The sequence below is a fragment of the Bufo gargarizans genome, chromosome 6, assembly GCF_014858855.1.
Source record: "Bufo gargarizans isolate SCDJY-AF-19 chromosome 6, ASM1485885v1, whole genome shotgun sequence".
In the NCBI taxonomy this organism is placed as follows: Eukaryota; Metazoa; Chordata; class Amphibia; order Anura; family Bufonidae; genus Bufo; species Bufo gargarizans.
Window position 1 is genome coordinate 154,741,491 of NC_058085.1, and position 144,179 is coordinate 154,885,669.

Here is a 144,179-nt window from a genome sequence, read left to right on the forward strand (position 1 = left end):
TAAAAAGAAGGAACCGGTGAGCTCAGCAACACCAAAAGACCCGGAAGACCACAGAAAACAATTCTGAAGAATTCTTTCTATGGTGAAGAAAACAACCTTCACAACAGTTGGCCAGATCAATAACACTCTCCAGGAGGTAGGTATATGTGTGTCAAAATCAACAATCAAGAGAAGACTTCACCAGAGTGAATACAGAGGGTTCACCACAACATGTAAACCATTGGTGAGCCTCAAAAACAGGAAGGCCAGATTAGAGTTTCTGAAGAAGCCTTCACAGTTCTGGAACAACATCATATGGACAGATGAGACCAAGATCAACTTGTACCAGAGTGATGGGAAGAGAAGAGTATGGAGAAGGAAAGGAACTGCTCATGATCCTAAACATACCATCTCATCAGTGAAGCACGGTGGTGGTAGTGTCGTGGGCGTGGGTATGTATGGCTGCCAATGGAACTGGTTCTCTTGTATTTATTGATGATGTGACTGCTGGCAAAAGCAGCAGGATTAATTCTGAAGTGTTTCGGGCAATATTATCTGCTTATATTCAGCCAAATGCTTCAGAACTTATTGGACGGCGCTTCACAGTGCAGATGGACAATGACCCAAAGCATACTGCAAAAGCAAACAAAGAGTTTTTTAAGGGAAAGAAGTGGAATGTTATGCAATGGTCAAGTCAATCACCTGACCTGAATCCGATTGAGCATGCATTTCACTTGCTGAAGACAAAACTGAAGGGAAAATGCCCCAAGAACAAGCAGGAACTGAAGACAGTTGCAGTAGAGGCCTGGCAGAGCATCACCAGGGATGAAACCCAGCGTCTGGTGATGTCTATGCGTTCCAGAATTATATACAGAATTTTGGCATAGGATGAGAGAAAGAAATCTGAGTAGATTTGAAGACTAGCATACAAACAAGAAAGATTGTAGAATATAAACATGCCTAGCATAAAGGTCTCTACAGTACACAGAGGTTTGTACTGGTCTCCATCTGCCCAGACTGGTGTCCTATAACTTTTACAATTCAGTAGAAAAAATAATCAGCTATCTTTAATCGTTGACTGCAGGGCACATTGAACATCTCTGAAATCTGTATATTTTATGAACTGGCCAAAACGTGTGCTGTGTGGCTAATTTTTATTCCTTATAGCATTAAACTGAGTAATGAAATATGCACTTAACTCTTCGTGCCACTGAGAATTTCAGAAAAATATTGAAGCCTTTCTATAAAGATGCTAATGTAAGCTGATGTGTACAAAGTGAATTACAAGTTTTCTCACTTTATTGATGAGATTATTAACTCACTCTTACCAGATGGTTTATCTGTTTTAAAATTGAGTATAACTTTATCTGCCCTCAACTTCTTTTCAGGGCCAGATTTACCTATAGGCAAAATAGGCATACGCCTGTAAACAGCATCCAGAAAAGAGGGTGCCTACTGAAAAAACTTACTTAGGCCGCATTCACATAAGCACTGTGAACTCCGGTAATCTGTTCTGGTGAAGGAATAGACTGCCGATGCTCATATGTGAACAGGGCCTTACATAAGCCCATCAAGTTCAACCAAGAGATAGGTGAGGATGTGAATTTTGGGAAAGGGGAGTAAGAACCAGACTAATTTACATAAACATTAATGTTATGATAATGTTATGTCTATGAATTTATCTAAGGCCTAGTTCACACTTCAGTTATTTGGTCAGTTTTGTGAGCCCGAACCAGTAGCGGTACTTACTCAGAGATAAGGTATAATAGAAAAATTTCCTCCTGCCCTGTGTTTTAGACCTGCCCCTGGTTTGGCTCAAAATAACTAATGAAAATAACTGACCAAATAATTGAGGTGTGTTCTAGGCTTAAGCTTTTTTTAAAACCGTCAACTTGTTCCTGTTGTGACCACGTCCTGAGGTAGACTAATCCACAGATTTATAGTTATTATGGTGAAGAAACCTTGACTCCTCCAGAGACTAAACTTTTTCTTTTCCAAATAGAGGCACTGCCCCTTGAGGGGATTTTACATGGAACGACTTTTCATAATATTGTCTGTACGGCCATTTAAAAAATGTCATTCTTTTAATCTTTCTTCATAACTAAGACCCTTCATGCCCTTTATCAGTTTAGTCACTCTCCTTTGTACTCTCTCCAGCTCCAGAGCATCCTTTCTATGGACAGATGCCCAGAACTGAATTGCATATTCCAGATGAGGCTGCACCCAAGCTTTGTAAAGTTGTAGTATTACATCCCGGTCCCGCAAGTCCATACCTCATTTAATACATGACAATTAGAAATGAGCGAATTTCTCAAAAACTCGATTCAGCCGGTTTAAAAAAAATTTGGTTAGATCCGAATATATTCTCTGCAAATCGCGTAAAAAAACGGCTATTTCCTGGCCGCAGAGAGCCTTTATAGTAGTGTAGAACACTGTGCCTTGCAGTAACACGCATAGGGAGTCTGTTGTGGTAGTAAAATTATACTGTGAGTCAGTATGACATGTAGATGACAGGCGTCGCTTTTAGAATCATGGCACCCTTCACTTATTTGGGCAGTCACGGGGCCAAAACTGACCAAATAACTCAAGTTTGAACTCAGCCTTACAGGTCAATGTTAGCGTTAAGAAGAAGCGCACTCCTTTTACACCGTCGGCCGCTGATTCCACATAGATGCCTACAGAACCTGTTCTATTAAATGCTTATACAAGTAGAGCCCCCCCCCCCCCCCCCGCCCCAACAGAATGGAGAGGGTGTCAGTAGTAAGCTTGTGTTGACGTCACTGTTTATTTTGCCCTTCCTCTGATCCATCAGAACAATAACCCCCCAAAAACGCATCCTGTCAGTGGAGCATCCGCCTTCACTCGGTTTCTATTGTAGTTCAGCTTGTCCTCCCTCTCAGCGGGTGCAAAAAAGGCCCCATTTTGGACCGATAGCGAGGGTCCAACAAGGTGGAGAGCCAGAAGTCATCCCTCTGCTGAATGGTGACAATTCGGCTGTCACTACGCAAGCAAGAGAGCATGCATCGGGCCATTTGTGCAAGTGACTTGAAAGGAATCCCTGTCTCCATCACCATTGCAATTTAAAAGAGAATTTGGCCTACAGTTGCAACAGTCCTCTGTGTCCTTACCCTGTTTATGACACGGTGGAGGATGAGGAGGCAGAGGCGGACATTGTCACAGGATCAACAGCGTGAGAACGTGAAGGCAGAAGCGGCGTCACCTGACCACGTTGCTGGTGTGGCTGTGTAGGAACCACATTCACCCAGTGGGCGGTAAAGAACATGTATTTACAGCTCCACACGCCTGCGCTGCCGTGCACTTTGGCAGACACCAACAGGCTCAAGGACTGGCCCACCTTCTGTTCTACATATGTGATCAGGGCTGGTACTGCCTTTTTGTAAATTAAATGACGGCTTGGGACTCTCCACCTCGGCTTGGCACAAGCCAAAAGTTCTCTGAAAGGTGCAGAGTCCACCACTTGGAAAGAGAGGGACTGCAGCACCAGCAACTTGGCCAGGAGCACATTCAGCTTCTGTGCCATTGGATGAGTAAACACATACCCCACACATACTGTTGTCTCTTGGCAATTGCTTTGGTGATCGATTGTTGATGGAATGACTGACGAGGAGGAGGAGCAGGAGCATCAGGACCAGCAGATGATGGGAAGGACAGACAGCTCCCTTTGGCTGAGGTGGTGGAGCCTTGACTGCCTGAAATCAGGTGCATGCCCTTCGGTGATGCAGTGGGTCTGCGGCAGGCTGGACCACCACATCAGAGCCACAATTCTCCTAGACCAATTTATGGTGACGCTGCATATGTTGACGAAGGACCGTGGTGCCAACATTGGCATTCTGGCCATGCTTCACCTTCTGCCCACAGATTCTACAATTTGTCATGTTCACCTCCCCTGGCGGCTTAACAAAATACTGCCACACCGCCAAGTAGGTGATTTTACCCCAACACTCTGCACTGACTGACTAATACCGCCACTGCTTCCGTGAACCCCTGCACCACTACTTTCCGGGCAGGTATGCTCCTGCGAAGGGGGTGGTTTACCCCAGGCATTTTTGGCTCCCGACCTCCCACTGCTGCCACCCTGCTCCCGGGCCATGCCAACTAAGGGTTGTGTCTGACAAACCCATCGACTCTTGGCTGGGGGTGTCTGATGTCACCTGGGGCGAAGTGGATGACCGAGTCAACCATTCAAGAACCGCTGGGTTACTGGTCGCGACACGACCACTAGATGACACCGGGAGCTCAGGCCTCTTGCTATGACTCCTGCTGCCACGCCCCATTACTCTGCTGCGACATGTGCCTGCGCCAGAAACATTTAGGCCTCTGCCACTCCACTGTGCAGTGCCTGGAACTTCTCTTTCAGACATACTGTTAGATCAAATAAAAAAATTAAAAGGAAAATTAAAACACCCCAAAAAAGTCTGTAATTTTCTCACTTCACCACACAACGGCTAATAAGCCCTTTTTTTCCACTAATACACGCCAAAAAGGGCTTTAGAACATATACCTGCACTGCTGAACACCAAATAGGCCCTTATTATTTTCCACTTATACACGCCACAGAAGGCTTTAGAACATATAACTGCACCGCTGAAGGGAAAATATATATATTTCTTGCCACTAATACACTCCAAAAAGGGCTTTAGAACATATAACTACACCGCTGAATGGCAAATATATACATTTTTTCGAAATAACAAGCAAAAGGAAGAAGATCCAGCACTCAAAAAAAGTTGTATTGTTTCTTTGTCTTTATTTAGGATAACAGCATAAACACAATAGGGCAAATCCAATCACCTCGTGACAGTTGACGCGTTTCGAACAAATAGTTCTTAATCATAACCATGATGAGTGTCCACACCGTGAATTTATATGTCCAAGCCCCTCCCCTCCTTCCATCCGGAAATAAGAGGGTGGGAAAAAGTCGAACACCTCATCAGCCTGTCAAATGATACACATGTGAATTATACATCTAAACCCAATAAAAAACACATAATTGTAAATACCTCAAATCCAATTATATCATCAGAGGAAAAAATAAAAACCTCCATAATTATAGCAACGTGATAGTTTAGAATAATGCACGGTATGAATCGAGATTGAATGTAAACAGTACACAGAAATCTGTTAAAAAGTGCAATCATAAAATGAATAATGGCAAAATTACAGACATATAAATTCACGGTCTGGACACTCATCATGGTTACGATTAAGAACTATTTGTTTGAAACGCATCAACTGTCACGAGGTGATTGGATTTGCCCTATTGTGTTTATGCTGTTATCCTAAATAAAGACAAAGAAACAACGCAACTTTATTTGGAGTGCTGGAACGTCTTACTTTGGTTTGTTATTATGAGGACTTACCTGTTATGTTTCATGCACGCGGAGAACCAAACTGAGGTGAGCTGGAAATAACTATATATGGAATTTTTTTTATTTAAGACATAGGGTACCAATGTACTATGCCAAGAGTTAGGGCCGCTTCACACGAGCTAGGGTGGTCGACAAGGGATGGGCTGCGCACACGTATCATTCTACTTTCTCCAACTACTCAAGAGGTGTTACTGTTTTGATATATAGACTTATTGATTTCGTTTGCGAGGCATCCTTTGTCGACCATCAGGGGAGATTTATTTTTCTATATTGTAGGTTAAGGGGGAAGATATGCATTTTGGCTTTTGTCTATATTCCACCGCCATTTTCCTTTTCGGTTCTTAATTCTTTGGTACTATTTATGGATAAATGGCCAGAGTGTCCAACACTGATTATTGGTGATTTCAACTGTGTCATTGACCCTCTACGTCATAGGGTCTCTATGAGTGTCAGGAGTGATAGTCTGGTTCAGGGGTCGCCCCTGGCACGGTTTTGTCTGGAGGCTGGTTTTGAAGATGTTTGGGAATATCTAGGACAGGGGAAAAGGGCTTTTTCATGTTTTAGTAAAGCAGGTAAATCGATGTCTAGAATAGATCTTGCACTGATAAGTAGTAAACATGTGAAACTGGTAAAGCGAATGAAATATGAAACGAGGTCAATATCGGATCATTCTCCGCTACTACTTGAACTCTGCTTATCCCAGGAAAGATACATACAAAAACCTCCTTTTAGACTAAATCCTTATTGGCTATCAGTTATAAAGACACATGAAATAATCCAAAATGAAATTGGCCGATTTTGGGATAATAACCATGGCTCAGCAAAAATTCAAGTGGTGTGGGACACTTTCAAGGCGTATATGAGGGGATTGATGGTTAGTAACATCGCGAACCTTAGAAAGGAGTATGGGAAAAAACAGAAAAATCTAGAAGAACATGTATCATTGGCGACAGAATCCTTTTACATGAATAGGACGGAGGAGAATAGGGAAAATATGCAAAGAGCAACACAAATATACTCTAATTTTCTATTGGACAAGGCCCAACAGAGCCTTTTTTTTAAAGGGCAAAAATACTTCACGGAGGCAGGTCGACCCGGTAGGTTTTTGTCCAGAGTAATCTCAAACCAACAATCCAAAAAATATATAGATAAGATTCGACTGACTGATGGTAGGACGGTCACTAGACAGGGTCCGGTAGAGAAGGCCTTTGTTGACTATTTCCTTGATTTATATAAAGCAGAATCTAAGATTACAGATGATAAGATAGATTTCTACCTTGATGGGATCGTCTTTCCAACTATTACTGAGGCGCAAAAGAAAACACTTGAATTAGAGATCTCAATTCAGGAGCTTGAGGGAGCTATTAAATTATGCTCAGCCAACTCCACTCCTGGTTCAGATGGACTCCCATATGAATTTTATAGGAAATATGGGGACTGTATTCTCCCTAGATTGTTGGAAGTCTTTTCTGAATCCATGGAGGAAGGGAAGCTGCCAGATTCAATGATGGAAGCTGTAATAACATTAATTCCAAAAAAAGGCAAGGACCCTTTAGATCTAGAATCCTATAGACCAATTTCACTGCTTAATGCAGATGTAAAGCTTTTTGCGAGGGTCCTGGCTACAAGGGTCATTTCCTCTATTGTCCATCCGGATCAGAGTGGCTTTATTCAAAACAAGGGCACACATCATAATCTACATCGACTTTTTTCTAATATTCAGGCCCCTGGGGGGACCGCTCGCTCCATCCTGTCATTGGATGCCTCCAAGGCCTTTGACAGGGTGGAGTGGCGCTTCCTCTGGAAGGTCCTCGCAAGGATGGGCTTTGGGGAAAAGTTTATAGGTACTCTCAGGCTGTTGTATAGATCTCCAAGGGCAAAATTGAGTCTTAATGGAATCCTGAGTAGTAGTATTGATTTATATAGAGGCACGCGGCAGGGCTGTCCATTATCTCCCCTGTTATTCGATATTTATATCGAACCCCTTGCGATGGCTATCAGGCAGGATGATCAGGTTAAAGGATTTGGTACGCTAGGATCACAAGACCGTATCTCCTTATATGCGGATGATGTTCTTTTTTTTATAGACCATACGGAAACTACTCTTCCTAGGATTATTCAAATAGTTAAAGCATTTGGTGAGGTTTCCGGTCTTCTTATAAATTGGGCAAAGACCAGTTTGATGCCAATAGACCCCCTGCCACAGAAAGAGGTTCCTGTGACACAGTTGGACATTGTTGACACCTTTCAATACTTGGGTTTGACTATATCACCTCGGGTTGAAAATTTTGTACAACTTAACTTGATTCCCATAATGGTAAGGAGTAGAGCTAAAATAGGGATTTGGCTGAGACTTCCCCTATCCAGAGCTGACCGAGTTTCACTGGTTAAAATGGTGATACTACCACAATTTCTTTATGTGCTCAGGAATACACCTATTTGGATACAAGATAAGTACTTTAAACTCATGGAAAGAATAATTAATGATTTGATATGGGGAAGAAAGCGAGTTCGAATAAAGTTGGAATATTTGTACAAATCAGTGGAGTGCGGGGGCCTAAATCTCCCTTACTTCAAAGGGTATTTTATTGCAGCCCAGTTATTGAGGTGTTATGAATCAGAGAACAGTGCACTGCTGGGGAAGTTGGTATCTAGTCACGCCCATAATAATATTTTTACCCTGTTGGAATCTGGGCTATTGAAGAGCTATGAGCGAGGCTATAGAGAGACCATAAAATTACTCCTGAAAGCGTGGGCCACAACTAGGACATGGGTGAAGGTTAAGGGTTCATTTACATTTACGCCTCTTTGGCATAATGTGCATCTACAAAGGCTAGATGATATTGCAGCCGACACATTTTGGCAGAAGAATAAAATTCTGTATATTTCACAGGTAGTTAAGGATAGAGATATTAAACCATTTATAGAGATGACACATAATATAGAAAACCTTTCCTGGTTTAGGTATTTTCAATTGCGCTCAGTACTATCCAGTCTGGACGATAAACTGGTGTTGGATATAGATAATTCATCTTTTTTGAATGATTGGGTAGGGGGCACACTGTCTAGAATAAAAATTTCAAATAAATATAAGTTATTACTCAAGGCACGGTTTAGTGATACACAGTCACCAGGACAAAGAACGTGGGAGGCGGATTGTCCGAATTTACAATTAGAAGGGTGGGAGAATATTTTTGGGAACTTAGCTTCACTATCCCAGAACTTTAACCATGTCTTAGTACAATTCTATATCTGCCATAGATTATATATCACTCCTTTATGGATGAATAAGTGTGGATTAAGAGACGTCTAACTGCCCTAAATGTGACACACCAGGAGCGGATTTTCTTCATATGATATGGACTTGTCCAGAACTCATAAAATATTGGAATGCCATAAATAATTGTATTATGTATAAACTAAAAATTCGAATCCCCTTTGAATTACAAGTACTTGTGCTTAATGATCTTTCCAAACTAAATAATCATAACTATCAAAAGATCCTCCTGAGTAGGATACTGATGTTAGCCAGAGTGCTGATCAGTCGGACCTGGTTTGCCCAATATACTCCAGATATAAATACATGGATAAATTTAATTAATAAGGTAAAAAACTATGAGAAAATCATGTATAGACAGAGGGAAGCTGAGGAGAAGTGGATTAAGATATGGGCTGGTTGGGGGACCTGACTAGTTGCGATATTTTTATTTTTATTTTTATTCTTTGTTTTTGGTTTTTGATGCATCACAGGTAGGAGGGGAGGGGTTAGGGAATCGGGGTTGGGGGGGAATTGTATCCTTTTTTCTATTTCTATCTGTAGTGTTTTTAATATATTAATTAATAAAGATAATCAATTTAAAAAATAAATAAAGTATATTAGAAAAATTTTATTCAGGGGATTAGGGACAACATATAAAAAATTATTATAAACGATTAGTTACTCTTTAAGGCCTCTTTCACACAAGTGTATTGAAATCTGTCAATATTCTGGCTCTGGATTATGCATGGCTTTCTGATGATATACCATGTCATCAGTACTGTTATCAGTATTGTTTCAGTACTTCATCCAGATTTACTTGCATATTACTTCCTCCCTGCATTTATGATGCACTCTCCTCTGAGACTTTGCGGATTTTAAATACTGACGGAAATTATACGCCCATGTGAATAGCTCTATTCATTTTTTTTAACAGCGGATTCTGGTACATAAAATCCAGATTGAAAAGTGCTTCTACAAAACATTTCCCATACTCTTCCATGCAACATTCGAAGCTGTCGGTTTCGGACCAAACAGGCTGCAAAAGCACTAGCCAAAAAATTGCAAAACAAAAAAAAAGAAATGTGTGTGACATAAGTCAGGATTCTTTCACACAGTTTGGTACCTGTTTTTTGGGGGGGCCAGAAACACCTCAAAAACCCTTGCAGTTTTGCCCATATAGTGTGTTTTAGCACCTGGCATTTTTAATGAAATTTTTGCCTGCCTAGCGATTTTTTTAGAGGAAAGTATAGGCTTTCTGTGATGTAGAGCTGTATAGGAAAAAATCATTGGTGAAAAAAAAAAGCCATGCAAAAATACCATTAAGCATGTAAACACACATTACACTTTTTTTGTTGTTTTTTTTTTAAGCATCCAAAAAACACAGTAGAGGTCTATGGGCGAAAAAAGTCAGGCAATCTGGGGGAAAATGCCAGATATAGAGTATGCAGTTGTTTCAAAAAAATACCACTGACCAAAAAAACATCTCAAGAATGAAAAACACCACTTCAAAAAAGCATCTGTTTATGCGGCATATAATAATCCCAGTTGACTTCCAGCTGGAGCTGACTATTTTTTTAAATAGCAAAAAAAAACTAGACACAAACACAGAAATATAGTGGCAAATCTGGGGGAGCTGCTAAACCCCTAACACTGTAGCGTGTTTTTCATTGGGGGAGCAGCCCCACCGCATGTGGACCGCAGAAAATGACTATCCCCAGCAAAAAAATGCATACGGTGGAGGATGTCGGCGCGGTCCACATGCACCACAAGGGCATCCTACACAAAACGGAGCATTGTGCGGATGAAAATATAATCATATAAATCACAGAAAAAAATGCACCAAACGGATATGCCACTGACTATACTGGCTAGTCATAAATGCAGATATTAAAAGCTTAGACTTTTGCCAATATATTCCTGTCAGGAAAATATCGGAGCCCATCATGCACCACGTCACGGTCACTCAGCATGGCAAGGGGTCCTACCACTAAGCTACCTATGGTGTGAACAAGGTCTGAAGGTGATGTAATCCAGCTCACAGCCAAGCTTCCACACAACCGCATAGCAGGACAACTAATGCCATGTGAATAAAGCCAGACTGTAAGCCACACCCATATCAGACCATGTGATGGAGGTTACCAGGTGCAAAAAAGAGTGTTTGAACGCCAGGTAAAGGCACATACACTACATATAAAACAAGACACAAACACAGAAATATAGTGGCAAATCTCAATTATTTGCTGGGGATATACCTAATATGTCTTTTTTTGTTTATTTAGGTTTTACACAATAAGAGCATTTTTTTAACAAAAAAAATCATGTTTTAGTGTCTCCATATTCTGAGAGCCATAGTTTTTTATTTTTGGGGCGATTGTCTTAGGTAGGGTCTCATATTTTGTGGGATGAAATGACAGTTTGATTGGTACAATTTTCGGAGGAATATGACTTTTTGATCGCTTGGTATTACACTTTTTGTGATGCATATTTTAGCACATTTTATATTTTAAAAAAGTATGGTTTTGACCAGACGAGGTGGATCATGTGATATTTCTATAGAGCAGGTTGTTACGCATGCGGTGATTCCTAATGTGTCAGTTTTTTTTCTATTTTTTACAATTTTATATGTCTCTTTTTAAGGGGAAAGGGGCTTTTTTTTATTGAAGCTTTCATTTTTTTATTGTTAAAAGCACTTTTTTTCACTTTTATTATTTTTTATTTTTTTTGTCACACTATGGGACTTCAACATTACAGGGCCTGATCCCTGTTTCAATACAGCACAATACATCTGTATTGTACTGCATTGACAGTGTATTACACAGTGTAATACGCTGATAGTTTGCCTATGAGACATAGCCTGGGGGCTGGGCCTCATAGGCCTTCATACATGCCGGGCCCCAAGGCTTCAGAATGGCTTGGGGCTTCCATGGCAACTATCGGGTCCCTGCCAGCACAGCGTGGGGACCCGATGGCTAAGGAAAGGGAGCGCAAACCTCCCATATATGGAATATGAGGGGTTAATCCACCTGTATTGGTGTTATCACCGATGCTGGTGGATGCAGCAGGGATCCGGCAGTCAGTAACAGCCGGATCCATGCTGCTGATTGCCGGACTGCACATGGGGGGAGGAAGGACCGCAGGACGAGAATGCTTGTCCTGTGGCGCAAAGTACCAGCCATTTAGGACAAGCATTCTCATCCTGGGTCCTTAACCGCCTCAGGACCGCCGCACGCAGGATTGCGTCCTGGCGGCGGCCCTGTTATTCCTCCTGGACGCGCCGGCACGTCATCTCGCAAGAGGCGAGTTTTCCTGTGAACGCGCGCACACAGGAGCGCGTGTTATCAGCAACCGGAGGTAAACGACTACATCTACAGCCTGCCAGCGGCGATCATTCGCTGGCAGGCTGTAGATGCGATTTTTTTTAACCCCAAAAAGGTATATTAGACGCTGTTTTGATAACAGCGCCTAATATACCTGCTACCTGGTCCTCTGGTGGTCCCTGGATCGACCACCAGAGGACACAGGCAGCTCTGTAATAAGTAGCATCAAGCACTACACTACACCCCCCCCTGTCACTTATTAACCCCTTATTAACCCCTGATCACCCCATATAGACTCCCTGATCACCCCCCTGTCATTGATCACCCCCCTGTAAGGCTCTATTCAGACGTCCGTTTGTGTTTTGCGGATACGCTAAAAGGCACTCATTGGAATTTGGGCCCCTTTGCGCACCTAGGCTGCAAAAAAGGTGTCACACACGTGGTATCGCCGTACTCAGTAGAAGTAGGGCAATGTGTTTTGGGGTGTATTTTTACATATACCCATGCTGGGTGAGAGAAATATCTCTGTCAAATAACAACTTTGTATAAAAAAAAATGGGAAAAGTTGTCTTTTAGAGAGATATTCCTCTCACCCAGCATGGATATATGTAAAAAAAAAACACCCCAAAACACATTGCCCTACTTCTTCTAAATACGGTGATACCACATATGTGACACTTTTGTGTGGCCAAGATGCGCAAAGGGGCCCAAATTCCAATGAGTACTTTCAGGATTTCACGAATTTGGATTCCAAACTTCTTCTCATGCTTTAGGTCCCCTAAAATGCAAGGGCAGTTTAAATACCCCACATGTGACCCAATTTTGGAAAGAAGACATCCCAAGGTATTCCGTGAGGGGTATGGTTAGTTCATGTAAAATGTAATTTTTTGTCACAAGTTAGTGAAATATGAGACTTTGTAAAAAAAAATATTAAAAAATTATCATTTACCGCTAACTTGTGACAAAAAATAAAAACTTCCATGAACTCACTATGCCCATCAGCGAATACCTCAGGGTGTCTACTTTCCAAAATGGGGTCATTTGGGGGGTGTTTCTGGGCATTGTAGAACCTCAGGAAACATGACAGGTGCTCAGAAAGTCAGAGCTGCTTCAAAATGCGGAAATTCACATTTTTGCACCATAGTTTGTAAACGCTATAACTTTTACCCAAACCAATAAATATACACTTATTGCATTTTTTTATCAAAGACATGTAGAACAATAAATTTAGAGAAAAATGTATATAGAAATGTAGTTTTATTTGAAAAATTTTACCACAGAAAGTAAAAAATGTCATTTTTTTGCAAAAATTTCAGTCAATTTCGATTAATATCAAAAAAAAGTAAAAATGTCAGCAGCAATGAAATACCACCAAATGAAAGCTCTATTAGTGAGAAGAAAAGTAGGTAAAATTCATTTGGGTGGTAAGTTGCATGACCGAGCAATAAACCGTGAAAGTAGTGTAGTGCAGAATAGTAAAAAGTGGTCTGGTCATTAAGGGGGTTTAGGCTAGGGGAGCTGAGGTGGTTAAGGTGTTAAAGGGGAATCTGTCACCAGTTTTATGTAGCCCTAAGTCCTAACAGGTCCAGCGCATGCCTATGAGTCCTGATACTCGTGAGCTGCCAGCTCTCCCCGCCGACCTGCCGCTGATTGTATTATTCCTCCTGCAATCAGCATCAGGGAGGCTGGAAGAACTGGGAGCTCATGAATATTGGTACAATTCAGCATGTACTGGAACTGTTAAATACACAGGAGGAGCCAATGAGTCCTGATATTTATAGCAACCTCGTTCTCCCCTTGCCTATAGTAATCAGCAGTCTGGGTGGGGAAAGCAGGTTCCTAAGAATATCAGGACTTACCAGCATGTGCTGGAACTGTTCAATACAACATTTTTGCAAAACAATTGGTTGAGTTGAAGAAAGTGACGCTAAGCATACCTGTCAGTAGTATTTGCTGTCCTTAGTTTGAACACCATCAAAGTGGTGACGGATTCCAATGTATATATAGAATGGACATGATGTTTTTGTATGTAAGTACGTAATCCATAAGAGGTCAGGATCTCTGTTGCCAAGGTTCTGAGGTCTGTGCCCATGATTTATTAAAATTCCACTTCTTCACACATATCTTTGAATTGCAAATTAACTCAAGCCGTTAGTTAATCATTGGTGGGAACCTTGGTCTAGCTTTTCCTCTAGCCGTGGCTTTTTTTTTTTTTGCTTTTATTTGAAGGAATAGTTTGTGTAATCTTGTATTATCTTCATGTCAATTATTTCATATAATGGCTATTGCTAATATTTTTGTGTCTAACTGTGCCAGATCATTTGCTATTTCATCAATTTGTACATGATTTGTATGCCTCCGAATCTTAATGAACTACCTCGGACATGAGCACTTGTCCCTGAGGAACACATGACCTTGTGGAAGAAACGTATTGAGATTTATTTTCACTTCTTCTCGTAGTTGTTTGTATATTTTGTTAGGTAAGACCAGGAATAGGGAGAGCAACAGTTTTACACAGTGGAGTTATGGTTATCAGGGCAGTTACTCCACATGACTGGTGTTGTGATTACGGACAATACCATTTAATTTTTTCTAGTTTAGTAGCTACCATACTCAACCAGTGCATCTTTACTCTGATCTGTAAGGGGGTGACCCGCACCCTTTATTAAGTAGTGCACTTGAGCTGACCGTAACTGACCTGTGCACTTGAACTGTGAGGTTCCAGTGGAACTAACTGGACATTTCTACTGTGTTGCAATGTTATGTCATGTGCTGTTAAAGGGGTTGTTCAGTGTCATGATATTAATGAACTATCCGCAGAATAGGTCACCAATATCAGATTGCGGGGATCTGACTCCAGACACCGACACCCCTGGCGATCAGCTGTTTGAAGAGGCCACGGTGCTTGTGCGAGAGCTGCGTCCTCTTCATGCCGTCTACATTGTAGCAGTGGTGCAGTAGTGTAATTCCACCTTCATCTCCCATTTAAGTGAATACCGCACTTCTACTATAGGTTCGGAGGTAAACATTGAAGAGGACGCAGTGCTCACACAAGTGCTGTGGCCTTTTCAAACAGCTAATCACCAGGGGTGCCTGACTAGCTGATATGATATTGATGACCTGTCCTGAGGGTAGGTCATCAATACCAAGACATTGCACAACCCATTTAGTATGCAATTACTTTAGCAGGGGCTGTTCCCATGTTAATGTTATGTTTTGCACTATATACAGTGGACATGGTGGATTTAGTGGTCTCTGGTCATGTCTGTGGACACAGAAGCATTGCCGTCTGATTAGATAGTGCCAGACTATATAATGAGGCACTTGGCGCCACTCATGCATGCTCTTTTGTTTCTAGTCAAGCGTGTATAGTAAAGTACAGGGAGTATGTCAGATGCAAGACAAGTACGCATGGGACTAACCATGCAGCTGACAACCAGAGGAGATCTGCGAAAATAAGTTAGGCCCTGTTGGTGAACAACGATGCGAAGGCAGAGATTCCACTCAGGGTAACATGACTCTACGAGACTGCTGCTGTATCTTCAGTCTACAGGGGAGAACCCTCAATGACCATTGAGATGAAGGACCTGTGTATCTTTTGTATCCTGAGTCTGCCAGTAATGTGGCAGATGGTAGTCATGTCACCCAGCCTGAAGGTGTGACCCGAGACCGAGATTGTGCTAACCCCACAGAAGCCTTGTATGAGCATATACTTTTTCTCTGTGAGTTTAATAGAGACTGTAGAGAATGTTAGAGAATGTAGAGCAAACATGTGTGCCCAATAGAGTCTGCAACTGTCAAGCTGTTTACCAATGCTTGCCCAATACTGACTGTAACTGTCAAGTGGCACTGCTTGTTGTTGTTTGTTTGTTTGTTTGTTTTTTTTGGAACGCCTGTCGTAGGCGTGTGCAGGACAATGCTACAGAATATAGAGTCCCCCACCTGTATAATATTAATTTAGTCGGAAAATATACCATTAGCAAAGGTTTAACTAAAGGGAACTGCCACTTTAAATGTAACTTTAAGAAAGTGTTGCTTCCATCGCTTCTTTTTATGTATTCCTAATTAATGTCATGAATATACTGACAAATGATCTGTGTTGGAGAGTAAAGTAGTATTTTAATTCGGTAGCATTTTTATGACGCTTGCAAATTATCCACATCATACCATATAATTTAACTGAGTATTAAGACAGCCTGAATCAAAACATAAAAAACAGGAATAAATGGCAGGACAAATAAATGCTAGTGTTTTCTTCTTCTCCTTGTATTCTCTAGGGAAGTTTGCTCTGTAAAGTTAACCATTAACTTGAGGCAGGCAGTCAATTTTCTTGGGCATATAGGCAATTTCCCTGTGTACTGTGAGTGAATGTGGAGGCCCACAAGAAGAGGAGAGACTGATAGATGGATGGCCTTATAACTGGAGATAGATTGATCGGTCACATTAAGTAGACGAGCGCAGGCCAAGACATATTTAAATAAAATTGAAACATGCTGAAAATTTCAGACACTATCATTCTTACTTACTAAAGTGTCCTAGGTCCAAAACTGGATTTACAACTTGCCAAACTGTTTAGAAATGGGTGTAAGGTGCTAATCCAATAACAAGAAATCCCCAAAAAGTCAGCATACCTTATGACACAGGATGATATTTTATTATGTGATCTCATACCAGATTTGTCCTTGCTATACTTAAAGAAATTGGCCACTTTCTGGCTACTTGTGACCAATGTGTAGGTTATATATGACTGTATAGCACTTACTAATATAGCCTTTGTTAATATTCAGTGCTCTGCCCCTTTGCTATGTTTCATAAGCCATGTCCCCTTGTTAGGCAAATTTTATGTGCTGTCCAAATAAAGGTCCTGTTCATAGGATGGCCGCTGATGGAGACACATCATTCAGCCTCCTCTATTCAAACACACTGCACCTCCACTAAACTCCCAAAAGTGCAAGTGCAAATGGCAGGTGCAATGTACTTGGCTGAAGGAAGCATCACATGGAGGTGTTTTGCCTGGTCACATGACCCTCCATCAGCAGCAATTTTATGGACAGGATCTTTGTGTGGACAGCACAAAAGACTTGACAAACAAAGGGGCATATCTTATGTAATACAACATTTCAAACAAAGGCTATATTAATAGGTGCCATATAGATACCTTCCAAACACATAGGTCAACAGTAACCAGAAAGTGGCAAACTCCCTTTAACTAGAGATAACTTTTTAAAGGGATTTTCCAATACTTTTTAACTGGTTACCTATCCTCTGGTATCTGATCTGTGGGGGTCCAACACCCAGAACCACACAGCACAACACTGTACATTGTATAGTAACTGTGCTTGGTATCATAGCTAAGCCCCATTCACTTGAATGGGGCTGAGCTGGGATTAAGCCAGGTGACTGATGAAAAAGCTGCTAGAAGGCCAGGGCATCCTGTTTTCTCAAACAGCTGATTGGCAGGGGTCCTGGGTGTCAGACCCCCACCATTAGGATACTTAAAAAGTTTTGGAAAACCTCTTTAACTACTTGTGTACTTTTACATTGTAGATGTAGATAGATGAAACACCTTAACTTTATCTATGAAGAACATTTGAACGCCCACCTTTAAGCAATTGTTGTTGCTATCATTGCACACACAAGTCATGATGAAAGGATTTTATAAGATATTTGGTAATTGTAGCTATAGTAGCTAGACCTTTAGGGTCTTATTATATTAGTGTTCCATTGGTGGGTCAGTTTAATCCTGGCTATATTTGCACAGCAATTTTTTTAACAAAGTAGTGTATGATGAAGGATGGCTCATTTTAGACATGGATGGGGAGGTCCTTGCTCTTGACCCACCATCAATATGGCCTGAATAATTGACATTTCAGAAAATATTCTTAATGGGCAGTTTTAACAATTCACGAAAGAGGCAAAATGTTTGCGCTATACCTCCTTACCCTGTGCAGCCTTTTCTCCTACATCTCATATGAGACAATGTGCTGAGTGAGGAGGTATAGGAAAAGGCTGAGTGTTTTCTTAAAGGAGTTTTCCTGGAAATAATGCAATTAATGAAAATAGTTAAATATAACTTTATTATAAATACATTCTCAAATACCTTTCATTAGTTATAATGGGTCTTTGACTATGGGGCAATTATGAGGGGAAATAAAATGGCTGCTGCCCTATAAGTACACACAAAACATGTCCTAATCACACAGCAGGACAAGTTACTTCAGAATACTGAGCCAAAGAGCTGCTTCATCCTCCTCTCTTTTCTACTTGTTTGGGATTATCATCCTGAATACAGCTAATAAAATCTTCAGCTGAATCTCTGTAGGAATTAAGTTTAGGAGATATAAAGTATTACAAGAGATATGAAGTCTGCATTACCACAACCCCACATCACCACAGTCTATCCTGTCTGTCCTCTCTGTACTTCATTTCTCCTCATGAACTTCATTCCTACAGAGATTCAGCTGAAGATCTTATCATTATCAGCTGTATTCAGGATCATAATCCCTGACAAGTAGAGCAGAAAGCAGTATGAGGCAGCTCTTTAGCTCAGTGTTTTGCAGTACCTTGTCCTGCTGTGTGATTAGGACAGGTTTTGTGGATACTAATAGGATGGCACCCATTTTATTTCTCCTGATGTTTGCTCCCTAGACAAAATTAGCCACTATTCCTAATGAAAGATATTTGGGAATATATTTATAATAAAGTAATATAGGTGGCTCAGTGGTTAGCACTAGTGCCTTGCAGCGCTGGGGTCCTAGGTTCGAATATGACTAAGGACAACATCTGCATGGAGTTTGTATGTTCTCCCCATGTTTGCGTGGGTTTCCTCCAGGTACTCCGGTTTCCTCCCACACTCCAAAGACATACTGATAGGGACCTTAGATTGTGAGCCCCATTGAGGACAGTTGGATGCTAATGTCTGTAAAGCGCTGCGGAATATATTAGAGCTATATAAGTGCATAAAATAATAATAATGTAAGTATTTTAAGTAATTTTATTTTTTTATTCCTCGAGAACCCCTTTAAGGACTTTTAAACCTTTCAAGAGAATGGCACAATAAAAAATCCCTAATAAATATTGTCTCTCCTCTACTCCCTCCAAAACCCCAACCAACCTAATGTCTACTTCATTGCCAAGTAGTGCAACCACCCTACCCTCCTAATCTACCGAGTCCCTAGTCTTCCCAGTACCTTTCTGTTCCTTCTGCCCCTTTCCTCCTGAACCTTGACCCTTTGTGCCCCCTTGACCTACCACCCACCTCCCATGAGCCCTAGCCCATCATGCCTTACTTACCGAAATGACTCCTTCCAAGTAATTTCAATTCCCTACAGTGACACCAGCTGCTTTCCATTCCCCTGCAACCTACCCACCACATAGAGCCCCAGGAACCAAGGTAGTATAGACTGTATTCTTTAACCTTGCATACACATGTTAAGGTAAAACAATGCCAGTTCTCACATCCATCACAAAAAAAAAGTGGTTGATAATATTTACTAAATCAGCCATAATTGTAAAAAGCGACATCCTCTTACACTAACAGAAATGGGGACCTTCATACATATTGAGGGAGATTTATCATGCCCCTGAGCTAGAATTGTGCCGTCAAAAAGTCTCAAATTTTTGTGCAACCTATTTTGAGTAAAAATTTGACACATTTTGCCCTTTTCCACCACTGTTCTAAAAAGTGAAGGCAGGAGTGGGGCAAGGCCTACATGGCCCAACAAATTTATCATCACTTATGCCAGTTTTGTGCCACAAGTAATACCTAAGATCTACCACAGCTCCTAGCTGACAAAGATTTCAAGTTCTGGTGCATAGACCTATTGAGATGTACCAAAATGATTGAGGCATGCATCTCCTGAGAATTTTTCTGTATTTTGCCACAGAACTCTTGATCAAGACTGGTGTTTGAAATGCCAGGCTTGATAAATGGCTCACCAATTAGGACAGTCAAGTAGTGTAACTGCATTAATCCACTATATGCTTTCTACAATGTTTACCTTCTCATGAAGAATGGTGAAAACTACTGTATTATGGCCTTAAATAGTTTTTTTTTATATTTAGTCTAGGAGGAAATATATCTGCAATACAATGCCATACAGAGGCACCATACAGCAACACACACTGTGCCTACAGTTCTGTAGTATAATAATGTGCCTTTATATAGGCTCTGTGCACATAGCTCTGTCCCCACTTTCAGCCCCTAATTACTGGTCTTCAGAGTCAGATGTGTTTTTTTTCATCCTTTATGCATCAATTTCAGTCAAAAAATAAATTGCTGCAAGAGTATGTACGCTATATTTTCATCATTTTTAGATGCATGTAAAAAAAGAAAGCATCATCAATGTCAAGCATTTTTCATAGAGTTTGTAGTGGGATTTTTTTGTTTGGGATACCAATGAGCAATAAAACACAAAATCGGAATGCGGCTGTACAACACAAATGAATAACTCCAAGATGGGACAAACCCAGACACTCAGCATATGCACAGATATAATACAAAAATGTATATCCAAAAATGTATCTTTATTGAAATCGATATAGCAAATAAATACATGCATAAATTGGCAAAGACAGACACAACCATACGGCGAGTGCACATAATACGTCGGGACATCAAGTTATATTATTGCAAGTAATGGAAAAGGTGGGATGGAAAAACAAGTATAAATAAATACAAAATCAAACCATGTGGCTCCTCCAACTTGATAAAAAAAAAACATGATTCACAACATATACACAATACAGACCCCGCTGGTGGCACCTCCAAGAGACCCTGACAAGTGTTTTGTGTCAGTTTCCTCAGGGGGAGTAGTTTGTAATGTTTAAAACATGTATTTTTCTAGAGATTTTGAAGTCCTAAAGAGAAGCTTATGGAAAATGGCAGAAACAAATCCCATACCCAGAATATGCTGAGCTTTGGGGGGCTACATAATAAAATATGCAGTGTATATAGACTTTACAATAATTCGATACAGACTTTCTGGTAAAATCTGGCTAAAGTGTTTTGAAGCAAAAATGTGGTTACAAATGCTGTGAAAATGCTTCAAAATGGTGTGAATCATATTGTCAATGCTGATTTTTTTTTCTATTAACTATAAGACATAGTATTATTATTAATATTCCTCCCATCAGAACATCAACTCTTTCCATAACTATGATCAAACCCCCCCCCCCCCCCATGTTTCTCTATAGTATCCTTGTAATGTGAGCCCTCCATATTGTGTACTTGTTAATTGTATAAAGTCATTAAAGTACAAAGTCACAAAAGCAAACATCATTTAGCAAAGTACTGGATATTACAAGTGTTAAAAGATTTTCACAAACCTGACTATTGTGCTCCATGAAAAGGAGAGCAGTCATATATTTGGTTTATGGTAGTCTGCAGCCTGAATTGTCTTTTCCTGTAATGTATGACAGGTAGACTAAGAGCAATTAATGTGTGTTGTCACTGTCATAAACCCCCACCACACCTCTGTCTGCTAATTAGGACATTTCCTTACCAATTCACCTTCATAATAACAAGAGGGATTGCCTTTCCCAGGTGAACAATAGTATCTCCTGCAAGTTCAGATCCTATATTTAAGTCCCTCACCCTTTCCTGTGTCTTGTGGTCATTAACCACCCTCCCCTGGTTTTGTTTGACCTGTCTCCAGGTCAGTGATGACACTTTATGAAGTTCTAACTGGTCTGCACCAGGAGGATCTTCCTCTTTGTTATCCATTCTCCCATGACCGATTAAACATCAACTGGCTGAATAAAAATTAATATCAACTTCTAATGTCATGTTGTTTATAGCTAATGAACTGATTAGGGGATAAACACATCAGCAAGACATTTTTTTTTTTTTATTTTTTTTTGCTCTCTGCCTCTCCCAGGAAGATGGTTAAATTGGATTAGCGTTTCTCAATGTCCCTTTTAACCCATAAATGTCAAGTTCCATTTACTCCCAAGGAGATGTGCACCCATTTAATACCATAAAAAGAGCTATATTCATTGTTACATGTGGTTTCAGTAAAATGTGGGCATTCAGTAATGTGTCAATTGTCATTGATGGGTGATTAGAATGTGATATTACTAAAGGCTCACAAAAAGCAGTTACAACACTGTACACGATGGATAAAAAATAAGTCTTGTGAATAATTCAGTGTTAAATTATGTTTGTATAAATAATACGTTAATAAATTATGGAATGCATTATTTATAAACAATAAAATAGTGTAATTGTGCGCTTCATCTGCATAGTTTGCCTAATAGGATCTTCAGCTGGAAAGTTTGCCTAGAAGCTTCAGGGCTGACAATAACGTTACAGCAAAAAAAAAAAAAAAAGAGACTTTTCTAAACCAATTTAGCAAACGCATAAATGCAACTTTAATGAAGAATCAATGTGCAAATAGTTCATTTTTCTTTCGAATCCATCTGTGAACCTGACAGAGACTCTCTCATCCTTAAATCAATAGCAAATCTTTAGGTTGCAGCGGTGGAGCAGACTGGGATTTAGGGCTGGAGATTTGTCTTGGGTTGATTTAAGCTTTGGGATAGTTGTTTGGTGGCCTTATGAAAATCTATGTCTTTATTGAATAATGAGGTTTCAACAGGAGACTGTGAGGTTGTGGTAGTTTTGCGGTAGAAGATCTCATGGACGTTTCCACTGAAATTCAGCAAACTTCTTATATCTTTTCCCTGTGAAACTTCTTCAATAATTATGAAACTTCCATAATTCTGGAATCAACTTGGAAAAAGAAAGAAATAATATTAATACAACCATAATCATTTTATTTGGTGTTTTTGAAGGCTTCTAATGTTCTTTTGAACTGGACCTGGGGAGGACTGTAGATAGTAGCAGAGGTTTTATATCTTCTTAAACGCTTTCTTCTTTGATCGGATCTCACTCCAGCAACGGGCAGTATTTTTCTTTGACTTTTGGAGTTATCTAAACCGTTTAGTTGTGGATGACTGCTCCATCCAGCAGGGAGACCAGGGCACCCAGCTGAGGGGAGAGTGCAGAAGGCTGGACATACCTAGTGGTGCTGTGTGAGAGACGGGCCATTAACCAGGAGGTGTATGGCTCACAGCACAGAAGAACCAGGTAAGGAGCACATGGGATACCTGACAAAGCTCCTACTCCATGAAATCTTGAAAGGAGGACCATGTCCAAGGGCAGCTTTAGGAACCTGCAACTGTGACAAGGAGGATGAAAAGGTGGATGCGACATTTACAAACTTTTTCTTAAGGTTGTAAGATACAGAACTTTCAGAGAAATGAGGGATGGCAATAATAGGTTTTATATAAAAGCTTAATAGGTATCTAGTATTCCTTCTAGAAAAAAAAAAATAATGAACTACAATAAAACGATTTGATGTAACAAAAATGCAATACATTTCATAGTTACGACAATAATTCATAAGTTGCTAAAATATGACTTTATTTTTAATACATTCTAAAAAGTTTTAAAGAAAATTGTGGAATTTTAATCACCTACCTTTTTATTGTAAATTTAAATTATATTAATATAATAAATTATATTAATAGAACGAAAATTCGCCAAAATAAATATTGACACATGTTTGCAGGTTCATTAGTACATCGCTGTAATGACATGGCAGGGCAATGTCACTGGAGGAATCATTGTACCTTTATAATACAGAATAAATTATAGTAAATATTCTCTGTATAACAGCTAAGGCTCCCAAAGGGCGCAAAGAAAACACTGGGAGAAACCCTAATTGTTGTGTCCGGGTAAAGTTTCTGAGCCTCTCTCCCTCCCCTTCTTCTTCCTTCTTTTCACTGTGTTGTTAGGATCTGGTGAAATCCCTCTTTGCATTTCAGCTTTAAATAGGGAGATCAATAGAAAACAGTTGTAATGATACAATTAATTATGGCAAAATTAAAAGCGAGTAGAAAATCAATCTCTGATGGTGTTGAAGATGAAATTAAATTGATAGTCCATCTGTTCACCCCGCAGACCGTATAAATATTCAACCCAAGGACAGAGTTAATGGGATCAGACTGGCTGGGACTCCTCAATGCTCCCCCTCTTCACTGCTTCTCCCCTCTATGGGTAGCATCTGCAACACTACCTAAAATTCTGTTTTACACCCAATTTAACTCTTTACAAGAAGGCTGGCTGAATTTGAACCTTACCGACAATATTTCATTATTTTCTTATATTCTGTAGCATATTCTGACGTGGTATTTCTTTATGCTTCAATCACACATCACACTGTTTCAGTATATTAATATACTGCTATTTTACTTGAAATACTGATATTAAATCATGAGATACTATGTTACACTCATCATACTACACTATGCTACTGCAATACACTTATATTATGCTGCACTATTATATACACTGATATTATACTGTAATACACTGTTATTATATTATTCCATGCTGTACTAATCTCAGATTATTCTACACTGTTATACTTTATTGCTATTATTACCCTACACTATATTATGCAAACTTATGATAATTACACTATATTGTATTACACTATAATTATTCCATACTATGCTATATTATGATTCAGTAATATATCACATTACCCTACACCATGCAATAGTGATATAATATTACATTATATTACACTAGCAATATTTAGCCACATCTAGATATTTTATAGTATAATACACTCTGCTGATGTGTGATACACCCTTATATTATATTATGCTCCACTGATAGTTTATATTACACTATGTTACACTTTCCTATACTGATATATTTTATACACTGGTGTATTATATTATGGTACTTTGATAGTTTATACTATACTATGTTACACTTTCCTATACTGATATATCATACAACGTTACATTATATTATGCTAGACTGATATAGTGTATAATACTACACTATGCTGATTTATTATACACCCTTATATTATATTATCTTACACTGATAGTTTATATTACACTGTTAAACTTTTTTTATTTTTCATGATAAAGCTTACAAATAAAAAAATTGTAAAAAAAAAAATCATCAATATCCACCATGATTATTACCCCCCCCCCCCACACACACACACACAGTTACATTTTAATAATGTTATATATTATTCTACATTGATATATTTTACTATGCTGATATAGTCAACACCAATATATTATTCTACATACTGACATTATATTGTAATTCTACTACACAATGCTATACAATATATAGTTCTTATGAACTATACTACACTGATATAGCATATTATATTGTTGTATTCTATTATCACAATACACAGATACCATTTATATTTTCTTCAGGACTTTGGTACACTTTCTCTATTAACCCCTTTGCTCCCAGCACTGAACTCTGGGGGGTTTATATTGCTGTGCATAGCCATCCTTGCCTGGGAGCTGGGTGAGCAGCCTTCTCTTTCTCTTGGCTCTAGTGACATGCAGTGGAAGAGCCTTAAAGATACAGTCAAGTAAAACTTTTCACCGTCACTCTGCAACTTACAAGACAAGATTAACCCGTTCAGTGCTGGCCACGCTGACCTGGGTTTTCTGGCAGTGTCACCTACGCGATGTTGTGTGATTTGTCTCATTTTCTGATGATGCTTTATGATGTACAGCACAATATTCCTTATATCCAAAGGGATGATCTTTATTTTATTTTTTTATGCTTTTAACTGCAACCAATTCATTCATTGATTTGTTCTGATTTCCTTCTGTACAGATTATCTGACCTGCAGTCTATGTGTATGTCCTTTTATCTGATTAGTAATGTAACCCTTTCTTAACACCATCTAATATGATTCCCGTTGAAATCCGACATTCAATCTGCCTTTTATTCTTTAAGTGCCTTGTTGTCAGGATTTTAAGGATAAAGAATTAGCAAATGATCTGACTGACCCTTCTCCTCCCACCCACAGACAGGGAGCCTGGGGGCACAAACCTCAACACCAATTGCCTATATTAAGCGATGGATTAGAATAGAAGTTCCTACTGTCTCCCCTCGGACTATTATAATAGATGGAGTTACAGGAGCCCGATAGGGGCCTATTCTCCTACACCACACGCCAAGACCAAATACAATGACATCAAATGACCATGAAAACGAAAATTAAAACAGATGCAATATTTATTACAAATTAAAACGAAAATCCATAGAAATTAGGGAAAATCGTCATATTTATTAAGCATTTAGAATACATATTTAACTGTATTATTATTATTATTATTATTGCTGTCGTTCATTAATATGAATTACTAGAGTATAATTTGGTTACTTTTGGAATGTTATTGGTTAATTCGTTTAGAACAATTTCCGTTTGTAAAATGTAAAGCAGCATCAACGCATTCAGGGGATGATAGATATATAGATAGATAGATAGATAGATAGATAGATAGATAGATAAATTCTAGATAGATAGATAGATAGATAGCTAGATTATAGATAGATAGATAGATAGATAGATAGATATACATTTAATTGAATTAAGCAAGCTACAAGCCATGTTATTGTTCATTTTAGAGAGAAGAAAGCATGGTATAGGTATTATTTTTTTAAGTAGTAGAGAGGAAGAACTTACAGAAGTAGAGGAGCAGATACAAGACAGTGGTCATCAGCAGCAGGAGAGGCTTTTATTGAGTTGTGGTGACATGGACAGACCTGTTAGGGACATAAAGCAGCATGGAGTGACCATCAATGGTGATATATATGAAAGGGACAGCATAGAGGAAAAAGACAGTTCAGGCAAACCTTAGCAGAGCAATGTCCAGATGTGTGTGCCCCTGTCCTGGAGTGAATGTGGAGGTTGTGTCCACCTGCTTGTTCTGCCTCCTCTTCCAGAGACCTCCTGATCATCCTTCCCTAGGCTCAGCTTGCTGGGAGGATATGATGGCTGATCACTGTACACACACTCCCTCCCCTCCTCTCACTCACATCCTGGCACCTCCATGCCTCTCTGCCTGATAAAGAATATGGCTTTCCTCCTATCTACCTGCACTCACTCCAGATCTTCTGCCCCAGTGCTCCTCATCACCCTTCTCCTCCTCATCATCATCCCTCTCTCTCTCTCTCTCTCTCTCTCTCTCTCCCTCCATCCCTCTCTTTTCTCTTTCACTAAACCCAGAGGCCATTAACAGCTCATGCTGGAGATGAATGACTCCCTGCCATTCTAACAAACCCCTTTTAATTACACGTCAAACTTAGTCTTTTTCACTTTCAAAGGGGGTTAATCATTATAAAAAAAAAAAAAAACTCTTAAAGAGCTTTTGCAGCCAGGAGAGGAAAGTATAAAAGCTTGGAAAAGTAACTTTTTTGAACAAAATAAAAGTAAATGTGTAAAATATACTTAAAAGTTTTAATTGGTCCTATGCAAATATATATATATATATATATATATATATATATATATTTTTTTTTTTTTTTTTTTCTACCGAGAAAGATGTTCTAAAAAAAAAACATGATTTATAATTTGTAATGTGTCATAAATATTGATGTAATGTACATTGTATTTTATATATTTCTGTGTGTTGCTAGATAGATAGATGTACTTTGTGGTTTCCTGCACTTTTTCCCACATTTCCCTCGGAGGTTATATAAATGTTATTTTTGGTGAGTGTGTGTGAACAGTTGTGGCAGGGCCCGGGGCGATGTAACCTTGCAAGGGCAGAATGGGAGACAGGAGGAGGATCCTTCATTACTGCTGATTAAAAGGGGCTTTTAATAAGGCGGATAATTCACTCATTTGCACTTTTATGGGGAAAGCACATCTAACCACACTGGTTCCTTCCAGCTCTCCAAAGTCAGAGAACACAAATTGCCCTTGTTCAGTATATCACTGGTGCCATAGTACATGCATGTTCTCCTCATTCCTACACTGCTATGTGCCATATCTCATCTCTTCTCCATGGGTCAATGTCCCTTTTCCTCCACTACTCAGTGAAGTTATGTTTGTACAATGATTTGCCAGCAGTGAGGATCTGGGTAGTATAAAAGGTCTCCCCTTGTATTGTGTATTTGTATAGAGAAGAGGTTAAAGTGTCGTGCTGTACATAAGGAGAACACGAGTGGCCTATTCAGGGAGGGCACAGAAGGGCACCACAAGAATGCCAGGCTCTCTCTATGTCTACCTGGCCCCACTTCCCTCCCTATGATTATTTTCCGGCAGTACCTGTGCCTAAGTCCCCAGTGCTGGATACACTGGGATCACATATGCAGTGGTATTAAGAGCAAAGGAAATAGGGGGTCTTGGATGAGAGAAGGAAGGGATAGCTTTAGGGTAATTGTGCTGTGGAGTGTGAAATTGCAGCCTGTGGTGTTCCGTATTGTACCAGAAGCTCAACAACAAAAAAAAATCTGCCTTCCACAGGGTCTTACACCAGCCTCTTGCATTTTGGTTGCAGGAAATAATTTAATGGGGTAAAAAGAAAAAAATGCAAATAAATATAAATGATATCATAGTCTTTAATTTTTCGTTACTTTTCTTGATTTGCAATATATAATTGAACGCAATCTTTCAATTATTCTCAAGAAATAAAAATGTAATCTAAAAATATAAAGTATTAAATAGAAAGTGTAGATAGATAGATAGATAGATAGATAATAGATATATTGATAAGAAAGAAAGAAAGAAAGAAAGAAAGAAAGAAAGAAAGAAAGAAAGAAAGAAAGAAAGAAAGAAAGAAAGGAAGGAAGAAAGAAAGGCTTAACTGAAGCACCTTACACCCCTTGTAGAATAAGCATGTGATGTGATGTGATACAAAATTGAAGATCGGAAAGCGGCCTCCTCAGCTCCTGCAGCTTGGGATGACTATCTGTGTATCAGTCCACAGTAATACAGAAGACAGGCAGGTGGAAACCTCCATATGGATCTTCATGTAAAATCCCCCTGAAGCTTGTTTATTTAAATGAGAAGTGAGCTTTGTTTAGTAATATTGCCCTGGATGATAATATATTAAAGATGAATGAAACACAGAATATAGGAGGGTTATCATGATAATAAGTGTCTGATGGAAATCTGGATGGTTGACAGTAGGAAATAGGAAAAGTCGCCCTCTGATTTGACAGATAAGATCGTGAATGTATGGATAGCGTTCACATGAAATAGTAACTTCCCAACCAGACACTAAGAATTTGATTAAACTTAAAAGAATGGAGCCAAAGGAAACAATCTCCAGGACATAGTGATGATGATGATGATGATTGGTATTAAAATTGAGATCCTTCGGCATAATGTGCATTGGTGGTAGTGATGCTGGAAGGGTAAAGCTATTGAAGCAAGTCCTCAGATCACTATCTCTAGTTTCTCTCTGGGAAAGAGAAAAGTTTATTTTTCCTCTGAATTTCAGCACTGAGGCGGGGACCTTTTTGAAGTGTAAATGTGGGGTTTGAAAAGTTCTCTGTACAGAGAGAGGGAAAAAGGTTAATTTAAAGTCTGGTGCTAGGAGCTGAGCAAACCAATCAACCCTACCCAGAAAAAAACTCCAGCACAAATCATTTATGGGACTACTTCTAGGCCTAATAGTCACCGATATCGACTGTTTTGTGTAGGAGAGGTAGATAGATAGATTATAATTAGACTCTTATTCAGGCTAAATATATATATATATATATATATATATATATATATATATATATATAGCTATATATAGATGATAGAAAGATAGATATAAGATTGGACCATATACATATAGAAAGATAGATAAATAATAGATAAATGATAGATAGATAGATAGATAGATAGATAGATAGATAGATAGATAATAGATACTAGTTAGACTGTCTTGTGTAAGAGATATAGATAGACATATAAAGATAGATTGATAGATAGATAGACAGATAGATGATAGATTTTAGTTAGACTGTCTTGTGCAGGATATATATGTGTGTGTATATATATATATATATATATATATATATATATTTATATAATGGATATATAGATTATAGATTTATAGACCGATAGATAAATAATAGATAAATGATAGATAGATAGATAGATAGATAGATAGATAATAGATAGATAGATAATAGATACTAGTTAGACTGTCTTGTATAGCAGATATAGATAGACATATAGACATAGATAGATAGGTAGGTAAATAGATAATAGATAGATACTAGTTAGACTGTCTTGTGTAGGATATATATATAATAGATAGATCGATAGATATATAGATAGATAGATCATAGACAGTTTTCTGTCTAGGTATAAACTTACTATACACCTAGCAAATAACCATTGGGTTAATTTGCTTGCACTTTGTTATCTGCAGTAAAATGGGGGAGATCCCAGTGAGTTCTAAGGGCTTTTAATGATCTTTCACTTCATTGTTTGGAAGTGTGAAAAATGTCACATTTAAACCCCACAAGACCTTGTGTATGTGTAATGTGTTTTCTTTTCTCATCTCTTCAGTGGTTATACCACTGTACACATGGCAGGTTCTCCTACATTACACATATGGACACATTCACCAGTGTGGGCTATTGTATAACTCCAATAGGTTGGTTGTAGTGTGTGTGTGTAATTTGAGATAGAAGTGACAAGCCACATAGAACTGAAAACAATTCTGTGTATGATGATGATGATGATGATTATTATTATTATTAAAATCTTAATATCATTACAATGAAACAGGTGAAAGGGCCACTAAAATACCAGTACCCAGAGGAAAATTCTTTAGGACATCTACTTTATTGATTCATAAGGGGCTTTAACATAGCACAGAAGAAAATTAGCTATTAGCCATGAAATAAAGCAAGAAACCAGAGTTGGATGCCAAGGTATGATATGTAATGAATTGATGTCAATTCCTAGCTCATTGCAAGTAAAGTGTAGACTGGGTTAAAAAGTGTACCGAAAACTTTTTCCCTTCCTTATAGAAATATCATGTAGATTTAAAACCAGACCAGAGAGCGCCATCTACAGGTGACAAGGATAATACACCAGATAAAACAGAGCTTGGTCACAGTCTTTTTAACTCAAGCTGGCATTTACAGCACTTGCCGACCACTTCCATCTATTTACTGCAGAATGAACAAGAATGATATCCAGTTTATATCAGGAGGAGGAAAACATGAGAAGCATATCAGATGGGGCTTGTATCAGCAGTGTGGGCTCTGCCTGCAGGTTCAGGGTGACTGCTCATAGGAGAGCGTAGTGTGGACAAGCAGCATGCATCAGTGGCTCTGTATGAGCCTTTAAATGACTAATAAGTGCTGTGTCTAAAGGGACTGGACATGTAATAATGTTTCATTAGAAAACCACTATGGGGGTGAAAAATAGAGACTTCTCCTTCAGGTGACTGGCTATTCGGGGCAAACATGGACAATATATTATGCAGGGTTGTATACTTGTTTTGTGTGCCTGCATATATAGCATCACACCTGGTATCACTACCATTATGAAACTGTTACATTGTGAATTAGTGGTATATTACTGTATAAATACAAATAGCAGAATACATAAGGTGAATGGGAACCTTTACATTATAAATGGCTGTACCATTAACAAACTCATGTGTATATATATATATATATATATATATATATATATATATTTACATATATAGTAGGGAATATATTTCTGTGTGTGTGTGTGTCTATGGATATATGGGAAAGTGTATATGTGGGCCTGGGAGGCTTTGTGTATGCTTGTGTATGAATGCATGTATGTGCATAGTCTGTGTGTGGGTGTATATGTATGTGCACAGTCTGTGTGTCTGTTTGTGTGGCACAAAGTATATTATTATATTATTGTAATATATGTCATACAAACTATAAAGAATATAGATAGACAGATAGATAGATAGATAGATAGATAGATAGATAAATAGGAAGGTAGATAATAGGCAGGAAGATAGATAGATAGATAGATAGATAGATAGATAGATAATAGGTAGAGAGATAGATAGATAAATAGGAAGGTAGATAATAGGCAGGAAGATAGATAGATAGATAGATAGATAGATAATAAATAGATAGATAGTTAAATAGGAAGGTAGATAATAGGCAGGAAAATAGATAGATGATAGATAGATGGATAGATAGATAGATAGATAGATAGATAGATAGATAATAAATAGATAGATAGTTAAATAGGAAGGTAGATAATAGGCAGGAAAATAGATAGATGATAGATAGATAGATAGATAGATAGATAGATAGATAGATAGATAGATGAAAGAAAGATTATATATATATATATATATATATATATATATATATATATGATAGTTAGATAATAGATAAATAGATATGAGATAGATAGATAGATAGATAGATAGATAGATATGAGATAGATAGATATGAGATACATAGATTGCTATATAATCTTGCACCCCTTTTCTTGTAGATCAGCCTGTATGTAGATATACTTTAGATAGCTCCTCTGTGTGTTCATTATGTTTCATTTGCACTTTTCACTTGTTCTTGATACACTTCTTATGGCTCCCTTCTCACTAATGATAAATCCATGGACTTTCCACCACAGGGAATAAATAATTTGCGTTTTTAATGAGCTGAGAAAAATATGAACTTTTTTTTAGTTACTCCCTATATCATCTTCATCATCCTCCATGAGCTCATGTACAGAGTCATTGTCATGGTAATGTAACTGAAAGTGTTAATAAGCAATAGAAACTGGTGGTGACTGTTGGCTTATCTCATCTGCCTGTGTACTTCCAGTGCCATCCTCCTGTGCCCGCTGCCCCCCCCCCCCCCTTCCTGGTTCCTCTCTGCTCTGCTTGAAGTAGCAGGGTAATGCCAGGGACCTCCTTACTAGGGCTCCAGCTTTTTGCATTGGCGAATCACCGAGTGGTGGAATCTATTCCCTTTGTCTGACAAGTCATCCATCTCCCAGCTCCAGGGGGAGGGCAGTGAGTGTGTGAGTGGATGTGTAGGGAGGGGGGCAGCTTTTAGAGAGACACACACAGGGAGAGGAGGCTCCATTCTCCAGCCAAACCTCCTAGCACACACATCCCACCTTAAAGTGACAACTTCAGCTTCATCCTAGTAAAGAGCCTGCTCTGCCCCCCCTGATATTCTGCACACCCCTGGATTGTTTTCTCCTCTGTAACTTTGCTTTGAAGTCAGACACTTTCAACCAAAGACCTAGAGGACAGCAGAAGTCTTCCTGAGGCCACCTTCGATCATCCACTGCTCACAAGTATCCTGAGATCCTCTGCAACACTGGTCCAAAGCTCACACGGGCTTCAGCAGCAGCCATGACAAGAAGCCTTTTCTGGCCACAGATTGGTTCTTCTTCCCAGGAAATCTGAAGGACTTAATCCATCTCCAGAGAACCTGCAGCCCGGCTTGTCCCAAGAGCTTGCACTCGGTCCTGGTTACTGCTCCCATCTCTCAACACCGGGGGGAGAGGGGAGGCAGTCTGAGCTTTTTAAAGAAGTGCAGATTATTTTTTTCAAGTCTTGAAGTTCCGTCCAGAGGCGAAACGGCGACTACAGCCGAATACCTGCCTTTCATTTGCTTCCCCATGGATATGCATTGCAAGGCAGACCCCTTCTCGGCCATGCACCGTGAGTACTGGAGCCCGGCTCCTATTTATGTCATTGCATCCTGCATACACTGACCAGTCATTACACACCCGGCAGGTTGGTGACCATGACCAGCTATGCCCACTCTTCCATGTATAGACACTGCAAGTTCCATCTACATGCACTGCCAACTGGTAACCACTCATGCCCAAAGCTCCATCTACATGCACTGCCAACTGGTGACCACTCATGCCCAAAGCTCCATCTACATGCACTGCAAACTGGGGACCACTCATACCCAAAGCTTCATCTACATGCACTGCAAACTAGGGACCACTCATGCCCACAGCTCCATCTGTGCACACTGCAAGCCAGTGACCATTAACTTGTGACCACCTATGCCAACTGTTCCACCAACATTGGTCTAAAGCCACACATAATGCTTTTATCTGCATAAAAAACACTTTAAACTGCCACCAATAGTACAATTTTGCAGCTCAATAAAATAGTCTGTAATGTATATTATTATAATATTTTTAATATGCTGAATTCATATTAAAAACGTCACATAATTTATTTTATAAAATTAATTAATGTCAGCAATAGGATTATTTGGTTGCCTGTCAGAAATAAGCAGTCGGGTAAAAAGAAGGTTACACTGCCACATAGTATTTGATAAAAGAGAAATAATAATACATAAATATTGAATGTCCTGCTGTATTATTATTATTATTGTTATTATTTTTATTTTATTAGTAGTAGTAGTAGTAACTGTTAATATTATTATTACTGTCCATTAAATGAAATGAAATATCAAGTATATATAAAATTGAATTAATGCAGAATAAATATTTTAAAAGCGGATAAATGGCAACAATGAGGACTAAAGAGATATTCCACGGTTATTATTTGTGGAAAGCTGATAAATGGCGATAACTAAAGAAACAGACTAAGGATATTAATTGCTAAATATATGTCTAAAGATATATATCTGCATTTCATCTATTGTATAGACTGTAAAGTAAACCTATAGGAATATTTTATTTAACATTATTGCAAAATTATCTCAAGCTTTAAAATTAATTGTAATAAAAGTATCATTTCAGAAAGTAAAAAGCAATTCACCTGTGCGGTTCCTGCTGCTGGACACATGTCTCTGGAAAGCTAAAGGCAAAAACGCTAAATAGAAATATAATTGAAATCTCTAAATAAAAAGGAATAAATGTATATATGTATATATATATATATATATATATATATATATATATATACACACACACACACATATTTTAGATTTCCCGACATCCCCCATGCACAACACAAGCAGGTATTGTACCCAATAATTAAATAATTCATGTGTAATCTTTTTGCATCTGTTGCCTTTTAATAATATGTAATAGGAGTTATCAGAGGTGCGGTGAATTATTTATCACAGAGGTGCTGAGAAAATGACTGCTGGTAACCGTATAGCTCATAAGGATAGGAGGATACATGGAGATGATGAGGAGGATGTGAGGAGCACAGGACAATCTCACACATACACTGGAATGGCAGGAGGGGAACATCTTTGGGGAGAACTGGATTTGTGCATTGGATCGATGGAAGGGCAATGAGAGTTTCCTCAAGTTCACAGTCAATAAGTCACTGTCAGCTTCTCAGGAGAGAAACTATGTGAGGGGTAGATAATAGATAGATAGATAGCAAATGTATAGATAGATATAGATAAATAGATAATGTATAGATAGATAAATAGATATGAGACAGATATAGATATAGATTGGATAGATAGATACTAACTTATTACTTATCAAGCACATATATTAAATGTGTCTGTGTGTATGTGTGTATGATATATATATATATATATATATATATATATATATATTCTAGTTATAATATGCTACTAACCCAGTATATGGATAGATATAATATATTGTATAGCACAATGTGGCTATAAGGCAATGCTGTGATTAAATGTAAAGAGCAGGGCGCATGCCTGGCGCTAGAGATAGAGATGGGTCACGTGCTGCAGCTCTCCCTATATATGTGGGTGACACTGGTGGTGGGCACAGTGTAGGGTGCACCCTGTGTGAGTGGCCTGGGATGGGTTACCCTGGTCCATGGCAGCACGTGTTTGCTCTGAATCTGGTTACACTGTAGTCATGCAGCTCATGTGTGAAATGTAGCATAATGTCCTGTGCATGCCCTGCTTTGTACATGCTGCATACCCTTACTGCCATGCTGATGTCAATGTAACATATTCAAATAAAGAGAAATACAAATCGATTAGGTGCATAGAGAGCGTCTCAATATTAGTGTCTATCTAATGATTTTCCCATTTCTTCTCTCTTTGTGTCTCCTCTTTCTTTTCTTTTTTTTGTCTTCCATCTTCCCCAGCAGGGCATGGGGGTGTCAACCAGCTCGGGGGGGTATTTGTAAATGGCAGACCATTACCTGATGTGGTGAGGCAGAGGATAGTGGAGCTGGCCCACCAAGGGGTGAGACCTTGTGACATCTCTAGGCAGCTGAGGGTCAGCCATGGCTGTGTCAGCAAGATCCTGGGCAGGTAAGACTACTTCTAGATTCCTCTAATGGCAGGGAAAAAATGGATTCAAATGATTACTTCTACATGATTGCTAACTATCGTTATAGCTAGTCAATGTCACCGAAACTATATATATATATATATATATATATACATATATATATATATGCAGACTAATACGCTTTCTAATATGCAGACATATTGCACCTAATAATACAATAATAGTAATCTGTAGAGGTCGGGTGGATGTGGCCAGAGTCTAATATATGCAGTGTTCATTAACAGTCTGATACCCCAGCCATTGCTGATTTTATATAATTTTCCATCATTGTTCGTTTATTTGCTACACTGCTTATTTCAATGACATTACAAGGCTTTAATAGCAGGCATGCATTGATTTTTTAATGAGCTCAGATCCTCTAAAGACAAACGCTTTTTCCCATTAGTATCATAGAATCATCATCACTGCTGTATTGATATCAAAACGATCAGATTTTGCATAAAAGTCGTCAAGCTATATATATATATATATATATATATATATATATATGTGTGTGTGTGTTTATTTATATGTAGATATATTTATTTACATATCATTTGTTTATTTATGTTTGTGTATATTTGTGCGGCTCTTACTAGACCTGTGTGCTCTGTGCAGATACTATGAGACCGGCAGCATCAAACCAGGAGTAATTGGTGGATCAAAGCCTAAAGTAGCAACGCCGAAAGTAGTAGATAAAATCGCAGAATACAAGAGGCAGAACCCAACCATGTTTGCCTGGGAGATCCGGGACAGGCTGCTAGCAGAAGGCATCTGTGACAATGACACTGTGCCCAGCGTCTCCTCCATTAACAGGTACTACATGACCATCATCACCCTGCCATGCTGTCCATTATTCCATGAGCCCTGGCCTGACCTTGTGCAGCCTTCTAGAGCTCAGCTCCGCCTGCCTCCCCCATGCCAGAGCTTTATATGAGCTGGAATACTTGATATAGATTTGTGCACTGGAGGTATCTATATAGAAATAGCTCTCTTCTGTTGGGTCCATGATTGAATTGTTTCCCTTGCATCTGGTGTAAAATGTCACTTTTGCTGCCTTCCTTTTTTGTTTATGACTAGTATACTCCATCTAATGTTTAGTGTTCTCAGTAATTAAGAATTTAACAGCTCCCAAATTTACAGACAATCACCAGAGTCTCAGCTACTGAACCATTAAAATACCAATAGTTTATTTATCTTAACCAAGCAGACTTTAAGAGTAGCAAATGCAAACATGTAAAATGGGACCAGGATTACAGGGGATTCTGCTTGTACACAGAACTTCTCCTAAAACTGAGTGCTGGCCATAATGACTGCTATTATAGGATTACACCTGCCCATAGCCCAATGTTGTCAGCATCACTATATCATCTACTGTATATGACTGTTTACAATGGCTGGAAATGATACATTGTATCTAAATACAGCTTTATTTGTTTATAAACATGTGGCTCTAATCCTAGACATAAAACCTGCTGCTTGGAAAGACTATATATATATATCCTCCAATAACACATCCCACTCCCCCCTCTCTCTTTATATATATGGCAACTGCAGCTGAGCCAGTAACTCATACCTCTCTCTTTCTCTCTCTCTCTCTCTCTCTCTCTATATAAGCTATCCTTTCATAAGATCTACTATGGCATTCCTATTATATATTCAAAAGCATAACTAAGCAAAAGGTACAGCTATAATTGCAAATGCCATGCAGAAACACAGCAGAAAATACAATTTAGATATTATCTGTTCCAATTGCTCTGGCAACCTGCGTAAATGTTTTTAATATTTCACAAATGACATGGAATTATCCCAAGTCATCTCGCAAGCAGCAGGTAAAATTAACTGCTGGAATGTACCTTGGCTCAAAAAGAATCCCTGAGACATACATGCGCTGTAATATACTGCTGGGCTACTTGACGAAATTATTCCTGTGTGTGCCATCTGTATTAAAATGGTTATTAAGATATGAAGAGGGTAACATAATACTGATAGACTAATTATACTCCTTACTATAAACTTCCCCCATTCATTTTTTTTCTAGCTTATTCCAGTTTGGTTTGGTAAAAAAAAAAAGTAATAGAGTTTGTTGGTATGATAGGAAAAGGGCGATGCCCATGATTGTGATGGATAGACTGTAGATATCAGATGGTTTTAAAGCACAGTATATTGTCATTGCTTGGTTAAACAGCCATACTGAAGACGTTTTAACATATTTGCGTTAAAGATCCAGTTAGCCAATGTTAAACTGGTGTAATATTTTAGTATTGTAGATATGGGTGTAATGATTAACATACAACTTTCTGTAGTTTCAGTCATCATCCAATGAAGCGTTTTAATCTTTTGTTGATCCACCTTTGGTTTAGGCCTACTCCATTTAAACAAGGTCTCATTATAGAGTCTCCTTAATATATAGCATTACAAGACAGCACAAGGAATGTGTGATGCAAGCCTATTTCTTGGCATTAGTAGATTGTGTTTTATGTCTTTTATAGCATGCACATTGCCCCTGAACAGGTTGTCTATGGTATGGATTGGAATGGCCGCCTTTTCCTTTCCAACCATTAAACATGTAGTTGGGAAACTTCATGATTAGTTTAGGAGAATACATGCTAATATTTTCTTCAAGCAATGCGGCCTACAATGATTGAAAAGTTGCAAGTTTTCATACAGGATCATAACGTTTTCCCCCAACTCTTTATAAAATGCCTATTTCCAGATGTAGCAGAGCTGAAATTGTCATTTGACTCCTAGGTAATGCATCACTAACGCACTCATAACTCTGTGAGTTGATATGATGAAGCACATGCGGTATTATGTAAAACCAAAGACTACACTTTGGGATATGTACAGAATGACTTATTCAGTTCTGTTACATCTGTATTTCCAGGAATTAAAGAACAGGTTGGATCGGAATTATGTGCCATCATAAGATACACTTTGATCCAGATTTGATGACTTTTTATTGGTAGAAAATGTGTCCTAGTGGATGCAACGCAAATTAGATTAATTTAAGCATAGAGGAATAAAGAATGGTAGTGCTATAGCTGCCTGAGGGTACTGTGATATATATGTCTGGATGTATATAACTATGTTGTGATAATGCGGATTATTACATCCCATTACCCTATGATAAAATCTTGAATCTTTCATAAAATTTTTACTTTGAAATAATTTAATTTTGAATTTTGACGCTCTGACTTCGTGCACCAGGATGACTTATTCTTAAAGTGCAAGTATTGGTTAAAATGTTTGAAATGCTAAAACTTTACGGCATGTACAAGTGTTTTGGCGGTTGTTTTTATGTATTCATTTGATGATTTAAAAAAAGGAGTTCTTATAGAAGATACATTAGTCAGCTGTGGCTGAGAAAAGTATTTAATTGTAGATGTATTGCAGTCACAAAGATTAATTACCGTGTTCCGTTTGTTGGAAAAAAATAGATTTCTTCAAATTGTCAGTGCATTTGCATTTGTAATATTTGATAGCATGATAGTTGTACAATCCGGGGTGTTATAAACCCTCTAAGTTTTCAGTTGAATACATTTTACTTTATACTTTCTTTTTTTTATTTATTATATATACCGGTAACTTATTTTCTCTATTTTCTCTTATTACGTCTTATTTTAACAGTGAATCTGGTCCATGTAATTCAGTGGTAAATTGAGTTTTTTTTTAACATTTTGATGACATTAATTGATAATTTGTATTACGTTACATTTCGAATATACCTAAATTAAAGTTTTTAAGTTATTTGAAGTGGCTGAAAAAAAAAGCGCTTGGGCAGTTTAGTTAATAGTTCAAATTTGGCCTCTGTTTTCCTTTAAGCCACTATGCTATGTTACATAAGATCATTTATTAGCAAAATATTGAAAATAATATCTGGGTTATCAAAGCAATTTTATAGAATGTTATATTCTGCCAGTCACATTTATTGATAGACAATTTTGGGAAATTTTAGCCATGATTTGTCCAGGTCATTCCTTATTTTGCCATCAAGTACGGCTGATCGAAAGCCAATATAAAAGAGAAAGCGCAAATGTTCAGTTTAGTGTGGACAGAACGTGACACTATTCAGAACTTAGTTGATATAAATCATATTTGATTTTTATTCTTTGTCTACAACGCTTATTTGCTTTCAATTTTGCTTATGCCTCTCTTCGACTTGTTAGCTCAATACTATTGCAAGTGAACAACTTCATAGAGCCAGTCCCAATTACATGTTTTTTGGTTATTATGTTATATTTACATCATATAAGGATTTTTTTTATGCAATAAGATGTGGGCTGTATCCTCTAGAGGTAATTGCGGTTTTCCTCATAAAGCCATCTGCAGTGATCTATCCCTACATGTGCTGTGTGTAGTAGCAAGAACACCAAGTAGATAATCCATCCGTGCATGTTGGCCAAATAAGGGTCTGGGATGCCTTCATTTTAGGAAAGAGACTGATGTGAATTTACTTTTATTGTTTTTTACATTTTTTATACTTTTTATTTTTTGTTCATAATAGAAAGTATCACAATACATAAAATATCAACATTTTCATTAATTTATGTGGGGTTACTTCAGTTGTAAATAATTGAGTAAATATGCTCTTTCCCACCAATGTGGTATCTTCCTACTCCAATCATCTAGTCCTGCAGTGAGTTTAATATCACGTATAATGCGACTCCAGTCCTATGGTTTAGATTAGCTGTAAATGCGGGTGTTAATATGTAAAAACGTAGGCCTTTTCTGGTCTTTTTTGGCTATACAGTCTCTTGTTATGTACCCAAAGATGCATGTATAGGTCAAAGAACTACAAATCTACATGTGATATTAAGGATGCACCCAGACATTCAGATTAGCAGTACTTGGATATCACAAAAGGCTATAGACTAAAAACTTAACAGGATAATCACTTCGGATATGAAGGTCTATAAATCTATAAATGTACCAGATAACCTCTCAATTCCCTTCCCACCACACAACCAAAGTCCATTTATTAATGTCCATTCAATGCAGCACAGTTCATCAAGGGTGGTCTAGAATGCAACTCTATCCCATATTTGCAACAATTGGCCCATAGAGAGGTAGATTTAGATCAGAGACCAGCACAAAACCTTCTGTCTGTGTAAAAACCAATCAATAACACAGTAACCAGATCCACTGTCACTGGGAAACACACAGCAAAATAGTTCAATACAAAAATACTTTAATGGGAAGTAGAAATTCCAATGGATGCATAACCAGCATGCATAGGGTATGACATTTTGGCTAAATGTAAAATATAATAGAAAGCTTTATAACACTATAATACAAAAAGGAGTTCTCTTTATCATCAGGTCAATTTTAATAGACTGTAGCTAAAAGTACAAATAGCACTTAATAGAAATATTAATAGAACGATTCCCAAGAGAACGATTCTCCATCAATAACTCATTCACCACTTAATCTAGTCAGTGCCACAAATCTATCCAAAATATGCAATGTTGATGTGAAATTAAATAATGTCATTGACATTTTAAGACATTTGTTTGCTATTAGCCGTGTTCTGCCTGTCTGGGGATAGCCATTTAGTTGCCTCTCTAATATCATTAGCATAGACCATTCCTGAATCCTTAACATTGAATATCAGACCAACCTATCTAACCAACATTGATCCACCAGAAAACAGAAATGTTCACTAATGACTAATATCTCTAGGTCTATACTGACTTATAGAAGGTAGGCCCTGGAGTGGTTGTTCAATGATTTCTAGTGGATAGGTAGTAAATGCTGTACTGAAAATAGTGATATAATGATAGCATAGTCAAAACTCTGTCTGGACTTTCAGCTCCACTGTACATTATATACATATTGACCATTTTCTTTGAGAGGACAACTCCTCTAAAAGGCCACTATTCAGGGCAATTTAGGTGGTCCTCTCAAAGTTGCATGCTGGCGCAATAATAAAGGGATACTGAATGTTTGAAAGCCTTTTTGCGTCTAAGGGTCCACGTCCGCAATACACCCGGCCGGCACCCCCATAGAAATGCCTATTCTTGTCCGCAATTGCGGACAAGAATAGGACATGTTCTATTCTTTTCCGGACCCGCAGACCGGAAGATGGGCGGCGCGCTCTGGAAATGCGGATACGGAGGGCACATAGTGTGCTCTCCGCATCCATTCCGTCCCCATAGAGAATGAATGGGTTCGTACCCGTTCCGTAATTTGCAGAACTGATGCGGACCCATTATTACGGTTGTGTGAATAGAGCCTAATGCAGATTTCCGTACATATAAATTGTCTTGGGTTCTAGAGGACACACAAAAGTCCTAAATAATACATATATGTACAATCATGACTATTTTCTTCTTTCTACTAGCACTGTTGGCATAGAAGGTGGAGAGTAAGGAGTCAGGTGCAAATCCCACCCATCTGTGCAGAGCATTAATGAACTTTGCACTGTAACTAGGGGTCATTCTTCCGTTACACTGGCATCAGCATAACATTTTAATGAGATGTTTAGAGAGCGGGCTGCCTCACAAGAGACAAGCACACACGCACGCACACTCACACACACACAAAAAAAGTGAAGAAAAATTCATTTCATGCACTGTGGCTGCTTAAGAAATGGCAATTTGAGCTGGATCCAGCATATGTATGTGATAAATGTTAACTGTGCATTAATCGTATTAAAGAGGGACCTATAAACTTTTCATTTCTAATTAAATTCAGCCTGGCAATTTTTTTTATTTTTTTTTGCTTCTAGAAACCCAGCACACTATAGGCCCATTGTTTATGTGGAAAATTAAAATGCAAATACAATGGGATTTATTTCCATTACTGGTATGATATGCTAGGATTCTCCGTTTAACAGCCTGCAATTATTTAAAACCAGGGTGATTTTTATTTTTTTTCCTCCTGGCTTTCCTAGGGCATTGTTCTTTCCTACAAGGTCATATCCCCATTGCATGTCCAAATCCTTGCAAAAAATATATAAATAAAGCATCCAAATTGTGCGGCTGCATTACAAAGCAATATCCTCCAAGTATGGCCATGCTGATTGTTGTTAAGTGAATAAGGTTAGGTTTCCACAGACCATAGAACAAAACCTCGATGAAACAGACATTACGGCAAATTACAAACCTTATTTTCCTGCTAACACTGTGTATCAGTAATAATAATAACAATATGAAATTGGATAATTATAATAATGACGACACTTACATTTTTTATGGGGCTAGGCTTAAACTGAAAACTAGCACTGCTGAATGAACATATCCTCTATTTGTCTTAAACAGATTCGAGAGGCTGCCGCTGTCCGCATAATGACCTCAAAAAGGATTTTCTTGCCAATATGATATTAAATTGACATAGTGCAATGAACCATAAAAAGGCACAGAGGTGTATGTATATTATAAAATAGACTTTGAACCTATATGCAGAGCAGAGAGAGAGAGAGAGAGAGAGATTCAGGCAGACTCTCAGCTTTTTATCTTTCTAAAGCACCCACCCATGCGTTACGCTACTAAAATATGGAAATAGGTGCCAGGTTAATTTCACTGTGGCAAAATGCTGTTTGCATATAATACAACTGGGTAGTGCCTTTTCAGCAGAAAGCGCTTGCACAGTAAGGAAACATAGGGTCAGCAATGTGTTTATGGATTTCTGACCAATAATACCGTCTGTCTATGCGACAAAAAAAAAAAGGTACCAGCTTCAATTATGAAGAGAATGGGCTAAATGACTGCAAACCCATCCAGATACACCCATGCCACTAGATTATGAATAAACAAATGAATATAATAATGCCGGTAATAATAATAATACAGCATTGGCAGCGCCCGTCGATCTGGCCACAGTGGCAAATTAGTCAAAACAAATCCATTCTCCAAAACCTTCTTTTTTTATGCATTTGAACATTCAGCGCTCTCCCAGGAGTATTGATAAAGGCCATTACAGAAGCAAATGTGTTAGGTACAAAAAAAAAAAAGAAGCAGGATGTAACGGGCAGTGTGGCGGTCTTTATTTTATGTGCGCAGTCCCACTGCACGGTGAATGTTATGGCTGCTATAAAATGAAAGCACTTGTTCATATAACACATTGTTTTTACTATTGCTTTATAATTTAAGATTTGCTTAAATACATGGCAAGCGTAGATCAAGCCTGGCAGCAAAAATAAAGACCCGAGTGTCTCGCCATGGTGCTCATGCCATGACCGGCCATTTTTTTGTCTATTGTTACAAAGGACAAAATGTTTTAGGTAGACGACATAATTAACAATGAAAGGCTTCTTTCTGGAACTAAAGAACTTCAGTATTTAGAACGGGCGCTCTTAACCCACGGGCAGTGTGTTATCTGTAGTAAACGCCCATAACCATCTTTACTAACTTATAGTATTACTAAGTGAAAGACTGATAATGTCTAACTAGCAATAACCTTAAGCAACTATCCCAATATCTCTATTAATCCCTACAGATTAATAAATATAGTTAACTCACAAGATTTAGGCTATATTAGCATCTTATGTTTGGTATATCGATACTTATATATATGCCGTACAGTTACATACCTGGCTCACTTGTATTATGGCGATGCCTTTATATTAAAAAGCGTGGCCGACTACACTTAGCAATGCAGTTAACAAACGGGTACACCAACAGACATCTGCTAAAGCTTTTTTGGCACAAAGTGAGACCATTTGCCAATTTGCCAACAAACACTTCCATGAGTTGGGAACATAGCCTATGGATGGCCATGGCATTTAGCTATCTGCTGACCTCACCATATCTACACTTGCCCAGCTCAGCAGAGGCTGCATGTGTCCTGAACGGGGAGCAACGGCTGCCAGACACGAAAGACAGTGCCTTTTTTTTTTTACTACAAAATTATGGGGCATGTTGTCATCCAACATGCCCGATACTTATTGACAACTACAGTCAGGTAAGAGTTCCGAGGCTCCCATATACATTAGGATCAGCAACCTTTAGCACTCCAGCTGCTGTAAAAATAAAAGTCCTGACGTGCAGACCTAGGGCTCATGCACACGAACATATTTTCTTTCCGTGTCCGTTCAATTTTTTTGCGGACCGTATGTGGAACCATTCACTTCAATGGGTCTGCCAAAAAAATTGAAGTACTCTGTGTGCATTCCATTTCCGTATGTCCGTATTTCCGTTCCTCAAAAAAATAGAACATGTTCTATTATTGTCCACATTACGGACAAAGATAGTACTGTTCTATGAAGGGCCAGCTGGTCCGTTCCGCAAAATACTGAATGCACACGGACGTCATCCGCATTTTTGGCGGACCACAAAATACATTCAGTCGTGTGCATGAGCCCTTACTCTGCTGTTCTTGTAAATCCCATAGAAGCGAAAGGAGGATTCTGGGGGTTGTAGTTTCAAAACAGTTGCAGTCCCGGAGGCTGATGATCCCTGCATTAGGTGGTTGTCAGGTCAAGTAGACATTCAGAGCCTTTTGACAAAATGTTGTATTTGCTAAACTTTTTATTTATTTATTTATTTTTAGCCTTTTTTATAATTACACAATCATGAAAAAAGCAAAAAAAAAAAATGTAATTTAATTAAAAACACAACAGAATTTTTTTTCATTACAAACCAAGGAATAATGTTCATCAAACCTAATCTGTTTGGTTAAATCAAACACAGCTAGTTATTATTGGGTGTATCCTACAAAACCTAAACACATGTCAATAACCATCTAGTCTAATAAACATTACATCCACCTACGGTCTAAAAGCAAACTGTGCAAGTGCAATACTCCATACTAATATAGAGAAGTACAATCTGTACAGGATTGTTGGAACTGATACGTCATACAGACATTATTCTTATACATAAAGCCTCATTAACACGTCAGTGTTTGGTCAGTGATTTCCATCAGTGATTTTGACCCAAAACCAGGTGCGGCTCTAAACACAGAACAGATGAAGATCTTTCCCTTATACCTTATGTTTGTGGAGGCTCCAATCCTGGTTTTGGCTCAAAATTACAGATGGCAATCATTGACCGAATACTGTGTGAATAGGGCATAAGTGAAGCAGACCTTCTGAGAATGGAGATTTGGCTTACTTTATTTGAGCACACAAGCTGCATTGCCACACCTAAAGACATAAAAAAATTTGAATGTCACAGAGGCATAATGAAAAATGGAACATTCATTGCACAAATTAATTAAATAGTAACCTAGCCTATGAAATGTTAACAGTAATGATCAAGAACACAGCATCAAACAGTCCAAAGCTACTGAGATAAACATGGTGTGTATGCAGCATAGTAAACAGCTAAATCAGTGTTAACTTAAATTTACAATGTTTTGCCTATAAAAGTCTAAATTAGTCCTTTTTCTGCCTTAGTCATATATGAAAAAACGTGATTTATACAATAGGTCTTAAAGTGTTATTACTGAGCTTTCCAAAAACTTGATATATCATAGTGACAAATCAAAGATTTTGATCGGTGGGGTCTCAGTGCTGGGGGTCTCACTGATCGCTAGAATGAGGAGAGGAAAGCGCTTGCATAGCATGTGCTCACTCCTCGCTGCAGGAGACAGGCTTAATAGAGGTCTATGGGCTTGTCTCCACTCAGTCTACTGCACTGAGGAAAGAGAGCGCTATCTGTCAACTTCTCTCTCTCCTTGTTCTAGTGATCATAGTAACATACTTTACAAGGCTAGAAAAAGACATCCATCCATCCAGTTCACCCAGTTTTCCTGCAAAGTTGACCCAGAGGAAGGCAAAAAAAAAACTCATGAGGTAGAAGCCAATTGTCCTCATTTTAGGGGAAAAATTCCTTCCTTTTCAGAATAACTCCCTGGATCCACGACCCTTCTTCAGAAATCTAATAATTCTATAATTCTGGAGAAGGGTCGTTGATTTAAGGAGCCATTCTGATTGCCTGTTTGGTGTCAGGAAATAATTTTTCCCCTAAAATTAGGTTAATTGGCTGCTACCTCATGAGGGTCTCAGCACTCAGTCTCCAACGATCAAAACCTTTGCTATGTCACTATGGCATATCAAAAGTTTTTGGAAGGTTCAATGGCCCTTTTAGGTGCCCATATACACAAGTCTAAAATGTTTGTTCATCAGGTAAAATTTAATAATGAACAATCGTTTTAGCCAATGGCAGAACATCATCGTCTGGAAGGAAGTCAATAGCACTTCACTGTATTCGGTGCAGTCGGCTGTAACTTGAACGAAAGTGAAAGGTCATTCCTGCAGCACCTGGTGTCATTGAACATGGCCAGTATGAATGCCTGTAATGCATAATCTAGAGTAGAATCTGTGTGGTGGCAGCACCGGTGTAACAATCGGTCACCAGTTTTTCAAACCTACACTTACATCTATCTAATGTGTATTACAACTTTTAGATACTCTGCATATTATTCAACTTCATTTCCAAATAAAAGAATTTACTTACTGGAGATTATTATCAAACCCAATTTAGTAGTTACATTTTTTACATGTAGAAGCTTATACAACGTGATATACAGTAATATATTCATGTCTAATGATATTATCAGCAAGGTAAAAAAGAACGGGTGCAAAAGTAGGCTACAAACATGATGAAAGCATAAAACATATGAGAGACTTAAAGGGGTTGTCCAGGTATATACTATTGATGACCTATCCTCAGCATAGGTCATCAATATCAGATCATCAGGGGTCAGACACCCAGTACCCCGCCGATCAGCTGTATGAGGAGACAGCGCGCCCTCTCTCTTCATGCTCACAGCTGCTTTGACATATACAGCAACAGTAGAGCAGGAAGAGAGACAGTAGACGGCACGCGCACACTGCACGCGCGGTCTCCTCATACAGCTGTTCGGTGGGGGTACCAGGTGTCGGAACCCCGCCGATCTGATATTGATGTTGCTATCACCCTGAGGATAGGTCATCAATAGTAAAAGCCCGGAGAACCACTTTAAAGAACTTAATCTGTATAGCCTTGAGGACAGAAGGAAAAGGAGGGATATGATTGAAAAAAAGGGCATAAATAATTATAAATATGGCTAAGGAGGGAAGTGTTTTTAATTTAAAAAAAAACCTCAACCCAAGAACAAGGGGACACAATCTAAAATTAGTTGGGGGAAGAACAGAACCAATGCCAGGAAATATTTTTACGTTGAAAGAATAGATCCAGCTTGGAACAAACTCCCATCTGTTGTGGTTGGGAACAGTGAGTGAATTTAAACATGACTAGTATGTCTACCCTAAGTATTAATATAAGGGCAGACTAGGTGGATCATGTGGTCTTTTTCTGCGGTCAATCTTCTCTGTTTCTATGTAATTTCCATATAAGGTGCCAATGAGGTTTGCCAGTAGTCTTTGCTCTTTCCTTTTTCCTGGGTTGTACAATCATGGGGTGTTAAGAAGCTCATTTTGGAGGGGCAGATGTTTGTTTCCACAGTGAACACTAATGCACCAAATATTAAGGGTGCCTTTTCTTATCAAGGCTCAATAGCCCAGACTATCCTAATGCAAAATGACACCCTGTCCATTAATCACCAGCACATCTAATGTTGACACCAGTACTGGACATGCCATGTTTGTAGAACCTATGTCCTCTGTTACCTGAATTGACAGATCCTGCACACTGTTAGTACATTATCATTGTAATGCCCCCGTATTTATTAATATGTCTAGGACACTTCATAACTTTACGCATAACTTATTCTTCTTCCATTATCTGTTGACAAAAAGATTAAAATGGCGTTCTATGTCAGTAACTATAGATCCAGAACTGTCTGCGATAATTGTAGATGCATTTTATATGAGAGCAATTATCTCTTCTCCAAGTTTTTGAAACATATAGAAGTATGGTGATAGCTCTGTTATGCATTTGAGTCTTACCCCCATTCAGCTTAGGCTCAGGTTTACACAGGGCGGACAAATTTGATCATGAGGCACCTAGTATCGCTTCTCTGATTGCATTTGTTGAATAAACGGTATTATTGCCAGTCGTTATCATTTATAAAGTGCTGACGTCTCCAGATGTACGGTTCAACTGGAGTATGATTGACTGAGCAACATAGCCTGACCTGGACCATACAAGCTATTGACTTCAGCATGCCATTACCTTATTTTGTGACAACTGACATCAGCACTTAGTGATTCTCACTGAACAATTCATATTGACAAAACTAGTGATTTTAGTAAGCTCTGCCTTCACTTTCCATTATTATTTAGAGGTAGTCATTATGTGACAGACATTGAACTGCTAGTAATAGGGCAGGGACTCTATAAACATCTGTTGATGTGTTTGATCTAAACAGTTCTATACGCTTGGTTTCAGAATAATCAAGGAAAAGAGGGGGAGACTTGTAGAAAAAGAAATACAATCACTTTTTTCATAGAAGATCACTTGCTATTAAAATTGACGGGCAGCGAAGCACAGCTATGTGAGTGCGAAGGAATCCCCCATTCTTTGGCATAGGATTCTGCGCATATCCATTATAGACACAATCCAAGGCCACTCACACTGGGTGTTCAGTGAGTATTGATTTGGTCTGCCAGCAATTTTAATATTTCTTCAGGGACTTTCTAGCAACGGCAGTTAATTCACCCTCCCAAATTGCTTATTCAATAGAATGTACATGACTCCTGAATAAAGTCTCTGAATTTATGTGAATGGCACAAGGCAGGCGGTCAATCAATTCCTATGGAGCTAAGTTAAAAATATAAATAAAGTATTGAATCTTGTTTTCTTATCTATACTTATAGGGGGTGATAGCAATATCTATCTATCTATCTATCTATCTATCTATCTATCTATCTATCTATCATCTATCTATCTATCTATCTATCTATCTACAGGTATCTATCTATCTATGAATCTATCTATCTGTCTATCTATCTACAGGTATCTATCTATCTATCTATCTATCTATCTATCTATCTATCTATCTATCATCTATCTATCTATCTATCTATCTATCTACAGGTATCTATCTATCTATGAATCTATCTATCTGTCTATCTATCTACAGGTATCTATCTATCTATGTATGATCTATCTATCTATCTATCTATCTATCTATCTATCTATCTATCAGCTTTCACACTGTCCTTTGCACTATAAAGATAGCTGTTTCTGCTTCCAAATGAGTATATAATAGTTTCCGTCCCTATTGATGTATGTTATACTGGTTCTCCAGAACTAACCCAGAATCCAGAGTAAGTGAGTCATAAGTGAGTCATATAAACAGTGTAGGTATACTGAAGGCATTGTTAGATTCCATTGATAAGATCTCTTTGACTCTACGGATCTGGACAACACAATGTGGGGTGGCATAATATATAAAGCAGGAAAATCCTATAGGCCTTTTTCAAAAGTCATATGGCCTATTAGACTGCATGATTCTCAGGAAGTGCGAGCACCGATAGATCATAACACTACTATCGGCGCTGGTTTGTACCAGTCCGATTACATAAAGCGATACAAACTGAATGTGGGAGAAAGAGTCCAGTTGTTCCTCCCTCATTGTTTTCTATTGATTATTGGCAGCATATCACTGATTACACAGGGAGATGTGCTGCCGATAATCGGACAACTTTCAACCTGATGAAAGAAGACCATAAGTCAACAAGCATTTGCTCGTTTATCAGCTGATCGGCTGCTCAATTATATTGGCCAATTATTGTGATCGAGCGTTCCTATGAACTCTTGTTTCCGATAACTGGTCTGGAATTCATATAGTATATTAGTATGTGTTTATAGTAAAATAGTAATAATAGAGTGTTGTGTTGCAGTCAAGAAGAGCAACTACAAATTTAATAATGCTTATCCAGTAGCTTACTGACCTTTCAAGGAGTATGAACAACTCCAATATCAAAGGATGTTTACCCTAAACAGGTGTTATATTAAACTGACATTGTTTTTGATGACATCACATGGAAAAACCTGCCAGTTATTACCCATTCCTAATCACTTACTAAGAATGCACGATGAGGTATGAGGAAATCTTTGTATATTTTAGTTTACTGGTCAATCAACCATAGCACACAAATCCATAAGAAAACAGACTTCATTAGTTCAGGTGCTTGACTCAGTGAATTTCTTGTTTACATGGAATGTATAATAGGGTATTTCCACTGACAAATGAATAAACCAAAAAGTGTCAACAGTGAAATTAAATAAACAGGAAAAAAAACTTTCAGTACTTTAAAGATGTCAACCTATACTTTATACAATTTATTTTTTTACTATAATTATTTACAATATATTATTGATTATTTTCTTCTAGTGATTATATATATATATATATATATATATATATGTATAAATAAAAGTTAGGCATTTCCAATTTGAAATTTTTAATGATTTTGCATTTGTAGGCTTCTTTATCTTCTTCAAAGCCACATGTCAACCAAGGTGGTTTCAGATGTATGGCCTGAACACCCTAGTCAATAACAAGATAAATATTAGCAGCCTAAAGCTTTGATATATTTGGCCAGTATCACTTATGTTGCTGCTGGGATCCATTTAGCCCCATAGGTATTTGGTTTCATCAGACATTTAACCTTTTCTATAGCGTTACCAGGTTAAGAAGCATCTAATAGTGACACAGGACTTCTGCTCAGCACACTGACACTATTGCTTTACTGTCAGAAATAATTTATAGTTTTCTATTTAAATCTCTTTGCCTGCACCCCATTCCCATCCTCTGGCCTCAGAGCTCTGGTAAAATCAATGAAGTCAGACTATGTATGGCATTTGGGAGTTTTAAGTGTTAAAGACCAAAGCCAAGGAGCAATGACTGAACAGACATATGAATAAACCTAGGATAAAGGATCTGAGGAATGTGTCCATCTCAGCCTGTACAATATATAATAATGATACATATTAAGTCATTTTCTGCTTATAATAGCCCAATTGAAAGTGCAAAGCCAAATACATGAAGATACCATCGAAAGGACAGTGAATACACCTGCAGGCTCCCTCCCAACATCACTTATTAAACTTTCTGAATTAATCACTGGCTAAGTAAAGTGCAGCCTAACCTCACTGATAAGGAGTATATTGTCTGGCAACTGCTTAGGGCTAATGTTTTCATGCACAATGCCAGCATAAATTTGCTATATACCAGTATTAAAATAACACAGAATGAAATGTCCTTACATTTTTCTTTGGCAATTTTTGCCAAATAGGTAAATCAATATAGTGTTTCCTGATTACAAAAATGACCTTTTTATATTAATAAAACTATACCATTATTTCATCATGGAAGCCCTAGGGAGAAAGTTTGTAAGATATAAAACTAAGCCCAAGTCTAAAGCAAAAGGTAAAAACTATTACTGGAAACTCTAGGTTGCATTGCCTTTATTGGAGTTGGTATGGGAGCTGGGCCATAAACTTTTATTTTTAGATAATATACATTGTAACCCTTAACAAAATTCCCAGGAAAAATGATCTTTGTGGTCGTTATGGATTGTATATATACTATCTATCTATATTATATATATTTTATTAATTTTATTATCTTATTTATCGTGACACTTAAGACGTGTGCATTGTATGCAGATTGTTAACTAAACAATAGTGTTACAACAAGCAATATTCACAGGGAAGAGAATAAAATCAGTTCTATGTATATGCACACAGGACTAGAAGGCGATTTTACCGATACACACAAATATTAAGTACAGCTAAGCCTATATGTGTTTTAGTGATATAACCTCATATTCCTAAATCTTCCCTGGCTTGGCTCAGTGAGCACACACCTGGCGGCAGCAGCAGTTCCTGTATTTTATACACTCATCTTGGGAGATTTGTCAGTTTGATATCTTTGATATAACTTGTAAAAACATGCATTGTAAATGGATAAGAAGACATCACCAGCTTTGTCTTTGTTTAGAAAGCAGAACACATTATACTGTCTAAGATAGGAGACAACCATGCATATGAAACTCCCATGATGCATAACCATTAACCACATCTTCTTTTTATACCTTTAAACCTTTATACTATATATACTGTTAGCATACACACAACTTGGCTTCTTTCTCGCAGCCTGTCTTACAGCTTCATTGTCGATGAAAGCTTGTTATGGCTTAAAAAGAATTGCAAGCATTAATCTGCCTGCGCTGTAATCATGTCCCAAGTCATTAGTAATGTTTTAAAGAGCAACTCTTTTCTTTTGTATTTATTTTTAAAAGGAAAAATTGTGTTCATAAAAAAAAAAAATCTGTAATCTACTCTAAATCATTTGCTTGGATTTGAATATAGTTTGGAGCTCTCGGTCATCTATGTTGTTTTTTTCTTACATAAAGAGACAAAAATAACCAGGTAATAAAATCTTATTTGTTTTTTCTCCTCAGAATTATCAGGACAAAAGTACAACAACCATTTCACCCAACACCAGATGGATCTGGAACGCCAGTAAGCGCACCAGGGCATACTATCGGTAATTCATTCACATTATGTGATGTACTTTAAGCATATGTACTATAATGTTGAATTAGCCATTGTAAGGACATTAAATGTAGGAGAGTTGACAAAATCTTATAGAATTAGAGTCACTTGGTAATGTTTTAGAGAATACATGGAAATCGATGGTTTATACCCTGTACTGGAATAAGATTTGTGTTAATACAGATATAGCAAAATGCCAGAACTTACTGTAAAGGGGTTGTCCCATGAAAAATACACTACAGTTTTCAAATAAGCACCTCGATCTGAATATTTTTGTAATTGCATATAACTAAAAATGTATTATAGCTACTGACTTATTCAATGAAATCCACCTGTATAGCGCCTCCTGCTGTCTGCCCTTTCTCTAATTTCTCTGTCCTGCTCACTGATACGAAAGCTCAGTTCCATCCTTCAACTACCCCTAGCCGCAGCAGACAGGACAGGCCCTCTGAGAAAAGACATAGCCCCTAAGCTGCCAGCTTGAAATAAATCTATCAGAATAATTGGAGCAATGAATGGGTGGATCTCTGGATCCATGTAAGGTACAGGGCTGGTTCTAGCTTTGTTAGAAAGAGATTGTCGTGTACTAGATTATGTATGATTTTCATTTTTTACATTAAACATGGGATATCCCCTTTAATGCCAGCTACATCACTTGGAACAAGGTCACTATAGCACTTCTCTTGGGCTACTACTTGTGATTACATTTTTGACATAGCTAGCGTGTTTTGTGTTTGCACCTAGGTAGTAATTTGTATTCACTTCCTATAGAAAGACATGATGAGGTCAATAGGCCTAAATTAGTGAGTAGTCCAATGAAATCCACCCTTGTGACTCATGTGATTACTGACTCATGATTTAGAAAGGGCAAGGGGTTATGGTTAAAGTAACAATAAGTAACCACTGGTTTCAGCTTTTAACCACTATGTTTCAGAATGGAAGAATGTGTCATCATGTTGGAAAGTCAAGGGAACAAAATGTTATGAACTGGACATGAAAACACTATTGTAGTTTTTGAAAGTCGTGTAAAAACTTTTTGGGTGATTCAGAAACCGAAGAAACGTATGGGTTATAAATTCCTGGCGTCCTTGTAGATTGATTGTATTCCATAGAACGATTCTTGTAAAGTGTAGCTAAATCATTAAGATATTTCTCCGCTGCTCCATGATATGGTTCAGAAACTTCAGAACATACAGTAACCAGTTAATAAAATGCTTTGTTGACCCCCTCCTCCTGCAGGACTAAACAAGTGGCGGCCATTACATCTTCCTGTTGTTTCTTCCTTTTCCCCACGCAGTAGTTAGGGTAGAGGGATTTACCTAGTCTAGGTGGAAACCTGCCCATGTTAGATGGCATTACCCTCCAGAATCTGGGGCTATTTATCTCCTATATTCATGCATTTATAGATAGAGGCTGATTCATGTACTTCATATACATTATGGGTAGAAATGTTCCTTAAACTAGTTCACCAACCTATAAGTAGCTAGTGCCATTTCTGAATTTTACTAAAATGTTTTTTATTTTTTATTGCCTTACCCTTTTTATCAAAATAAATGTAGTGCAGTCTGTTAAAAAGTTGACATACTAGGCTAGCATACATCACTTCCATCATTCTCATATACAACACTCAGTGTAGTAAAAAATAGGTGACATTAATAGTTGGGGCAAGTAATGGAGAGCAGTGAACGATACAAATATGGGAAAACAGCTAATGACTGCTCTATGAACCAGTAAATGCAATGTTTACTGGTCCCTGGATATAAAGTACCATTTTCATAATATTAGGCCTACCCACAAAATGGCTGCTTCCGTTGTTTGGAAGTGGATGACCATTACTTTCCTACAGGGATTCCCTTATGTGTGTACTCTTGTTAGGCATATACCAGAGAAGCTTCCTTAAATTTAGTGACCTATTGAAGGATCCACAGTAGCTGTCTCCTCACAGGCTTATATGTCCTTTCTCATTTTGTTTAGTTCCCAGTACAGCATCTCCTCCTGTCTCCAGCGCCTCCAATGATCCCGTAGGCTCTTATTCCATAAATGGGATCCTGGGTATACCTCGTTCAAATGGCGAAAAAAGGAAACGCGATGAAGGTAGGGAAAAAGAGAGAGCTTTATTCTGTATCTCTTGTAAATAGGGTCTAATTTCAAAGCCATGCGTACCAGCTGCTCCTATACCAGATCAGTTGTAGCCTCCATGCACCGACCTTCTGCTCTTAAGGTCTCTTATGTCATGGAAGTAGACTGGTGACATGTCCACCATATAGTTAACTTACCAGCATTATAAATCTAACTTAGCATTCTTTACAAATAACAGTTTATTATCCAGTAACACATTAACACATAGTTGAAGGACAATATGATTTTTTTTTGCCTTAGAGAAGAAAAAATGTTTTGCTAGTGTGAGGTTTATATTTCCCCTTTTGATTCACATTATGTGCTGTTTTGGGCATTTTCTGTCATAGCACTTTTATACCTATTCCATCATTTAGAGGTATGCACTTGGACCTCTGTATATGTTTTTAGTTTGTGAGATATTCTTACATTAGAGCTCGTCTGGTATACTTTAATCTATTATATGTTATAAGATGACAGATAATGGTTTGCTACCTGAGGTAGGAAGAACCTTGGATGATGTAGTGTGGACCAATAAAATACATGTTGCCACTTTGGATTTAGTTATGATTATCCCTGCCATCTTGTATACTTGAGATTGACATAATCATGGGACTATTAAATCCAGAATGAATTATATTCTCAGACATGTAGTTCTAATGACTTGACAATAGGTACTAGATCTGTAAATAACTGAGTTTTTATGTGGACTGTCCTAAAATATAACTGCCAGTTTTTTCTGGACTTGAAGAGTTAGATTAGGGCCACAGGGTGGCATAGGGCAATGTGACATAAAATTGCAATGTCACACTGCTACATCACAACTGATGTGAGTGAATGTGGTTACGTTGAAAGCTGAAAGTCACCAATGTTTAGGAGAAGTCCCAACCTGCTGGATTTCAGAACAACCACTTTCACTCATATTAGTTGTGATTTTTAGCAGTGCCACATTGTAATTTTAATGTCACATAGCCAGAGTAGCCAAGTAGCCCTAACAATAGTGCACAGGACCGGCAGTTCTTAGATGCATGAGAGAAAGCAACCATTTCTGGTCCAGCTTTATGGTGCCTTAATATATGGATTGGAAGACCCAGTATTTCCAATCTCTTTGGCCAGTCACTGACCTTCTATTCCTAAATAACATGGTTTGTGCACAGGAGGACTCTTATGTAGGCCGACACTAGCCATGAGGAATGGGGTTGACCTCCATTCTTCATAGACCCCATAGATACTACCTCTTTGATACCTATATCCTTGCCTAGGAGGTTGAGAAAACTTTTACTACACTTATTCAATCCAGACATTCTCTTCTACAGGCAGCAATATGCCACATAGCTGTCCCATTGGCCAGGTCTTACCTGATTTGGCCTGGTGATACGATTTCCTCTAGAATGTAACAGATTTGGCACAATTACTTCATTCTTACTTTGCAACAGGACTACTTATAAGAAAGTATAAATCTATGGGAATATAGATACATTGCAGATACACTTGCTGCTTGGCCATCCTATATATAAGGTGAAAAGTCCTCCTCTACTCTGTCATCTTTGTTGCTGCTTTCATTACACAGTAACAGCGGCACGGATGATTAAGAAGAGTAGAGATAATTATGTGTCAGGATGATGTAGCCAAACTCTCTGGTTGGGTGAAGGCAGCAGAGTGATTCACAGCACCAGTTCTGTGTTAGAGAGAGAGAGAGAGAGAGAGAGAAGGAAAGCTGAACACTTCTATTCTCCCTTGTTTATTGAAAGAGTTAAGGGAAATCAGCCAAGTAATTCTCCTTTGTACATTTTCCCGGATTCCACCGTTAAACAGAAACAAGCAGGAGAAGATATCTTAAACAAACGGCATTTAATCACATCCTAGCAGAAAATGATTATTCGACAGCGACCGGGTTAAAATGAGAATTTGGTGGCATACTCTGGCTAGGTCGTGTAACAAATTTATTATTATTTTCATGATGTTTCAGGTTTTATGCCTTATTCTAGGATTTATAACCTGCTTGGTATATTGTTGTGAGTATTAGAACTGACTGAAGCAGCATCATTTTCAGGCTATTTTTTCTCCTCTTTATAGATTTGTTAGATTTTTGCTGTGTTGACAGGTTAGACATTGCTGGGCTAAGAGGTTTTGCTTTTATTTTTACATTGCGACTTTCGGTTTTTATCGTATGCCTTATATTATAAGCTGAGCATGAGAGACATAATCAGTGCTTTGTAATCCCAAATTACCTGAAATTGCACAGCATGCTCTTTAAACAGCATAATGGTGGAACTGCTTGTGTCAAAAGTAACTGAGACTGATGCAATAGGCCTTGCAGCAGGTCTAACTGAAGAGCACATCCCCTAAAAAAAAAATCACCTGTTCATGTAAGTCCTTGAGTTGTCCTGTTGTATGAGCTCTTATTATATTCTGTTCTGCTGTTTCTTGGTTAAATCTGCTTGCTGGGAAGCAGGATGACAACCAATAGTGTTTCTACCAATCTTTCCCAGTTGTATCCGTATCGGAGCCTAGCTACAGATGTAGCCAGCATTATCTTGACTCTAGGCATGCCAGAACGGTCAATTGAATGCAATCTTTAGTTTTTTAGTTGTTCTTTATTTTTTGCTGTGTTAACACGTTACATCAGTCAAGATAACATTGGCTACATCTGTAGATGTGTTCAAAACTTTAAGAAAGGTGACAACTTCTGTTGCATAAAATAGTTTTTCAACTAGCAAAACGTGCCCAACAGATTATAAAACAGACCTTGGGAAGGTGATTTTTAGGGCTAAAAATGTAGTTTATACACTGACCATAAGTTTCGCTGTGTATGTAGGTTTATTTACTAGTGCAAATATGTGTGCAAACATACAAAGTTATGAAAAACATATATAAATGTACCAATAAATGCACAAGAAGGATGCAATTAAACTGAACTTGGACGCATCTGGACTTCCATTGAATAGTAAATAGTAAATGCAGCAGGTTTACCTCCTGACTTATGAAAAATGAGATATAAGATACTGATTTCCATTTGACAAATACCGCTATGCTATATCTGGCCATCTCAACACCAGTACATCTTTATGTTAGCATATTTTCTGATGAGTGAAATACAGCATCACAACATTTTGTCATTGGCACTGCACTTCAAAAATATGGCTGTACTTGAAAGTGTCTGGCTCTGTCAGCCTCTTCTTCTGGCAGTGTCGTTGTATGTCTCTTTGGCAAGTCCTCTAGTTATCTGGCATAAACATTCTTTTTACCACTGAAGCTTAAAAGTCTGCACTTTTGTCACTTCTGGTCCTCCAAAGTATTTGTGGTTCTGGCATCATCGCTTTTCACTTCTGGCACCTCTTTCGTCTGTCTGTTTCATTTTCCCTCATTATACCTTTGGAAACTTAGAAACTTGGATATGTTTTCAAGATCAGCTTCACCAGGGATGTGTTCTGTACTTGGGAACATTATTTCACTAATGTTGACTTGGAAAAATGTATAAAAGTAAAAAAAAATCATTAGTACATACCTCCATGTTCAATATAGCTTTATGCAACCCATGCATTCATATATTTCATTACATATCACTGAATATACATATGATTTGAGGGAAAAGAGAACAAAATAGCTTCATGTATTCAAATTAGGCAGATAAAAATGGTCACCTGTACAAACCAATCAGATTACAGCTTCCACTTTTCTAGCACTGGTAGAAAAGTGGCCTGTCTGGTTGCCACGGGCAACTCCTCAACTTTTCTGAACTAGCTGGAAAAAACTAGGCCCAAACTGTAACTCAATGGTATATATGTTCGATTTAAACTGAGCAAGAGGCTTGTTCTTGGTATAGTGATATCTCATAACTTTATATCTGTAGTTAACGAGAGCCAGTAAGGCTGAAAATTCAATTAATATATATAATCACAGGCACGCAGCCATAATGTTGAAGTATTCTCATTCATAGACTTGATGAATGGGCCTATGCAGGCCAGGATGACCTTGTAAGAAACAATTTTTAAAAAAAGATTAAAATCTAAAGAATATAAGCCTCTACACTCAGGCATACATTTTGCACCCCCCTCATTATAGCACGTATCTGGTTAATTATAACAGGCTGGTTGATTCATTAAACATATTTTAAAGGCAAATATGCGCTGTCAGCCATTTTGCTTACTACAATGATGGTGTTTGCTTGGATGGATGATATATTTTTATTCCAGTGAAAACCAAACTTACAGAGAGGGAAAACCTGTGGAAGGTGGCGTCATAAATACAAGTGGTAAATCCTTAGTGCTCCAAAAAGAACAATTATTTACAGATAATTTAGCACATTTACTCTCATACGTCTAAATGTTTATTCCTCACTATTTATGTCTGTGACACTGGCAGCAGCTGTCTGTCCCTCTGGCATTCTCACTGTCCGTCTCCCTGGCACTGGCGCAATCCTTTACTCCTAATGCCACCCTTTTGAACTGTGTCTCCTCATCTAACATTCACCATCTGAGGAACACAAGATGGCAGTTTAGAATTCTCCATGGTAATCCTCAGTAAAGTCCTGTAAACTTGTAAGCTGGTGCAGTATTACCCAAATTAATGAATGATAGCCGTTATATAAAATAAATACAAACATTTTAAAATACAAAATGGAGTATTGATCGGTAAACCGATTGGCAACTATTTGCCAAGAAAGCAAAAGTTAAAAAAGTCAGCATTTATATTTTAATGCAAGTGTGAGTAGCAAGGAGTCAAATTGAGCATCTTGGAGACTAGGGAAGGGGGGAGTCAGCGTAAGCTTGGTATCTTGTCACTGCTTCTTCAGCAGGCTAGCCACAGAGTCGTTGTGTTAGGTGACATTTGAATTTACAATTCCGCTGAGAAAAGCTATTAATTCACAAATTAACATTTTTCCTCTCTCTCTGTCTCACCCTCTCTCACTCACTCATTCTCCCCCTGTATCTCTCATGGATGTGCAAGCAATTGAAAAGACAAAGGAAATCGCCTTAAGGAACTGGCTTTACTGCTAGTCTGTCTGTGCAGAGATTGCTACCACTGCTTCTAGATATATAAACCAATTACCTGAACAGCTCTGTGCATGGCAGTCTGCTATTACCTCCCTGTGTAGGCTGAGGAACCACTGGCAGATAATAATACCCTGTATCTAGTTAATATGAACCAACATCACCTTATCTCCCTGTCTACAATCACAGTTCATTATCATATATTCTTATGGCTATGCACAATTAACCTGTTGGCTCTGTATCCTGAGATCTACCTATAATACCAATATGATGATTGGTACGGTGTGACTTTCTTTACATGGACTGGTCACTTCAGTATATATTGTATGTAACATGCATACTGTTTTCTTAATCAACGACCAGTGAATTCAGTGAGGCAGATTTACTAATTCAGTCTAAAACTTAGACAGTGTAGACTGACACAGGTAGCCTAAAGATGTGCCAAATGTATTACTGTTGGTTGACTTACTTTGGGCCACAATTTTTTTTAGCAAAGTTGTCATGTTGTAAGCCATGCCCTTTCCTTCTAAATCACATGCCTTTTTTCACTAAGCCACACAACAACAAGCTAGACGGGTGCATTTTAAGACAAATTCTAAGCCTAATTACATTAGTAATTGTGGGCCAATGTTTCCAACATGTGGAACATTTAATTATATTATTATAGATTTCCTTTTTACATTGGATAATCAAGAAATAGTTGGGTATCCATAAAGATGTCTCACCATGTAAGACCAACATATGGAAGGTCCATCTAATATCTTTACTTATATATATAGTAAAAGTCTGGTATACAAAGGGATGCATACTATAGAGGCACACCATGTGGTTGCTATGGGTTTCTGATTGATCTTATTTCCTTGCTACTGGGTAGTAAGAACCTGTGTAGGACTCCACTTTGGATTGTTAGAAGGTATGGGGTGTTGAAATGGCTTAAGTGTCATAGAAAGGGCCTGGACAGTAAAACAAATACTGCCACTGCTTGTATACTTAATGATTCTTCATTGAAAATAGTCTACACCATATCTAAAAAAGAAACTATGAATGAAAAACAGCTTTTATGGTTTTTCATTATGCTAAGAACAGACAGCACTATCTCCTGCATCTACTCCTGCAATAACATTGCTCTTCCATTCATGAGTATTTATTTCTACAGAAACGCCATAGAATATGGATGTGATCATACCCCAACTGATTTTTTTCTTCTTATAATGATCAATTCAATACCAAAAGTGATAAGTTTAGAGTCAGTTAACCCAGGTTTTTGCAGTAGCTGGGGACATGCAAATAATGCAGTAGATACCAGATTGTCCCCTTTGAGACCTTCTTAGTTTCTGGATCAAAATTACGTTATTATACCTGCCCAAAAGATGTGTATTAGATACTTGATTAACATTTGATAAAACGCTAATGGTCTAGATGCAACTTTTCAGAAGCTTTGTAAACAGAACCCATGGGATCAGAGAGTTTTCTTTGGCCTTGTCAAGGCCTAGTCATTAGACAGGAGTCTCACTTACCAAAAGGAAATCTCTCCCGTTCCCAGGATCACCGGCATCACAGACGTATCACTCATCAAAGCCTAAAATTATTAGCCCTCCCCTGCAAGTCTTACTTATTTGGGCTCATTGTGCATCTAAGAACTTTTGCAGTTCAAGTTAACAGGATAGAAAGTATATCTAGGACTATAACATTAAGGAGATACTACAGATAATTGCTGTTTATGAAGCCTGTGATGTTTGCTGTTGCTCACAGGAAGGGACACTTTGTGTCAAAAAGGTATTGTCTTATTACAACTGGTAATAAAAACTCACCTGCTATTTAGATGAAGGCAGAAGGGGGCAATGAGACCCTCCCACATTCCTAAATATGCTGTAGAAGTTTAGAGATCCCCTGACTTAGGTGAGTTATCTTCCCATCCCACACACTGTAAGAGATGGATAAAAATCACCAAAGGAATCAGCAGGCGGTGCCAGTAACTCAAACCGCTCTGACCGTTCGGTGAACCTAATCCTGGTGACCTTGACAGCACTGGAAGGCGGCCTCAGAAATCCCAACCTTTTCAGAGATGTAGACTGGCTGTGGCTCGTGTTCCCTCTTCAAGAGTGCACCACACGAGACACAGAACCTGTCTGTAGTTTTCCATTCTTGTATACAAACTGCACCACTATCAAAGCTTTTGGATTTATTTCCTCATAGATAATCAGATGGAGAACCAACAAAAAAAAAAGAAACTGCAGTAGTGGAACAATGCAGGTGAAATAAGCAAATGGAAAGGGAGAATGACTCATATACATGTAGTATAATTATGGCACTATGTTGCAATGGCACCTATAACGATGGTCATGCTAATATTTTCAGGGCCATTGTGTACAAATTGCCAATTTTCATGATCATTTCATGCTAAATAGTAACAAGGAAGTAGACCTGTTGCTCTTCTTTTAGGGTTAACTATACAGTATGTTACTACAAAAGCTAAAAAGATTAGCATTGGATTTTAATAGGATTGCAACAGCGGTACTCTTGTCCATGGGCTGTCAGCCACATACTAACCCTTTAAAGAATATCCCCTTTCTCATTCCTAGTCATTACGCAAAATATATAAAAATGCAGAATGTATCACGGCAGATATGCCCTTCAGGACCCTAGGAAACTTGGGTTGTTGTAATAATGACCATGCTTATCCAGAAATAATGAATTAAGTTGAATATTGAGCATACCCTTCAAAGCGATGTTGGTATATCACATCCATTATGTTTTCTACAATCCATAGTATATTACGGCATAACTGTTCTAACATAAGTGCAGAAATCCAATTGCAACTTTTGGTGGCATCTGCAGAATGATGGGAGATAAGCAGTCAGATTAGCCGTGCAAAGTGAATAGAAATTTGTGTGGTAGAGCCCAGCATGCTACACACATTCCATTCTGACATTCAGTACAGGAAAAAGATTTACTGTTCACTGATTATGAAGTTTGAGTTTTCAAGATAAGGGTTTCATCTCTGTGTGTGTTCAGCAACGAAAAGGCCGACTCAAGGAAGAGTGTAGTCATTGAAGAACTTTCCTACTAAAATTGAGGTCAGTTGGGTTGACCTTATGGGAATATATAAAGCTCCTTATTAAAATGAGATATATTTATATATGTATCTAAATTACTTCTATATTAATCATATCACATTATACACGCTTATTATACCCGCAGCCCTAGCTGTCCTACATGCATGAGGACTGGGTTAGGTTTAAAATACCAGTAGTTCCTTTATAAATCAATAAGCTATACTTTAATTGAAGCTATCCTGTAAGATAAACGCAGGTGGAGTTTGCAATTGTGGGCATAATTTGTAGGCTTTGTATGTTATATAAGTTATGTTTTTGGCTTTCGTATTACTAATGCTAATATTATGTTCATTTATTCTCTAATGTATTGCATCTACAACAGGCATTGTATGTCAGGCTGTGGTCCAATTGTAATCATATCTGGACTTACACACATTTTACTACCTACAGTAATACTACCTACACACTTTACTGACCAACAGGTAGCTGAGGGGTGTTACTTGTCAGTCAGTGAATGCAAAGAGGTTAATTTGCCCATCCACAAATTATTTCTATAACTTTTTTGACAATTGATCATGATTGAGGGGTTTTCCAGGAACAGGGTTGCCTGAAATTCCTGGACAGTGCTTAAAAATCAAGGACTTTTTTCAAGTGTCTGGTGGTAATTTAGCAAGTCCATTTGATTGTAATTCTCAGCATTTTAGAACTCACAGTAAAGGCTGGTGTTCACTATTAGTATCTGACCTACAGACCTGTATTGCTTATAATTTTTTATATTTTTCCAATTTGTCCATAAAAATGTTGGTTGTCCATAATTATTTGATTAATTGTCCAGAAAAAAAAGTTGTTGACCCTGATCGGGAGTTTAGTATTGATGGCCTATCCTGAGGATAAGTCATCAATATATGATTGTGGTGGTCCGACCCCCGGCGCACCTGCTAATAAGCTGTTTGAAGAGACCACAGTTCTCCGATGAGCACTGTGGCCTCTTCCTAGGCCAATGTCATCTCATTTATTGGTCACATGGCCTAGGAGCAGCTCAGTCCTATTCGAGTGAATGGACCTGGGCTGCATTGTAAGACAGCCACTATGCAGTGACCATCGCTGTGCTTGGTATGATGTTAAGAGGCTGCTATGCTCACCACAGTGCTGTAACCTCTTCAAACACCTGATCTGTGGTGGTGGTGGGTGTCAGAACCCCACAAGTTAAATAGTGATAAGCTATCCTATAGATAGGTCATCAGTATTTACGTCCCAGAAAATAATCCTCTGATTACAAAGAAAAGAGATAGTATGGTATTTTATTTTTACATTTTACATAATTCTCTATAACAATTCAATAATCTGGAACTTTGATAATCTGCCACCTATTAGACCCAATATATGTTGGATAAAAACATCTTCCTTCTGCCATCATATTATATATAAATGCTTTTAATAATGGTTTTCAGAAGGCTTTTCATATTAAATACATCTGATAACCTAAATTGTATAAGTGAAACATCTCAATTTCTATATTACATATCAGTGTCATAAATATAAAAATGCATAATAACAATTTTCACCTTGCAGTATACTATAACTGCCTCAAACCATGCGCAATTCAAAGTTTTAGCAGATTGCAGATCCTGGCAGTGAGCCGGTAGGAAGGGGTTAAATAGAGAAGTGGGCTTGAATTAGATGGATATCACAGAGTGAAGTCCTGTTGTGTTCGCTGGGCCTCACAATTTGCTGCTGTATGTCAGACAAGCAGAATGAAGTGATGAAAAAAAAATGAAAGTGTGGCAGTGTCAGCTCTCGCCGTTGTTCGACAGTGTAAAATTAAATTAATAAAGCCCCCAACACAGGAAAACATAACAGGAAATTAATGGCCCCTACTGTCGCTCCTGATGCAGTCATTTGCAACCCTGCTTTCCGCACCAAAGACTTCATAAATGCAAGCAGTTTCTCTAAACAAGCATAGTTAGAGCTGCATGCTATGTAATTTTTCGCCTTCCTTCTGTCCTTCCAGCTAACAAAGCTGGCATTTGAGATTGGCTTGTAAGGTTCTCTCAGGCTTACTCATGTTCCACGCTGTACCGGCCTAAAGGTGCATAGTCATTCAACCTCATGGGTCACAAACCTCTGTGTTAGCTTTTTGTTTGTGCTTCTACAAGCAGTTTATTAAGTGACAGAATTCAGCATGGTTATTTACCAGACTGTGGCAGATCCCAGAATTCCCTGCTACGGCAATGGCTGCGTACTTCACGTTACTTGGCTACAGCTAGACAGATTATTAAGAAATTTTTGTAAAAATTAGATAACCAATGGCTGCTTTTCTTTTCTATTTATGATGGACAATCTAGTAAACCCATCCCTGTCATTTATAAAAGGCCTTTATACCTACTCAAGTTTGCAACCTAAAACATTATAGACTAAAAGGGGAAGATTTACTATCACTTATATGCTAGCGGAATATGCACAACTTCTAGACATAGGGCTTTAGGAATATTATGATGCAGATTTACTATTCCTTTTTTAAACATAACGTGTAACTGTCACTTTGGTTTAAAGTCTTCTGAGAAAAGCTCTGACAGCATTGCTAAGGAGAGTCTGTCTTCAGTCTTCAGTTCTACTGAACGCTGAAGATGCCTGTGTGTAACAAATTAGATAGGCGTTGCGATAGGCAGTCATAGTTAGGGCACATATACATAATAAGGAACTGGGGTAGTGACTTGAGTTGGCTGGAAGCCTCAGTATGTTACACACAGCCGTCTTCTGTAGACTGAAGACAGACTTTCCTAATGCTGTTAGAGCTTTGCTAAGAACATTTTACACCCAGTTTTTCACTACAAAGAAACATCTTTCCCTAGCAAAGTATATTACAAAGACATTTAACACCACTGCCCCTACACTATATTAAAAAATAAACTGAAATATAATAGCAGTCGGCTAAACGATCATTCAGCCGGCAGTTATCTCTCCCAACTCCCCCATATACATACACATCTGTTTCGGCTAAACGTGTGTGTATACAATGGAAATAGAGGAGAAAGCCACTGCCAGATACTTCTAGTTGCAGCTTATATCCTTGGAGAACAAAAGGATTGGGTAAAAATATTCACTTTGCCTGATCCTTCTCTACTCGCTCATGTGTTGGGGGAGAGTCTAGAGTTCCCCGTACACATTAGACTGTAAGCTCAACCTGCCGTTCTTGGTGGGTTCGGCCAACAATACACTAATGTGTATGTGGGCCTTTAGACTAGACAGTTTAACCCACATTTTTTAAGTGACTCCTGCTGGTTGATAACTGTGTTGTGTCCTTAGACAGTTTTGCCTAACTTTACTCTGCCTATTATCTGGCTTACTTTGCTCCACAATTTTGGCAAACATTAACGCATCTTAAGCCAAAGCCATTTCTCACTAAGCCATGCCCCTTTCTGAATAGCCACACCTCCTTGTTAAACGCGGAGCAATAATTGTCTAAAACCAAAAATAAATGTGGTGCAAAGATTGTACACCATGGAGGACAATGTCCATAGCGACCCATCACAGAACAGCTTTCACTATACTAGACCAGTTTCAGAAAAATATGAGTTCTGATTGGTTGCTATTGGCAACAAAGCCAGTTTTCCTCTTAGACAGTTTTGATAAATAAGGCTGTATAGGGTAATTTGCGAAAACTGTCTTAAAGAAAAAGTATTGTTTTTGCCCATAGTGGCCAATACCATTGCAGCTTTTATTTTCTAAAATGAAAGCTGTACTGTGATTGTTTTTTATGAGCAACAAAGAAAGTTTTTCTATCAGTTTCATAAATGTCCCCTTATGTTTTTTGGCGCAAATGAAGCCAAAATTCTGGTGTATTTAGCTTATTACTTCTCCCCCTATGTACCTTGTACACGATAGTCCTTTTCTAAAAACTAATGAAAATTACCACATTTTGGGGTTCACGCTGAATGCCATATTTTTCATATTTGCCATAATATATCTAGCCACAACATTTCATATAAATTTCTTAACTTATCTACCCATTCAAATAATGTCATAATTGTACTACTGGAGCCTGTTTATTCGCTTTATCTAGCATGTGATTTAGAAAGCAATACATTTTTTCTGATGGGAGAAGGATTTAGATTGGATACAGAATAAGTAGGTGGTCTCCTCTGATGACTCTATGGGGCTGAATAAGTGATGGACTACTTATTAGGCCATAGAGATAGCAGAATTGACTGATTGGGTATGAAAATTGCAGCAAATCATATTAAGAATTTTAGAAGATTCACTCATGTCAATGGTAAATGCATGGTGGCAAAGTCTAGATCCAGTTGTTGACCCTCATGGAATGAGTTTATAACTAACCACATTGATAAAGAAGAAAGGAAAAGTCCAAGTAGTAAAGCTCTAAGGCTACAGTGATGTTCTGGATCAGTGGATCTGAACCTTGTTTGTGAAGATGGCAAGCACCAACCTGGAAAACACATTTATTTATGGCCTGTCATCTCTTATATCAGTTTACACTGAATGTTCTAATATTGTTTTTTTTATTTTTTTTGTAATAAATGATATCTTGCCAGGATGTTGTGCCTGAATTTCTGCTATGTGTGGTTGCTGAATCTTTACCTTGTTTGCCGAGCTACCTAGGTGATAGCATACAATTTGTCTTCATGCATAACTTATTAGGTTTCTCTGCTCACTGACTGTAGAACCCGGTGTCTTTTATTCAGGGCTCTTTCCTCATCATGTATTAGGCTGATTCAGTGAGGCGGGCAGTATTAGAGTTATACTTTATGTGATAATTAGACACATGCAAGAATACAGTTTAGAAATTACTGTCAGCAAGATGTGTACAGATGGAGTAGATTGTAGTAAATTGCATAGAAGATTGAAAGAGAAACCATGATCCAGATCTTTGCTAGTAAACAAGGTAATCTAGAATCACCTCCAAGTACTAAGGTAGCTTGTCAAGTTGGACATGTGGTTTGATCTGTGGGAAGTATGTTCTAGACTCTCTAGAGCAAGGGGAGCTGAGCAGATTGCTATGTAGTTTTGTGGGAAAAGATTCAGAAGAACTTGTAATTTATCGCTCTAAATATGTGTACATTCTACGCTTAGGAGTCCAGTGGGAGGATCCATTTTGTGATTGACAACCTTACCTATATGTGTGCACTTACCTAGACAACTGTTACTGTATAGGACTACCCACTAGAATGAGCAGATATTTAGAGCAATAAATTGCAAGTTTATTAAGGAGACGATTTACTTGGTATAATTTTTCTCTTATTATACATTTTTTAAATTTTTTTCACATGGTGTACACGTTTTATAAAATTTAATAAAGAGTAACTAAACAAAATTTACAATTTAAGCTCCATGCACACGACCATATCTATTTTGCGATCCGCAAAACACGTTACGCATTTTCCCATTCTGCATGTCCCATCCTATGTTAAAAATGCCTATTATGTCCACAAAATGGACAGGAATAGGACATTTTTTATCTTTTTTTGTAGGGAGGCAGAACAGAAATACAGATGTAGACAATACATGGTGCACTGTCTGCATTTTTGTGATCCCACTGAAATGCGAAAAAATGCGGACCGGATGTGAACCAAAAATACAGTCATTTGCATGGGACCTCATGCTGAATCTTTTCCCACAAAACGATATCAATCTGCTCAGCTCCTCCTGCTCTGTAACATTCTGCTTGCAGATTGTACAGCATTTTTATGGTGATGAGTTCTCTTCTGCAGTTTTTTATCATAGAAATGAGAGAACATGAAGTTATGAGTGTCCATTATTCACATTATGTACCAATATGCCCCAAATTAATATTTTAGTGGAGGACGTTGTATAGATATGCTGTACTTAGACATGAACAGCACACTACATGGAAGTCATAGACTTTGATGAATACAGTAGGTCTATAGACTTTGCTATATAGAACGATAAATAAACCCAGTAGCTCCATACAGATACCATTCTTGAGATCTCTTTGGGGCATGATGTAGATTAATAGGCCTTATTTTTATGAAATACATTTTATTAAATAAACAAAAATTCATTGAATGTATTTGTAAGTGATTAGAGAAACATAGATGCTTTTTAAAGAAACAGTGCCACTCCTATCCACAGGCTGTGTTTGGTACTACAGCTCATCCCTAGTCCAGTAAATGGAGTTTAGGCTATGCATCAAAGATATCCGGCAGCCTGCTGGAGTTCACCGTATCCGGCCTAGCTGGATAGGGCCATGCACTGCCGGAGCCCACTGACTATAATGAGATCTGGCGGGGAGGTGTTAAGCTAGCCTAACTGCCAACAGACAGGAGTATGGCTGCTGCAGTAGGAAAGCAGCCATGTTTATTCTAATCTTATGCAACCCTTTTACGTAAAAATTCCCATTCATGTGAAGACAACTCATAACTGACAAGACATGACAAGCTGATTTTGTTATCTGTGAGTCCATACATTGTCATGCAGATTAGCTAGATTGATAGCAAACAATTGAATTCACCCACTTCTTTCAAAAAGGATGACCTCAGTTGCCCGATAATACAATGGATGATGTGATGGAGCATGGCAGTAGATAAAGGTATCATTAGCCAACAATTCCCATTATCCGCAACACCAGTCTGAACTTCCTGGTTGTTGTAGTTCAGTGGCATCTGGTGCGCTATAGGTTGGATGCCCTTGGCCTACATCTTCTCTGCAGCCTGCAACCCAAGCCCTTAAATCTATGATTAATGAGCTTAATAAAGGTAAAGCATTTATGAAAGCTGTAACTGCTTTGCAGCATCCCCCTGCATAATGCTTAGCCAATGTCTGGTATGAGAGGGTGAAGACTGATGACTGATGTCAGATTTCACAACCAAAGCTTCCTACATCTTTTCCCTCCGCTCTGACCGAGAAACGGAAAGTCATTTTCTGTTTTTGAAGGAATGAATTATCTCTGTGAAGAAAAACACTGCTACAGTATTGATGACTAGTATTATGATTATATGATGTTGTTGTGCTGTGTGCGGGTATTGGTTTAGCTGTTCTCCTGCTCGCTCGCTTGCTGCTGTGAATGACAAACGCTGGGTTATTGATCGCCTTCTGAACTCAGCCCAGCTGATAGAAGGTAATTAATGACTCCATTTGCCTCAGTACCGACGAGAACAATTGAGTTTGAAACTGCAACAACTGCCAACGCTATGAAAGGCCCCCAAGGGGGTGTCCAGGAAAGATGCCTGACACCGGCAGGTTTCAGAGGGAATTAGGAAGTGTGCGGCGGTGGTGGGGGTGGAGGTGCCAGCAACTACATGCCGTAATAGAACAAGACACAATGTTGCAATTAGATTATTAATTAAAAGTAAGATATTCAACCGGGGAAGTCCGAGAGTTTAACCCTGTCATTGCGCTGATGCAGTTCCAAACTGAGAAGGTTACACTATGTATTAGTGAAAGAGCAATTGGTTGTAACTCATCACTTTGCAAGTAATACTTGAAAACAGTCATTCATTTTATTTTTCACTGTAACATCCTATAAATGAAAAGGAAAATTAAAATAACCACAATGACTGCATTGTCTATTACATACATTTTGTAGAAATCATACTGAGAGGCTGAAATTTTGAAAATGTAATTTCTGATATGTAAAACTTAACATAGCATATGTAATTTGTGTGGAAAATGTGTGTAGACAACATAGATCCTTTCTGCGCATCTATGGAAAATTGCATGCGCTGTAAATGTCCTGGCTTCACAAGGTTAATTACCTTGTTTCTCTCTTCCTTTTCCCAGCCTGGCATTGCCTCTCATGTTCTCTGTAACCCGGCTTCCACTCACCAAGCCCACAGTGGGTAAAATAAATAAATAACTGGTTGGCGTGCCGCGCAGCAATAACCCCTAAAAGAGCACTATCAGTGGAACATGATTGATCAATTGAATTCCATAGCGGCTGAAAAATGCGGGATTAAGTAGTGTATTATACGCACAATGAGTTGAGGCATGATGTTCATTTCAAGTTCATTTCGCCGGCCCTCTGCCACCAGATCAGGCAATCAATAGGGCTAGCACATATCATATATCATCGCTCCCTGTGCAAGAGAAGGAGCGCCATAATCTCTCGCAAATTTAGACTGACAGATTTGTCGAGATCTGAAAAGGCCCCCTGCATAAATAAAGCAGAGGAGGGAGGACAGCACTGTGAGAGCAATCCAGGCTCACACACACATATACAAGATCAGACGTCTATCTATTGGGTCATGGATTTTTTTAAACGCTGATCTTTTGATTTTAAATGTGTTAAAACCGATGTGTGTTAGCAGATGATTCAGAATTTTCACAGGGCAGTAGTATTTAACCCTGGATTTACAACATCTTTAGATACAAGGAGCACTTTAAGTACCTACATAGGACTTATTTTGATCGCATTTCTCCTCATTTGAAATAGATAGCATTGCTTTATGTTATATGTTCACCTTATCTGATGATCACTGCCATACTGGTTATTAAAATTACTAGTGGACCACTAGTTGGCCATAAGGGTAGCCATACATGTAACAGTAAAGCTGAACATGAAATCGGTAGGGCCATCTAACTAGTTATGTGTATGGGGGTGTGCCAACTCTCTCCTGACTTTGTATGTCGGGTCGAGCATGTTACATTTTAATGCCCAATCCTTTTGTTTTCATGAGGAGTCTGGCAGTGGTTTATGTCCTTCTCTCACAAGGGCAGATACAGATCCCCATTAGTTAAGAGGGACCACTGACATCTCAAAAGAAGGTTCCTACTGTCTATTAGAGTCCATGTAAGGAATAGAACTAGTGAATTTGATGGATTTCCCCATTGGTAACACAAGCAAGCTCAGTTGAGTATAGGGAGATGGGGTATAGCTGTTTGGCCGGCCCTTTAATTATCGAGTATGGAAAAATGGCAAAATCATAATCCTGTATAATATGCTATTATGTGTTCTTTCTTCCTTTATTACAACTCATCATAACTTAAGTAGTGTCCATATCAGTCTAGCGAAGTCTATTACTTCAATACTGTTTTAACAATGCTACAATGAACAGAGATACAGGGGTATGTCTTAGTGGGTGACTATATTAGCATCATATATAACCCTCCACATGAGTGTAAAGGCTAATCCTCAAACTTGGATATTATTTATCAAGATCTCAATGACACATATCTTGAAATCGAAGGGAATAGGAGAGGGAGGTAGAACCAGTGACAGAATATTCAATGCTTCTACTATATGTTCATCACATTGTCAGTTTAATAACTGGCATTAATGATTATCCTTACCTAATAGAAAGATTTAGTCTGAAGAGGAAAATCGGCTATCAGACATTGAAAGTATGAATACATGCTATCATACACTTGCATCTCAATGTTAGTATCGATCTTTTTAAGCTATATAAAGCTTGTAAATAGAAGGGGACAATCCAAATGGCTGCAACTATTGATGCTAATTAAAATCTCTAGACTACCTATCCTAGAGGATGGCCTTCCTACAAACAGTTCCATTCCTTGTAGAAGGTTGGGATGCTTTTGGGCTTCTTCCACTGTAACTTGTTTTTCATATAGCACTTAGTAATATAGCCTTTGTTGATATTCGGTGCCATTTGCTATAGTTCATAAATCATATCCTCCATAATGGACAGGGCCAATATGTGTAAAGAACTGTAGATTTACCCAACAAGGGGACATGGCTTATGAACTATAACAAACTACAGCATATCAACAAAGGTTACATTAGTAAGTGTCATATTGTCATCTTACATACACATTGGACAACTGTAGCTAGTAAGTGGCCAAACCCTTGAGGGGCTTCAGCTCAAACCATCAATTAAAGCAATCCTAAAGATATCACCTATCCATAAGGTAGGTGATTGGTGTCTTATTTATGAAAGTCTGACCTTTCGGACCCCCAAGGTTCATGAGAGTGGTAGTACCTTCTTACCTGTGGTGGTTGGCATGCAGACGGCTGCTCCATTCAAAGCTTATGAAACTGCTGAAGATAGATGAGTATAGCTCTCTAATATCTCCAGTTGCCCCTCAGAGCTTTAATGGAATGTCAGTGTGCATACTTGACTGCAGCTCCATTCAATGGGGGGCACAGAACCCCTGTTTTCGGTGAGAGTCTCAGAGGTCAGACCCCCATGGATTAGACATTTATTACATCCTATGGATAGGTGATAAGCTGACATTCTGGGACAACCCCTATGTACCCCTTTGATGTATACAATGCTTAATAATTAATCCAATGATACTAAAACTAAATGACCTAACTACAAATATATTAAAAATATATAGTATAGATATATCCTTTGTAATTATAACATGAAAAGTCATCCATAATCATTTTTAAAATTAACATAAAGAGAAATCAACATGGGCCATTTCCTCTAGGGTGAACGAAATGATGCTTTGCTAAAGGATAAGACAAAAGGCTTTGTACTTCCTCTAATCAATATCTGATATTTTACATTAGCTTATGAAGGATACTGCTCCATGCTATATAATGTAATATTGATTATATCATATCCAACATTCACCTGCAAAGAATAAGATTTATCGGCCTTAATGTAATCTCCCGGCTTCATTCCCACTAGAACAGAATGGGCAAATATTTTTGCTTTAGATGGAATTCATACTATGAAATCTAATACACAGTGCTGAAATACAACTACTTATCCTCACCAGACGTAAAAGTCAGTACACAACAACTAAAGCATTAATATCTACCCATTATTAACACACTATTAATAATCTAATTATATAATTCAGTACAGTGTAGAATGTATTGTTCCAAGTCAGATAACACCAAAAATTAGCTTCCTGTAAACACTTAATTTGCCTTATGAATCTATGGAATTAGTAGCTCTTCTGGCAAAGCTACAAGCTGCTATCATTGCTGTGTCCTCTTTTGTTATATAGATGGGTCTGATGGTTCTGGTCCAAATGGAGATTCTCAGAGCAGCGTGGAGAGCTTACGGAAACATCTACGTGCAGACAACTTCACCCAGCAACAGTTGGAAGCCTTAGATCGGGTATTTGAACGCCCATCATATTCTGATGTCTTTCAAGCTTCAGAACACATTAAATCAGAGCAGGTAAAGTGGGTGAGAGAAATATTCTATCTTGTGAATATAAGTAGAATAAGTAAATACTTTCCCTATAAGGTAATTTCCCCAGAAAATGAAAGATGTACAGAAAAATGTCATGACTGTACTATATGAGTATTACAGACATATATTTTGCAATTAATCTTTGTATACACTGCATTGTAGCTTCCATTGGAGGTATATGCTCATGATATATACATCCAACAGAAATCATTGATAGATGCCACACAGTTGGATCCATCACCTATGGATAGCTCCCATCATGACAAAACAAATACTTTTTTTGTGATGGCCCTTAGTGTTGAAAAGCACTGTTTGGTGCACTTTATTATGCAGTTCAAGAAAAAAACTAAAAATGCCAGGGCATACCGGCCAGATGGAGGCACAACAAACACTCGTTTGGCCTCTGTTTGGCGTATGTGCGCAAATGGATTATTATAACATATTGCTGGGAGAGCATACATTAAACATACTGCCTTACATTGACACTAAAGCCTGAGTGCAAATTCCTTTGGTTCTAAACTAAGTTTTAAGCGGTTTTGGAATCCCCGGTAGGACATTTTTAGAAGAGTTCTTGTTCACCAGAGTACAGTATATATCATACTGAATCAAAATACTAAATAACAGAAACAAATTAATTTATATATGTAAAGTCCCTTGTTGACCCACTAGGTAGTTATTTTTCAAAATAATCTTTGTGGATACTATTGCCGATGAAGGCCACCCAGATAAAGAGAACTTAAAAGTACCTTCAGCAATGAGTTTAAAACTACCATTTCTAAGCCTCTGTTTACTCAAAGCCACTCTTCTTTAACTTTTTTAAGTTCAAGCTTCTACTTATATCAAAATCAAATATAATTTTATAAAACAGATTATACAGTACCATGAGCCAGTTAAAAAATAAAGCTAGTTGAGCAACCTAGCTCTTTAAACCACTTTTCTGTGCTTTAAGGCCGCATAAAAAACAGGAATTGTAGACTTCGGCTGATATCCTTGCACAGTAACTCCTCTTTCTATTTATATCATAAAGGTTGTTTGTCTTAATGGAACATGAAATTAATAAAAAATCTTCCGAAATGCCCCAAACTATAAAACATGAAATGAAGAAAAGGCATATTTGAATCAGTTTTTTTTTTTCTTTTCCCAGAGTCCCAGAGTTTATTACAATGGATAACCTTTATTTACTTTCATTAGACTATTAAACGCCAGCACAGTCATTTTTTTCACCCTGAAACTTAAAGCAGGGCCCATAAAGCAAATCTAAAGCCTAATTGAGTTCATTTTAATTTCTCTCCGATCACAGCAAATTACTCCGGTGATAAATCAGGGGGCAGCTTCACCCCCAGTAGAAGGCCTAATTTGCAGCTAATTACGAAACTGATTTCAACAGGAAGATCAATACGAAAAGGAATTGGAAATGACTAGGCTGTGGCGTCCAGGCATAGAGGTGGGGGCGTGGATAGAAAAAAAAAGGGGCAAGAAAGAGCAGAAAATCAGTTTTAATTTAATGTAATATTAATCAGAAAGAGTTTTTTCTCTCTTTTTGGTTCCCTCTTTTTATTATCCCTTTGAAAAGGCAGCTGTAGAGAGCAAGGTCTGCTCCAGAGAAAACCATAATAAGAAGGCAATTACTAGATTGTTTTGGACAGGACACCCTTTCAAATTCAATGACTCCCCCTCCCACCCTTCTGTTGGCCATGTGCTCTGGCCCACTCCCCAATTTCATACCCCAGTGAACAGGAAGAGGGAAAATACGAACAGGGTGATGGGGGAGTATCCTTCCATTGTATTTAATGAAGCACATCATTCACAAAATCAAATGCTCATGATTTAGGAAGACAGGTGATTTTTGGTTTTGTTTTTATTTTTAATATACCACCGGAAAAATCTATGAGATAGCAATGTAAAGTGTAGGAGATGGGAAACTAAAGCCCATCTGCTTCTTGGATATCACTTGGGGCTTTACGTTCTTTAAAGAAAATGACCCTGTTTTCACATTCAGCTTTGTACATTTGTTTCAGTTTATTTATGGCCAACTCACAACTATCCCGTCTCCTAGTCCCCCTCTTTTAACACTGTAGTGCAATACGGGGTTACCTATATCATAAATGCTGTCCACATTTTAAGCAAACAGCACATTACCTGATAACACAGGTTTTACCATACGTATTTTCATTTCCAATACACAGTGTAGGAAAGCATACTTCATGAAATACACATAATACACACATAAACAAGCATTATATACTTCTGTAACAACTCTATCAGCTAAAAAAGTGACTTAAATACTGGCAGAATTACAAAGAAATGATTACTCACGTCCTATATTTCTCTTACTTCACTCTACTACTCTTAAAAGGAATAGACATGATGATTTCTGTGATTTGCTATTTTTTCATGTTTTGGGCAAATGATAAAGCTTCTCTAATCGAACTAAGTTCTAAAATAGACATTGGAAGTCAAGCCACATAGGGCCTAATACAGCAAAGTGAAACCAGTTTCATGAGTTTTCTTTACACTTATTGCCTGCAGTAATTGTTATTTTATTTTTTATTGACCATCAGGCAAATGAATACTCCCTTCCAGCACTGACCCCTGGTCTGGATGAAGTCAAATCTAGTTTAACAGCCTCTGGCAATGCAGACCTAGGAAACAATGTGTCAGGACCTCAGTCGTATCCAGTAGTAACTGGTAGGTAAAACCCTTACCTAGAATTTTACTTGTTTGGTTTTGATTGGTACACATGTTTACATGTCCCTACCAGTACAGTAAAAGTTAAAATGGAACACCTTCAAGGTATGATCTGATTATAAGAATATCATGAAGTTCACTCAGTGTCTCCACATATTTGATCCTTTTAATGGTTTTCTGGGGTTACAATATTGATGGGTCTAGGGTCATCAATAACAGACCAGACGGTCCCAAATCTCTCCGCATCACTGCAGATCAGTTTTTTTTAAAGAAAACTGCAATACCAAGCACAACCACTGCTAAGTGTATGGCAGGCAGATGTACAGAGCAATATAAATAATGAACACTCACGCAAGCGACTGATCAGCAGTTCTTGTCCTTGAAAACCCTTTAAGCTCCTCTGTAATGGTATACTAGGGAAATGTAAGATACTATGCCATGTTCCTCTGCAGCTTACAGCTCATTTCCAGGGGTACTAGGTAATTCTGCGATCAGTTTATATGAGGCACCCCTGTAAAAAACAAGGATTGTAACTCGTTTAGGCCTTATGCCCATGACCACATTTGGCATCCACATTCCACAGCACATCTATGTGGCCTTTCCATAATTTATAGAACATGTTCTATTGTGGTCTGTTTTGCAGACAATAATAGCCTTTTCTACTGATGGGTGTGAGATGAAGGCAGCACATGGTTAGAATCAGTATTTTGCAGATCCGTGGTTTGTGGACTTCAATACGTATACTGTCATGTGAAAGAGGCCTTAAAGCGGTTATCGAGGAATTAAAAAAATTAAAATACTTAATAAAAAATATATTCACAAATACCTTTCATTACTTAAAATGGCTTGTTTTGTATATGGAGCAATCATTAGGAGAAAAAAGATGGCCGCCGTCCTATCAGTACTAGTGTTGGGCGCGAATATTTGAATCGCAAATATTAATCGCTAATATCGGCACTTCGAGAATTTGAGAATATTTAGAATACAGTGATATATATTCGCAATTTCGAATATTCTCGATTTTTTTTCAGTAGTAACCTCCCTTCTTGCTTGTGGGCCAATGAGAAGGCTGCAGTGTCTTTTTCTGAGCTTAGCAACATCCCTAGCAACCATTAGGAAAGTTGCCTACCCTTACTATATGATAACCCTCCCCAGTAGCCTTTTTACTACAGTTTTTTAAAGTTCTGCAGTGTCATTGCTGTGCTCTGTAGTTTCCACACTACATTAGATAGTTAGATAGCTTACATATATGAGGGTACTTTCATACTTGCGGCAGAGGATTCTGGCAGGCAGTCAAAATGTATGCAAACTGAATCCAGATCCATCTGACAAATGCATTGAAATGGCGGATCCATCCCTCTGGTGTCACTCGGAAAAATCGCGCATCCGGTATTGAGCCCCTATGACGGAACTCAGTGCTGGAAAAGAATAACGCCAGTGTGAAAGTACCCTAATACAGATAGTTAGTGGGAGATAGTCAGTATAGGTTATATCCTGATATAGTGTAGCTGTTCCAGTGTAGGGTGTTAGGTAGTGTGATAGGTTCTGCTGTCCATACATACATGCAGACCTGCTAAAATGTGAAGTTTCACGTATTGCTCCAACATATTCACATCATTAGTGCCGATTAGTGCAATTGTGAATATATTGGAGCACTCTAACTGCATATAAAGCCATTTTTAATGTTCTGCCGTGCCAACCATTTTCTCCAGTCTCAGGAAATTTCTAACAGCTGGGAAAATGTAGCAAAAGTGACCCACGTCTGTATTTCGCTTGCATTACGCGGATATTACATTGCCGATTTTTCGCAATCAAGAAAATAATCTCGAATTTGCGATTATATGACAAATATTCAACCAAACATTCGCGAAATATTGCAAATTCGAATATAGCCCCTGCCGCTCATCAGTAATCAGTACACACAAAACCTGCCCTAATCACACAGGAGGACAAGGTATTTCACCACAATGAGCTAAAGTGCTGCCTCATCCTCCTCTCTGCTCTGCTTGTCAGGAATCATGATCCTGAATACAGGTGAATCTCTGTGGGAATGAAGAGGATGAGGAGACATAGAGGAGGGTGAGGTATGGCTAATGAGCAGCAGCAGTTGTATGCAGTCTCTATTACCACAGCAACACATTACCACAGCCTGTCCTGCCCGTCCTCTCTGTACATCATGTCTCCTCATGAACTAAATTCCCCAGACATTGAGCTAAAGTTCTTATCATCTGTATTCAGGATCATAATCCCTGACAAGTAGAGAGGAGGTGGAGGAGGCGGCTCTTCACATCAGTGTTGTAAAGTAACTTGTCCTCATGTGTGATCAGGACAGGTTTTGTGTGAACTAATGGGACAGCGGACATTTTGTCTCCCTTGATGATTGCTCCCCAGACAAAATGAGCCATTATAAATAATGAAAGGTATTTGAGAATATATTTATAATAAAGTAATATTTTGGTATTTTCATTTTCTTAATTCCCGGAGAACCTCTTTAAGTCAACTTACCTTACCCAGCCTTTCTTTTATACACTACTAGGTTCATATTATGTGCACTTGGTGATAAAATTCAGCCACCTAGCTATGTATACAAATGACTCCTACTGTTCTAATTTGTATATATGTTCTAATTTGTGGCAGAGCGCTTAAAATATATACCAAATTAAGCATAACTTGGTATATATATATATATATGTCAGCATTGTGTAAACTTATGGGCTGTCAGTAGCATCCTATATATTGCTCTTTTGTCTTAAGTACTAATATGTGTATTTAATATAATTTATTTATATGTATATTATTAAAAATACCTTTGTAGTTATATAAAAAAAAATCAGCTTTGGTTAACAAATTTACTTACCATGTCACAAACTTCCCAGCAATGGCATAGCACTAGACGTTTCAGCCACAACTGGACTTCCTTTGTCTATGGGGTCTATAAATCTTCTTAATCTTACTAGTATATGTAGTATATGAGTAGTGTAGAAATGATGGTGGTCTATGTATAATATCCACACTGGTCGTGAATACTAGAGTGCATGGGACATGCTGATATATTATACTGCATGCTATGCTTCATATTAGAGTTCGGGAACTGAATGTTTCCCACAATTCACAATTCATCCAATTGTTCTAAGGACATTAAAGGGATTGGCCCATCAGGAAGATTGATGACATATTGCTGGGATATGCAATCAGTTTCAGATAGGTGTGGCTCCCACCTCTAGGACCTGCTTCTATGTAGAGAATAGGGACCCCAAAGTGAAGGAAAGCACACCGCAAATGCCCATTGTGCTCTTCATTCATCACTATGGGAGCTCCAAAAATAGCTGAGCAAGCACACTATTTTCGGTAGTCCCATAGCACTGAATAGAAAGATCACCCCACAAGCATGGCTACCTTTCCATTCATTGCTATGGGACTGCCAGAAATAGCTGAGAGCACTCAGCTATTTTCAGAACACCGATAACAATGAACAGATAGTTGCCTTGCTTGCGCAGTAGGTTCTTATTATGGAGATAGGAGTGGGTCCCAGATGTGAGACTGGCACCGGCACCCATCTGTGATTGGCAATATGCCACCAATGTCCCATATAGAAATAGCCCTTTAAAGCTAATGTGGTACTTCCTATAGCTAATAATTCTTATTATTGTATTCTGAGTTAATAGAGGGGAGTTCAAGATCATCACCTGTTACCCAAAGTGAATAATAACACACTCTCTCAATTTGAAGGAGCTAGCACGTCTGTGCACCATACATACTACCCATTGATTTCAACAGGAACTGTGCAATGCTTTAGTTTCCCTGTGCTGTCATTGTAGGAGAATTGAACATCTGTTACTGGTTCTCATACAGCAGTGGTCCCTTTTAGGGGCTTAGAAGCCACATGTGACTCGTGACCCTTAGCTTTGCAGATTGACACAGTTATAGTCATATCCACTGGTTGCAATGAGACATTCACAATAACAATATTAACCAGTGCTAATTTGGATGGCAATATACTAGTGTTTCAAATTAGTCAACTATCTGCAAATGTTTGTAATTTTTTCATGTTTACTATGGCTTGCCACTTCTTAGATTGAAAATCGCCCCCCATCACAGCTTAAAATATAAAAGGGTTTTCTGAGACTTTACTACTAATGACCGGGACCCTTGCTGATCAGCTGTTTTAGAAGGCCCCCATTGCCTGCAGTAGCGCTGTGGCCTTTTCTCTGCTCACCATTTTATAATGCCTATGCTTGGTATCATAGCTCAGTCCCATTCAATTCAATGGGGCCGAGCCGTGCCTAGTCCATGTGATCGATAAATGTGAAGTCACATGGCCTAGACTAAGCTGAAAGAAGGCCACAGCGCTACTGCGAGAGCTGGTGCCTTCTCAAACAGTTGATCAGCGGGGGTCTGAAAAATGTTGTTCTGTCCCAGCCCACTTCAAAGACCAAAATGTTGTTCGGTACCAGCCCACTTCAAAGACCAAAATGTTGTTCTGTCCCAGCCCACTTCAAAGACCAAAATGTTGTTCTGTCCCAGCCCACTGGACTGTAGGCAAGACTGAAGGGCAAGAGATGAGGAGTAAATAAGTCTGACAAAACTGAGTATTGTGATCAAGAACAACCAAAGTTATATTTAATAAACTGATGAAATAATTCATGCTTCTTAAACCCATGTACTGCTCAGACCGATCTGGGGACATGGTATCAATCCTAGGTTAACATATCATAAATGGAATTCAGATTTTATGTGTATTGGAGCAGCTGCTGAAGGCATGTTTATACAGCTAGATGGGGACAAAAGTACTGGTGGGCTTTTATGTAGTGGAACAGTGCAATAAATGAGCAATGATCACTCAGCAGTTATTATCAGTAACAGTTCAGGAATAGGTCATGAGCCACTTCTGCTGAGGGTAAGGTGAATTACCCAAGGTCACAATTCACTGTATATTTATGTAGGCTGGGCTGCTTCCCTTCGAAGGGCAGATGTGAAATAGTAATGGCTATCCTTTCCTTCAATGCAGATATGGTTAGCATACAGGGTGGCAAAATGGGATGCGGGGTGGTTTATCATCTCTGATTGCAAATTCAGTAGACTACACATGTCAAGCCTCTCTGTTACATCTTTTCAATGTCATTGAGATGCCTCTGCCTGATCCATCTCGGTCCAAGTGCGAGGAAAGTTCATTGCAGGCTCAGCATGACACTCCCAGGTGGCACCTTAGTACTAACATGTTAATCTGTATGCAGGATTTCAATCAGACGGTAGAGAAGCGCAGAAACTCTCATTAAGACTCAGTGCTGTTTACCAACAGTAATGAAGGTAAACATTTTAAAGGACAGATTAAGGAAAAAGCTTTAGAAGAGAGCGGAGAGAGGGTGGGGGCTGATTTTCTTGCACTTAGGCCATGCTCCAGTTTTTGGAATAATGGTATCATTAGCCAAAAAAGGTTGCAGATCATGCTTAATCTTAAAATGTTTTCCACTTTTTTTTTTACGAGCAATTAAACGCCTGGCGTTATTGATCATTGTTGATTTTATGTCCTTCTATTTGCATAATCTATTAAAGATGAATGATTCATGGAGTGATTATTATGGGAAAGGGAAGTAGATGCATTCTTTGTAGTTTTGTCAAGGTGAGAGATGCTTCAGGTTTTTTTACGCCATTAGAAAATAATCTCATTAAGTATCCTCCACCTAGACTCAGAAGATATTTGGATCAGAGTCTCACTTTGAAGCAGACACCATTGGAGCTATTTCTCGTGGTTGCTGAGATTCCTTCCCCCTGCTGCATCATTTTTCCAAGTTCAATCGTTTTATTTGACAAAATAATTTAAAATGTGCAGATTCAATAAGGGCTGCCAGCAGGAAATAACATAATAATATAATTTGGTGGATTAAACTGCCTTGTTAAAAAGCTCTGGGTGTCTTCTCTGTCCTGCAAAATCCATTTGTTATATTTCATGGGCGAATCAATTCTAGTGATGGAACCTAAAGAATGACTACTTCAGCATTCTAGAGCCAGACATTTATCACAGGTGGCAACAACTAAATCTCTATAGACGAACAAGGAACTGGGATCATTGATATTACTTTGGTCAATCTCATGATTTTATTATGTCATTCCTTTCATTGTGGTTTATACATAGAGAACATTATCATGGATTAAATAAGCGCCTGAACCATTATTCAAATATTCATGAGAATACAACCTATGATTTCACAAGACACTAGTGATGTCACTGGTGTTTCATTAATGTCATTGGTCTCAGCTGATTAAGGAGGATGCCTACAGAGTATGAGACAAGTTTGGTCTGATAGTATTGCCTATGCACAGGCAAAGTGAATGCATATGGCGGAGATAAGTATAAACTCTCTTTAAAGCTATCCAGCATATACGATAGAAAGTTATCCTTGATATTTAAATTTGCATTGTCAAACTTACATGGGTTGTCTCATGAAGACAATTCCTGTCCATATGCAATAGAGCATCTGTGTGCACCAGAACTGAAGAGGAACTATCAAGCCATATGCATCTTGATGGCTGGGAGAAGGCAAATGTATGGTGATAAGCTGATCACAGGTCTGGCATTTTTTAAAAGGAGGTCTTCACAAAGCAACCCCTTTAAAAAAAAGAAGGATACAATAAGAAGTATCCCTGGCCATTCAAGCGTACAACGTAAAGGACAATTTTCAATGCTATGGGTTTAAGCTTTTCAATTTGGTCACTTTAAAGCCATCCCAATAAAATGTCTCATATTACCTTAGTACTGATCTAGAAATCTATAGGGACTGTATTCCAATACCTTAAGCAGTAGGCCTCAGGCTGCTAACAATGCTAAACACACAATAAACAATGTAAGGAATTAACTGCAGTGTAATCCCTGTTGTTGTTGCAGAAGATTTCTGCCTTTACTCTGAAATTGTATCCTCTGGGTTCTGGCTAAGTGCAAATCCACATGCCGATCAGCATTTGCTCTAATGCTGCAGTGATTTAGGCAGACTGCATTACAAAAGATTGCCAATTCAACTTAGGCCTGAAAAAGGTTGAGAAATTTAGAATATTTGAAGAGAAACCAGGTTATCTGCAGAGACAGAAAAGGGTGACCATGTAAACTATATGATTCTTGACAAGAGAAGCACCAATTCATTGACAGCTCCAAAAACATCACTGAGTCGAGTTTATATAGATCTGGCTGAAAATTCACAGCTCTGTAGATATACTTTCAGGTAGTTTCAACTGATACAGCAAAAGGGTTATGGCTTCAAAATGACTATTGACTTAATGGACTTATTGTATAATATGTTAAGTTTTACAGGACATCAGAATATAATGAAGCTAATAAATGACAAGTAGAACAGTTATCAAGGTGCCAGACCAACTAGAGAATCATTTTTTTACTTATTTAATCCCTCTTTATTTTATTTTGTTGTTTTTATCATTCCATTTACATTTATACATATTTTTTTTCTCTTTCTGTGTTCCACCCAACCTGTGTCTGTCTGTTTTCTGTCCATCCATTTCCTTCTTCCTCACAGAGAGTTTCTCCTCTCACCTCTATGTAAAGCAAGAGCCTCATGAAGCTTCCCTTACTCCTTTCACTCCCTCTACACTGGCCAGCACGGGGCTGGCTGATCTTCAGCCTTTTCAGATGGCCCTCACCGTTGATGCGTCCACACCTACGTACAGCTCCTTCTCCCATCATGGCCCTCCCTACGGGCAGTTCGGCAGCCAGCCACTTATAGCAGGTACCAAACTTACCCTCATGCATAAGTCATCTACCAAGTTAAGTTGGGTGGTTATCTGACTGTTTGGAAATATTTTGTCAGATCAACCCTACATAAATTGGAGACAAAAGTTAGTATTCTAATTACAAGAGATTCTGTCTTCTTATAAAAAGATGTTTTGTTTTAGAATTTACATATTTTATTTGCTAATAACGAGTAGTTCTCCTGAGTGGCAGGGGACTATCATCCCCCAGGCTGATGCTCACCAGACCCTATACAACTGAAAGAAAAATTACTAAAATATCTTTAAAGCCAAAGGTTCATGAGAAGTGGAAGCTTCTAACTTGCTTTAATAAAACTTTGTAGCTAAGTGATTTTTACTATCAATGTATTCTTCAGACTCATTTATTTTGAATAATCCATATGCTTAAAGGGATAGTCCGAGAGTAGAAACTTTTTTCAGCTTTTGCGCCCTGTCCAGCTCAATCTCAGACTACTCCTTTAATACTACGCCGTATCTTATGAACGTATAGCACAATGATGGGGACCTTGATAGGGTTGTTTTGCTAGGCTAGTTTCACACTAACGTTCAGAGATCTGGCAGGCTGTTCCGGCTGGGAACAGCCTGACGGATCTGGCATTGCCGGATGCTACCTGAATGCCTGACAAACCCCTTTAACTATAAGCAGTAAAGCACAACTGTAAACTGGTGAAACTTAAAAGCAATAGTTACCAATGTATCATCAAAATTAAAGGGTTTCTACTATGAAGATAACATATTTCCATATGCATGTGTATGTCATAGACTGAGGAGCTCTAACAAAGAAAAGCACTCACTAATAGTCGATCATTAGAAGTTTCTGAAGTTGGACCTCAGCAATCCCATGAGCTCCTGTCCTCTTTTAATTCATAATGGGGTTGGAAACAAAGATAACTATGAACAATTCAAAAAAGTGAACTCATTGGAAGTCAAATTTATTTTTTGAGAAATCACTGGAAACTTTCCCAAAGGTGTTGGTTTAAAAATGTTTTATATACAATTCTAAGTCTACTTTCACACTAGTGTTTTGGCTTTCCATTTGTGAGATCCGTTCAGGTCTCTCACAAGCGGTCCAAAACGGATCAGTTTTGCCCTAATGCATTCTGAATGGAAAAGCATCCGCTCAGAATACATCAGTTCTCTTCAGTTCAGTCACCAGTCCGCTCTGGAGGCGGACACCAAAATGCTGTCCTCCTGAGGAAGCGGAGCCAAACGGATCCATCCTGGCACACAATGTAAGTCAATAGGGACGGATCCGTTTTCACTGACTCAATCTGGCACAAATAGAAAACAGATCCGTCCCCCATTACCTTTCAATGGTGTTCAAGAAGGATCCATCATGGCTATAGAAGACATAATACAACCGGATCTGTTAATGACGGATGCATGCGGTTGTATTATTGTATCCATGACGGATCCGCAAAAACGCTAGTGTGAAAGTAGCCTATGAGAAAATTGACTCATAAATGCTGCAAATTTTTAAGTCTGTGTCTAACCTTACAGCATATGACATGGGATTTAGATAGTATTGGGTATAGTCTGTGCTTTCTAATAATTTCAATATAACATACAGGTTAAAGAGATAATTTGTAAACTTGTAAACCAGTAATCCAACTGAGCAGCCTATAGGAATGTTAGGTTCTTTGGGTTCCAGTGTAGTGATCAAGAACATTAAAACACTCCTGCCTTCCTGAGCTGAGCTTTGCTGCAGGATTTGCATGGCAATGACAACCAAGTATAAGTCAACCATAAAGTTCTATAAGAAGAGTAATATAGATTCAGCCTTGCTAACTTCTGTTTGTAGGCTAATTACTCCTGCTAGTATTTAATAGAGATTGCTGGCAATAGAGCAGCCTTATCTGGGATTAGAGAAACTCAGCAACATTGACATCACTTCCAAGTCGTTATGCCTGAATAGGCTGAGGATATTTACAGATGACTGATGCTGGTTGTGGAATATGTGCTCCTTTCTCATCACTGATTTCCAACTTACACCAAAGAATATGCTAGAAAATCCTATATCATTCATGAAATTTTTACTTAGCAGACAGCAAAGACCGGATTAGGTTTCGATTCAATAGTATCAAATCTTACCAAATCTAAATTCTCCAAATATATAGTAAAGGGCAGCTATAATTTCCAATATAAATCTGCAGCATATGATTTCTTAGCTGTTTCTTAATATGTAATGTTTATATTTTCTATATCCATTGGACACCTATGCTGTGCAATAAAAAATTTACTATGAGCTACGTGCTACCATTTTTCAACCTAGCATTATGTGTATTCACTGTCAATAGTGACTGTTTCTTTATTATTACTTAAAAATAAGATTTTTTCAACAATTGAGCAGAGAATGTTTATGTGTTCATAGGTCGAGACATGACAAGTACAACCTTGCCTGGCTATCCTCCTCATGTTCCCCCAACGGGACAAGGGAGCTACCCAACCTCAACACTGGCTGGAATGGTACCTGGTAAGTCAATATTCTATTGCAATTTATTCTTAAAGTGGTTATCCAATATATATATATATTTTTTTATTTTATATTGCCCCCCCCCCCCCCCCCATTAAAGTAATAACTTTTCAATTTGTACTTTAAAAAAAATGCTTACCGGGCCGCAGCTGCTGTCCCGGTCCAAATATATGCCTTGCCACTTCCGGGATCACATGCTGTACATCATGCATGTGATTTTAGCCTTTTACTACCATGCATGCATAAGAATGAATCTCTTGCCACAGAGCTAGCTAGAGATTCATTCTCACAAATATGTTGTGGTTGTAACCAGGCCTGGAGCATGTGCACAATGTGCAGCACTTGATCCCAGAAGTGCCAGAGCACATAACTGAACACGGAGTGTAGCTGCGGCCCAGTAAGCCTCTTTAAATAAGTACAAAGAAAAAGTTGTTACTGTGATCAAAAGAGAATATGAAATAAAAAAATTATGGATAACTCCTTTAAAAAACAATATTAAGTTATATATGCAGCATGTTTAACTCCACATTGATTTATTAGCAATACTTTCAGAATTATATAGAGATATTACCTTAGTGGTGCTTAAGACACCTTGCATAAATAAAATACTGACACTTAAGTGCACAAAAACATACTTTGTAAGGGGACAATTATATGTTCCTTGCTCAGTGAATGCTCTAAAAGGGCTCTATGAGCCGATATTTCTGGTTGCTGTTAAGTCACTCAACCAGAGGAACCACTGAGCAGAGAAGTCAATGGGCCATATAGTACTGTAAATGAAATGCTTTCACCTGGCAGGAACAGTATTTTACAATTAATAGGGGGTTAAATCCCCGCTCACAGCACATCACTAGCTACCTAAGCTTAGAGCTTGACACACATAGTAAGCAGCACTCCACAGGTCATTGACAGGGAAGAAGCATCTCATTATCACTGCATTGACAGGCACCAACGTTTCGGTCCACCATTCGGTCCAACCTGTGGAGTGCTGCTCATGTCTATCCAGCTCTAAACCTTGTCTGTTTCACTGCAGGACTGGGAGTGGTGAGTCTAGCACATTGTGCATATCTATATGTCATGTTGTCTCCTTATGTTCTTCATTGTCTAGTCATGATTCTACGACCCATGTAATCAAAGCTAAATGTGGCAACGAATTGATGTAATACAATCTTATAATTCTTCAATTGTTGTTGAGTTTTAATTTCTAGTCTTGAGCATAGCATGCTTGCACTTGGATGAACCAAGTTTGACTCACATCACACTTTTACAGAAAAGTTCAGATTAAGTCCATTTAAAGGCTGTGCATCTAATAATCCAATAGGCTGATATGGTGCCATAATATGAAGCTTACCGTATGTCCTTGTTAGAATTGTTTGATGCCAGATGCCAAAGTGTTACCAAAATAGTCACCTTCCATCATGGGCATCTTTATTCACATTAATAGACATGGGTTTAACAACAACTAATGCTTCTGATATTTCTCATGGAACATATTTATAGATACAGTGTATTGATCTAATGGACAAAGCCTATTTCTCCTAGGTGCGGCTTTGACAATGCATTAATGCCCATATTTATTTATTCTGCAATACAGAACACAAGTAAGAGTGAATGCTCCATTAAATGACACTGCATAAAGCTGTAGAACAGACACATATATTTCACCCCTAACGCTCCACTCCCTAATATACAAGAGTATTTGTTTGAGACATTATTGTGCAACTTAAAGAAAAAAGGAGTCCAGGTTGATGCGTTGAACTGCTGGAAAGGGCTAGCGGCCGGGTGAGCAGAGAGGGGAGTATGGAAATAAAATTCAATGCTGATGAGGAAATTACACTTGTTTCATTAGTGATCAAGGAAAGAGATAGCTCAGTTCCTTTTGGTCACAGTTGAGCTCAAAAACTCATTATCCTCCTGTATGCCTGCTTTCACTTCTCGTCAATAAAAACTTCCCACTCTCTGCCGTTTTGCTCCCACCCCTCTGTGCACACCCATAAACGCATGTAACTGCGCTCTTCTGTGCACATGTCTAATATACAGTAGTACTGAAATAAAGTGATTGCCCGCCAGCAGACTAATGCGATCTGCTATCTATAGTTAATATTAGGAGTCACAGTAAATTATTCACACCTTTGTAGCATTCTAACAGTATCTCAAAGACAATTGGAACCATATCAGACAGTATCATTATTATTTTTTCTGTTATCTTTGGTGCCATTTCTACAACTTGTTAAAGTCTCAATTTATTCATACAGCCATTTCAAATAGGTATAATCACTAACCTGAGCCCAGGAACATTTGGTTTACTAATGCATATTACATTCTTAAAAGGGAATGTATCATTAGAAATCGGCCTAATGTTTAAATCAGCTTTTTATAGACATATTTTATATAATAATTTAGAAATAAAATGAATTTAAAAAATAATTTTATTTCAATTGTATAGTAAAAAAAAAAATCCTGAAATCTCGCAGTTTGCAATCTAGCCAGTGAGCCTAATAATAGGCTTTCAATTCCTGCTCTGTACTTATCTCATTATCACAGAAAAGATTATCATGACGGGTAACATATATATATATATATATATATATATATATATATCCACATATGGGATCACACCATTTACAGTAGGTAATATCGTTCATATCCTTCAAATGTCTGTGCCTTTGGCATTTTGTGCAAAACTATTGCAACTTTTTACATTTCTAGCTGCTCTCACTTCTTTTTTTTAAAGTAGGTGGCGTTTAGCTGAAGGATAAGTCATGCTAGAAAATGGTGTAAATTATAACTAAAATCTGCATCAGCTCCTAGCTAGAGAAGATTTCAGTTTCTGGCGCACAAACAAATTTATTAAGGCCCAGACTTTTTACTATCACCAGTCTTTAGTCCAATTGAGTCATTTCTGGTGTACAGGTTGCTATGGTTCATGTGGGTGCTGTAAATCAAATCTGCAAATGCTGTGAACACCAGCAATGTGACTGCTCCCATAATCATGTGCAGAAAATGTAATAAAAATACATAAAAACAGATAAGAAAAAAATTATATTTATTTGATTTTGCTTAGTAATGTAAGGGTGCTTTGACACTAGCGTTATTAGAATCCAGCAGGCCGTATACAAACGGATGGCTTTGTATATCCGGAATAACGGATCCGGTATTTAAATATTTTCAAAGATCAAAAGAGAAAGTAGCTCCGAAAAAACGGATCAGGCGATGCGGCAATTTCCAGAACTGGATCTGGCATTAATACATCTCTATGGAAATTAATGCCGGATCCGGCAAGTGCGGTATTGTTCCGGGATTTTGGCTGCGGTATATTCTCCGGTCAAATACCGTACAAGGGATGGAACGGAAGACATCCTGATGCATACTGAAAGGATTGCTTTCCATTCAGAATGCATTAGGACAAAACTGATGCTTTTTTTTCCGGTATTGAGACCCTTTACCAGATTTCAATACCGGAAAAGAATAACGCTAGTGTGAAAGTACCCTAAGTGATAGGTTTACTTTGGAGATTCAAAAGTCATTTTCACCTTACATATACAGACGTGGACAAAATTGTTGGTACCCTTTGGTCAATGAAAGAAAAAGTCACAATGGTCACAGAAATAACTTTAATCTGACAAAAGTAATAATAAATTAAAATTCTATAAATGTTAACCAATGAAAGTCAGACATTGTTTTTCAACCATGCTTCAACAGAATTATGTAAAAAAATAAACTCATGAAACAGGCATGGACAAAAATGATGGTACCCCTAGAAAACACAGAACATAATGTGACCAAAGGGACATGTTAATTCAAGGTGTGTCCACTAATTAGCATCACAGGTGTCTACAACCTTGTAATCAGCCATTGGGCCTATATATATGGCTCCAGGTAATCACTGTGTTGTTTGGTGATATGGTGTGTACCACACTCGACATGGACCAGAGGAAGCAAAGGAAAGAGCTGTCTCAAGAGATCAGAAAGAAAATTATAGACAAGCATGTTAAAGGTAAAGGCTATAAGACCATCTCCAAGCAACTAGATGTTCCTGTGAGTACAGTTGCACATATTATTCATAAGTTTAAGATCCATGGGACTGTAGCCAACCTCCCTGGACGTGGCCGCAGGAGGAAAATTGATGACAAATCTAAGAGACGGATAATCCGAATGGTAACAAAAGAGCCTAGAAAGACTTCTAAAGAGATTCAAGGTGAACTTCATGCTCAAGGAACATCAGTGTCAGATCGCACCATCCGTCGTTGTTTGAGCCAAAGTGGACTACATGGGAGACGACCAAGGAGGACACCATTGTTGAAAACGAATCATAAAAAAGCAAGACTGGAATATGCCAAACTACATGTTGACAAGCCACAAAGCTTCTGGGAGAATGTCCTGTGGACAGATGAGACAAAAATCGAAGTTTTTGCCAAGGCACATCAGCTGTATGTTCACAGACGAAAAAATGAAGCATATCAAGAAAAGAACACTGTCCCTACTGTGAAACATGGAGGAGGCTCTGTTATGTTCTGGGGCTGCTTTGCTGCGTCTGGCACAGGGTGTCTTGAATCTGTGCAGGGTACAATGAAATCTCAAGACTATCAAGGAATTCTAGAGAGAAATGTACTAGCCAGTGTCAGAAAGCTTGGTCTCAGTCGCAGGTCATGGGTCTTGCAACAGGACAATGACCCAAAACACACCGCTAAAAACACCCAAGAATGGCTAAGAGGAAAAAATTGGACTATTCTAAAGTGGCCTTCTATGAGCCCTGACCTCAATCCTATTGAGCATCTTTGGAAGGAGCTGAAACATGCAGTCTGGAAAAGGCACCCTTCAAACCGGACACAACTGGAGCAGTTTGCTCATGAGGAGTGGGCCAAAATACCTGCTGAGAGGTGCAGATGTCTCATTGACAGTTACAGGAAGCGTTTGATTGCAGTGATTGCCTCAAAAGGTTGCGCAACAAAATATTAAGTTAGGGGTACCATCATTTTTGTCCATGCCTGTTTCATGAGTTTATTTTTTTACATAATTCTGTTGAAGCATGGTTGAAAAACAATGTCTGACTTTCATTGGTTAACATTTATAGAATTTTAATTTATTATTACTTTTGTCAGATTAAAGTTATTTCTGTGACCATTGTGACTTTTTCTTTCATTGACCAAAGGGTACCAACAATTTTGTCCACGTCTGTATATATGACTGTCTTTCTTTTGCCCCTAAATTTCTTAAGGCCCAGACTTTTTACTATCACCAGTCTTGAGACCTTTCACCATAAATTTGGTTATAGACTGTTTGTTAAAAATGCACTAGATAAAATAATTTATTGGGAAAAACCAATATTTTTGAACATTTAGCCAATGAAACCACTAGCAGTTACAGATATCAGTAAAGCAGATAATGGCTAAAAGTTTATGAATATTGATCAAGTCAACCAAATGTCTCTATTGTATCTACATATGATGGATATATGCAGTACTTACCTTTAATTTATTGACTTTCTAGGAAGTGAATTTTCAGGAAATCCCTACAGTCATCCTCAGTACACGACATACAATGAAGCATGGAGGTTTAGCAATCCAGCATTACTAAGTGAGTAATGACTTAAATCCTGGGCTAAAGAATTTAAATATTAATACTTTTTAAAGGGCTAGAATAAGTAGTGGTGCTTAATCCTTTGTATTTTAACTTCATTGTGGACATAACAGGCATTGCTTTCTAGTCAACAGAGTATGGAATGGGATTCAAACTATTGCATGCTTATACCAACCCCAACCCCTGTGAAGTTACATTTAAAGGGGTTGTCCTGGATGTTACAAAAATAAGCCTAACAGCAGTCAATTTAGTAAAGAAAAACAAAAAGAACCATCACTCCCCTGTTCGACAATACGGTCCCCAGCAGGCTTTGTTTATTTTTCCTGCAGCCAATCACTGGCCTTAGCAGTTGTTGCAGGATCAAAGACCCACAGGGACCACCAGATATGTGCAGCTGGAGAATTTAGCAGGTGAATAAGGGTTATTTTTTATATTTTATCACATTGACTGCTATTAGGCTACTTCTTTTTTTATTCAAGCTAAACCCTTTAAACAAGTTTCCCCTTGCATGCTGCCAGCTACATGGCTACCAATTAAAATGTATCTTGTAGTAAAGTACATATTCCTACATAGAATGGGGGCATATTTGGAGAGCATAGATGTGTATTCTTGTTGTGTTTGTCTTTGTTTTGTTTGTTGTCCTTTCAACCAGTCCATTCTTCTCCTGTGTTAACTTTCAGGTTCCCCTTATTATTATAGTGCCACATCCAGGGGCTCCGCACCTCCCACTGCTGCCACTGCCTATGACCGCCACTAGTTACCATGGAAACCACATGAAACTACATGGCGAGAACTTAGGCCTCCATATTGTACCTGTGTGAACATCATCTTGGGAAGAAGACTGTCTCATGCCATGCCTCCTACAATCACTTTCCTACAAGTACTGACTATTAATTTGCAAGGGGCTGATCTTCTGTCTACTACCTTCCTCCATGTTGTTAATTTATCCACATACCTGACACTGGAACTCCTTTGTTGCAAGTGAAAGGCCCACAAATTAATTTATACAATGGACTTTGGGTCCTTAAGACAGCAACATTTTAACCTACTAGCCAGTGTTACTATGCTCACATCAGCAATGCAAAGCATCAAGACATTTTTGTAGAATTCCAAAAACAAATGTTATTGGTAAAAAAAAAAAAAAATAGAGGGAAACAAATCAAGATAATCAAAAAAAAACAAGAGTCAAATATTTCTCATCTAAATGTGCTCCACTGGAAAGATCTACTGAGGACAGAAGAGTTCTGACAGAATCATTATGAAGCTTATAGCAACTGGAGGACTATAGGAATTTAAAAAAAATGTTTCATTAGTGATTTCTCTTGGGAGTTTCAGAACTAACCCTCTCTTTACCTTTCTGCCTTGGATTGGATGCCTATCTCTCACACTCCATTCATTGTGTGTGGCATGTCATAAAACTCCACATGGACATCATACCAGTGAACAAAAAAAGAATGAAAAAAGTAAAAAAACAAACAAAAAAACAATCATCTCAGAGAAGAAGACTGGAGGACATTTTAAAGTCTAATGACTTAGAGAAAAAATATATGAATATATAAATATATATATAAAAACACTGTTTTTATGCTTTATCATGAAGGTCTGTACAAATTACAATAGACAATTTTCTATAAAAAAAACACAAAAACAAAAAATGCTGAAAATGGAAGAGAATGTCATATTGGAGTATGTAAAGAAGGCAGTTCTTGAAATATAATTTCCTCTTTTTTGTTTTTTTGCACTAGTGTGTCGGGGTACGATGTTAAGGGACCCTGTCATGTCCCTTTAGCATAAAATCATTGTGGAGAAATATAACAGGAAAAAAATACAGGATATGGCTTTGTAAATTCGACATTTTTTTTATTTAGAATAAAATGGCACTTACAACCCAAATTCCAGGTTTACATAACAGTTTGCATTGCCATTGATTTTAATCATAAAAAGATAAAGTTTAAAAATTTGATGTTATAGGCACCTTTTGTTTTGCTGCCTATACCCATTACCCAATGTGTCAGAACAACTGGCCTTGGCCTCCACCATGTCCCATATTCCATGTGTATAAAAAGATATATTATACTAGTATTTAAATGAACAATAATATTTTAATCAACAGAAAAACATGATCAAACCAAGAAAGAAAGCCTGATACACCTGTAACTCACTCAGTCAAATGTGGCCCCATGTGGTTTCATCATGAATCTAGACTTGTTAGGCTCTTCTGCTTACATGCAAAATACCATTATGATTAGTGTTGTCATAGTCCTCTTTGAGAAGTGAAAGCATGGTCAAATTAATGTTTGAAATTAAGAAAGGTGCATTTATAATAGTGATTATCTCATAATTTATGGAAACATACTTAAAGGTGCCTCTAATGAAATACAGAGTGACACTTTACAAGTAGTATTATCACCACACTTAGGCTAGGGCTACATGGCGTTGTGACTCACAAGTTACTGGGACACAACAGTCGCAAGAAATCCAAACCGCATAGATTTCTTGTGATTAAAGTATCATAGGTGTAGCTACTTGTAGGCTGCAACATCCCCATTCACTTTCAGAAACTGCGATGCAGGCAGTGCTAGACTAAGATTTTTGGCTGTGCTATGTGTCGTAAGCAAAGTCACCATGTAGCCCTAGCCTTACGATCCCAAAAAAGTCAAAACAACTGATAAGTTTTAGCTTTGGTGCTAATATTGCTATCGGTAATGCATGGACCATATTAAAGCTTAGCTGGCCTTCAACAGAGGGATTGCTGTTTTCTTCTTGATCAAAGACAATAAAGGGCAGTTCAATAATAATATAAGGTACATGGGCATATTTAATCACAGTGAATTTTATTATAAATATTACAAATATATTAAAAAAGGACTTTAAATGATCAATGGAGAGGTTTGGGTGCTTGGATCCCTAACTTATCCCAAGAACAAAGGGGCTGAAATTAGGTGAGCACTTTGTTGCTTTGGCTTCTGTCTGTAGTGTTTAACATTGCAGAAAGCATACAGCCCAAGCCAAACTAATCCCCAGTTCTCAGAGACGACGGGGACTAGTAGGAGGTGGGGGGTGTAGTGCTCAGTGATTCTGCAACTTACTGTGATTCTAGAAAACAGTTGACATCTAAGCACCCAGACTTCTACTGATCAGTAGTCCTAGTTGATGGCCATTCAAGAATAACCCAGACCCCGACATTTGGCAAACTTATTTTCTTGGAAGCTATTAACAATTAAGAGCTAGTTGATACTATCAATGTCCTGCAAGGCACCAAAAAATAATAAAAAAACAATTTCCCTCCTACTATCCTACATTGCAAAGCCTTCCTCTACAAGACTAAGACAAAAGTTGAGCCTTATGTCAATTGGACAATTAAACATTTGAAGAGGGAAGAATCTTTCAACCTTTCAAATCCCTTTCCCTTGGTTACTTGATCATTGGATATAGGCGTATCTGTACATATTAGTCTAGCATAGAGGTATGCTTACTTCCTCAGAGAACCAAGATTTTTGAAGAAATCTGTCTTCTAAAAAAAAAATCTAAGAAGAACAGGACACAAGAGAAAACAGGTTTATATTTCAGATAGAACATGACATTCATTAATTTAAGGATAAGTAAAATTGAGGAGGGTAATAGAAATAAGAACATTTTCGAGAACTGCCCTTTAGTTTATTTGACAAAAAGGTTTTACTTGGCCAATTATCTTTCATCGAAGGTCCATTTGAGGTGGTCTATCTATCTCTAGACAGCAATGTTAGTTAAATGCACATTCTTCATTGGTAATTTCTATAGGAATCACAAAGCTGAAGAAGGATGGAAGACATGTTAACATTAATTTGATCATCAGTATTAATTGCAAAGAAGAAATCAGAAAGTAGAAACAAAAAGAAAACACATTTCTGATTTATGCAAAACAAATCTTGAGATATCGCTAAATTTAATTGGATTGTATTGGCTCCAAATTCTCATTTGTTTGCTGGTCTGCATTAAAAACTTAATAATTATTGTTTTTACACTGAAATGTTTAGAACATTCCTGTATCCCTGCCTATGTTTATTTATATTAAGCATATACAGTATTATGTATGGATTGTGTTGCTGACACTAGATCTATGTGGTACTATTGTATGGTAGAATCCAGTTTAAACCAAGCGGACTCTATGAAAACAAGGAAAACATGGCAATTATTTAAATTTATTTTACATCAAAACAGTTGCTGCTTTGTAGAAAGATGATGTGTGTAAAGTGAAGGATATTTTGTCTTTGTATATAAGTTCATCCGCATTTCATTACACATGCTATAAAGTGAAGCTTTCATCATGTAGATAACAACAAAATGTCTGTATGTTGCAAGTCTTCTTGTGCTCATTGGAAAAAAAGGAAAATTATGTTTCAAATAAAGCACAGCATGAACATTAGTGACTCGCTAAAGTCTGCGGGTTTTGCAAACAGCCTAAGACTTCATTTTTGCCTCATTTTTACACAACAGAAGCTTCTGAAAGAATACTATGCAAACACACTGTTCTGCATGTTGCCCTGGCCAGTGCTTGTCATTGCTTGCTCCCTTCCATCGCTTACTTTAAATCCTGGTTTCAAGTATCGCACATCCATAAATTTGCCTATATCTAAAACAAAATGTGATATATTGTGTCTGCCAGTCATGAGTGGTCCACAATGTCAGCAGTAAACCCACCTAACCTTCTCCAGAAGGCACCCAACAAGGTCTCTTTTGATGTTGGTTATGTGTTGAGCAAATCGAGCTTTGGATCATAGATCTGAAGTCGATTTGTTCTGACACTTGGTTTAAAAATCTTTAAAAATATTTCAAATTTAGAATCCGATGTCGGGTTTGGTAGTGGCTGATACCTCGGTACCAAACCCGACTACGGATTGCTAATTTGAAATGTTTTTAAAGATGTAGAAATGATTACCAAATTCATTGTCGCACAACTGCTGGTGAAACAAATTTTGCCTCAACTGAGGCAATACATTTTAATGCAGTAAGGAGGCTGGTCTCCATACAGCAATAAAACAAAATGTTAGAACAAATCGACATTGGATCTATGACCCGAAGCTTGATTCGCTCAACACTATTGGTGATACAGGGAACAAGGCCAAGAATGACATGTGCATTTTAACTTGATACTTTATGACTTCTCCTAAGGCAGTAAAAACACAAAGTGGGCATTCTTTATTGCTCAAGCCTTTCTAATGGCAAAATAAAAGTTCAAATTCTACATAAAATTTTTCTGAATGACATTGAGATGCATGGATATTTAGCAGAAACTATCTGTTCGTGCTTCTTGACAGGTAGGATAATTTTTCCCATATAGTAGCATTATGGACTGACAGCAAGGGAGCATCTAGTAGGGAGCAAAGCTTTACTGATAAAAGAACACAAGTGCTATTGGTTGTAAAGTCAGTTGGCAAATCTGTAGACACTTTGAAATGGAACTAATGCAATGATGCAACTGCAGCAAGCAGCATGCACAACAGTGTGCCTTCTTTGACTCGGGTACACGAGATACGTCTCTGCTACAACATTTGATTGGACGTGTTTGACTAAAGCCAATTGGCTTTGATCATCGCTTCAGTTGTTTAACTTTTTTCATGCACATGATAAATAAATTATTTTCTATGTCGTCTTGTGGGCCTATTCTTTTGGTGAATTTAAACAGATCAATCAATTGTACTATTATTGTACTACGTTATCTAACTTAAATCCACCCAAAGTGTATGTGATTGTGCCGTATTAATGTATATACTACAAGGCCAAGTGTAATACACCCAGAATCAGGGTTTTGCAGTATAAGACCAAATTGACACAGATGTTTTTCTAAAACAGTGGCATAAAAATCATATTAAAGGCTTTATCCAACATAAAAAAACAAACAAAACAAAAAACAACATTAAATGTAATTGCAGGGGTTATCCTATGATTAATGTAAAACAATGAAAATCAGATATTATATAGTACATGGCAATCTCTTTCTAACAAACTTAGAACCAGCCTTGTACCTCACATGGTACAGAGATCTTCCCATTCATTTCTCCAATTGATCTGCTAGATTTATTTTAAGCTGGCAGCTTAGGAGCCCTGTCCTTTCTCACAGGGCATGCTATTTCTGCTGCAGTTGAAGGACGAAACTGAGCATGTGCTGTCATCTCAGTGAACAGGATGAAAAATTTGAAAAAGAGCAAATGGCAGGTGGTACTATACAGACAGATTTCAGTGAATAACCAAGTGTCTATACTAATTTTAAATTACACGGAATTACAAAAGTATTCAGATCCAGGTGCCGGTTTAAAAAATGCTGAATACTTTTCATGGGACAACCCCTTTAAAATAAAAAAAAAAATCTCTATGCCGAGAGAAAGACATACCATCTGCCTGGTTTTTGTCTAGTAGTGGCCAGCATGTGATCACTGCAGCCAATCAGTGGTCATGTGTCACAATACTGGCATCACAGCTCAATGAAGGGACCCATGATGCCAAAGACCAAGTAAATGCCAAGCCATCTGCATCTGCACTTAATTGGCAGGGGACTGGAAAGGTGATTATTGGGTTTCCTTTTTGGCATTTTTTGCTGATTTAAAAAAAAAAAATTCCGAGGCCAGATTACCCCTTTGAAGGTCACATTCAGAGTGTTATGATTCTCTGATAGCTTAAAAAATTACAGCTCTGTCTGTGAACTGTGTGCCATGAGCATGTTTGTATCTTGTCAGAACAAGCAGTATAATGTTTTCCAAAGATTTCATTTGGAAAGGGTTTACCTGTTACATTATATCATGATTAGAGATGAGCGAATCGAAGTTGAAAAAGTGGAATTCGATCTGAATTTCAGGAAAAATTCTATTTGCACTGAATCCAAATTTCCTCACGCTTCCTGGTAACAAATCGCATTTTCTCCTAAAATGGCTGCTGCACTTGTTAGGACATGGAGCAAGGAACTCTGGGAACGAGGGATCACCCACAATGCCATGCATGCAGCCACTCAGCAGCCAGCCAGCCCTGTGATGTCACAGCCCTAGCCTCAGCCATCTTGGATTCAGCCATTTTTCAGTGTACTTAGTGCAGGGAGAGAGGTCAGCAGGCGCTAAGGACAGTGGTAGAAAATACTTTAAAACTTTTATTTTGCTGTATAGAAGTTCAGGGAAAGGATAAGGAGAAATCCTTCCACAGTATTGAAGCAGAACAGGGCTCAGTAGGGGAGTTTACAGCCTGGGTAATAGGAACAATCCCATTACATCTTGCTGCACTGACTGGGGATATAAATTGCCATTATACAGCTCTGTAATTCCAGCAAACCATTCTTGTTATTAAGATGCAAGTGCTGTTTGATACAGTCATTAACAGGGTTTATTACAAGAAAATATTTTTTGTCATATTTGCTCTTGAGCGGTGCAGTTATATGTTCTAAAGAATTTTATGGCTTGTATTAGTGGGACAAAAAGGCTTATTAGCCATTGTCTGATGAAGTGAGAAAATTACAGCCCTTTTTGGTGTGTATTAGTGGAAAAAATATATGTTATTTGTCATTTAGCGGTGCAGTTATATGTTCTAAAGCCCTTTTTGGTGTGTATTAGTGGCACAAAAATATATATATTTGCCGTTCAGCAGTGCAGTTATATGTTCTAAAGCCTTTTGTGGCATGTATAAGTGGAAAAAAATATATATTATTTGCCATTCAGCGATGCAGTTATATGTTGTAAAGCCTTTTATGGCGTATATAAGTGGAAAAAAGTAAGGGCCTATTTGCCATTCAGCGGTGCAGTTATATGTTCTAAAGCCCTTTTTGGCGTATATTAGTGGCAAAAAAATATATATTATTTGCTGTTCAGTGGTGCAGTTATATGTTCTAAAGCCCTTTTTGGCGTGTATTAGTGTCAAAAATATATATTTTTCACTTAGCCGTGCAGTTATAAGTTCTAAACCCATTTTTTTGGTGTATTGGTGGCACAAAAAAAAGTATTTGCCATTGTGTAGTGAAGTGAGAAAATGACAGCCCTTTTTGGCATGTATTAGTGGCAAAAAAATATATATTATTTGCCTTCAGCTGTGCAGTTATATGTTCTAAAGCCATTTTTGGCATGTATTAGTGGCACAAAAATATATATTATTTGTCGTTCAGCAGTGCAGTTATATGTTCTAAAGCCCTTTTTGGCGTGTAATAGTGGCAAAAAAATATATATTATTTGTCGTCCAGCGGTGCAGTTATATGTTCTAAAGCCCTTTTTGGCGTGTATTAGCGGCAAAAAATATATATTATTTGCCATTCAGCGGTGCAGTTATATGTTCTAAAGCACTTTTTGGCGTGCATTAGTGGCAAAAGAATATATATTAATTGCCGTTTACTGGTGCAGTTATGTGTTCTAAAGCCTTTTGTGGCGTGTATAAGTGGAAGAAAATAAGGGCCTATTTGCCGTTCAGTGGTGTAGTTATATGTTCTAAACAGGGGCGTTGCTAGTTTAAAAAATTTGGGGCCTGGGCCCCTTATGTTTTTTCCCAGGCCCCGAATGTACTGCCTGCCTGCTAGATACAACTGTATTGCCACATGGCAATACAATTGAATCTAATGTCCTGCAAGAGCTGAAGGACCTGTGGTGACATCACAGTCCACGTGATCAGTTCTAAATTCAGTAGCTGAAAAGGATCTGCGATGATGTCACCATCATGTGACCAGTGCAGGAAAGGACGGATCAGCAGTGAAGAGAAGTCGTGGGAAGAAGCCGTGGTGAGGTCTGCTACATGAGGAGAGGTAAGTGAAGGGGTAGATTACTCAGTGTGAGAGGCAGAGAAATGTTGGGAGTTGTAGTTATTTAACTGGGACTGTATGTTCAGGCTGAAGTTATTTACGTGGGACAGTGGGGTGGAGTTATGTTATTTACATGGGACTGTATGTTGAAGGTGGCTGGGAGGGGGTTATGTTATGTACGTGGGACTGTATTTTGGAGGTTGATGTAGATAGAGAGGGATGTTATTTACATGGGACTGTATATTGGAAGGGGCTGGAGAAATGGTGTGATGGTATTTACATGGGACTGGCGGAGGGAGGGAAATAGTGTTATTTACATGGGACTGTATGGTGGAGGAGCTGAGGAATTATAATTTCTGAGGACATTAAACAGAGAAATATGCCTGTAGGGGGCACTGCAGGGGTCATTATAAATACTGGGGGCACTTCAAGGCGAGCATTATAACAGTAGGGGGCAATATAAATACTGGGGGCACTGTGTGGGCATTATAACAGTAGGGAGCAATATAAATACTGGGGCACTTCTGGGTTAGTATTATAACAGTAGGCAGTATTATAAATACTGGCTTACACTGTGGGGACATTTTAAATCCAGGGGATATAAAGCGTTCTTATTACTACTGAGGGCTCTATAGGAGGGACTTATAGATCCACATTATTTCTATTAAGAGCATTATGGGGGGACCTTATTACTACTAAGGGGTCTGTAGAGAGCTTAATTGCCACTGGGATAACAATAGGAGGGCCTTATTTCTACTGGGGGCTCTGTAAGGACATTATTAATACTGGAGGGCTCTTCTACTAATGGAGGCACTCTTGGGGAGCACTATCACTGTTGGGTGCACTGTAGGGGGCAGTATTACTAATGAGGGCATTCTAGAAGGGAATTACTATTGGTGGGACTATGAGGAGTACTATTACTATGGGGGGCACTCATTTCTCTTCAGGATAGTATTTGGGGGTAGAGAAAAGTGAGGAAGCTAAAATGTCTGTGTTTCACACTCTGCAGAGATGAAGCGCAGCCTGAGAAGTTGTTCCGGAATGAATGGAGAAGATGATGACAGAGAAGATCTACATCAGAGGAGATGTCACCTGGAGGCCCTGGAAGTGAGAGGTATGTGCTGCTGTATAGCTGTATAGCAAGTACAGTAAAATGTCTTCAGTGCTAGTGTTTGCAGGGGGAGGGGTTGGGGGGGCCATTGGTTGACTTCGAGAATTGGGCAATATTAATTGAGGCTTGGGCCCTGGATCCTTTGAGACCCTAGCAACGGCCCTGGTTCTAAAGCCCTTTTTGGCGTGTATTAGTGGCAAAAAAAATAATATTATTTGCCGTTCAGCGGTGCAGTTATGTGCTCTAAAGCCTTTTGTGGCATGTATTAGTGGAAAAAAGAAAGGGACTATTTGCCGTTCAGCGGTGCAGTTATATGTTGTAAAGCCTTTTGTGGAGTATATAAGTGGAAAAAGTAAGGGCCTATTTGCCGTTCGGCGGTGCAGTTATACAGTCCTGATCAAAAGTTTAAGACCACTTGAAAAATAGCAAAAAATCATATTTAGCATGGCTGGATCTTAACAAGATTCCAAGTAGAGCTTCAACATGCAACAAGAAGAAATGGGAGTGAGAGAAAACATTTTTTGAGCATTCAATTTAATGAAAACAACGAATAAACTGAAACAGGCTGTTTTTCAGCTGATCAAAAGTTTAGGACCACACCTCCCCAAAAAAAACTAAACCCCCCCCAAAACAGAAATCCAACTTCCAAACATGAACTCAGTAATGAGTAGCTCCGCCGTTATTGTTTATCACTTCCAAAATTCGTTTCGGCATGCTTGATGCAAGCGTTTCCATGAGGTGAGTGGGAACATTTCTCCAAGTTGTGAAGACGGCCGCACGAAGGCCATCTACTGTCTGGAACTGTTGTCCATTTTTGTAAACTTCCCTTGCCATCCATCCCCAAAGGTTCTCAATGGGATTTAGATCAGGGGAACACGCAGGATGGGCCAAAAGAGTGATGTTATTCTCCTTGAAGAAGTCCCTTGTCCTGCGGGCATTGTGTACTGTAGCGTTGTGTTGAAAAACCCAGTCGTTACCACACAGACGAGGGCCCTCAGTCATGAGGAATGCTCTCTGCAACATCTGGACATAGCCAGCGGCCGTTTGACGCCCCTGCACTTCCTAAAGCTCCATTGTTCCACTGAAGGAAAAAGCACCCTAGACCATTATGGTGCCCCCACCACTGTGGCGCGTAGAAAACATCTCAGGTGGGATCTGCTTGTCATGCCAGTAACATTGGAAACCCTCAGGACCATAAAGGTTAAATTTTTTCTCATCAGAGAATAAAACTTTCTTCCACCTTTGAATGTCCCATGTTTGGTGCTCTCTTGCAAAGTCCAAACGAGCAGTTCTGTGGCGTTCAAGGAGACGAGGTCTTTGAAGTAGTTTTTTGTTTTTGAAGCCCTTCAGTCTCAGATGCCATCTGATGGTTATGAGGCTGCAGTCAGCACCAGTAAGGGCCTTAATTTGGGTCGAGGGTCGTCCAGTGTCTTGACAGACAGCCAATTGGATCCTCCGGCTCAGTGCTGATGAAATTTTTTTGGGTCTTCCACTTGACTTTTTTGTTCCATAACCCTCAGGATCATTTAAGAAATTCGAAATGACTGTCTTACTGTGTCCCACCTCAGCAGCGATGGCGTGCTGTGAGAGACCCTGCTTATGCAGTTCAACAACCCGACCACGTTCAAAAAGGGAGAGTTTTTTTGCCTTTGCCATCACAACGTGTGACTACCTGACAGAAAATGACAATGAATCCACATCTTTGCACAGATTTTGCCTTTTAAAGGCATGTGGTCCTAAAATTTTGATCAGCTGAAAAACAGCCTGTTTCAGTTTAATTGTTATTTTCAATTAATTAGATGCTCAAAAAATGTTTTGTCTCACTCTCATTTCTTCTTGTTGCATGTTGAAGCTCTACTTGGAACCTTGTTAAGATCCAACAATGTAAAATATGATTTTTCAAGTGGTCTTAAACTTTTGATCAGGGCTGTATGTTCTAAAGCCCTATTTGGCATATATTAGTGGAAAAAAAAATATATTATTTGCTGTTCAGCAGTGCAGTTATATGTTCTAAAGCCCTTTTTTGCGTGTATTAGTGGCACAAAAAAAGCATTTGCCGTTGTGTGGTGAAGTGAGAAAATTACAGCCTTTTTAGGCGTGTTTTAATGGCAAAAAAATATATTTTCAGTTCAGCAGTGCAGTTATATATTCTAAAGCCATTTTTTGGAGTGTATTAGTGGCAAAAAATATATATTTGCCATTCAGCAGTACAGTTACATGTTCTAAAGCCTTTTTTTGTGTGTATTAGTGGCAATATAAACATATTTGCCATTCAGCTGTGCCGTTATATGTTCTAAATATATATTATTTGCCGTTTAGTGGTGCAGTTATATGTTCTAAAGCCCTTTTTGGCTTATATTAGTGGCGCGTAAATATATATTATTTGCCATCAGCGGTGTAGTTTTATGTTCTAAAGCCCTTTTTGGCGTGTATTAGTGGCAAAAAAAGATATATTATTTGCCGTTCAGCAGTGCAGTTATATGTTCTAAAGCCTTCTTTGGCGTGTTTTAGTGGAAAAAAAGGGCTGATTAGCCGTTGTGTGGTGAAGTGAGAAAATTACAGACTTTTTTGGGGTGTTGTAATTTCCTTTTTATTTATTAAATCTAACAGTATGTCAGACAGAGAAGTGCCCGGCCCTGCACAGGGGAGGGGCAGAGGCCTAAATGCTTCTGGCGCAGGCACAGGTCGCAGAAGAGTAAGGGGGTGTGGCAGCAGGAGTCCCAGTGAGAGGCCTGAGCTCCCAGTGTCATCTAGCGGTCGTGTCTTGACCAGCAACCCAACAGTTCTTGAATGGTTGACTCGGTCATCCACTTCGTCCCAATTAACATCACACACCCCCAGCCAAGAGTCGGTGGGTTCGTCAGACACAACCCTTAGTTGGCATGGCCCAGGAGCAGGCACTGTACCCTGACCTGTCCTCAACCTGCCTCTGTCCTTTTTTGTTCTCTCAGCCAGACAAGTATTATATGCTGTGGGCTCAGCTCCACTATACAGAGAGGACGAGCTACTAGACGACAGTCAGCAGCTACTGGCCAGCCGAGATGTGGAGTAGACATCCGCTGCTTCCTCCGGTAGGCGGGAAAGTAGTGATGAGCAGAGTGGAATGGGAGCTGGTGTTGCGAGCAGTCAGGCTCCTGACCCAGAGACCATTGAGGAGGACATCAGTGACATGCAGACAGTACTCAATGATGATGATGTAGCTGATCGCACTTGGGAGCTGGGTGAATAATGGACTCCATCATCATCGGGAGAAAAGTGTGGCAGTATGCCCGTGAGGCAGCTGCGGAGCCAGGAAGTCGCTAGCATGGCCGGGAGTCAGCAGGGTGGCAGCAGTGAGAGGTCGGGAGCCAGACGTGCCCGGGGTAGACCAGCCGCTTCGCAGGAACCTACCTGCCCAGAAAGTAGTGGTGGAGGGGTTCACCGAAGCAGCGGCGGTAGCACTCAGTCAGTGCAGAGTGTTGGGGGTAAAATCACCTACTCGGCGGTGTGGCAGTTTTTTGTTAAGCCGCCAGGGGAGGTGAACATGCCCATTTGTAGAATCTATGGGCAGAAGGTGAAGCGTGGCCAGGGTGCCAATGTTAGCACCACAGCCCTGTGTCAACATATGCAGCGTCACCATAAAGTGGCCAGGGAGAACTGTGGCTCTTATGTGGTGGTCCAGCCTGCCACAGCAACTGCTGCATCATTCAGTGGCACGCACCCATTTTCAGGCAGTCAAGGCTCCATCACATCAGCCAAAGGGAGCTGTATATCCTTCCCATCATCTGCGGGTCCTGATTGTCAGCAATCGATCACCGAAGCAATTGCCAAGAGACAACAGTATGCGTGCACTCATCCAATGGAGCAGAAGCTGAATGTGGTCCTAGCCAAGTTGCTGGTGCTGCAGTCCCTCCCTTTCCAAGTGGTGGACTCTGCACCTTTCAGAGAACTGATGGCTTATGCCGAGCAGAGGTGGAGAGTCCCAAGCCGTAATTTATTTGCCAAAAAGGCCGTACCAGCCCTGCACACGTATGTAGAACAGAAGGTGGGCCAGTCCTTGAGCCTGTGGGTGTCTGCCAAAGTGCACAGCAGAGCCGACGTGTGGAGCTATAACTACAGTGAGGGGCAATACATGTCCTTTACGGCCCACTGGGTGAATGTGGTTTGTGTCCTGTTAGTCAGGACTCAGGAGAAGCAACAGATAATGCCTATGTACAATGCTTACATTACTTTTGTATGTCTCCAACACTCTGTAATGTATATATACAGTTATAAAAATAAGTATTTCATCCCTTTACAATTGATTATTTATTAACTGGTGTGACATGTAGCAAATCAGCCGGTTACATCATACATACATCTCTACCTCCCCATGAGTATATATATATATTTATACACACAGTGAGGTACAAATGTATGATGTAACCAGCTGATTTTGTGCATTTTAAACACACAGAAATATATACATGCTGGTACCAGTACCTCTAGGAAAGAGAGTGGGGGAGTGGGAATGCATTGTTGGAAGGGGTTGGGGTGGCTGCAGGACAGTGGCAGGAGCTGCTGTCCCCTGCGCACTGCTGCTGGCGCTGCTATAACCACCCTGCATCTGTTTCCACTCCCACCAATGGTTGACTCTCAGGTGCTGAGTAAGGGCAGTGGTAACCAGCCGAGCAACAGACCTCCCTCTCCTCACCCTGGCACGGCATAGCTGACAGATGGCAATTGTCACATCGTCTGCTGCCAGGGTGAAGTAAGCCCAAACAGGCAACAGGCAACTTAAGCACCGACCTCCTGTCAGATGGGGTGGTGCTGTTCGGGCTCCGTGCGCACAGGTGGAGCCGCCACCTGCTGCTGCCACCTTCTGCTGCCATTACCAGTGGAGCCCCTGCCACTGGGCTCCCTGGTGACCTGGCGCAACGTTTGCCTCGGGTTCCTACCTTCCTCATCAGTGCCGCTGTCACCTGACAACGGAGGTGGCACCCATTCTAGGCCACCCTCCTCTTCATCGCCTGTAATGTCAGACCCAAGATCGAACAGTGGTTGACTGAGGTGAACAGCAGATGTGGAGCCCCTGACCTGGCTCTGCTGTCCCCTCACTGATGCTTGGGTCTGACTAGGTGTGAGGGTTCTGTGGCTGAAACCACCCACACCAGTTGGAAGGGATGTCACTGGGGTACTGACAGGCGGTACCCCCTCCTCCTCCATCCCTTCCAAAAGGTCCTGACCATCTGGACCAAGCTCTAGCTCACTCTCCTGCATTACCATCCCCAAGATGTCCCTCTCACTGTCGCTGTCAAAAGCATCAGGGTCAATTCTTGGGAGCTGGGGGCTGGTCCTGCAGGAGGTATAGAGCTGCTACTGCTCAGAGCTGGGGCAAAGGACTCCTTGCCACTGGCTTGGGTCACGAATGACACCACTGCCTCGTCGTCCTGAGATGAAATGGGGCGGCTGCCAGACCCCCAAAAAATCACAGATCAGGCGGATGCCCCTGCCATCTGTGCCCGGCCCTATACCGTGGGTAAAGGAGTGGCCCCGTGCTGGCAGCGGTCCAGCACTGGAACCAACTCTCTTTCCATGACCACGGCTGCCGGCACGACCACGTCCACTCATTATTTCACAAAAGGAGTAAGTGACCACAATGCTTTTAAACAACAGGAAAAAAAATAGAAAGAAAATAATGAGGGAGTTGGGTTGGGGACAATGGGGCAAAAAATAAAAAAAATAGACACGAAAACCTAAAACAAACACTAATACAGAGACAAAGACTTTTTATTTATTTATTTATTATTTTCACAGACAAAAGACACAGACAATAATCCTTCCCTAGCAAACGAAACCCTAAAACAGTAACACTAAAACACAGGCAAAGACTTTTTTTTTTTTTTCACAGACAAAAGATGCAGACAATAATTCCTCCCTAACAAACGAAACACTAAAATTGTAACACTAAAACAATAGAAATTCCACAGAAAAAAAGACGCGGACAATAATCCCTCCCTAACAAACGAAACCCTAAAACTGTTACACTAAAACACAGGCAAAGACTTTTTTTTTTTCACAGACAAAAGACGCAGGCAACAATCTCTCCCTAACAAACAAAAACCTTAAAACTGTTACACTAAAACACAGCAAAAGACTTGGCTGCTGGAAATTTTCTTATATAGTAAGGGGTAGGCAACTTTCCTATTGGTTGCTAGGGAATTTGCTAAGCTATGACAGAGATACAGTATTGCAGCCTTCTCATTGGCCCTAGAGCTTGAAGCAGGGAGGGATCATGTGTACTGTGAAAAAAAAATTATCTAGAATATTTGAAATTACGAATATATATCACTATATTCTAAATATTCGTGAATTCTCGAAGTGCCGATATTCACGATTAATATTCGTGAATCGAATATTTGTGCTCAACACTATTATGTTACTACCACAGCAGACTCCCTATGTGTGTTACTGCAAGGCACAGTGTTCTACACCACTATAACGGCTCTCTGTAGCCAGGAAATAGCCGTTTTTTTAACGTGATTCACTGCAAATAAATTCGGATCTAACCAAATTTTTTCAAAAAATTTGGCGAACCGGCCGAATCGTTTTTTTATTTTTATTTGCTCATCTCTAAATGGGGATATCTCTGGATCTATATGAGGTGCAGGGCTGGTTGTAGCTTTGTAAGAAACAGGTTGTCATGTTCTATATCGGTGATGACTAACCTTCGGCACTCTAGCTGTGGTAAAACTATGACTCCCAAGATGCCCCCTTGCTTGGCTGTTCTCAAAACTCCATAGAAATGAATGGAGCTAGCTGGGAATCATGGTTTCAGCACAGCTGGAGTGCCGGAGGTTAGCCATTACTGTTCTTTATGATGTCTGATTTTAATTTTTTACATTAGTCATGGCATAACTGCAGCGTCCCACATATGTGTGTAAAAGGGACACTTTAAACATCTGCCTATTTATTTAATTTATTTGCAATGTATGGTATTTCCTATTTATCAGGCTGGCAATCTCATTACACCAATTCGCCCCTAGGTGGTGCTGACGCCACATAATATGTATAGCCAGGGGTTTGCTAATAAAGTTAGTTAACAGGAAGTGAATACAGTTATTTCAGAGTGTAGTGAAGGAGAGAGGGGAAGCAAGTGGATGGAGGAGAGAAACAGGCCTTATCCACGATGTAGCTGCAATTTCTTTCCTCCGGGACCTGATCAATCCTGGAGAGGACAAACTAGGAGTAGTTACAGCAGCCAAGCACCAGACAGTAAGTCTATGTCTAAATATGAAGTAAGCCTAGTGAAGGTTAGAGCTGAGTCTGGCCTATGGACTTCACAAGCAAAAGTGACCAAGAGAAACTTTTCAAGTTCCTGCACACGACTGGATGATTAAAGGCCATAATTTTCCTTATTCACTAGAAGCCTTCTGTAATATAGTGAACCTGAATACTTCAGGAGAGCATCCTGCAAATAATGTCGCAGAGAGTTTGCCTGCCGCGAGGGAGAAACGCCCTTATTGGATAGCTCAAGATAAGTAGAAAACAGCATATTTAGTACCAGAGTGCTAGAGTTTGGACTTAGAATAATTACAGAAGTCTTCCTGTAAAGTGTCAGCCTTAAAGAGAACTCCTCAACAGACAATTGCCTAAACCTGATAAAAGGAATAATATTGAACCTATTTCTGAGTCATCACACATGCCATACAAATGAACTGTATCTGTACTGGCTGCCTGAAGATAATTGATTCAGTAAATGTTCAACTGTTTTATTGCAACCGACTCCTCATCATTTCTACTACTACACTTAACATTTGCACCTTACGGTGCTGGCGTCGCAAACACAGGGGCCCAGCCACCAAAGCACCTTAAACACCTATTCCATCAAGGGCACCTCAACTTCCATCTGGCTGGTGTTCCCTGCAATAGAGAGTGCCCCGGAGGATTTAGTGCTGTCTTCCCATCCACTGCACTGTCGACCCTGGGAGGCTCTGCTAACTGTGAGTACAAACAACTACTACCCCCATCGGCCCACCGTAGCCTCACGTGTTTCCCCTGCAGTCTGGCTTGTTGCATAACCCCTTTAAGTGACCACTACATCCAGATTTGGTGGCATGTGATACATGAAAATTTATTGTGGATTTTACTGTGAAAATGTACAGCATAATTTGACATTCTTCAGTTTTAGAAACCACACTGCATGTTATCCATACCGTAGCAAGTGTATAAAAATTTGTAAATTGTCATCTAATTGATGGTACTGCAAATACTTTGTGGATTATCCATCAAAGAATTCCAGGCAAAAAATCCTCAGGGCATTACATTGAATGGGAATGGGATGGGCACTTGTAGTTACACAGCACCACCGCTACAAGTTACACAGTGTGCAGTTAGGCTAGTTTTACACCAGTGCTAAAATCCTACATTCATCGTAACCACCATAGCCGGATACTACCTTTCCTCGCTGGAGCCCATTGACACTATAATGGGCAGGGATCTAGCCTGTTTCAGGCATTAGTGCCGAGAGGTGGCTGGACAAAAAATGCTGTCTGGCCAAAAAATTTGTCTGGCCAATTCCCGGCACAAATGCCAGAAACAGGAGGGATCCCCGCCGAGTCCCATTATAGGCAATGGGGCCCTGCATTGCTCCTGGTCTTTCCTGCTATGCCAGATACGATGAACTCTGGCATGCAGTTTCTCTGCCGGAACAGCCTGCCGGAAGTTTTTACTGAGAGTATAAAAGAAGTTTTAAACATTAAAGAGAATGTAGCACTCACACGAGAGCAGCAAGCACCCCCTTCAAATAGCAAATGAGGATAGGTCATCAATATCTTGACACTGTGCAACCCCTTTAATAATCAAACAGAAAGAAAAGTTGAAGCTTACCTATCATTTAAGGGAAGTTTTCACTCACCTTTCAGCAGCCTGTAGCTCCCCTTTTTGTAGGCTTTGTGCAAATGTTCAAAAACTTTATCATTTACCTAAACATCTGTTTAAACTGTCACTTCATCAAGCTATTGATTTGTCATAGGGGCATGTAAGAAGTTTTAATTGGTGGTGGTCCGGATACTTTTTATGGATCTGTACACATGACTCTCGGAGGACAGCAGAGCAGAGTTCATCGAAGCTAATGGTGCTAGTGCTTAGCTGAGGGCCCTTTCATTTCAGCGATTAATAGAGAGCTCAGCACCTCACTGATTAAAACCTCTGATATGTCACTATTACATATCAAAACTTTGATGGAATGATAGTTACCCATAAGGTGAAACAGAAGACAGGGAAACAGGGTATGTAGCTGTAGCTTTAGTGAAGGCATATGGGGAGTGCAAGCACGGCCATCGCAGCTAGATTGCAGGGTGGTCGTAACCATGGACACAAACAGTGTATAATGTGTTGAAAATATGTATGAAGCCAGCAAAGGAAGCAAATTGGATAATAGCAATACTTTAATAAGTGCCTTGTATTAAAGGGGTTGTACAAGTTATATTTATTGATGACCTATCCTCAGGATAGGTCATCAATATAAGATCGGCTGGGGTCTGCCACCTGGCACCCCCGCCGATCAGCTGTTTGAAGAGAAGGCGCGCACCGTGCCAGCGCTGCCTCCTCTTCATTGTTTACCTGCTCACCGTTGCATCTGCATAGGTGAGCAGGTGTAATTACATCCATGCCGTCACATTCATTTCAATGGAACAGATCACTCCTATATAAGTGCAACGGCGAGCAAGTAAACAATGAAGAGGAGGCAGCGCTGGCACGGCGCGCGCCCTTATCTTCAAACAGCTGATCGGCGGGGGTGCCGGGTGTCGGACCCCATCCGATCTGATATTGATAACCTATCCCGAGGATAGGTCATCAATAAATATAACTTGGACAACCCCTTTAACTTTCTCTACATAATAAATGCTATTTTCTAAAGTGAGACAACCCCTTTAATGCTAAAAGCATCAGGTACTTATGGACTTGACCGACAGCTGAAGGTGGTGTCCTGAATGAAGCTGTGTCACAGTCCTCAACAAAGTTGAATACTGAAATGGTATTTTGTGCTACACTGTGGTATTTGGTTCTGTTTGATTCTGTACTATGATATTGCTGGTCCCATCGACTTGTGTTGTCCTCACCAACTTGTGTTGCTCCTCCTTCTGTCAATTTGGATCTGCCTACAGCATGGAGCCTCTTTTAGTTTTTTTCCATGGCCACTTTAAGTTCCCAGTCTGCCCCTGACCATAGATGCACACATTTAACTTATTTACAGCTTTGGGATACTTACTAGTTGTAAGAATAAAAAAGATAAGTAAAAAATAAGAATTCAACCAGGAATGTTTCATTGCCCTGTGTGGCCATAAAGAAATCAGAAGACCGCTGCTTCCATGTGTTATAAAGGGCAGTGTCAGCTACATGGTGAAAAGGTTGAATAATCTGTCACCTTATTGAAATTCTAACAATCTAGCGCAAAAAACGAAAACGGCAGCATGCTTCAATAGGCAGTTCTGTTCTAAGAGGCAATGCTTGTGTATATCCAACCCCAATTATATTTCATTCTGGATTCTGGCAAACGTCTCTGAGAAATACTGCCCACCTGCGTGACGAAAATGGCTTGCCAACTTCCTTGCTAACCCTCTCCCTACCCCATTCATTTGTGAAAATGTTAATAGAGAATACCTTAGCCTATAGTTAAGAAATGAAGCAGTTGAGGAGTTGTACTTTTCACCATTCAGTGCTCTGTCTTTCCAAGCTGATTCTAATTCAATTTCTCAGCTATTGTTTAGTTCACAGCTCCCCTGTGAAGCGTCAAATGCTGATGTTCCGTCAGCCCTGAACTGTCGTTTATATTTGTCATTCAGTCCTTGTTAAAAAAAAAAAATATACAACAGGATTCCGCCTGCATCTATGCTCTCTGCTGGAGAATTCCCCATAGAAAAATTAGTCCATTTAGATGGAAACTTCTGTGTCACTCCCCTGTCTAAATTGGCAGATCTGGCTCTTTTGCAAAAACCAATAAAGTGTGAACCTTGATGCATCTGCCAATCAAACTCATCTTTCATGAGCAAAGCCAGATGACAATAAAACGAGCAGGGATGATTCTGATTGGATCTTTTCAGCTTGGCATGTCAGCTTGCACCTGCCATGCTTGGTGGTGTTCTATCTCTAGCTAGGATGTCATTATGAGGAACCAGTGTTTTCAGCAAGAAGACATTATTTGCATTCATTTATAGTATTACTGCTTTGTCATTGTGAAAGTTGCCTGACAAACAAACTACTCTTACTTCACCTTGGCTTGGTACTGTGTCTTGGACAAAGTCTCTTGGTGGACCTATAATCTGTACATATGCTCCACCTTTTGGGTGACATCTCCTACCTTATAGATTATGTTGGCCACAGGATTGAAAACTCATAAAAGTCAATCAAATTTTTACATTGGCAACAGTAGAAAGATGCATGGCATTGCTCTAGCCTCTTTGACCAATCATAAAGAGGTTTTCTGGTTTCAGCATATTAATAGGCCATTAATATCAGATCCAGAGGGCCTGACTGTTTGCACCCCAGCTGAACAGCATTTTGAAGGGACTCTGTTCAAGTCAACAGGACAAAGCTGTAGTCTGCTGCCCTGCAACTATTAAGTAGATGGCATACATGTAGATAGCTTGCATGAGTCTTATGACCCCTTCAAGTTGCTGATCGTGGGGTGCCAAGAGTCAGATCCCCACTGATCTGCTATTGATGACCAATTCTGCTGAATACTCTCATACAATGCACAAGAGTGTTCTTCCCGTCTCTTACAGGCTCAGCATGCACACTGGATAATATGTCCCCTTCCAATGGCAGTGTCTCCTGAGATATACTGTATATGGCACCTTTACCTAAGGAGCCTAAGCAAATGGGTCCTAGCTTGTCTAGTTCAACATATGAGTGCTATCATATGTTTTTACCTACTGTGCCTGTTTACTGTATTGACCCTGTGCCATCTGTTCTGACCTATGCCTGATCACCATATTGACTCTGTGGAACCTGCCTAGTACCTGTTTACTATACAGGGAGTGCAGAATTATTAGGCAAATGAGTATTTTGACCACATCATCCTCTTTATGCATGTTGTCTTACTCCAAGCTGTATAGGCTCGAAAGCCTACTACCAATTAAGCATATTAGGTGATGTGCATCTCTGTAATGAGAAGGGGTGTGGTCTAATGACATCAACACCCTATATCAGGTGTGCATAATTATTAGGCAACTTCCTTTCCTTTTGCAAAATGGGTCAAAAGAAGGACTTGACAGGCTCAGAAAAGTCAAAAATAGTGAGATATCTTGCAGAGGGATGCAGCACTCTTAAAATTGCAAAGCTTCTGAAGCGTGATCATCGAACAATCAAGCGTTTCATTCAAAATAGTCAACAGGGTCACAAGAAGCGTGTGGAAAAACCAAGGCGCAAAATAACTGCCCATGAACTGAGAAAAGTCAAGCGTGCAGCTGCCAAGATGCCACTTGCCACCAGTTTGGCCATATTTCAGAGCTGCAACATCACTGGAGTGCCCAAAAGCACAAGGTGTGCAATACTCAGAGACATGGCCAAGGTAAGAAAGGCTGAAAGACGACCACCACTGAACAAGACACACAAGCTGAAACGTCAAGAATGGGCCAAGAAATATCTCAAGACTGATTTTTCGAAGGTTTTATGGACTGATGAAATGAGAGTGAGTCTTGATGGGCCAGATGGATGGGCCCGTGGCTGGATTGGTAAAGGGCAGAGAGCTCCAGTCCGACTCAGACGCCAGCAAGGTGGAGGTGGAGCACTGGTTTGGGCTGGTATCATCAAAGATGAGCTTGTGGGGCCTTTTCGGGTTGAGGATGGAGTCAAGCTCAACTCGCAGTCCTACTGCCAGTTTCTGGAAGACACCTTTTTCAAGCAGTGGTACAGGAAGAAGTCTGCATCCTTCAAGAAAAACATGATTTTCATGTAGGACAATGCTTAATCACACGCGTCCAAGTACTCCACAGCGTGGCTGGCAAGAAAGGGTATAAAAGAAGAAAATCTAATGACATGGCCTCCTTGTTCACCTGATCTGAACCCCATTGAGAACCTGTGGTCCATCATCAAATGTGAGATTTACAAGGAGGGAAAACAGTACACCTCTCTGAACAGTGTCTGGGAGGCTGTGGTTGCTGCTGCACGCAATGTTGATGGTGAACAGATCAAAACACTGACAGAATCCATGGATGGCAGGCTTTTGAGTGTCCTTGCAAAGAAAGGTGGCTATATTGGTCACTGATTTGTTTTTGTTTTGTTTTTGAATGTCAGAAATGTATATTTGTGAATATTGAGATGTTATATTGGTTTCACTGGTAAAAATAAATAATTGAAATGGGTATATATTTGTTTTTTGTTAAGTTGCCTAATAATTATGCACAGTAATAGTCACCTGCACACACAGATATCCCCCTAAAATAGCTAAAACTAAAAACAAACTAAAAACTACTTCCAAAAATATTCAGCTTTGATATTAATGAGTTTTTGGGGTTCATTGAGAACATGGTTGTTGTTCAATAATAAAATTAATCCTCAAAAATACAACTTGCCTAATAATTCTGCACTCCCTGTATAGGATGAATTCTGACTGTTCTGATCACGCTCTTGAGCATATCTGTTAAAAACCATAGTAATCCCAGAAAACCCCTTTAATGTTAGAAATTAAGTTAATAATAGCAATAACTACAGTCACAGTGGAGGCACAGAGTTAAAATGCTAATTGCCCAGTGATGTAGTCATTCTACACACAGCTATCTAACTATTACAAACTAATGTGGTCATTTATCAAAGTGGTGTAAAGTAGAACTGGCTTAGTTGCCCATAGCAACAATCAGATTCCACCTTTCATTTTCCAAAGGAGCTGCCAAAAATGAAAGTTAGAATCTGATTGGTTGCTAAGGGGGACTAAGCCAGTTCTACTTTACATAATTTTTTTATTTAGATTCTGCAAAAACCACGAATCCATCATCTCACTGGTCTTCATACACATGCTAGATTATCAGTTTTAATGCAGGTAAAGGAACCTAATATGAACACTCAGGTGTCTGATATTCTTCATTATGGTCTGTATTAACGTTGATTTTACACACTGTGGGAGATCTCTGGAACTAGGCACTTTGTGTCCATATGATTTTTGTCTCCAAAGCTATAATATATAGGTAATATTGGGCACATTGTGACTTTTATTGTCAAAGTCAGAATCACATAAGAATGGTCATAAAATACAACACAAGTTGTTTTTGTAGTCTTTATGGACATCATTTTTAATAATTCTGTTTTGCTGCAGTATTGATTGAACCTCCTTGACTGTGATTCTGTTTACAGAAGGAAGTGCTTTCTTGTAGTTTACTCCACAAAAAATGTTATAATGATTTCTTGATAACTTTAAGAACCAATTTATTTTCCTTTTTTTTTTTAGACTTGTTTGCCTAATAAACAATTTCTTTAATGTTACTTGAACCTTAGAACAGTCATCTATAATAATCTGACATCTTCCCACCTAAAGGGGGATATATAGGTTTAAAAGTAAAAAATAACTGCTTTCTTCGAAAGACAGTGCCACTTGTCTTCACCTTGTGTGGTATTGCAGTTCGGCCTCATTTCCTTCAATGGAGCTGAACTGCAATACAAATCCCAAAACAAGGGGTGCTATTTCTAGAAGAAAGCAGTCATGTTTTTCTGTTCTTGGATAACACCTTTAAAGTGCATTTACATTTTTTATTTCCTGTCTGACATCACCATCTGGCATATCAAGATGTTTTACATGTTTGCAGAGCTGTATGTCATGGCCGTGGCCCATGCCCACTGCTGCACTCTCCCTGCTTGGCATGCCTGGAGCTCTGCTCACTCAGTACTGTGTTCCAATGGCTTAGACCTCCACCTCCTTCCTGGCTGGTCCAGCCACTAGGATGACTCACTGTCCCATTCACTCAGACTGCGTCATGTTTCTTTTCTTGCCAGCACTTCCCCTCACTGCCTGTAGGTCATGCGCACATGCTCCCTTTGGATCTTAAAGAGCCAGTGCAGCCTAAACTTCCCCAGCCAATGGCTAGTCACCCTATGGTTACTTAGGACACCTTCCCATGTGGGAAGGTGCCTAAAACTGTGTACCGACTTCTGCCTGTTTCCCTGATTGAACCCTTCTCTGCCTGACCTGACCTCTGCCTGATCTCTGTTCTGACTCTGAGCTGTCTAGCCTGACCTTGGACTATTTATTGAATCACATGTACTCTTCCTGCCCTGACCTTGGCCTGTTTCTGAAGTAAAAAGGAAAGAGCATCCCTCTGCGCAAGGAACCAACCAATACCGGATGATGTATCTTCAAAAGGTATTTATTGCAAACACACAACGCGTTTCGGGGAAAGAATCCCCTTCATCAGGTGAAAATATTGCATGACAAATGGACAAACATGCTGGGTATATACACACACATAAATGGTCACATGTAGGTGAGGTCAAGGGGGAGGTGGGCGTCACCTCAAAAGTCTCCCCAAACTGGAAGCATAACATTAAATATACAAACTGGTGAACCAGGATGCGTACTTGTATTTAATAAGCCAAAGGACCTGCAGGCTAATAAATAGTTAGATTTTAGTCATTAACATGTAAGCAGATCGTCTGGAGGCACAGCCGATCTCTAGAGGAGGAGGAACAGCGTCACCCAGGGTCACATAATCGCAAGTCCGATCATGTGACTTGCCATACAGATATGTTGCTAAGAGACTGGACGCTTTCAGGTTCGTGTAGGGAGCGGCTCGGCAGACAGGGAGATCGGGCGCCTTCATGATGGGGCCAGTAATCCTGTGGGCGGTGCTTGTGCTGTCCTCCTTCACTAGGAATGATCGGTCCACCTGGGCATTCAGGAGAAAAGAAAGAAACAGATGTATTCAAGATGTATTCCTGCATGATCTATATATATATTTTATACCATATTTTTATAAAAAATCTATATATTTTTTTTAATGTGTATTTTTCATAATCAATTTTTCATAATGTATTTTTTCATGTATTTTTCACTATCAATCAATTAGAATTAATTATATGCTTATTTATAATCATGTATTTTTGATTTTATCACTTTTGTATTTACTTCTTATTCCTCTATTTATATTGCATATTTATGTCATTTTTAATATATATATCCTTGAGTCCGGTAGAGATATGTAGGAAAATGAATTCCTCCCCTTCCCCCCCCCCCCCCTTCTCTTTCTTTTTCTTTTCTCCTGAATGCCCAGGTGGACCGATCATTCCTAGTGAAGGAGGACAGCACAAGCACCGCCCACAGGATTACTGGCCCCATCATGAAGGCGGCATGACGCCCGATCTCCCTGTCTGCCGAGCCGCTCCCTACACGAACCTGAAAGCATCCAGTCTCTTAGCAACATATCTGTATGGCAAGTCACATGATCGGACTTGCGATCATGTGACCCTGGGTGACGCTGTTCCTCCTCCTCTAGAGATCGGCTGTGCCTCCAGACGATCTGCTTACATGTTAATGACTAAAATCTAACTATTTATTAGCCTGCAGGTCCTTTGGCTTATTAAATACAAGTACACATCCTGGTTCACCAGTTTGTATATTTATTGTTATGCTTCCAGTTTGGGGAGACTTTTGAGGTGACGCCCACCTCCCCCTTGACCTCACCTACATGTGACCATTTATGTGTGTATATATACCCAGCATGTTTGTCCATTTGTCATGCAATATTTTCACCTGATGAAGGGGATTCTTTCCCCGAAACGCGTTGTGTGTTTGCAATAAATACCTTTTGAAGATACATCATCCGCTATTGGTTGGTTCCTTGCGCAGAGGGATGCTCTTTCCTTTTTACTTCATTCCAATCCTCCATGTGGGCCTAGGCACGCCTATCTGAGGACACCTGCATCCGTGGTTGCATACCTACCTTCACATTGGGGATTAAACTTATCTCCGACACGTCCAAATTAGTGTTGTGCCTATCATTTAACAACACAAAAAGGTGAGCCTCCTATATTGGAGTACATTCCATATTTTCAAACGTTTTTACCCTATGGTGCGCCCTGTTTCTCTGTTTATACAGTAAACAACTTGCCTCTATACGTCACTTGGCCTGTTTGTGACTACTGTTTTGCCTCATTCCTCTGTACTCTGCATCTCTGTCTCTTGACCCCCATTAACTTGAAAAGAGACTACTCCAAGAGGTAGCAGCCTGGAAGTTCCCCTGCAGTGAAGTCCATATCCCAATACAGGGATTAAAGGCTGTAGACCTGGGACTTAGATAAATCTGTTCAAGATCTACAGCAGATCAACATCTGCCCTGCAACACTGTAGCATGCCCAGATATTGTTCATAGGTACAATTCTATTTAATTCATCCTGTTCACACTCTCTAGGCGTGATACGGGTGTCACAGCAATTGTACCACCCAGTGTGTGGGAACATCTCAGCAAGGCTGATAGTTAGACTTTAAAGAACCAGTCCACCCACAATTTTTTTTATTCTCTGGCTAGTTAGAAGAAACTATTGAATGGATTTTCTTGTGCAAGGCAGTGCAGTCTCTTGATGGTGTCTGAGAGTGGATGCTGTTATTAGAGATTTTCACATATAATGATAACTACAGGATGTTGCCAGCTTCCAGCTTCTACACACTTGCAAAATACCAGAGAGAATTTTTATAATTTGTGTGTAGTCCCTTCAGTTCCCACCAATACAACCCAGAGTTTATTTGCTGTATAAGCCATTCTCCAAGGCATAAATGTTTTTAGAAATCTATTCCCTTTCAGGAACAAAAATTCAAGGGTGATCAATGGCTCAGAACAGACAATGTTAAATCTGCCTTTGATATTAATAGCATAGTACCCATGTTACCCCAATACTCAGGAGAGTATTATAATGCTTGGCTGGCACCATCTTCATGCATCATGTATGTGTTTACTTTGCATACCATTCACCCATGTGTGTACAACCCTTTAGGGCAAAGTTTTCCTTTTCACTCCTCACTTCTGGTTTTGTCTTGAGGTTTTAGTCTCTAAAGCAAAGCACCCCCTTATCATGTATATGCATGAAATAAATAAGTATGCATACAAGGCATCGAGAATTATTTTATTATGACATAGGGTTAGGCTGAATTTGTCAGAATTCATTCCGTGATACAGAAGCCATAAAATCTATGCTCATTTTGTTTTTCCTACTGAGGTGCAAACAACCAAGCATGACTACCCTGTTCCTTTATGCAAGCTTTTCATGCCAAGTTCAAAGTAATGTATGCAGACATGGTGTAGGCTGGCTTCTATAGCAGGAGAGGCAATGTTCTATTCCTGAATAATAATCTATTCTAAATTTAAGAGCTGGATTTAAAGTGACATTAACTGAGGAACACATAGAACACATACATGGTGCCCTCTTTTTCATGTTTTTGGTCTCATATCCACCTGTTTCTGAGCTCCTCTTTTGTCATCCTAAGCTTCTCAAACTATCGGTGGCCCAAAACACTTCCTACTTGAGCCCTGCTCATGGATTGGCCAGCATTAATCAACTGAGCAGTAATTTGGGCAATCCAAAGGCAGCAGGAAGTGTCCTCGGCTACACATGCATGGTGTAATGGTGTAATGGCAGTTTAAGAAGTGGTGCCGCTATCTTGGATGGCAGAAGAGAAACCCTGAAATTGAGAGATCTGCAACTAAAAGAAATAAATGGAAGGGCACCAGGTAAGGCTACATTCACACAACAGTGAAAAACAGCAGTTTGATGGACATTTTTGTAACGGCTTCACACAGCTGTATTCAGAGCCATTTAAAGTCTGTGGTGATATTTACATGGCCGTTTTTGTAACAGCCCTCAGAAAATAGGCAATTTTCACTGCCAGACAAACCCCATTGAAATAAATGGGCCCATTTTTAATGGCCATTTGGACAGGAGTGCTCTCATCTTATGGCTTTTAAAAGAGTACACAAAAAAAAGGGCCATTCAGGGGTTAAAATAAAAATAAATAGTACTCACCTCATCCACTTGTATATGTGGGGACACACGCTCCTTATTAGACCCAGCAGGACCTGATGCACACAACAGTAGTGACGTCACGTGATGTGACATCACGATGCTGGGAGCATCAGGTTCTGGTGCCTACATAGAGGAGCGAGTGTCCCTGCATGTGCAAGTAGATGAGGTGAGTGTTTTTTATTTTATTTGTTGGCACTAATCGAACATTATTATGGCCACAATGAGGAAATATATACAGGTGCCACTATGAGGACATACATACAGGGGGCACTATGGGGCCATTATATATACTGGGGGCACTATGTGGACTGTTACAGATACTGGGGGCACTAAGGGGACCATTATATGTTCAGGGGGAACTACAAAGGGGCATTGTATAGACGGAGGGCACTGCAGGATTCGGGAGTTTAAAAAAAAAACCTGTGAAATTCATCTGTTTTTAATTATCGTTTCTAATGGTTCTTAAAACTGATGCAAAACAACAGTTATAAACAGACAAATGACCAGAAAATGGATGCACACACTGATTCAAAATGGCCATAAAAAATTGGCAATGTATTAACTTTTAACGGAAGTTGTGTGAATATAGCCTTAGTGACCCTAGTTAATGTGATTTTTTTTTTTCTTGCACCAAGGGTTGCTTCAAGGATTTAAAGGGGTTTCTAATACAAGGAACTTACCAATGTATTGTGATTGTCCATATAGCCTCGTTTGCTGGCTTGATTTATTTTTCCATCACAATATACACTGCTGGTATTCGGGGTTATGACCACCCTGCAATCCAGCAGTGGTGGCCATTAGTGTTGAGCAAATCGAAGCATCCAAAATGGAATTCAATCCAAAGTTTAGGAGAAATTTGATTCCCCACGAATATGAATTTCCTCGCCCTTCATGGTAACAAATAGTTTTTTATTCCAAAATGATGTATCACCTATGCAAAGCTAGGCATTGTCACGTGGTTCTACACCTGGTTAGCCTTGGTGAAGGGAGCCACACCAGGGACGAACTGCTCCGTGTCGTCAATAAAGAAATCAAACACTAGCTGTCTTCTCGCCAGCTGGATATAGGAACCATAATTACTGATAACGGGAAGAACATTTTGTATCTATGATGCGTCAGGGAGGGCTAACCCATGCAGCCTACATGACGCACATCTACAATATTGTCACCCGTGTCCTCAAGTCTTCTACTGAACTGCAAGAGCTCTTTGAAATGTCCAGTAAACTGTATGTGCACTTCAGCCACTCTTGCCATGCAGGACATGCTCTCCTTGAATTGCCAAGGGAAAATGCCCTTGCCAACCATCGCCTGATATGCGAAATTTCCACCCAAAGGAACTCCACAGTCCATATTTTAGACCGCCTGTAACAGTAGAGGAAGGTGGTCAATGATTTCTTAATGCAGCAGATGGACAGGTCTACTGCCTGGTGCAACTTCCATGTTAGCCAGTGGCAGCTCATGAGTGACATGTGCCATTTTCTCAGGCCCTTTGAGGAGGCCACTTTATTTGTTAGTCGGAAGAACTACAGGATGAATGATGTAATTCCATTCCTTCATGTCCTCTAGGGGATGCTGACAAATCTGACTGGAGAAGGGACAGAAGATGTGGCACCTACATTTCACGGCAACCTGAGCCCTGAGGAGGATGAACTGGCAGAGGAGGAGGATGAGGACATAAACTACCAGGAAATACACGACCAGGTGGTTTATCTGCCCAAGCGACAGGAGAGGAGCAGGAAGAACATGAGGAGCTGGAGGTCAATGACAAAGACAATGTAGATGACCATGGCAGTACGCAGTGGAGATGGATGCAGGGAGGCCCTCTGAGTCCCTTGCACAAATGGCCAGATGCATGCTGTCATGTTTGTGTGGTGAGGATTCAGTAGAGGGATGACTACGGGCTATGCACATTGTTAGATCCTTGCTACAGGTCAAAAAATGGGGGCATTTTTTAGACCTTCTGAGAGGGATTAAAAAATAGACAACTATACAGTAGAGACATGCTGTGTAGTCAGTTGGTCACTGTCTATTAGTGCCATCGCCCGTCCTCTGGGGTCTGGGGGACCCTCTGTGCTCACTCTCCACTGCCATGTCTGGGGAGGGGGGCAGAAGCAGCAGCAGTTCCATCAGCCAAAACTTCAGTCTGGAGTCTCTGTTAAGATATATGACATTTTTTCTATATGCCCTTATACAGCTTATCTATCGATCTACAGTCATAAGAATATGTTGTCTGTTTGTTAACCAGAAAGTGTTTAAATAAAGTTGCACACACAGAAAAAAAGAAAGAAAGAAAAGAGGCTGCACAGTAAGAAGCAGTGTGTGTTCCTGAGGAAACAAAAAGCATGGTGCCTGTGTAAATTTGTCCTCCATCAGAGATCTGCTGTAATCCACAAGATAAATTCAGAAGCAACTTAATCCGGTTATCCTATCTCTTAAGTAAAGAAATGGCAACAGTCTCTGATGAGTGTACTGAGGAAAAATAACAGCAGCAGCAGCAGGACATCCAGCAGAACCTCAATCAGCAGGTGGTGGCATACTTGGACTGCACCCTGTCACCCATGATCCAAGATCCCCTGGACTACGGGGCATGAAAACTTCCACAACTGGCTGAGTTTGCCATGGGTATGCTTTCCTTCCCAATCAGTAGTGTGGCATCAGTGTGGGTGTTCAGTTTGGTAGGGGGCATATTTACCCCTAAGGGAACTCGACTTTCCTCCCAAAATGTTGAGAGACTAAAAAAGAATCAGGCATGAATCAACTAGGATTTCTAGACACTGATGCCTGATTCAACAGAATAGATAATTCTGCCACTAATGATCACACCAGAATATTTTGCAAAATGGGCCGTTACTTCCTGCCATTTGCTGCTGTCACCATTCGGATGCTGCCACCTGCCTAATGCCAGCCGCCTGCTGCCTCTACTACTATTCCTAAAATGGGGCTTCTTGGCCTACTGATATGTACATGTTAATTTTTTAAAAGGATATGCATGGCACTGGGCCTTGCTCTCATAATGCTGTTGCGTTTTTCTCCTACTGTGATCTGCCACCATCTTGTGCTGTATGGTACTGCTGTTGCCCCCTCTCCCCACTCTGTCATGGGGCCACTATTGTCACTGCTGCTGTACCCCCCCCCCCACAACTCTGTCATGGGGCCACTATGGTCCCTGGTACTGCCACTGCTGTTGGCCCCAATACCCACTCTGTTATGGGGCCATTATTGTCCCTGTTACTGCCACTGCTGTTGGCCCCCATTCTCACTCTATGAGGCCACTATTGTCCCTGTTACTGCTATTACTGTTGGCCCCCATAACCACTCTGTTATGGGGCCACTATTGTCCCTGTTTGTCCGTGTTGACATGACTGTTTGTTTATTTTTCTGTTTTTCTGATTTGTAAGGAGAACATAAAAATAAAAAAATTAAAAAGGATCCTGTATGTTGAGCATCTGTAAGGCCTCTTTCACACGGTCAGTATTTGATCAGTATTTGTAAGCCAAAAGTAGGAGTGGGTCCAAAACACAGAAAAGATTTAAATATTTCTGTAACATTTTATATCTGTTTTGGACCTGCAAAATACTGACCTTGTGAAAGAGGTCATTAAAGTTCTGCATACAGGATTTCTTTCCTTGAAAAAAAAAAACTGATATCAGATGTAAATGGTAAAAACGTATGCAAATTGAGCATAAGACCTTTTTAACACGGTCAGTATTTTGCATCAGTATTTGTAAGCCAAAAGCAGGAGTGGGTCCAAAACACAGAAGAGATGCAACTATTTATATTACATTTTATCTCTATTTTGGACTCACTCCTAGTTTTGGCTTACAAATACTGACTGTCTGTAAGAGGCTTTATGGATGCTTTTCTGACAGATGAGAAAAATTGAAAAATAAACAGTGATGTGAACACAGTGTTGCTGCCCCCCTCCCCATTCTGTTATAGGCCACTATTGTCACTGCTGCTGTGTTACTGGCACTGCTGTTGGCCCCCATCCCCACTCTGTTATGGGGCCGCTATTGTCCATATTACTGACACTACTGTTAGCCCCTCATCACCACTCCGTTAAGGGGTAACATTTGTCACTGTTACTGCCACTGCTGCTGCTGAAACCCTCCCCACTATTTGAATCTTGGGGCACTGTACGGTTAAGTCCACTGTGATAAATTAGACCTGATGCTAACATTGACCTGTAATACTGACGCACAGTAATTCTACAGCTAACAGAAGGTATTAAAAAGCATATGTTTGGACTGCCACAACATCCACTACTTAATTGTCGCTGCCTCCATTTCTTTATTTTGTTCCACAAAGGAGCCATTTGGACACTACGGCATACATATTAGGACATCGTCAGACATCATCCACAACTCCATCCTCCGTCAGGCAAAACTCCATCAGCCCTCAGACATCAGACAAAACTCCGTCCTCCGTCAGGCAAAGCTCCATCAGACATCAGACAAAACTCCGTCCTCCGTCAGACAAAACTCCATCAGACCTCAGACATCAGACAAAACTCCGTCCTCCGTCACCCAAAACTCCATCAGACCTCAGACATCAGACAAAACTCCGTCCTCCGTCAGACAAAACTCCATCAGACCTCAGACATCAGACAAAACTCCGTCCTCCGTCAGACAAAACTCCATCAGACCTCAGACATCAGACAAAACTCCGTCCTCCGTCAGACAAAACTCCATCAGACCTCAGACATCAGACAAAACTCCGTCCTCCATCAGGCAAAACTCCATCAGACCTCAGACATCAGACAAAACTCCGTCCTCCGTCAGACAAAACTCCATCAGACATCAGACAAAACTCCGTCCTCCGTCAGGCAAAACTCCATCAGACCTCAGACTTCAGCTAAAACTCTGTCCTCCCTCAGACATCAGACAAAACTCCGTCCTCCCTAACTCAAAATACGCCCTACTACACACACTATTCACCTGACGGAGCTGCTAGCTGCTGGAGAAGCAAAGGACTTGTGATGACGTCATGACCATGTGACGAGTCACGTGTGTGGGAGGGGTCAGATGTGCACAGCAGCTGGTAGAGTGTACAGAACAGTAGCCATCAAATAGAGCTCTGTACTAGAGATGTGTGTGTAACCTGCATGTAGCAGAGCTGTGTACTGTGTTACAGAGATGTGTGTGTAACCTGCATGTAGCAGAGCTGTGTACTGTGTTATAGAGATGTATGTGTAACCTGCATGTAGCAGAGCTGTGTACTGTGTTACAGAGATGTATGTGTAACCTGAATGTAGCAGAGCTGTGTACTGTGTTATAGAGATGTATGTGTAACCTGCAGGTAGCAGAGCTGTGTACTGTGTTACAGAGATGTATGTGTAACCTGAATGTAGCAGAGCTGTGTACTGTGTTACAGAGATGTATGTGTAACCTGCAGGTAGCAGATCTGTGTACTGTGTTACAGAGATGTATGTGTAACCTGCATGTAGCAGAGCTGTGTACTGTGTTACAGAGATGTATGTGTAACCTGCATGTAGCAGAGCTGTGTACTGTGTTACAGAGATGTACGTGTAACCTGCAGGTAGCAGAGCTGTGTACTGTGTAGCAGAGCTGTATGTGTAACCTGCATGTAGCAGAGCTGTGAACTGTGTAGCAGAGCTGTATGTGTAACCTGCATGTAGCAGTGCTGTGTACTGTGTATCAGAGCTGTATGTGTAACCTGCATGTAGCAGAGCTGTGTACTGTGTTACAGAGATGTATCTGCAACCTGCAGGTAGCAGAGCTGTGTACTGTGTAGCAGATCTGTATGTGTAACCTGCATGTAGCAGAGCTGTGTACTGTGTTACAGGGATGTATGTGCAACCTGCAGGTAGCAGTGTTGTGTACTGTGTAGCAGAGATGTGTACTGTGTTACAGAGATGTGTGTGTAGCCTGCATGTAGCAGAGCTGTGTACTGTGTATATAGAGCAGTGTGTGTAACAGCATGTAGCAGAGCTGTGTACTGTTACAGAGATGTGTGTGTAACCTGCATGTAGAAGTGCTGTGTACTGTGTAGCAGAGCTGTATGTGTAACCTGCATGTAGCAGAGCTGTGTACTGTGTTACAGAGATGTATGTGTAACCTGCACGTAGCAGAGCTGTGTACTGTGTTAAAGAGCTGTATGTGTAACCTGCATGTAGCAGGCTGCGTACTGTGTTACAGAGCTGTATGTGTAACCTGCATGTAGCAGAGCTGTGTACTGTGTATATAGAGCAGTGTGTGTAACAGCATGTAGCAGAGCTGTGTACTGTGTAGCAGAGCTGTATGTGTAACCTGCATGTAGCAGAGCTGTGTACTGTGTTACAGGGATGTATGTGCAACCTGCAGGTAGCAGAGCTGTGTACTGTGTATATAGAGCAGTTTGTCTAACCGCATGTAGCAGAGCTGTGTACTGTGTTACAGAGATGTGTGTGTAACCTGGGAACTATAAAAAAGTGTAAAAAAAAAACATAAATATTCAGATCAGCCCCCTTTTCCCAAAATTAAAATAAAAGACACATCATGGGTTTCGCAATGTGTAAAAACGCCCATTGTATAAAAATATATTCCCCATACGGCAACCAGCAAAACAGAAAAAAAAAGAGTCCAAATGTCCGATTCGCCGTTTTTCGTCACTTCATTTGCTACAAAAATGTAAATAAAAAGTGATCAAAAAGTCTTAAACACCCCAGAATGGTATCAGTAAAAAGTTTAGATTGCCCCTCAAAAAATGAGCCCCCATCCAGCTCTGTACACATAATTACAAAAAAGTTATGGGGCTCAAAATATGGCGACAAAAAAAATCGGATATTTTTATTTTTTTAACACTATTAAAACGCAAGAAAAACTATACATATAAGGTATTGCCGGATTCGATCTGACCTGTAGAATAAAAGTAACCAGTCAGTTTTATCGCACATCGAATGTCGTAAATAGAAATCACGTAAAACTGTGGTGGAATTGCTTTTTTTTTTCAACAGGAAGAATGGGCAGTTTTACCATCTGAGAAAATAAAGACCCTCATCCATAACTACCACAAAAGACTTCAAGCTGTCATTGATGCTAAAGGGTGCAATACATGGTATTAATAACTGGGGTGTGTAAACTTCTGACCAGGGTCATTTGGGGACTTTGTGTTGTGATTATGATTTATAAAGAGTAAACACCGTTGTTTGACATAAATGGCTTCAGCCGACCACTAACCACGAGCGAGAGAGAAGTGTCTGTGGTATCAATCATATTCTCTGAACAATGGTTAAAGGGGTATTCTCATCTTAATGATCACTCTTAAATCTGTTAATGATTTGACAGTGATAATTTTTCTAAATACATTTTATTACCCAATTCCCATCCTTTTTTAGAAAATAAGTCCCCTCTTACCTGATCGTTGTCTTTGGTCTCCCCTGGTTACGGCCACCTCTCCTGTCGAATCCAGCCGGGCCACGCTTGCGCAGAAGACGGAAAATTCTCTCCCGGCTGGGCCGCGCAATGTCCTGAACGCGCATGCCGCTGCGCATGCGCCATGATGACTTCTTCCTGGCCAGTATAGTACAGAGCCGCGAATGCGCACGCCGACTCTGTACTATACAGGCCAGGAATAAGTCACCATGGCACATGCGCGGCGCTGTGCGCGTTCAGGACATTGCGCGGCCCGGGAGAGAATCTTCAGTCTTCTGCGCAAGCGCGGCCCGGCCGGGAGAAGAATACAGGAAGTGAACGTCACGCTCAAGGAAAGTAAGTATGAAAAAGGGAAGATGAGAATACCCCTTTAAGAAATCATAAATTCTGCAAGGGTATGTAAACTTATCAGCACAACTGTAAGTAGCTGTGTGATATAAATCTGTGGAATATGGGAAGCACAAGAGGATGTGCACCTTAAATCCCATCTTTGTAAGGCCTCTTGCACATGGTCGCTGTGTGCCTGTAGTTGTATTGTGGACCACATACGGCGGTTCCGCAATACACAGGGCACCAGCCGTGTGCATCCCGCATCCGTGATGTCGACCCATTCACTTGAACGGAACAGAAACACGGATCGGATCCCCACAGAAGCACTACAGAGTGCTTCCGTGGTGTTTCTGGCCGTGCCTCCGCACAGCAAAAAAGTAGAACATATTCACGGACCTATTCAAGTTGAATGGGTCTGGATCTGTCCCGGCTGCTGCACGCACGTTGCCCGTGCATTGGGGACTGCAAATTGCTGTCCCCAATGCACGGAATGGACCAACAACGTTCATGTGCAAGAGGCCTAACACTTGTGATCTGTGTGAAGCGGCATATATGCATTCATGTTGCATGTATTTATTAATTAGGGTTACCAATTCTGAGTAACTTGGAGTGACAGGAGATTTACAGAATCTGATTTTTTTTTTTTGTCGTCATATTTTGAGCTCTATAACTTTTTTGTAATTATGTGTACGGCGCTGGGTGGGGGCTCATTTTTTGCGGGGCAATCTGAACTTTTCACTGATACCATTCTGGGGTGTTTAAGACTTTTTGATCGCTTTTTATTTACATTTTTGTAGCAAATGAAGCGACCAAAAACGGCGAATCGGACATTTGGACTCTTTTTTTTCTTCTGTTTTGCCGTTTGCCGTATGGGGAATATATTTTTATACAATGGGTGTTTTTACACATTGCGACACCCATGATGTGTATTTTTTTATTATTTTTTATTTTCATTTTGGGAAAAGGGGGGTGATCTTAATTTTTTTGTTTTATTTTACACTTTTTTATAGTTCCCAGGTTACACACACATCTCTGTTACACAGTAAAAAGCTCTGCTACATGCGGTTACACACACATCTCTGTAACACAGTACACAGCACTGCTACATGCAGGTTGCACATACATCCCTGTAACACAGTACACAGCCTGCTACATGCAGGTTACACATACAGCTCCGCTACACAGGACACAGCTCTGATACATGCAGATTACACATACAGCTCTGCTACACAGTACACAGCTCTGCTACATTCAGGTTACAAATACAGCTCTGCTACACAGTACACAGCACTGCTACATGCAGGTTACACATACAGCTCTGCTACACAGTACACAGCTCTGCTACATGCAGGTTACACATACAGCTCTGCTACACAGTACACAGCTCTGCTACATGCAGATTACACATACAGCACTGCTACACAGTACACAGCTCTGCTACATGCAGGTTACACATACAGCTCTGCTTCACAGTACACAGCTCTGCTACATGCAGGTTACACATACAGATCTGCTACACAGTACACAGCTCTGCTACCTGCAGGTTACACATACATCTCTGTAACACAGTACACAGCTCTGCTACATGCAGGTTACACATACAGCTCTGCTACACAGTACACAGCACTGCTACATGCAGGTTACACATACAGCTCTGCTACACAGTACACAGCACTGCTACATGCAGGTTACACATACAGCACTGCTACACAGTACACAGCTCTGCTACATGCAGGTTACACATACAGCTCTGCTACACAGTACACAGCTCTGCTACATGCAGGTTACACATACAGATCTGCTACACAGTACACAGCTCTGCTACCTGCAGGTTACACATACAGATCTGCTACACAGTACACAGCTCTGCTACCTGCAGGTTACACATACATCTCTGTAACACAGTACACAGCTCTGCTACATGCAGGTTACACATACAGATCTACTACACAGTACACAGCTCTGCTACCTGCAGGTTACACATACAGATCTGCTACACAGTACACAGCTCTGCTACCTGCAGGTTATACATACAGATCTGCTACCTGCAGGTTACACATACATCTCTATAACACAGTACACCACTCTGCTACATGCAGGTTACACATACATCTCTGTAACACAGTACACAGCTCTGCTACCTGCAGGTTACACATACATCTCTGTAACACAGTACACAGCTCTGCTACATGCAGGTTACACATACAGATCTACTACACAGTACACAGCTCTGCTACCTGCAGGTTACACATACAGATCTGCTACACAGTACACAGCTCTGCTACCTGCAGGTTACACATACAGATCTGCTACCTGCAGGTTACACATACATCTCTGTAACACAGTACACAGCTCTGCTACATGCAGGTTACACACACATCTCTAGTACAGAGCTCTATTTGATGGCTACTGTTCTGTACACTCTACCAGCTGCTGTGCACATCTGACCCCTCCCACACATGTGACTCGTCACATGGTCATGATGTCATCACAGGTCCTTTGCCTCTCCAGCAGCTAGCAGCTCCGTCAGGTGAATAGTGTGTGTAGTAGGGCGTATTTTGAGTTAGGGAGGACGGAGTTTTGGCTGATGTCTGAGGGAGGACAGAGTTTTAGCTGATGTCTGAGGTCTGATGGAGTTTTGCCTGACGGAGGACGGAGTTTTGTCTGATGTCTGAGGTCTGATGGAGTTTTGCCTGATGGAGGACGGAGTTTTGTCTGATGTCTGAGGTCTGATGGAGTTTTGCCTGACGGAGGACGAAGTTTTATCTGATGTCTGAGGTCTGATGGAGTTTTGCCTGACGGAGGACGGAGTTTTGTCTGATGTCTGAGGTCTGATGGAGTTTTGGGTGACGGAGGACGGAGTTTTGTCTGATGTCTGAGGTCTGATGGAGTTTTGCCTGACGGAGGACGGAGTTGTGTCTGATGTCTGAGGTCTGATGGAGTTTTGCCTGATGGAGGACGGAGTTTTGTCTGATGTCTGAGGTCTGATGGAGTTTTGTCTGACGGAAGACGGAGTTTTGTCTGATGTCTGATGGAGTTTTGCCTGACGGAGGACGGAGTTTTGTCTGATGTCTGAGGGCTGATGGAGTTTTGCCTGACGGAGGATGGAGTTGTGGATGATGTCTGACGATGTCCTAATATGTATGCCGTAGGACACAAGTCCTGCAGAGGCGTGCACAGGTTTTTGACTTTACTGAAGGGTGCTGTATGCTTTTCTTTTTGATTAACAGAAGGGATTAAGGATGAATCTTTGTGCACTGCACAGTGATGTAGAGCCGGTAATAAATTACACCTGTAATACTGAAGGCACAGTACCTACAGAACAGATTACTAAAAAGTAATGCACACAGCGATACATTCTCCCTGCAATCTCCCTGCAGTTTAACTTCCAAACCTTCATACTGAGATTGAGCCACCAAGTGGGATGAATATGTTTAGGCAGAGTGGCCTGATTTATGATTCATTAATTTGGATTGAATCGAGGATTTTGTCAAAGTTCAGCGAATTGGCCGAATCGACTTTTTCAAAACTTTACTCGTCTCTAGTAGCTGTGCTTGCACACTATAGAAAAAAGCGTCAGCCTACATACACTCCCGCAATGCCGACCTTCAGAGAGCCGTCAGTTTTCCTATAGTGTGCAAGCATGACTACCGCTGCTGGATTGCAGGGTGGTCATAACCCCTGGAAATGAGCAGTGTATAATATGCTGAAGAAATGAATGATCCTAAAGATGCTGCTGTCAAGAGATTATGGGAGTTGGAGTTTTGAAACACATATGATGGGGGACAAAATTAAGAATTATAGTGCACTTGAAACAACCTGGTGTACAATAACACAAACCATACAACCTCACTGACTATCCACTGTGTCTCTTCCTAGCACAATAAAACAGAATTGCATCAGAAACTTGTAGTTTGTCATGTTGCAACCCCAAAGATGTTCACTCCCTTTTAATGCTATTGGAGTGGTAATGTATCTATATGGTCCTAGCCAAACTTCTAGAGACCTGCAATACATAAATAAGCATAAAATGAAGTTGTTAAAGGGATTGCATGGTAGAGGCTATGCCCAGTATTCCAGCTTAGCTCCAATCAAGGGAAGATTGAAATGCAGCACGAGATACAGTCAGAGTGGCAAAAGTGGTGCTGTGTCTAGAGAAAAAAAATATTCCACTTTAAGGACCATCTGCATTTCTTCTAATATAGCACCATCATATTCTGTCTGAGATGTGTCATTGCTATGACCAGTGATTGACTGGGGACGCTTTTATAGCCATTTCCTGTGTGTTGAGCCAGGACCTCAGCAGGGAGCAGTATCAGAATGGTGACAGGGTTCAATGAAGTAGTGATTATATTTTATTTTAAATCTATCCTAGCTCTTTTATTCTTTTTATTTATTTTTTAAGAAAAAAATTGTCTCTATGGGCAAGCCCTTTGATAATTGGTAAAACTACTCAGTGTAATATTTCTGTCTTCATTCTGCCTGCATATGTGAAATAAAAATGAAATTTGTTACATTATGCATAGGAATAGTACACATTTACAATCAAATATATAACCAATTTAGTCATCAATATGATTTGGCAATTTCTGTTAAAAAAAAGTATAAGTCTTATTTATTTGTGAAGAATTTCAGCTCATTTTATTTGGAGGAATAAGTGTTTTGCGGTGACTAAGACTGAATGTGACTGAAAGTACAAATGTATTCAATGTTCTGCCCTTTGAGATGGCATTTTTTTCTACTTATGTTGCAACATTTTCAATTGTCTCTGCTAATCGGAGAGCTTTCAGACTCCCATCTGCATCCCCCCCCTGTGAAATCTCTGATCAAACAGTTATCCAAGCCAGTGGAAACCCGGTTTTATGCGATGTAGAACATGTCTCTCTCCCTTTGATATATCCTCACAGGGGGCTTGCAAATCACTTTATGCTTTACCAATGTCTAGTCTACGCTCAAAATGCTATACATGCAATAATCACATTTCCTGCATAATGAATGACAAGACTGCAATGAAGACCACAATGAATGACAATTCTCCCGCATAAGAACCTATTCATACAGAATAATGCGGAGAAAAATGTGAATCTTAGGTTCTGACCATAAAATTACATTCATGTGTAGCAAATACAGTTCCTGCATGGTAAACCAACACATTATATTTCACACAATACCTTTACTTTCCTACATATCTATCCAAGTTTTTTTTAAATGTTTTTATTAACACATTTTCAGAGTATTCCTATAAAAAAAATGCAAGTTAGGTACAGTAACTCTTTAGTACTCAAATAATACTGGTTTAAAATATATTAACTACACATACCTTCAGTAGGTTACCCCCATTCAAGTGAACACAGAAGACATAAGGAGCATTTCTGAAGAATTAGACTTCACAGGGTTTGTAGTGTGTAACCAAAGACACAAAATTGTAGGGGCTTTGATCAAGAATATTCGCAAAATACTTGCTGCTTACAGTGTTTTTCTTCCGGCACTAGGAGACAGCCGGCAACAAAACTGATGAGCTGGGCAATATGAACAATTCCATAGAAAGGTTAGGTTCTGGCATCAGTTTCCTTCTGGTATTTGTATATTTGAACTCAGCCTACATGAAGACTTGAACACAACATACAGCAAGATTAGGAACGAAACTGCCCATACACCCTCAATTTTTTTTTTTTTTTTTGATAGGATTTGCCAGCCACTCTAATATGCTTGAGGGGTTCAAATTTTTCCATGATGGCAGATGTAAGGGGGAGGGAGTAGAGATGAGCGAAGTTTTGAAAAATTCGATTTGGCAACTTTGCCAAAGTTAGCCAAGAAATGTGATTAGTTACAAAGTAATTTGTCACAAATCCCTATAAACCAGGTCACTCTGCCTTAGGGTACAGCCACACAGAGCTGCCTTTTATTTAATAATGAAGACCACACTGTAAAGTCAGTCTTCATTGTTAATGGCCGCGAGGCACCTTTAAACAGGGGCTGTTGCTGGCATGTGGTTTGGCGGTTAGGTGGGGAAACAATATACATATTATTGCTGTTCTTGCCTGCAAGCTCCAGCAGGTTATTTATCAGTAAACACTGAATATTAATCAGCTGTGGCATACCCACTTCACATACCCCAGCGCTCTCCTGCCCTATAGATGGGAGCCCTTCTTCTTCCATCTTGTCATGGAACCATGAACCAGACGTACAACAAGAGATAAGTGGAAATAAGAAGGCTTTATTGAAAATCAAGCTGTAAGGCAAAAGTCCAAACGGATGGCTAAACCGAAGCAGGGTCTTGCGAAGCCAGAGGTCAGGAACCAGAAGGGTAGTCAGACGAAGCCTGGATCAGGAACCAGCAGGGTAGTCAGACGAAGCCTGGATCAGGAACCAGCAGGGTAGTCAGACGAAGCCAGGATCAGGAACCAGAAGCAGCAGCAGTCTTAGAAGCATGTGAACACAGGAGGACCAAGCAAGGAACTGAAGCCACAGACCTCCTATATATATGAGCTAGGCATCCAGCTCCTCCCAGTGGGAAGGAGAAGCCGCAGGGTGGGAGGCTACAAGAAACCCAGAAACCAAGATGGCCGCCAGCAAATGTCAAACGAAGGAGAACAGCAAGAAGGTAAGACCATGACAGTACCCCCCCCTCAAGGGCCCCTCCTCCGCGGAGTAAAGAACGGTTTCTGAGGGAAGCGTGCGTGGAAGGCTCGGAGCAAGGCAGGAGCATGGACATCTGCGGAGGGAACCCAGGAACGCTCCTCTGGACCATAACCACGCCAATGGACCAAAAACTGCACCCGACCGCGGACCAGGCGTGAGTCCAGGATATTGCTCACCTCATACTCCTCACGATTGCCCACTTGGACCGGACGAGGCCGAGGAACCGAGGAAGTGAAACGATTACACACCAGTGGCTTCAACAGGGAGACATGAAACACGTTGGAGATCCGCATGCCAGGAGGAAGCGCAAGGGCATAGGCTACCGGGTTTACCCTGCGAAGCACTCGGAAGGGACCAACAAAGCGAGGCGCCAGCTTGGGAGTGGGCACTCGAAGGTTGAGGTTGCGGGTGGACAACCATACGCGGTCTCCGACCTGGTAGGAAGGAGCGGGCGCTCGTCTGCGATCAGCCTGGAGTCTCTGGCGCTGCGCAGAGACCTCAAGGGACCTCTGGATCTGTACCCAAGAAGCACGTAGGACGGAAAGGTGATCCTCCACAGCCGGAATATCCTGGGGAGAGAATACCTCCGGTAACACGGCAGGTTGGAACCCATAATTGGCCATGAAGGGAGACGTCCCAGAGGAAGAGTTCACCGCCGTGTTCCTGGCAAACTCAGCCCAAGGCAGGAGGTCAACCCAATTGTCTTGGTGATCGGAGACATAGCAATGAAGGAATTGCTCCAAGGCCTGATTGGATCGTTCTGCGGCCCCATTGGACTGAGGGTGGTAGGCCGAGGAGAAAGAGAGATGAATCCCCAACTGGGAGCAAAAGGCGCGCCAGAACCTGGACACAAACTGACTCCCCCGATCCGACACAATCTCCTTGGGCAAACCGTGCAACCGGAAGACCTCCCTGGCAAAAATCGAGGCCAACTCTTGTGCAGAGGGTAACTTCTTGAGAGGAACACAGTGGCACATTTTGGAAAACCGATCCACAATCATGAGAATGACCGTATGGCCTCGGGATGCAGGGAGGTCCACAATGAAATCCATCCCCAGGTGTGACCATGGACGCTCCCCGGTGGCAATGGGTTGCAAAAGGCCCAACGGAAGGTGCCGAGGGGACTTACTCTGGGCACAAACGGAGCATGCCGCTACATATGCGGCGATGTCGGAACGTAGAGAAGGCCACCAGAACAGACGTGAAACAGCCCAGGACAGCTGATTCTTTCCAGGATGCCCCGCGGCCTTGGAGTTATGGTAGGTTCGCAACAACCGAGTGCGCAACTCCTCAGGCACAAAACATCTGCCGTTGGGTCTCCCAGAGGGAGCACCAGATTGAGCCGCCAAAATCTGCTCACCCAGGGGAGAGGCCAGGCTGGTGCGAATGGCGGCCAGGATCTGATTCGGAGGTATGACCGAAGTCGGAATCGACTCCTCCCCGGACAGCTCGGAGTACTGCCGTGATAAGGCATCCGCTCTGATGTTCTTGGAACCAGGTAGGTAGGAGACCACGTAATTAAAACGTGACAAGAACAGAGCCCATCTGGCCTGACATGGTGTCAATCTCTTGGCCTCAGAGAGGTAGGTCAGATTCTTGTGGTCCGTCAGGATGAGAACCGGAACCACCGAGCCCTCGAGTAAGTGCCTCCATTCTTTAAGGGCCTGCACGATGGCCAATAACTCCCTGTCACCAATCTGATAGTTGCACTCCGCGGAAGACAGTTTCCGGGAGTAAAACCCACAAGGAAGCAGAGGACCCTCTGGTGTTCTACGCTGAGACAGAAGGGCGCCTACTCCCGTCTCAGACGTGTCCACCTCGAGGACAAAAGGCAACCCAGGGTTGGGATGCAACAGAATCGGAGCCGACACAAAGGCGGACTCTAGAGCCTCAAAAGCTCGGATGGCCTCGAGCGGCCAGACCTGGGGATTACTGCCCTTCCTGGTCAGATCCGTGAGAGGCTTGGCTAGCATGGAAAAGTCCCTGATGAACTTCCGATAATAATTGGCGAAGCCCAAAAAGCGCTGCAGGGCACGAAGACCACTGGGCTGGGGCCACTGTAAGACAGCCGAAACCTTCTCAGGATCCATGGAGAACCCCTCAGCGGAAATGATGTAACCTAAGAAGGTTACCTGGGATCGGTGAAATTCGCATTTCTCAAGCTTACCGAACAGCTTGTTCTCTCGTAACCGTTGCAACACTCGTCTGACATCCAGAATGTGGGCCTCCATGGATTCAGAATATACCAAGATGTCATCCAAATAGACCACCACACACTGCTGCAACAGGTCACGGAAAACATCGTTGATGAATTCCTGGAAGACTGCGGGCGAATTGCACAACCCAAAGGGCATAACCAAGGATTCATAATGACCGGTCCTGGTGTTAAACGCGGTCTTCCACTCATCGCCCGCCTTGATCCTTACCAGGTTATATGCCGCCCTCAGGTCGAGTTTGGTAAAGACCGTGGCCCCTTTGAGGCGATCGAACAGCTCGGAAATCAAGGGTATCGGGTAAGCGTTCTTGATCGTGATGCGATTGAGACCCCTGTAATCGATGCAAGGCCTCAACTCACCGCCCTTCTTTTTCACAAAGAAAAATCCAGCCCCTGCCGGGGACGAGGATTTGCGAATGTGTCCGCGTGAAAGCGCCTCCCTCACGTACTCCTCCATGGCCTCATTCTCCGCTACCGACAGTGGATAGACTTTGCCACGAGGAGGAACGGCACCAGATTGTAACTCTATGGCACAATCGTATGGGCGGTGCGGAGGTAGGGCAACCGCACGCACCTTATCGAATACATCCCGGTACTCCTCGTATTCAGGAGGCAACAGAGAGTCCGAGGAAGTACACAGCAGCTTGACAGGCCCATGGATGCAACCAGCCCCACACTGCGGTGACCACGAGAGGATCTCGGCAGATCTCCAATCGAAAGTCGGATTATGCTTCTGGAGCCAGGGGTACCCCAAGACCACCGAGTAGTGTGGAGACGAAATAACCTGGAGACAGACCGACTCTCTGTGAACGGCACCAATGGCCATCCCCACTGGAAGGGTCTCCTGAGTCACGTGTGGCGGCAGAAGGGGTCTGCCGTCTATCGCCTCAAGAGCCAGTGGGGAACCTCGAGGCTGCAGAGGAATGGAATTGGCGGCAGCGAACACACTATCAATGAACAAACCACCAGCACCAGAGTCCACCAACGCCTGGGTCGTCACCGAGCCCCCGACCCAGGAAAGGACAACAGTAATCAGTGGTTTGTCAACACGGGAAACCGGGGACGAGGAGACTCCACCCAAGATCTGCCCCCGACAGGATCTCAGGTGCGAGCGTTTCCCGGACGGTTCGGGCATGCCAACAGAAAATGCCCACCGAGACCACAGTACATGCATCGGCCCTCGCGTCTCCGGAGTACCCTCTCCCCCTCGGACAGGCGAGCAAACCCCAGCTGCATGGGTTCACCCCCAGACAAGTCATCCCCAGGAGGCGTGGGAGGAGAGGGAGGCACGGGTGGGACAGCAAACGTAGGCGCCAATCTGTTAGAAGACCTCCGCAGGCTCTCCTTAAAGGAAGGTCTCTCCCTGAGTCTGGTGTCAATCAAAATCAGGAAAGAAATAAGAGACTCGAGCTCCACTGGTAGGTCCTTAGCTGCAACCTCATCCTTCAAGGCATCCGAGAGACCATGAGAGAAAGCAGCGACCAGAGCCTCATTATTCCAGCCCACCTCTGCTGCCAGGGTACGAAACTCAATGGCGTATTCAGCTACGGATCATGAACCCTGTCTGATGGACATAAGGAGCTTCGCAGCAGAGGCAGCACGAGCAGGCACATCGAATACCTTCCGAAGAGAAGCAACAAAACCGGAAAACTCGGCAACCACCGGATTGTTGTTCTCCCATAAAGGGCTGGCCCAGGCCAAGGCCTTGTCCGAGAGCAGCGAGATCAAGAAGCCCACCTTTGATCTCTCAGTAGGAAAGGCATGTGGCAGCAACTCGAAATAAATGCCCACCTGGTTAAGGAAACCTCGGCACTGAGTTGGCTCTCCCCCAAAGCGCTGTGGAAGGGGGGCAGAACCGGTCATACCCCGAAACACCGCAGGCGCAGCAACAGGTGTCGGGGTAGACTCTGGCGCAACAACCGGAGCGGCAGTAGGAGCGGGCCCAGGAGCGACAACCGACCCATCGGCAACGGAAGCTAAATGAGCCGTGCGTTCAAGCAGGGTTTGCAACGCCACAGTGAACCGACCCAACAGGTGATCCTGCTGATCAAGTCTGGCAACCAGCGTAGGTAGCGAGGATGGCCCTGTACCGTCAGAATTCATGGCTTGGTCCTAATGTCATGGAACCATGAACCAGACTTACAACAAGAGATAAGTGGAAATAAGAAGGCTTTATTGAAAATCAAGCTGTAAGGCAAAAGTCCAAACGGATGGCTAAACCGAAGCAGGGTCTTGCGAAGCCAGAGGTCAGGAACCAGAAGGGTAGTCAGACGAAGCCTGGATCAGGAACCAGCAGGGTAGTCAGACGAAGCCTGGATCAGGAACCAGCAGGGTAGTCAGACGAAGCCAGGATCAGGAACCAGAAGCAGCAGCAGTCTTAGAAGCATGTGAACACAGGAGGACCAAGCAAGGAACTGAAGCCACAGACCTCCTATATATATGAGCTAGGCATCCAGCTCCTCCCAGTGGGAAGGAGAAGCCGCAGGGTGGGAGGCTACAAGAAACCCAGAAACCAAGATGGCCGCCAGCACATGTCAAACGAAGGAGAACAGCAAGAAGGTAAGACCATGACACATCTGCTTTCCCTCCTTTTCCACATCATCTAATATTGATGAGAATATGTCATCAGGAACACCCAGCTCCTCCTCTCTCTGTATCTTGCTGACTTTTCTAGGACATGGAGACTTTGAAGGATGTTTTTGAAGAAGTAAAGCATGCAAAAGATGAGGATGGTCATCATTAAGACCTGGAGTGCAGACTGGATGGTATTGTTGGCACGCTGGCACCGAAATAATAAAGGCTTCCATCTTATTGGTATTGCATTACATATCTTAGTTTATGTCTGATGCAGGAATAAGTAAATGTAGGAATAAATAAATAAAACTGAGGCAGCATAAGTCTCCCTGCACTGTCCCTGCAGTCTCCCTGCATAGAAATTCTGATTTGTTGTGAATCAAAGTGTCACACTCGTGTCTGGGAGGAATACATCACACCGAGCATAGGTGGGACAATAAGGCCTGTAAACTAGGAAAGGAAGATGGACACTTCCTAGAGAAAACCCTAACTCTGGTCCTGACAGACTACCAGTATGAACAGGCCCCAAACGTAGTCAAGTTCATACACCGGATACCTAGAATCCTATCTCACCCTATAGGACCCTTGAACTAATGTCAGGACTGATTCTACCTGTTCCTCCAAAGGGAAGGACGAACAGGAGTCTCCTTCATGCCTAATGACAAACAGGGAAGGGCAACACACACATATAATAAACAAAATGCAAAAAGGAAAGGAATCACTTATCTTCAATGAACCACCAGGAACTCTGCCGAGAACCAAAAACAAGCTAACCACAAGTCCAACAGAAGCTATAAACCGCACAGCATAGTGGGAGAAACAACAATAAATAGAGATTAGAGAAGGTTAAATGGCCCCAATAGACACACCTGGGGAAAGAAGGTGTGGAAAGCACCAGAAACAACACAGACGTCATTTGATTAAAAAGGAAAACATGTCAGATCAAACCACGTGTTGCCAGTCTCACAGATCTCCTGCCACCTGTCTGTATGTCTTGGAACGTCTGTGACACAAAGTTTTCCTAAACTGCGGACCGAATTAAGCTTCGAATGCTTTGCTTTGCTCAACACTAGTAGGGAGGATACTGTTGTATTTAGACTGAGCCTTTCGTTCTCAGGGGAGATAAGCTGTCACCAGATATGTCTGGCAGTGGATTACTCCCCTCTTCATATTCAGAACACTGGCTGGCCATCCAATAGTGTATCGGAGCCTTCTCAATCAAAACTGATGGAAGATGATGGGTGATATCAGGATCCAACTGTTGGATTTTAACTGCCTGATCATTTTTTTCTCTGGGAAATAAGCTGCTACCACAGGTGTCTGGCAGTGGTTTATTTTCCCTTTTTCTATTGAGAACAAATGCTTGATCTACCAAGATAGGCAGGAATGTGTATAAGGGGATCAGGAGTGACAACTGTCATTTGAACTAGTTATCTTATATGTATGGCCGGCCTTAGGGCCCTTTTACATTTGCAGATTATTTGGCCAATTATTAGGAACAAAGGTTTGCAAAGGTTTCTATGATCACTCATTCCCTTTAATTGCCCAGTGTAAAAGTGCTGCCAGCAACAAACAATCAAATGTGTGGCTGTCATGGCCCATAAAAGGTAGGAACTAGTGTTAGGGACCACTCATTAAGGCGACCATGACAGGGTGAGTGGCTTATTACGCTTTTGCCAAAATGTACACCAATGCCTTATTCAACATCCAGCATAAAGGCAGGGCAGAGTGCTGGTTGCAGAGTGCGATTGCATTTAGTTTTTTTGCGTTTGTATCTGTATTTCGCCATAGCAATCTGCACCTGCTAGGGGTTGTGTGGGCTGAATCCCCCATATATCTATACTAGGATCAAAAATCCTCTTTTTGTTTTCCCTTTTTTTTATTTATTTTTTATTTTGGGAGGGTCCTAGGCGGGTGCTGTCATAGGCTCAAGGAAAAACGATTACTGGTAAGTGTAATCACATATTTCCCCCCTTGCCTTTGACAGCACCCATGGATATCTAGGCGAGATCATCTAGGGTGGGACAACTGCTTGGAGGACTTTACACCCAAACCCTAAACCCTCCTGTGAAGGAAGCTGCAGTCTATAGTGCTTAAAAAAGGTATGCAAAGAACTCCACGTAGCAGCTCTGCAAATCTGGTCAATAGAAGCAGAAGCTCTTTCTGCCCAGGATGTAGTCATCGCTCTAGTTGAGTGTGCTCCAAACCCGGCAGGAGGAGGAACCCCTTTAGAGGAATATGCAAGGTAAATGGCCTGTTTAATATATCTGGCAATAGATTGTGAGGAAGCAGGGGAACCCTTCTTCTGTCCCTGAAAGGAAACCACCAGCTTAGAGGACGACCTTCAGTCCTGAGTGGCAGAAAGGTACCGAATTAGGCACCTCCTAACATCAAGGCAATGGAATTCCCTTTCCTTCAGATTTTTTGGTGAAGGGCAAAAGGAAGGTAAAACTACATCCTGTGATCGGTGAAAAGATGACGAAACCTTTGGAAGGAAGGCAGGGTCAGGAGATAAAATAACCCTATCCTCTAGAATGCTAAGATACGGTCTTTCAATTGAGAAAGCCGATATCTCGCTCACTCTTTTAGCAGATGTAATAGCTAGCAAAAAAGATAATTTATAGGTTAAGATTTTTATTGGGATATCTTCAATGGGCTCAAAGGGATCCCCAGTTAAGGCAGACAAAACTAGATTTAAATCCCAGGGAGGAACTCTGGACTTCTGGACTGGTGCAAGTTTAGAAATCGCAATGACAAATCTTTTTATCCAGGGGTGGTCTGCTAATTTATACTCAAAGAGAGCGCTTAAGGCAGAGATATGGACCTTCAAAGTACTAGGTCTAAGTTTTTTATTCCAACCCTCCTGGAGAAAGCTAAGAACTACTGGTAATTCCGGGGGTTCTAGGACATTAACAGGCTTATTTGCAAACCTAAGGAAGGCCCTCCAAACCCTTAAATACATTTTTGAAGTAACAACAACCTTTCTGCTGGACAAAAGGGTGTTTATTACCTCCCGAGAAAGACCCTTCATTTCTAGGATTTGCCTCTCAACAGCCAGGCTGTCAAGTGCAGGCACTCTAATTGTGGATGAAGTACCGGACCCTGCACTA

General features: G+C 40.1%; 1 protein-coding gene across 17 annotated transcripts; it reads left to right on the top strand.

The window, feature by feature from the left end:
• The first annotated feature begins 22,663 nt into the window (after positions 1-22,663).
• PAX2 (paired box 2) lies at positions 22,664-98,708 on the top strand. Of its 17 annotated transcripts, none has more exons than XM_044297060.1 (12): positions 22,664-23,147; positions 35,781-35,949; positions 36,587-36,784; positions 53,271-53,356; positions 55,339-55,458; positions 74,432-74,607; positions 77,184-77,310; positions 84,834-85,043; positions 87,437-87,538; positions 88,484-88,582; positions 93,029-93,115; positions 93,818-98,708. In XM_044297060.1, the coding sequence occupies exons 3-12, from the start codon at positions 36,699-36,701 to the stop codon at positions 93,937-93,939; spliced, it is 1,215 nt and encodes a 404-aa protein (XP_044152995.1). In that variant the 5' UTR covers positions 22,664-23,147; positions 35,781-35,949; positions 36,587-36,698; the 3' UTR covers positions 93,940-98,708. The 17 variants fall into 17 exon arrangements, with proteins under 17 accessions (XP_044152995.1, XP_044152996.1, XP_044152992.1 ...); XM_044297061.1 differs by having other exon boundaries at positions 35,784-35,949; XM_044297057.1 differs by lacking the exon at positions 22,664-23,147 and adding an exon at positions 33,078-33,425.
• Positions 98,709-144,179: the final 45,471 nt, after the last annotated feature.

Excerpts from the sequence above, each read along its gene's own strand:
- PAX2 (XM_044297057.1), top strand. The coding sequence starts at position 33,383 with ATGGATATGCATTGCAAGGCAGACCCCTTCTCGGCCATGCACC. Across the intron at positions 36,785-53,270 it reads AGCGTCTCCTCCATTAACAG|AATTATCAGGACAAAAGTAC; the intron begins GTACTACATGAC and ends TTTTCTCCTCAG. Across the intron at positions 53,357-55,338 it reads CGCACCAGGGCATACTATCG|TTCCCAGTACAGCATCTCCT; the intron begins GTAATTCATTCA and ends CATTTTGTTTAG.